This window comes from Giraffa tippelskirchi, chromosome 3 (genome assembly GCF_054371585.1).
Source record: "Giraffa tippelskirchi isolate mGirTip1 chromosome 3, T2T-mGirTip1v1.2.pri, whole genome shotgun sequence".
In the NCBI taxonomy this organism is placed as follows: Eukaryota; Metazoa; Chordata; class Mammalia; order Artiodactyla; family Giraffidae; genus Giraffa; species Giraffa tippelskirchi.
The window spans coordinates 15254359-15396417 of record NC_137277.1 but is presented as its reverse complement, the minus strand read 5'-3'; the positions used below and the strand labels follow the sequence as shown (position 1 = coordinate 15396417).

At 47.2% G+C, this 142059-nt stretch overlaps 2 protein-coding genes, 3 long non-coding RNA genes and 3 other non-coding genes across 20 annotated transcripts in view; 2 read left to right on the top strand and 6 right to left on the bottom strand.

The window, feature by feature from the left end:
* LOC145541141 (uncharacterized) overlaps positions 1–9425 on the bottom strand; it is an 11254-nt gene extending 1829 nt beyond the window's left edge. The window contains exons 1-4 of the long non-coding RNA XR_014078799.1: positions 8081–9425; positions 5068–5230; positions 4450–4578; positions 590–796 (exon numbers count right to left, since the gene is read on the bottom strand). This is a non-coding gene — a long non-coding RNA (uncharacterized LOC145541141). The remainder of the gene's footprint in view (positions 1–589; positions 797–4449; positions 4579–5067; positions 5231–8080) is intronic.
* The window catches only part of TEX2 (testis expressed 2), a 116368-nt gene extending 77003 nt beyond the window's left edge, over positions 1–39365 (top strand). For 2 of the 3 annotated variants that reach the window (XM_081576770.1, XM_081576769.1), the window contains exons 6-12: positions 7284–7430; positions 12119–12218; positions 24410–24542; positions 30428–30553; positions 32067–32276; positions 35977–36097; positions 37742–39365. In XM_081576770.1, the coding sequence (XP_081432896.1) occupies positions 7284–7430; positions 12119–12218; positions 24410–24542; positions 30428–30553; positions 32067–32276; positions 35977–36097; positions 37742–37864 (960 nt within the window). In that variant the 3' untranslated portion in view covers positions 37865–39365. The remainder of the gene's footprint in view (positions 1–7283; positions 7431–12118; positions 12219–24409; positions 24543–30427; positions 30554–32066; positions 32277–35976; positions 36098–37741) is intronic. The other variant, XM_081576771.1, reaches the window with a different exon arrangement.
* A 1940-nt stretch (positions 39366–41305) lies between these two features.
* Positions 41306–41438, bottom strand: LOC145544036 (small nucleolar RNA SNORA76). Its single transcript, XR_014081261.1, has one exon. It is a non-coding gene; the product is annotated as a small nucleolar RNA SNORA76 (small nucleolar RNA).
* Positions 41439–41469: 31 nt separating this feature from the next.
* Positions 41470–41864, bottom strand: LOC145541143 (uncharacterized). The gene is made up of 2 exons (XR_014078801.1): positions 41788–41864; positions 41470–41558 (listed from the first exon to the last, which is right to left on the bottom strand). It is a non-coding gene; the product is annotated as an uncharacterized LOC145541143 (long non-coding RNA).
* On the bottom strand, positions 41636–41705 carry LOC145543985 (small nucleolar RNA SNORD104). The gene has a single exon (XR_014081213.1). It is a non-coding gene; the product is annotated as a small nucleolar RNA SNORD104 (small nucleolar RNA).
* Positions 41865–54826: 12962 nt separating the features above from the next.
* ERN1 (endoplasmic reticulum to nucleus signaling 1) lies at positions 54827–137317 on the top strand. 11 transcript variants are annotated; one of them, XR_014078794.1, is made up of 24 exons: positions 79785–79891; positions 81142–81243; positions 83381–83501; positions 100315–100348; positions 101591–101663; positions 103610–103682; positions 106151–106273; positions 108214–108315; positions 109564–109825; positions 111329–111407; positions 112633–112798; positions 115586–115704; positions 119216–119407; positions 121059–121326; positions 122104–122194; positions 122460–122649; positions 123603–123702; positions 123926–124125; positions 127646–127793; positions 129455–129582; positions 131016–131139; positions 131586–131653; positions 132136–132516; positions 133433–133602. XR_014078794.1 is itself a non-coding variant. In XM_081576764.1 (22 exons), the coding sequence occupies exons 1-22, from the start codon at positions 55044–55046 to the stop codon at positions 137264–137266; spliced, it is 2745 nt and encodes a 914-aa protein (XP_081432890.1). In that variant the 5' UTR covers positions 54827–55043; the 3' UTR covers positions 137267–137317. The 11 variants fall into 11 exon arrangements, 5 of the variants coding, with proteins under 5 accessions (XP_081432890.1, XP_081432889.1, XP_081432894.1 ...); XR_014078795.1 differs by having other exon boundaries at positions 79785–79895; XR_014078796.1 differs by lacking the exon at positions 79785–79891 and adding an exon at positions 80729–80977.
* TRNAG-UCC (transfer RNA glycine (anticodon UCC)) lies at positions 66169–66241 on the bottom strand. The gene has a single exon. It is a non-coding gene; the product is annotated as a tRNA-Gly (tRNA).
* Positions 125428–128012, bottom strand: LOC145541139 (uncharacterized). Its single transcript, XR_014078798.1, has 3 exons — positions 127265–128012; positions 126768–126879; positions 125428–125920 (listed from the first exon to the last, which is right to left on the bottom strand). It is a non-coding gene; the product is annotated as an uncharacterized LOC145541139 (long non-coding RNA).
* Positions 137318–142059: the final 4742 nt, after the last annotated feature.

Genomic DNA, 142059 nt, shown 5'->3' with positions numbered 1-142059 from the left:
CCCATGGTGGATTCATGTGAATGTATGGCAAAACAAATACAATATTGTAAAGTTAAAAAATAGAAAATAAACTAATTTAAAAAAGGCAAAAAAAAAACCCACCCAGTGATAATTAGTAAATATAGACTAGACTTGGATGAAACAATACTAAGCACTTTTGTTAGTTATTCTCACTCAGTAATTAAAAGCAAGTTCGGGGGTTTCTGAATGCACTTTGGAGCTCAAAATTCAAATTATAAAATACCACTGTTTTTGGAGGAAGGGCCTGGTTCTCCAGACAGTTAGCAGTTAGCTGTCGGTTGCTGAGCCCTGACTTGCCCTCGTGACTCTGTGTTATCTCACAAACACAGGCTGTACCAGCCTTGAAGTCTACAAAGCCCATGATCTTGGCGCCATTTTCTCTCTTCTCAGGCAGCTTACCCTCTAGAACAGTGAGACCACGAGGCTGGCTGAGGAGACCCAGAGCTTGACCATCTTGTTGAGGTAGTCTCCTTGGTTTGAGGAGAAGATATAAATTAAGAAAATGGAAAAAAAAAAAAAAGAAAATGAGGAAGCTCTTAAGAAATGTCTACAGGTGGGATAGTATTACCTGGAGTGGGCACCTCAGGAAGGGAGACCTCACTGGCAGCCTGTGGATTAGCTGAGGGGTGCGAGGCCAGGGATGCTGCTAGTTCTGTGGGCCCCAGAGCAGCCTGCCTGGGAAGAGGGGACCGTCGGTGAGGCCGCGCTCTGTGAGTCCTCAACGCATGAGGCTCTGGTGTTCCGATCACATCACGCACTGCCACACTGCTTTTTGCTGGAAGGTGTTAAGAACTATTTAGAGCTCGTGTAGTCCGCCCCAGGTCTGGAAAGTCCTGTCTTCATTATTACTAGTTCCACTAACTATCTTGTTACCTAAAAACTGGATCATAAGGGACTACCTCCTGTTTGGTGTTATCAGGAGATGAGAACTCTACAAACCAAATAGGAATCAAACAGAAACCAGGAAATCTTAACAGGCAGAGTGGTTTCCCAAGGCTTCCTCTTTCCCTCCTCAGAGTCTGCTTTTTAAACTTTTAAAAGTGGAATTGCGAAGTGCTTATCATACAATAAGTAAAAAATGTAAAGCCATATATCTAATATAAAAATAAATTTTAGAAAGCCTCCAGATAAGAGTGTCATGACAATTCAGTGGGGGAAAGTGTAGTCTTTTTAGCAAATAGTGCTAAAGCATGCACTATTTGGACATCCACATGCCAAAGAATGAGGTCAGACTCCTCTCTCACACTGTATACAAAGGTTAACTCAAAATAGATCCTAGAAGAACAGAAACTATGAAACTCTTAAAAGAAAATATAGGAGTAAATCTCTGTGATTTGGAGGTAGATAAAAACTTCTTAGATAAGATACCAAAAGTACTCACAACCAAAGGAAAAAAAGATAAATTGGACTTCATCAAAATTAAAACTTTCATGCTGCAAACATACCATCAAGAAAGGGGAAAAACAACCCAGAGTTTGCAAATCATGTGTCTAAGAGTCTTATACCCAGAATTTATAACGCGGGGGTCCCCAACCTCCAGGATCCAATGCCTGATGATCTGAGGTGGAGTTGATGTAATAATAAGTAGAAATAAAGTGCGCAATAAATGTAATGTGCTTGAACCATTCTGAAACCAACCCCCACCACCAACCTGGTCCATGGAAATATTGTATTCTATGAAACCAGTCCCTGGTGCCAAAAAGGTTGGGGATCACTGATATAAAGGACTCTTACAACTCAATAACAAAAACCTAATTAAGAAATAGACAGAGGATCTGGACAGATATTTCTCTAAAGAAGATATACAAATGACCAATAAGCATACGAAAGATATTCAAAGTCATTAGTCATCGGAGAAATGCAAATCAAAACCATAATGCAATGCTACTTCTGAACCACTAGGATGGCTAGAATGAAAAAGACAGATAATAGCAGTTAGTGAGAATGTGGAGAAACGGGAACCCTTGTACAATGGGAATATAAAATGACACAGCTGCTGTGGAAACCAGTTTGATGGTTCCTCAGAATGTCTTCTATGCAGAGTACATCATGTGAAATGCCGGGCTGGATGAAGCACAAGCTGGAATCAAGATTTCCGGCAGAAATATCAATAACCTCAGATATGCAGATGACACCACCCTTATGGCAGAAAGAGAAGAGGAGCTAAAGAGCCTCTTGATGAAAGTGAAAGAGGAGAGTGAAAAAGTTGGCTTAAAGCTCAACATTCAGAAAACTAAGATCATGGCATCTGGTCCCATCACTTCATGGAAAATAGATGGGGAAACAATGGAAACAGTGACAGACTTTATTTTCTTGGACTCCCAAATCACTGCAGATGGTGACTGCAGCCATAAAATTAAAAGACACTTGCTCCTTGGAAGAAAAGCTATGACAAACCTAGACAGCATTTTTAAAAGCAGAGATATTACATTGCTGACAAAGGTCCATATAGTCAAAGCTATGATTTTTCTAGTAGTCATGTATGTATGTGAGAGTTTGACCATAAAGAAGGCTGAGTGGCAAAGAATTGATGCTTTTGAACTGTGGTGTTGGAGTCTTGGACTCTTGAGAGTCTCTTGGACTACAAGGAAATCAAACCAGTCAATCCTAAAGGAAATCAGTCCTGACTATTCATTGGAAGGACTGATGCTGAAGCTGAAGCTCCAACACTTTGGCCACCTGATGCAAAGAGCTGACTCATTTGAAGGGACCCTGATACTGGGCAAGACTGAAGGCAGGAGAAGGGACAACAAAGGACAAGATGGTTGGATGGCATCACTGACTCAGTAGGCATGAGTTTGAGCAAGCTCTGGGAGATGGTGAAGGACAGGGAAGTCTGGCGTGCTGCAGTCCATGGGGTCACAAAGACTGAATGACTAAACAACAACAGAATGTTAAACATAAGAGTTATGTGGTCCAGCAGTTCCACTCCTATGTATGTATCTAAGAGAACTGAAACTCTGTGTTCACACAAAAACTTGTGCACAACTGTTCACAGCAGTGTTGTTCACAATAGCATGAAGTAGAAAACAACTGAAGTATCCATCAATTGAAGAATGAATAAAGTGTGATGTATGCTCATAATAGAATATTATTCCACAATAAGAAGGAATGATGGATGTACTGATACGTGCTACATCATGGATGACCCTGAAAACATTATGCTTAGTGCAAGAAGTCAGTCACAAAAGAGCACATATTATATGATTCCATTTTATGAAATGTCCAGAATAGGCAAATTCACTGCCACGGATTAGTGGTTGGTTGCCCCGGGCTGGTGGGGATTGAGTTGGGAGGAATGGGGAGGGACTGCTAGTGGAAAAAGGGTTTCTTTGGGGGCAATGAAGATATCCTAAAATCAACTGTGCTCATGACTTCACGACTCTGAATATACCACATACCACTGATTATGCTCTTTAAATGGGTAAATTGTATGGTATGTGGATTGTTCATTTCAGTTCAGTTGCTCAGTCATGTCCGACTCTTTGCAACCCCATGAATCGCAGCACGCCAGGCCTCCCTGTCCACCACCAACTCCCGGAGTCTACCCAAACCCATGTCCATCGAGTCGGATTGCTGTGTGCTAAGTCAATTCAGTCATGTCCGACTCTTTGTGACCCCATGGACTGTAGCTCGCCAGGCTCCTCTGTCCATAGGATTCTCCAGGCAAGAATACTGGAGGGGGTGGTCATGCCCTTCTCCAGGGAATCTTCCCAACCCAGGGATTGAACCCGAGTCTCTTAAGTCTCCTGCATTGGCAGGTGAGTTCTTTACCAGTAGTGCTTCCTGGATTATATCTCCATAAATCTGTTTTTATAAAATGATACAAAACCATTTTAGTTATATCTGTTTTTTTAAGCTACGTATTCTCAAAAGTATATATACATTGAAAACAGACTGAAAGAAGATATAGTTAAAGTGTTTTAAATAATTAAATCCGGATAGTGGGAATATGGGTATTTTCTCTAGTACTTATGCTTTGTTTTGTAATTGGGGAAACAGCTCCCATGTGCCTTCTCCTGGACCACACAACCCTTTGTGAAACCCTCATGACACCAGATTGTGTGCGACCAAACCTTAGCAGCAAAGCTACTAAGCTCTTTTTGTCCCTAAAAAGCTGGGCTCATCTGGCTATTTATAATAGGAGAAGTTACACCACACAAAGTAAATCTGTACCATTTTCTTTCTATGAGTTAGTTTTTAATAAAATACCTCCCAAGAGCTAATCAGACAGTTCTAATGGCCTTGCTTCAGCTCCTGGCCATTGAGCTCTCCAAACTTTATTTTAGGAGCCGTTTTTAGAAACTTACCCTTTCTAAATACACATCTTTAGTTGAAATGGTGACATGAATGTGCTTCTCACATTCCTCCCTGCAGCCAAATAGCAGCCTGAGGAGATATATGCACATTTATTGTTTAAGGGCTTACATGTTTATGACTTTCATTGAAAGTGCATTCTTTCCAGCAGCCTGTTGAATCCAGATTTTGTTCATAAAGCTGCTCTGATGCGTTGTCAATGTTCTGCTGCTCCTGGATTTTTCTTTGTTCCCCTCAAGTCTGTGGAGAGACACCTGCATTAGAAAAAGGAACAGTTGAAAAGAAAAAAACAACCCACTTGTCAGTTATTTCCGAAATTTGTTTCCACATCATATGCCTTTGGCTTGGACAAAAGTTGTGAAATAGGCTTTGTTTCTTGCTATTTTGTGTTAAACCCCGTTTCCTGTGAATAACTCAGGGTGGGTGTAAGGAGAGGTTAGTAAAGGGCCAGCCCTCCCACAGGAGAAGGGAAAGAGTGACCTCTTCTCTGTACAGCCTACAGATCTGAGTGTGACATGCGCTGTCCTGCGTGGGCAGCATCTTGGCTCTGCCCGGCTCCGTGGGGGAGGAGGGCATTGTCCTTGGATGAGTGCTCACTCAGAAGTCTGCATGGATAATCTGATGTGACTCAGAGACAGTGAGTAACCTCGGAAAAGCTAGACTGGATCCTCCTCAGGTGGGGCGCAGACGTTTGGGCAGAGAAAAAAAGTGATTCCAAAAACCACGTACAACTTGAGTCATGACAGTGCTTGCTGGGCACAGACTCCTGCTCATCCATCTAGGACCTGGTGGCCGAGGTGCCCTGGTTGCTAGCAGAAGCCTGTATAACACGAGAAGGGCACAGAGAAGGTACCCCACAGCTGTTCATATGAGGCAGCTAGAGCGGTGTGTTCTGAAATGCAGGGACCAACAAGTAATTATTTTTTAAACCAGAGTTTAATGTTAATTTTTTTTTTAAATGAAACTCACCAACGTTCATAAGGGAGAACTTTGAAAACATCCCAATTTGAAGGACTCCTCGAACACAGAATATCCCTGCTTGTATGCAGTAACATTACATTGAGAAATGCAAGTGAACACCAAGTCCCCAAATCGAGAGACAGCACATGCTCTGATAGGAGTAGAGGACAGGTGGGTGCTGGGTGGTCTGCCAAGCCCCACACATGCTCAGTGACCGGTTCAACTGGGTCAGACCCGAAGGGCTCCAGTCTTCAGAAGAGTCACACATAGATACCTGCCATAGACCTTTAGGACACTCGCACGTCACCAGATCTCTGAAGTGTCAAATCCATGAGCACCAGGCCATGCACGCATGTACTCTGCCACCAGCCTAGGACACAGCTGTGTGGGGCTGCCCAGGACAGACGTGACCGGTGTGAGTCTGCACCCATGGAGCACAGAGGCTTCTGCTGTGTGTAATGGCTTCAGGCAGCCATGAGGACAGTCGAAATGCATTTGTATCATCCACAGAGGGAAGAGAAAGGGTGAACAGCCCACAGATCCTGCATTTCTAGTTCTTTTGGCCTTTGCTTTCCAAGGCTAATTGATTCTGTGAAGCTGTCATCTCATTAGAGCCCTAGGCACAGGACACGGCTGTCACACCAGGGGCCAGTCACTCCCACTTCCTCCCACAGGACGGAGCACTGGAGGATAGGGAGGGGCTGTGAGTCAGGCTGCGCTGATGAATTAGGGGCCTCTGGCAGGGCACTGATAGGTGCTGATTCTGTTTTCTCCTCCCTAAAATAGAAGTAAAAGTTCTGTCTTTCTGGGGTATTGTGAGATGTAAATGAAGGAGCCTGAGAAGGAGTCTTATCCTAGGGCCGGGTGTAGGGTCAGTGGATGCCACCAAGCATCACCTGTGCTATCACAGGGGCTGTGGGTGTTGTGGCCACTTCTCCCTCTGCTTGTCCCCCACCTTGGCCCTCTCCCACCAAGAGTCTAGAGCTCAATACTAAGCCTTGGAAATTAGAGGCTAACAGGGTTTGCTCTTTTCCCACCTCCCACGTTGGGCTTCCCTGGGGGTTCAATCAGTAAAGAATCCACCTGCAATGCAGGAGATCTGGGTTCAATCCCTGAGTCGGGAAGATCCCCTGGAGAAGGGAATGGCAACACACTCCAGTTATTCTTGCCTGAAAAATTCCGTGGACAGAAGAGCCTGGAGGGTTACAGCCCATGGGGTTGCAAGAGTCAGACACAACTTAGCAACTAAACCACCACCACCACCTCACACGTTGGCCATGACAGGCGTTTCGGATGGATTGTATCCAGTGGAAGGTAGGCCTGGGCTGAGATGGGTGAGGACAGCTATAGGAGTTTCACAGAATTCCTCTCTCTAATCCAGGGCTGTGGGTCTCAACCTCACCTACTCGTTGCATCCATGAGAGAGCTTCTAGAAAATCCTCTTACCCACTTATATTAGCATCTCCGGATATAGGACCCAGACACCAGTATTTCTAAGCAACCCTTGCCCCTCACCCAAGAGAACTGTGACCTCATAGGAGTCAGGCTAAATGTGAGAGTCCTGGGGCTGCCTGGGGAGACCAGCTAGACAATTAGACGTCCTGGGAGTCTTAACTGGAAGAAAGATAGGCAAGTGTTTGATCAGATGTGTCATTGAGTCAGAATGTGGGTGCCAAGCTGATTTGGGGGCAAGGAGGGGGCTGTAGGGTAATATGGCTGAGCTAATTGTATGAAATATTAGCTGGTTCACAAGAAGACTGGTAGCAAAAGAAAATAGACAAAGAGTTTCATTGGTGATAGTGGCTTTTGTTTCTCTTTTTCTTGTTCACTGACATAATGTGGGACTTGTAATTTATAGGGAAGAAATACGACTCACGTGGTTCCCCCATCTCGAGAGGGAGGAACCTTCAGTGACTATAAAAATAAGCACCTGTCTTGTTCTCCAGTTGCTTTCTAGCTAATTTTGGGCCCTTTCCTTTTGCCAGTTGCCAGAGGCGCCACCCTCCGAGGAGGAGGAACAGGAAGCCTGGGTGAATGCCTTGCTTGGAAGAATGTTTTGGGACTTCTTAGGAGAGAAGTACTGGTCTGATCTGGTGTCTAAGAAAATCCAAATGAAACTCAGCAAAATAAAGGTATCGTTTTCCACACAAGAGCCTTCCAATTCATCACGTCTTAATTTCTGGAAATTTTATACATTATGTCCTAAGTGAAAAATAATGGGGTTGAAAACATAGAACAAATGGAGAGTAGTGAGTTCTTACCAAATAACACATCTGGGCTATGACCTTAGCCATCTGACTAACTGCATCTGGGGATTTAGTGACTGTTCCTGTTTACTTTTCTCCTTCCATGGCCCTCATTGTTATCCACTCTTGGATTATCAAATCCAGGATTCGATTTGGGACAATGTGAGCTTTTGTAGCTGTTTAGCTGTGTAGAATTCTGTTATCTTTAAGTAAACTTGTATTGTATGGTGGGAGAGCTCACCCAGCCACACAGTCTTGGCCACACAGCATGTGCTGTGAGGAAAATGCCAGACTACATAAGGCCTCTTTCCCAACTCCTCTCAAAGCTGGGAAGGCCTCTGTTGTACTCTCAGTGTATCTGCATTTGACCTTTACTTCTGGCCAGATGGTGTTTTTATTTGGGGCTCTCTCTTGGCTGAAGAAACAGTCCTGGTGCTGCTGTAGGCCCGCTTGGAAGTGAGTCTAAACTTGCATAAGTGTTGCTCATGGTTGCCACTTAGTGACTCATTTAGTACCACCTTTGCCAACCAACAGACCTGAGTTAGGTGACTTAGACTTAAGTTTTTGATCCAGTGAACACCCCGCCAAGGAAGAGTCGCTTTGGTCACCAGATCCTCACAGAGAGCTTGCCCAGTCAGCAGCTGAAGTCAGTGGATCTTTTGGGTCATAGCCACCTCGGAGAAGCAGAAATGTATGGATCTTTTCCCTAGAAAAAAGCACCGTGACACAGAATCCTGCCCATGATCTCAGAGAGTTCAGGGACTCCATGTTAGGAGACAGTGAATGAAGGTAAAATGGTGTTAGAGGAAACTGTGGACATGGAGGCGTTTCAGTTTGGTTCCTTTAGATCATGAACAGAGCCCTTCCTGACTCAGGCAGGCTCTCCCTGCCACGCTGGTCACTGTCGTCCCTTCCCCAGGCCCTGAGGAGGAAGAAGGGGCACCACCTCAGCCAGAGGAGTGGGTTTCAAGGCAGAATTCAGGGCAGGAGTATGGGAGGGCTCTGTGGACAAGGGTCAGCCTGTTTGTGTTCTCCGGGCAAGTTGAGGGTTGCCTGATCTGCTGGCCAGGTCCCTGGGGAAGCAGGAGGCAGTGTTTGGAGTGGACAGGCCAGCAGCCACCCTGGAGCTCGCTCAGCCTCCTCCCCTTTCTGGAAAACCATGGAGGGCTTGAGTTCTGGGTGGAGGTGCAGGGCGGAGCTGGTACCACTCTTCTCCCAGAGACTGTCCTGGGAGCTTCCCTGAGCAGGAGGGCCACAGGTCATGGTAACGAGGGACACCGCTTTCCCATTACAGACGTTTCAGAACAGACTGGGACAGGGAATCAGGGTGCTGGTGCTGGGAGTCCACCCCAGGTGGAGAACTGTGGGGTCTCTGAGTCCAGAAGAAGTTGAGAAAAGTCTCTCATTTTCATCTTCTCCCTTTGCTGGCTGACCATGTGGGCTATTTTGCAGGACACGAACTTAAACCTCCTCCTGTTTTTTGAGGTCAGAGTGCTGGGAGGTTAGGGAGGAGAAAGTGGCCCTGATCCAGCAGCACCAGCAGTTCAGAGGCGGGGGCTGTCCTCCCCGTACTGCCAGCCTCAGCACCTCCTATCCCCCCACCCCCACCTGAGCTGTTGCCCCCAGAAGTGCCCTGCAGACCAGAGTGGGGAGCCTGGCAATGGAATAAGCCGGAAGGCAGCAGGGTATCACCCCACTTTTGAACCTGCCACCACCCCTGCCAGGAGAACTCCTACTATCAGCAAATAGCCAAGTCTCCCTAGGCAGGGCTGTTCCGTAAACCCAGTGGTGAGTGTTAGTGAATGACCAGTCAGGAGCCAGAATGACTGGAGGATCCCCAGCTGCTCCCGGGACAGAGATCTCCCCTGTCTCCTGGTCTCCTCGAGGGCCTGACACACGGACAGCTCTTGGCTGGCTGCAGTCTCAGGATGTCACCTTTACCTGCGATTATGACTCACGTAGTGAAAGAGCAGCCCTGTGTGTGTAGCTGGTGCCTGGTGATGGGTTTAAAACAAGCTGAGTTTCTGTCCCGACAGCAGGTACACCCTGGGCTTGGCCGGCTGCTCCGTCACCACCTTGGAGCCCTCGGTAGTTACAGCCTCTGTGCCCAGGTCAGCAGATGCTGCTCAGTTATTGCAATAGTTTCCGACTCACCCCCCAGCAACCTGGAGAGTGCCCAGTCCCCAGCTGGGTTTATGCGAAGGGTAAAAAGCACGCAGTGGGTTCCCTTGGGTGGGAAGAGGAGAGTCTCTGTTGGGGGAGTGACCTTTCCTTGCCCCCACTGCCGCAGGGCAGGAAGGAAGCTGCTCTTGGGCCTGGTCCTGAGAGTTTGGATTCAGATCATAGATCTGAGCAAGGCAGGGGTAGGGGGTTGGTTAGAAATGTTGTAGAGTCTTGGAGTTGGGCACTCAGGTGAGTAGGTAGGAGAGACACCCGGCTGATCTCCATCCCCCCTCCTGCTGACTGGTAATTGGCACCCACCACCGCACCAAGCCTTTCTCAGTCTCCTTCAATTCCTTCAGTTCCCGCTTTCATCTCAGGCCCTTCCTCTGCCCTCTGGGGACTCCAGGGAGCCAGGATGGGGGTGGGTGGGAGGCTGGACGGGGCACAGGAAGGGACACCGTGTTCTCTATCTGCATTCACTCCCTGTCTCAGTGTCAGCTCCTGTTCCCATAGAAACCTGACCTGCTCCAGAAACACTGGGTGTTAGGATGACAATAATAGACACAAAGGACTGGGGCAGGGGTGCCAGATTTTGGCTACATTCTTGGCCAAGTAGCATTCTGTAGGCTGATTGGGAGTCCAAGTACCATATAACATTGATGCTTTGGAAAAATGGTTTTCCAAATAAAGCAACCACCAATTCAGAACGCACAGTTGAATACTGTCTCTAGTCACGTTTTGTCCATCTCAAACATCATAACCTATTTAACACTTCCATCCCCATATAAAAATCAGAGATGACATTCTCTGACTGGCGAATCCTGAAAATGTCTTGAGTTTCTCTGCAGAGAGACAGCTGAGGAGGTCCAGCCCAAATAGGCACAAAATTCATGCTTGGCTCGATGTTCCTCATTTCATGGGAAATGTTCAGCATATGTTCAATTTTTTTAAAAAAAACTCTTAATTATATTCTAAATTTTACAAAACTATTTTAATGTTTAACCGGAGCAGTACTTAGGAGACTAAGAAAATTCTGGGAGAAAAGAAAAGAGAGGGACTTGCCAGATTTAAAAATGTATTTTAAAGCTACAGTAATAAAAGCACTTTGATACTGGTAGGAAACAGTGCGCAATACAGACTCCAGTGCGATGAGACTCCACCTCCAGTTGAAAGGTGGCTTTGCAGGTCAGTAGGGAAAGATTTAGAAATAAGTTAAGATGCCTGAGTAGCCATTAGGGAAAAAATTAAGGTAGATTCCTAATTTATGTCTTACACTAAAATTAGGAATGGACTACCTAAACTATATTGTTTGAAATATGCATACACATACATAAATCCAGGTGGAGGAAGCATAGAATTAATTTTTGTGCTCCTGAGGTGAAGTAGGAATTTCTAAGCATGATACCAGCACTCTTATTTTAGTTCATTTAGAGTAAATTCTTACTGACAGCTGTGTTAGTCGGGGTCCCAGTGGGAAACACATGACACATTCAGATGGAACAAGCCGCGGGGGAGAGTTTAATAAAGGGAGGATTTAGGAAGGTGTGGACTGGTGCAGAGAAACTGAAAGGCCTAGTGCAGTACCCCAGGGCTGGCAAGGAGCGGTTACCCAAACTCAGGCAGGGTGGCTGTGCGAAGGGCTGTCTGTCTGACAGGAGCCGTGGCCTCCAGCAAAGGGAGGGGGCAAGTGCCCGACAGTACTTCTCTCCCGGTACCTCCCAGCCCCCAGCCCACTCTTGTGTCCCACTGGACAAGCTCAACCAGAAGTCAGAGGGCAAGAGAGGTCATCCGTGTGGTTCCCGCAGCCGGTAGAGAGGAACTCAAATCCATGGGGGCAAAGGGAAAAAGTCTAGCCTAGGGGTCAAAGGACGTGATTTTTTGTTGTTGTTGAAGGATTTTAATACATGTTGTGAGTTGGCGTACAGGAAATGTTCTAGTGACTTCCTGTCTTCCCCACTAGTCCTCTCAGAGAGGTCCATTATCCCAGACTTCAGCCAACCCTGGGCATTATTAACCTGACCAGCATGGCTGATTCCTTCTCCACAGTCTGGCCTCTGTCCACTCAGCAGCCTCAGAGAAGCCTTTGCTGACCTTATCCAAAACTCCCCAGCCTCCCTCCTCCCCATCACCCACCTTGTTTTCTTGGTAGCCGAATCAGTCTCTAAAGTTAGCTTGTCTACTTTTCTGTTTCTGCCCTTTCAACCTAAACCCCATGAGAGCAAGGACCTTGCCTGACTCGTCCACGGCTCTGTCTGTAACATGATGCCTCGTATGTGGTGTGTGCTTAATAAATTTTGGCTAAATAAATGTGTTCCCCACACCTTGACCGTCGTTCCTTCTGAGAGACTGTGGACTTCTAACATTAACCAGGCTACTGACATGTCTCCTTCGTTTTCCCTTCTCTCCTCCAGCTCCCATACTTCATGAATGAGCTAACTCTGACGGAACTTGACATGGGGGTAGCTGTGCCAAAAATCCTTCAGGCCTTCAAGCCTTATGTTGACCACCAAGGTAACTCTTAACTGGCTCTAGAGAGGAACTGAGCGGTTATATGATGTTAAAATGTTGCCACCACTGCAGATTGAAAACCAAGGCTTTGTGTTTGGTGAGAGTTGGAGGCTTCCCTGTTTTTGTTTTTGAGCTTCCCTGGTGCAGAATCTGCCTGCAATGGGTTTGATCCCTGGGTCAAGAAGATCCCCTGAAGAAGGGAATGGCAGCCGACTCTGGTACTCTTGTCTGGAGAGTTCCATGGACAGAGGAACCTGGCGGGTTATAGTCCACGGAGTCACAAAGAGTCAGACACAACTGAGCGACTTACACTTTAGGGGAGGCGTTTTTAACCATATTTCATGTTGTGTGTCTTCTGTTCTTAATGGTCACAGCATTAAAATGATGGGGAGTATACCTGGACTTCCCCTCCTAGTCTTTCTAGTCTTCTGGATCCTTAAAGGTCCTCCTCCAGCCCAAAGATGCCCACATGCCAGTTACTGGGACCTGAGCTTTCGTGTGACCAGGCCCTGCATGGCCATCGCCCTTGCCAGGGTGAGAGGCGCTGGCTATGCTTCAGACCTGCTCACCTCCCACACTGTTGTGGCTTCTCTCATTGCAGAGTGCGGGCTCTAAGGCGCGCAGGCTTCAGTGGTTGCAGCGCACGGACTCAGTAGTTGTGGCGCACCAGCTGAGTTGCCCCAAGGCACATGGGATCTTCCTGGACCAGGGACGAACCTGTGTCCCCTGCATTGGCAGGTGGATTCTTAACCACTAGACCACCAGGGAAGTCCCGAGCCTCTTTCCACTTAAACTAGATTTACATTATTCCTCAAAAAGCTCAGGAACAAAGTAAGAGAGAAAATAATTACAACTTCTCAAGAGAGTGATGTTTGTTTTGAAGTAAATGTTTTGTAAAATTTATAGACTCTAGCATCTACTTTTATCTCTGTAAGGCTCCATCAGATGGCTCCTGAACATGTTTAGTGAAATCAAGTTCTGTGTTGTATACATTTAATGTAAATACAAGGAGTTTTTTTTTCCAGCTCTACAGTTAGCAGCTCTAAAAAGTATTTCATCTGACAGTGAAGCCCATATTTCCTAGTTCTTAGCATCTCATCGATTTCAGAGAAAGAGCAGAGTAATATTTGCAAATCCAGAGGTCCGTCTAATAGCATGTTGAGATCCACCTGTGACCACTTAATCGTTGTCTACACTTTGATGAAGCTGAGTGTTCCTAGGTTTTGTTAATTTCTGGTTCACCAAGAGTAAATCTGGGAAGGATTATGTCTTTACAAATGGCCTTACTAGAGTTCTGTCAACCGCAAGTGAAATTTTAAAAGCTGCATTATCTACATGTCAGGTGCGGAGCCCGGATCTTGGCCCCGTCGGCATTCCTCTGGCTCTAGCAGGCTCTGGGTTGCCCTTTGCCTCTTTAGGAATTGGCTGGTAACGAGCTGGTAAATGATCAGCTAACATAAACCTCCTGAGAGTTGGGCTTAAGAAAGTAAATATAATAATATGTGTGCATGCTCTGTTTTCTAATGCATTTGCAGTCTCTTATCTCAGGACTGTCCTTTGTTGAATTAGTAGAAATTTCCAAAGAGAGGGGGACAGGGCCAGAGCTAGGCTTTGAAGCATTTAAGAAGCGTCCCAGTGGCTGTGAACTCTGCAGCCTCTCAGGGCAGCTTTGTGAGGCTTTGAGTGAAATACACTAAATGCCTCAGTCTCAAGTCTCTTTCCTGTTCCTCTGGAGCCAGAGCTGCAGCCAGACATTTTATTATACAGATCAAAGCTTTGCCAGTTTTTAATCCATCTGAGGCTTACTTAACTCCTTTCGGGGCAAATTGTAGAGATCTGCCTGCTTATGTAACAAGGGAGGAAATGTTACTAAAGAAAGGAATGATAAAAACATAAAGCCTGTGAGTTTTAAAAGTTTGATCAAATTAGGTTTTTCCAAGTCTGCAAAGGATGCATGTGATGGTAAAACAGAAATGAACGTGAAAGGATGGTATGGTTTGGGTTCCATTGCTCTAAGAGAAACCTTTACTTTGAAGGAAATTAAAATCAGGAGTGACTTGTTAAAACTGACTCTAGGGAAGTCCCTAGAGTCATCTGCCACCACTGACCTGTCCTGGCTCCAAGACACACAGCCGGGTTCTCGTGCAGCAAATAAGGGAAAAGGACCCTTATTTCCTGGGGCACCTTCACTTCCCACCAGTGGCGGGTGGCCAGAAGGTGGAGAGAGGCCGTCCCTTAGAAATTGGCTGTGCGCCTCCTTTCTCTGACCCCTGCCCGCCCCACACACACCTTGCATGGGGCAGGGACTGGTCTCCTTCTTTCCCCGCAGGCCACACAGCCTCCCCCTCCCACCCCTTGTCCCCACTGGCTGCTCTCCCCAGAGCCTGACCTTGGAGGGCCACCAGGCCAGGCTCTTTCTGGTTGTTTTATTAACTCTGTTAAGGTAATGTTTGCACCTTCATTCATCTAACGAATAGTCAAAGTGGGGAAAGCTGGAATATTTAGAAAAGGAAAACATAACCCTTCATCCCACCATTCAGATAGCCGGGTGACTGTTTCTGCTACATTTGGTACATTCTCGGTCCGTTCTCTCCTGAGCTTTTTTTCTTATGGATAAAAATTAATTTAAAATGATGGATAACCAACAAGGACCTACTGTATAGCACAGGGAACTCTGCTCGATGTTATGTGGCAGCCTGGTTGGGAGGGGCGTTTGGAGGAGAATGGATACCTGTTTATGTATGACCGAGTCCCTTTGCAGCTGTTCGCTTGAAACTATCACAACATTGTTAATTGGCTGTACCCCAAAAGAAAGTAAAAAGTTTTAAACTAAAAAAATTCATTGAAAATGTATAGCTCCTTTTTCCAACCCTTAAAGAATTGGTTAGATTGACTGTTTAGACTTGAGAAGGCAATCGGAGGTTCCCTAGCAGGACCCTACCCTGTTTATATGCACAAGCCAAAGCTCAGAGAGGGGGTGACATGCCAGAGGCCACTCAGCAGCCTCACGGTCATCCTGCTCCACAGCTTCCAGGCCAGAGGTTCACATGCACACCAGCTCTGGGCTAGGCCACCTGCCTTCGGGCCCTGCTCCTTTGTGATCCCACAGTGAGGCCTCAGGAGGTTCCTGAGCACCCAGCACCTCGGTTGCCTCATCCACAGAGTGCTGAGGGCAGGAGCGTCTCCTTTGTTGGTCATGGTGGAGATGAAACGCTTTGCATTACCCTCAGAGCACACGTGACACACAGGAAGCTGTCGGTGTTCGCTGCTGCAAAGCTTGATCAGTAAAACCTTCCTGAAGGGGTGCAGTGGGGACCCTCAGCTGTCGGCCAGGCTTTTATCTTCCACACCTGGAACTGGAGGTCTCAGAGCAGTGCATGCAGGGGCATCAGCAGTGTCAGGATGAACCAGGGACATGGACTATGACCCCCTCAGGTTCAGATTAATTCATTTAGTCTTCAAGACGTTTGTGACGTGGAGTTAAGTCTGCAGATAGATGGTCACTGAGCGGAGTGGAGGTGATGGAATTCCAGTTGAGCTATTTCAAATCCTCAAAGGTGATGCTGTGAAAGTGCTGCACTCGATATGCCAGCAAATTTGGAAAACTCAGCAGTGGCCACAGGACTGGAAGAGGTCAGTCTTCGTTCCAATCCCAAAGAAAGGCAATGCCAAAGAATGCTCAAACTACCGCACAATTGCACTCATCTCACACGCTAGTAAAGTAATGCTCAAAATTCTCCAAGCCAGGCTTCAGCAATACGTGAACCGTGAACTTCCAGATGTTCAAGCTGGTTTTAGAAAAGGCAGAGGAACCAGAGATCAAATTGCCAATATCCGCTGGATCATTGAAAAAGCAAGAGAGTTCCAGAAAAACATCTATTTCTGCTTTATTGACTATGCCAAAGCCTTTGACTGTGTGGATCACAATAAACTGTGGAAAATTCTGAAAGAGATGGGAATACCAGACCATCTGACCTGTCTCTTGAGAAACCTGTATGCAGGTCAGGAAGCAACAGTTAGAACTGGACATGGAACAACAGACTGGTTCCAAATAGGAAAAGGAGTACGTCAAGGCTGTATATTGTCACCCTGCTTATTTAACTTATATGCAGAGTACATCATGAGAAACTCTGGGCTGGAAGAAACACAAGCGGGAATCAAGATTGCCGGAAGAAATATCAATAACCTCAGATATGTGGATGACACCACCCTTATGGCAGAAAGTGAAGAAGAACTAAAGAGCCTCTTGATGAAGGTGAAAGAGGAGAGTGAAAAAGTTGGCTTAAAGCTCAACGTTCAGAAAACTAAGATCATGGCATCTGGTCCCATCACTTCATGGGAAATGGATGGGGAAACAGTGGAAACAATGTCAGACTTTATTTTTTTGGGCTCCAAAATCACTGCTGATGGTGATTGCAGCCATGAAATTAAAAGACGCTTACTCCTTGGAAGGAAGGTTATGGCCAACCTAGATAGCATATTGAAAAGCAGAGACATTACTTTGCCAACAAAAGTCCATCTAGTCAAGGCTATGGTTTTTCCAGTGATCATGTATGGATGTGAGAGTTGGACGGTGAAGAAAGCTGAGCGCCGCAGAATTGATACTTTTGAACTGTGGTGTTGGAGAAGACTCTTGAGAGTCCCTTGGACTGCAAGGAGATCCAATCAATCCATCCTAAAAGGGATCAATCCTGGGTGTTCATTGGAGAGTCTGATGTTGAAGCTGAAACTCCAATACTTTGGGCACCTCATGCGAAGGGTTGACTCATTGGAAAAGACCCTAATGCTGGGTAGGATTGGGGGCGGGAGGAGAAGGGGACGACAGAGGATGAGATGGTTGGATGGCATCACCGACTCGATGGACATGGGTTTGGATAGACTCCGGAAGTTGGTGATGGACAGAGAGGCCTGGCGTGGTGCAATTCATGGGGTCGCAAAGAGTCAGACACAACTGAGCGACTGAACTGAACTGAGCGGATGGAAAGAGTGCCGTGCGATACTTGTTTTTCCTGTTTCAAGATACCCAACCAGCAACCCAGGTTTCCACTAAAGAGCTCAGATTCTCTGGAAAGATGACTGTGTCCCACAGGAATGGGAAGCTGGTCTGTCTCCAGAGATGCCCATAGTCGTGACTGGCAGGTCCACCATCTACACTGTCTTCTGGACCTTGATTTATGGTGCCTGGTGCCTTTATTCAGTGCTGTGAGCTGAGTGCAACCAGAGTCCATCTGTGAGCTGCTCGTTCCATCGGCTACGCCCTCATCAAGAGAGCAGCTGCCCGGGGCTGACCAGGCCAGACTGTGGGGCTCAGCACAAGAATGGCACATACACTGTCTGGCCAGATGGTGTTGCAGAAAGAAAAAATATACTTTCTGTGGAAAGAAGAAAAATGTACCCATTTGCAGGTCTTGGGTGAGGTGGGGCGGAGAGGCTCTGACTTGGGACTGTGTCGACCTTGAAAGGTGGAGCCATTCCAAGAACAGATACAGGTCGAAAGAACCAGAGATGACATCTGTCCTAAAGGACACACCCAAGTACGAGGAACAATACTAGTTTCCTGCAGTATCCGAGGGAGCAACATGGCACCGGTCTGTTTGCAAGGAGCAGAACAGTTACTGATGTGCTTGTCTAAGAGCTGAATAACTCAAATATCTGTTCTTGATAACATATGACTACATCTTCCATTTTGAGAGCTTTTGTTCTTTGGATGCCAGATATTGGCTTTCAGAGAGAAAATCAGCCATCAGTTACAGGTAGAGGGAGGTGGAGGAGCAGGTAACATGAGCCAGGCTCAGTGAGCAAGGCTTATAGGGCCTCTTACCTCCTGAGCTGCCCCTTCCCCTTAAACCTGTTCCAGTGAGACTGAGGCCACTTAGTTATTTTAATAGTAAACACAACAGTGAATTGCTGAGTGAAAGTACTAGATTTTTACCAACGTGGTAAGACTGCTTCTTAGGTCTAATGCCTTTGCGCTCAGTTTAGTGTGTCCGACTCTTTGCAACTCCATGAACTGTAGCCTGCCAGGCTCCTCTGTCCATGGGATTCTCCAGGCAAGAATATTGCAGTGGGTTGTCATGCGCTCCTCCAGGGGATCTTCTGACCCAGGAACTGAACCCATCTCCTACCTAACAGACAGATTCTTTACCACTGAGCCACCAGGGAAGCCCTAATAGAATCTATTAAATCAACTACCAGGGAGAAGGTGGAAGAATCTCTGTCTACTTGTCTCAGCGGACACGCACCAGAGCACGTGTTTTACCTGTGGTGGCATCTCAGTCTGCTCTGCTCCCCACGGCCCAGGCCGTTGTTATTCTTCAGGCATCAACTTCCTGAGGATAGGGGTTTAGCTCAGCGTCTTGAGCTCTGATAGCTTGTGTCAAGAACTCAATAAACAGGACTTTCCTGGTGGTCCAGTGGTTAAGAATCCACCTTGCAATGCAGGGGATGTGGGTTTGATCCCTGATCAGGGAACTAAGATCCTACATTCCGTGGAACAACTAAGCCTGCACCCTGCAACTACTGAGCCCTAGTGTCACAACTAGAGAGTCCGTGCACTGCAACAAGAAAGATCCCGCATAACGTGATGAAGATCCCAAGTGCCACAGCTAAGACCCAATGCTGCCAGGAGAAAAAAAAAAAGACAGAAGCTATGTTAAAAGAAAAAAATAGAACTCAGTAAACATTTTGGGGTGGAGTTACACTACTACTCACTTTTACTACGGCAAAAGTGAGTAGTAACTTTTGCCACAGTCTCCCTCTGAATAGCAGTGGTGGTGGTGGAAACTGATCCTTTCCTTATGAAGTTGAAGAGAAACAGGAAAACAGCCTTCTGAGCTCTTCAGGTCCTTGTGTGAAGCCTGACTGAAGTTTGTCACGATCATTGTCAGTTGTGTGTCCCCTGTTGCCAGTGAAAGACCGATAGGGACTTGTTGGTAATCAGGTGCCACCCTTCACCACTGGACAGCCTCGCAACATGAAGACCCCTCGTGTGGTAGAGACTTCATGGACTGAATGTTTGTGTCCCTCCCAGATCCATCTGTTGAGTCCCTACCTGTAATGAGATGGTAGAGATAGGGCCTTTGGGGTGATTGGGTTTAGATGACGTCACGATGGGATTAGTGCCCCCATGAGAAGAGACCAGAGAGCTAACTCGCTGTCGGCCATAGGAGGACACAGGTGAAGGTGGCTGTCTGCAAGCCAGGAAGAGAGCCCTCACCAGGAATGGGTTGGCTGGCACCTTGATCTTGGGCTTCCAGCCTCCAAAACTGTGCCAAATAAGTATCTGTTGTTTCAGCCACGCAGTTTGTGGTATTTTGTTACACAGCCTGAGCAGACTAAGACAAGACCCTTTGCGTTCACGCCTTTTCCAGAGAGCCTCTCAGGATGACTGCCTTGTGCTATGCTCAGTCATGTCTGATTCTGTTCAACCTCACAGACTGTAACCCGCCAGGCTCCTCTGTCCATGGGATTCTCCAGGCAAGAATACTGGAGTGGGTTGCCATTCCCTTCTGCAGGGAATCTTCCCCACCCAGGGAATGAACCCACCTCTCCTGTGTCTCCTGCACTACAGGTGAATTCTTTACCGCTGAGCCACGGGGAAGCTCACCTTACTCCTGTTTAAAGACTTAAAAAGTTGTCCTGCTCCTTAACTTCTGGTTTTTGTCCTTGAGCGCTACCAAGCCCAGGTGGTTATAGGAAGCAGAATTTTTAAAATTATTTATTTATTATTATTATTTTATTTACTTTTTTTTGGCTGTGCTGGGTCTTCATTGCTGCACATGGGTTTTCTCTCTAGTTGCAGCAAACGGGGGCTACTCTAGTCTCAGTGCACAGGCTTCTCATAGTGGTGGCTCCTCTTGTTGGGGAGCACAGGCTCTGGGGAGTGTGGGCTCAGTACTTGCAGTTCCCGGGCTCTAAGGCACAGGCTGAGTTGCTCTGCGGCATATGGTAATCTCCCAGATCAGGGATCAAACCTGTGTCCCCTGCATTGGCAGGGGGATTCTTATCCACGGTACCACCAGGGGAGTCTGGAAGCTGCATTTTAAATGAAATGCCTCACAAGGAAGTCTTAACCTTTGTCAAGAGCCCAGAAGAAACAGTTCCTGTGCTCACCCAGGTGAGGAGTGTGCAGCCCGTTAGGGTTAGGGTGCCACTCATTGCACAGTGTGTGTCCCCACCTCACAGTGTTGCTACATTTGTCCCCAGGAAGAAGACAACCTTTCTGGTAACTGTTGATTTCATCCTTCAGTTCTGCAAGGTGGGAACTCCTGACTCACTCACTATGTAACCAGGTGGTCTTGGCTCTGGGTGTCTGTGCTCCAAGGTTTTCAGGGCGACTTTTGCTGCTGAATCATTGTCACAGAAACATGTTTTTTCTTTGCATCTAATGTTCAAATAGTCATCTTGTCCTCATCTGAATGCAAGCACGCCATATTAGGATAATTTGAGTGTTTGTACTTTATATCTGTATTTAAAGATTCTCAAACCATTCTTGACTCTATATCTTCACTGAGAATGAGGACTGAGCAGGACCCCGTGGGTGGGTCTCATGGGGCATACTTTGTTCAGTCGCTCAGTCGTGTCTAACTCTTTTGAGCCCGTGAACTACAGCACACCAGGCCTTCCTGTCCTTCACTGTCTCCCGGAGTTTGCCCGTTCGTGTCCATTGAATTGGTGATGCCATCCAACCATCATGGGACATATACAGTGATACAAAAACAGGCTCCATCCCCTACGCAGAAGCTTCATCAGATGTCCATGTGCCACCCCCCGCTTCCCAGCCGGACAGGGCTGTCTGGCTGCCCAGTGCAGCCTCTTCCCTCTGGCCTCTTGGCCTCCTCTGGTCTGGCTCCCAAGAGCCACGGCAACAACAACAAGCTAGGCCACAGCCCAGAGTCGTGGAAGGAAGTGGGCTGGCAATGGCACAGAAAGGGAAGAGCCCTGCCAGGGTGCACCAGGCGCTGGCTGTGCAAACAGCGTCGTCTCCCTGGTACAGACAAGGAGGTGAAGCCCCCAGGGGAACCCGAGCCCCGGTCCATGTGACTGGGCTCCATGCACTCTTCTCCCCTTTCCAGCCTCAGCTCAGAGGGGCCAGACCACAGGTGACTGAGTGGAGTGGCCTGATGACCAGGGTGTGGGCCAGCTGTTTACCAAACCTTTATCCATATCCCCTTATTTAAAAAACAGATGAATGCTTCCACTTGATAACAAGTAAAATTCTTGTTACCACCAGGTAACACCTTAGTTATGACAGCCTTAGTTGATTTATGTTGTTGTACAGCAGAAACTAACACACCATTGTTAGGTAATTGTATTCCAATTAAATAAATTAATTTTAAAAAACAAAGAGGGAAGCTAAGGATAAATACAAATGGAAAGTTATGTATGACTCTGGAATTTTAAAATGTGTTAGCACTAAAAAAAAATGTATGTGTGGTGTACATATATATGTATATAAATATGACAACCTTCAAAGGGAATCTGAACTAGTAATATTTATTGGAAACTTGAGTAGGGTTTTCAAAGGAAATGATCATGTATGAATACAGATAGCAAGCAGGTAGTTTGAGTCTATTGATTCTCAAGTTACATAAAGCTGGAGATACACAAAAACAAATAACTTTTTTTTTTAAAAGAAATATCTTCTTTATTGATATTCTGTTTATATTGAGTTTAAAAATTTATTAATATCAAGCCTTTTACCCTAATCCCCTTTCTTTTGGAAGTGATTAATGACTAAATATCTTTATTAGAGCAGGTGTGCCCTTATTTCCAGTAACAGTGCCTTTGGAGAGCAAGCTAATTAATGATTTTTAAGTGTTTAACGTAAGCAAGAAATAAAGCAGTTTTTTGAGTTGCTACAAAGACATTCACAGCTGATCTGCATGTCAATTAGACCAGGTCATTCATGGAAAATAATTACATTCGATTATGATAAAAAGGATTTTGGTGAAAGCAAAATGGAAATTATTCTGCCTTTAGGGAGGAGTTATACCACTAATGCTTGGTGGCCAAACAGGGAATAGGTTATTTACTGTAATTACTTGAAAATGCAGCTGTGTATGAACATGATTTTCAATTAATTTCCTGCTTCCTTTCAGATATTATTTGTCTTATGAGTATGTATAAGTGTATTAACAACTAAACATCCACTTGAAGGACCACATTTTGATGGGAAGTCCATGAGGTGGTGTGGTACTTGGAGTGTCAAAATCACAGTGTGGTCTGTCCTGCCTGCTGAATTCTAGGACCCTGGGTAGAAGGTCATGAGATGACCTCTGTTTGCATTTTAGACATTTGGTCAGTGGCCACTTCTGATGGGCCTTCCCAGTGAAATTCCTCAAAGCCAAAAGCCTCTAACATATGCTCTGATCACCATGAGTGTCTTCTGATGAACCGGTTTTAAAGCAAAGGTACAAAGTGGTTCAGTTCAGTTCAGTTCAGTCGCTCAGTTGTGTCCGACTCTTTGCGACCCCGTGAATTGCACCACGCCAGGCCTCTCTGTCCATCACCAACTTCCGGAGTCCACCCGAACCCATGTCCATCGAGTCGGTGATGCCATCCAACCATCTCATCCTCTGTTGTCCCCTTCTCCTCCTGCCCCCAATCCTACCCAGCACTAGGGTCTTTTCCAATGAGTCAGCTCTTCTTCTCATGAAGTGGCCAAAGTATTGGAGTTTCAGCTTCAACATCAGTCCTTCCAATGAACACCCAGGATTGATCGCTTTTAGGATGGATTGATTGGATCTCCTTGCAGTCCAAGGGACTCTCAAAAGTCTTCTCCAACACCACAGTTCAAAAGCATCAATTCTGTGGCGCTCAGCTTTCTTCACCGTCCAACTCTCACATCCATACATGATCACTGGAAAAACCATAGCCTTGACTAGACGGACTTTTGTTGGCAAAGTAATGTCTCTGCTTTTCAATATACTATCTAGGTTGGCCATAACCTTCCTTCCAAGGAGTAAGCGTCTTTTAATTTCATGGCTGCAATCACCATCAGCAGTGATTTTGGAGCCCAAAAAAATAAAGTCTGACACTGTTTCCACTGTTTCCCCATCCATTTCCCATGAAGTGATGGGACCAGATGCCATGATCTTAGTTTTCTGAACGTTGAGCTTTAAGCCAACTTTTTCACTCTCCTCTTTCACCTTCATCAAGAGGCTCTTTAGTTCTTCTTCACTTTCTGCCATAAGGGTGGTGTCATCCACATATCTGAGGTTATTGATATTTCTTCCGGCAATCTTGATTCCCGCTTGTGTTTCTTCCAGCCCAGAGTTTCTCATGATGTACTCTGCATATAAGTTAAATAAGCAGGGTGACAATATACAGCCTTGACGTACTCCTTTTCCTATTTGGAACCAGTCTGTTGTTCCATGTCCAGTTCTAACTGTTGCTTCCTGACCTGCATACAGGTTTCTCAAGAGACAGGTCAGATGGTCTGGTATTCCCATCTCTTTCAGAATTTTCCACAGTTTATTGTGATCCACACAGTCAAAGGCTTTGGCATAGTCAATAAAGCAGAAATAGATGTTTTTCTGGAACTCTCTTGCTTTTTCGATGACAGCTCTATCTGGATAATCCTGGGGCTGGAACATAAATGGTTTTGCTTCCATTACTACACAATTTCCAGAAAGAAAAGGGTTGTAAAAGGTCTTGTCACCATCCTTTGCACACCAAGCTAAACCTGAACCATTTTCTGTGCCCCTCCCTACCCCCACTCCCCAAGAGGGGAGAATTTTAAGAAAGACAGTGGTTCTCACTGTGTCTTTAAAAGAGCACAACCTGCTGTGAATTGTCTGCACCTCTCCTCTGCCTCTAACCTGCTGAGAATCAGCAGACATCGTACCGCCTTTGTCCTGGGACAAGCCGTCTCTTCCTGGGGGTTGTGCTTCTTACTAAGTGTAAGAAGAACCCAGAGGACTGGACCCTTCCATCTCTAACAACGTGTGCTGAGGTCACTGTGATCATTGTAATGGGTGTTGAAATGCTGGCAATTTTCCAGATGCTTGAACTATTTCTAGAAGCTTCTCATTTCACAGTCTCCTCTCACATGCCTTGGTAGTACAGGCAGTATATATAGATTTGCACTGTGATACCTGCTTAGATGCTTTAAAATATAAGTTTTAATACTGTTATTCGTAGTCATGTTTTTCTGGGGGAAAGAAACCTTTTTTTTTTAACCCTTTCTCCAGGACTCTGGATCGATTTGGAAATGTCCTACAACGGGTCCTTTCTGATGACTCTCGAGACCAAAATGAATTTGACCAAACTAGGTAAAGAGCCTCTTGTTGAAGCCCTGAAGGTTGGAGAAATTGGCAAAGAAGGGTAAGGGGCTATATGAATTTACTAACGAAACCCCAGGGACCCTCCTTCTCCCTCCAGCCCTTGAGAAGCAGCTTTGTTGTGTAGTAGACCCAAGGTTGAGTGAGCTTCCATGAAAGTGTTTCCTGGCCACAGAGGATTTCAGAGAATGTTTCCTGGTTTCATCCCCTGCAGACCATGAATCCCCACCTCTACTCAGTGCCTTCAGCCACCAGCCTCAGGGCTGCACAGTATTGATTACCCAGGAGGCATCCCTGATTCAGATCAGCAGGGCAGGCTGCACAATAAAATGTTCTGTGGAAAGAATCATCATCCAGAAAGTTCCTTCTCCAGCTTACAGCCACAAATATCAATATGTGGGCCAGGCTGGGGTCCTTCAGGGGTCTATCAGCTTTAATCACAGTGTTAGAATTATTTATAATTATATGACTGATTTTGCAGCCAAGAGGGTGCTTCTAAAGTGTTTTGAAATGCATTTTCCGTAAATAATACAACATTGATTTTCTTAGTAAATGCCTGTCTTTGTAGAAGATACGGCATCTGCCGTGGTGTTGTCTGATTTTGTAAATATTCCCAATTTTTGAGCCAGTTGATGAAGTTGATTTTTTTTCCCTTAGATGCCTAGACTGAATAAGCTGGGACGTTTTACATTCCCACACACCTTAAAAATTACTGCTTCAGATGACAAATTTAAATTATATTATTGCTATCAGACTGAAAAATGCTGATTAGAATCTGCATCTCATACCTTTAACCCGTTTGCATGGAATGAGCAATAAAATGATAGGAAATGCCACCAGGAGCCGCCTTCCTAGCACCTGAATATAAACATAAGACACAGGCTCTTCTTAGGTGTTTGCTTTGTTATGATGCTGCCCTAATGCTTGTAATTCACACTTGTGGTAGACGCACAATAGATGGGGGGAGTTGGATCATACATTCCAGAACATTCTTTCACTGAGATGATTCTGATTTGTCCAGGAGACTTAATGAAAATGTTTATATTTTAATTACTGGAGAATATCACCTGCTGTATGCAATCTAACTTGTATCTGTGCTGTTTTCCTTTCACCTTTCTACTGTTTGTTAAAATGTGTTTGGATTCGGCAATCTGTGGATTGTGTTTTCCGGTGAGTGCTATTGATCAGCCCTCCATGTAGCATTTCATCCCCCCATCAGTGCTGAGTCTCGTGTGGACCCATGTGACAGACACCACGAGGAAGTTTGTCCTTTGATCACGTCCCCCAACATAAAGGCCCCGTTTGTAGACCTGAGAGGATTGAGATCAGGAGCACTTAAGAGGCTTTCCTTGATTTGGATCGCCGGGGTCCTGATCCAGCCCTCGAGTCAAACCCAGCTTCTGTCCCTGGCTACCCCTCCCCAGCCCCGTGCCCCGCTGAGCGCCATCAGGCCAGCCTCAGGACAGCAGAGCTGCAAAGACAGCTGCCGATAAAACCAAGCACCCCAGGCAGAAGCGGTCTTGAAAATGAACTTGAACTAACCGGGAGCGAGACAGAGCAGACTTCAATCAGGAGCATTTGTGCAGGGAGCCCTTTCTGGAAACAGCCCTGTGCTGCCCAGAGCTGCTGGGGCTCCACTGGAAAGAAGGGGGTCTTGTGGGCAGCTGGGGCCCCATCATGGCTGGGTCCCTGAGATCCTTGCCGCTGAGGCGTCCCACGTTCACGGTTATTCATGTAGCTCTCCTGGTGCAATTTCAAGTTCATAAAACTTGGCTGATCAGAGGGTGGACATGTTTCTAAGCAAGCAGTACTTCTCTAGACTACATGAAAAATATCCTATGCTTTAAATATATAATGATATTATATTTAATGTTTAATATATATCTAAAGTACCATTTTTTCCCAGTGGAGTCTGGTATGTTTTGCCTTCCTGTGAGGGTGTTAAATTTTATGTTGATGTATAATTGGCTGTCATTTAATTTTAAAAGCAAGGACAAATATAATTCCAAAGCACTTGACCTTGGGAGAAAAAGGCCTGGAAAAATGAACCCTTAACCCTTCTTTTTTTTTGCAAAAAGGACCCAATTGGGAATCGGAGCATTCTGGATCCTTGCCCCAGAAAAAAGCCCCCCCCCACACCACTTGGCTCACAATATCTGGGAGCTTTGAGAGCCTCTGAAAAGGCCATCCGTAGTTAAGAGCCTAATGGTGATTCTCGCATCACTTCTCCTCAGTCACGAGCTGAGGAACTGCCCTGAGTCTGAGTCCCAGAGGAGAGCAAAGTCCCTGCATCTGTGGCTGGTACATGATCCTTGGTTTCCTTCAGGAAGCCCCCTCCTAGAGCCGTGAGTGTGAAGAGTGGGCCAGCAGCAGCTCTTTCCCAGGCCCTCCCTTTATCTCGTGGCCGCCAGTCCAAGGCTCACTTCCGGCCGGGGGCTTGTCCCCTGTCGTCCTGCTCTGGCAGGACCTCTGCTTGGTCTCACTGCTTTTGTCCGACACCCTTCAAGCATGCAAATGACTGTGCCCTGGGAAGTCCCTGAGGAGATGCTGCTCAGCCCTCAGGAAGTCCTGCTTATCATAGAAAGTCTGTTCCTGTCCTCATGTCATCACCCCGAGGCTGGTGGTGAGAAGTCTATGTCACCTCATTCTAGTGAAGGCCTTTCCCTTTCAACTGTGGGTTCTCTTTGTATTTGCAGACGTTTTTTCCTTTAGTCTTTTCATTTCCCCAGTAGTCTTCTGGTTGTGTAAGGTAGTTATGGTAACTTTGGGCCATAAGATGCTCAAAATGGAATTCATGGGGTGAACTGGGTGGTCAGAACTTTAGGAATGGCCTGAAAGGGACCTAAGTGAGTCAGGAAGGGGGAATGTTCTGCACATTGGCTGCTCTTTAAATGAACACTGGGGCTGGCGTTTCCTATAAGGCACAAGGCCTGTCCGTGCTCTACCACGGCAGCCTGGGCTGGTGTGCGAGTCCTGTAGGGGAGCCCCTGACCTCCATATTAGGCTGCTCAGTGTACCCGAGTCCACCACCCCACCCCGAGGCCCTGATGTCCTGGGAACCCTGTCCTTGTCATCCACGCTGTGACTCAGTCTAACTGTGGGTGTACGTGTACGTGTATCTGTAGCAGACGAATGGCCTGATTCCTGTTAAAACAAAAACACTCTCATGAGCGTGGTTCCCTCCAAGCAGTCACCTCACTGGGCTGTTTAATTATGCTCCCTTCACTTGAAGCATTCTTTGGAGCTCCTTTGTAGTGCTGCCTCTGGTGTCTGTGACCTTCTTTTAAGTACTCTGAGTGACAGCAAATCATCCTACTTTTTCTAAATGAATTAGATATTTGAGTAATTGCCAGGTATCACTCAGAGGTGCCGATGATTATGAGGCTAAGAAATGTTTGGTTCAAGACAGAGTATCAGTGATAAAATAATTCACTTTTCTTACATGTCTGACTCCAAGCACATTTCCAAAAAGATTTTTAGCAGAGGCAGCAAAACTGGAATCCACCCTTTAAGGTAACTCTTGAAAGGCTATGACTCTCATCTGAAATTCCAAGGTGTGTTTTAAAAAATAGGCTTATCATGTACTAGCACATCTTATGTATAAGAATGTGCAGGGTGTCTTTCTCTGAAATTCATCATAAGTCTGAGATCAACAAAATGCATGTTCAGTATAAAACTTGAATCAGCCAAACATTTAGCCCCACTTTTAATTAGTCAGTGTTGGTGCTGCATAATATAGCTCCCGGGGCAGAGAGGAGAGGTACCATTTAGCCACAATCAGAACTTCGTGTCATCTGATCTATTTTAACTGATGAAGCATTGTCTAAATTATTAACTTCAAGCCACAAAATTTGTCCTGTTCTCTGTCCTGTGGAGGGTTAATTCAGGAACCCGAGAGCTCACTGCAGTGCTCAGCCTTTGGCATCTTGTGCCTCAGGTCAGGAGGCTGCCAGATGACAAATACCAGTGGGGACAGGAGGGGCCAGTGGCTCTGCAGGTTTCACTGTGGTCCAGGATACCGAGGCAGCCTTTGGTGCTGTGTAGATTCCTTACCTGGCAGCATGCGGTCTGAACCAGGGAGCACCGTCATGTCGCTGAGAAGTAAGATACGTTTCTGAGAAAAGTCGTATCATCTTTGGGGATTTACTTCCCTGACTTTCTTCATCCCAAGCCCCCGTGTAAGCTTTCTTAGGAATCATATTTTGCCTTTTATATAAAAGAAGAGCTCTATGGGACTTCCCTGGTGGTCCAGTGGCTAAGGCTCCATGCTCCCAATGCAGGGGGCCTGGGGTTCGATCCCTGGTCAGGGAAATAGATCCCACATGCTGCAACTAAGACCCCGCCCAGTCAAATAAATAAACAAACATAAAAAAAAAAAGAAGAGCTCTGTGAGGGCCGCCCAACCCCTGAAAGGGCTGAGATGGTTTTGTGACCAGTGGACACACGTGAGCATTTCCTGGACTGGCCAGGCCTCTGATGGAAGGAGGAGGAGTCAGGTGCTGTCCCCGAGGCCGGGGACAAGAGGCCTTTGTGTCTGCAGAAGGAGTTTCTTCTCAATGCCACACTCAAGCCCATTGGCTAGAGCGCTGGCTCTAATATTTCAGAGCAGGGTTGAGGAGGATCTGGGTGTCCTGCCAGGGAGGTCCTCTTACAGCCGGGCTCCTGTTTCAGGGCGGAGATTTCAGTGCTCTCCTCCCCATGCTGGGACCTCAGCTGGGCCTTCAAGGCCACACTGGCAGGTGTGCTCTGCCCTTGGGTGCCCTTGGCCCTTGTTGGCCAAGAGATGACTACCCGTATGGGCTTCTGGTGGCCAAGGACAGCATCTGAGGAAAACCCCAGAGGGTTTCAAATGCAGGAGATAGGACCTAAGCTGGGATGCCTTCCCCTGTCCTGGTGATTTTGTCCTTCTCAAAATTACAAGACCAACCTTCTGCTTAGTGACCATTGATGGCGTGACAATGTTCAGAGACAATTCTGTCCCTTGTTCATTTTGTCCCCATCACGTCTCTGAGCCTGAGATGGGCCCTGCCTTCTGTCTCTCTGCCTCTCTGAAGTGAAGCCCCCCTTCAGGGAGGAAGCTGCCTTTTGTGGGGCCAGAGCTCAGCCGGGAACCCTCCAGTGCCCTCAGTGGGGAACCTGGATCACTCGCCACTGCTGGTGACCCAGACCCTCCAGACCTCTGGAGACTGAGAACCCCACCCTGGAAAGATTCCTGAGGAGCATTGCTCTCTGGTGAAGCTTTTTATTACTTCATTTAAAAGAACTTTTAAACCAGTACTTCTCCTGAAAGCTTCCTGGCTTCCCATGTCCGTTGCCTCCTGGAATCCCTTGAGATTTGCATCTCTGGTTGTTGGCTTTTTCTGTGACCTTCAGGAGCTGGGGCAGGAGTGGGGGTATGTAATTTCACAAGGAAGCAGTCTTGAGCCAAAACGAACTTGGAGATGACTAAGCCAGGAAGCACAATTTTTTTGAACTCAGCCAGTGTCAGAGGACTTGCCTGAACATCCCCATCATCCATGAGGTGGTCACGTCGCCAACATGAGCTGTCCCGTCACCCATGCAATCTTCATTCTTGCCACTCACCTCCCATTGGCTGCGCTGCACTGTGGACGAGATCACTGCATTTTGTGTGGACGAGATCACTGCATTTTGTGTGGACCGCATCACATTCTGACCGCCTGTGTTTCTGACGCATGCGCAGAATCCAGCCTTCCCGGTGCAAGTCCTCTGCGGTTCTGCCCGGGACTGGGTGCTGAAGGGGCTCCGGGGGGACCAGGCCCATCCGAGGATTCTGGGATTAGGCCTCTTCTGTCTGGGTGAGGGGGGGCGGGGAGGGCTGCCACCATAGCCTTGGTGGCGGTGGAGGGCGTGCTCTTCCTAAGCAGAGCCTGCGCTGGGCGGGCAGCCTGGTGACTCTGCCCTGATCAGTTGCAGGCCCAGGGCCTTCTGTCTGGCCGACAGCGACGAGGAGTCCTCCAGTGCTGGCTCCTCCGACGAAGACGACGCACCAGAGCCCAGCGCCGGAGACAAACCGCTCCTCCCGGGGTCTGAGGGGTGAGTGGATCCAGCTTCTGGGGTCTCCCGGGGGGTCAGGGCCGCAAGTTGGGCGTGAGCTTTGCATCGCCTTTTCCCTCTCTAATCTTACTTCCTCCTTCACTTTGAGTGAATGGTTTTTGCATTAATAATTCAAAGCCAGTGGCTTAAAATTCCAGACCCCAAATCAAAAACACCCAAATAGTTTTCCCTTATTAAGAGAGTCCAGACCAAAATGGTTTTCTCAGGCCATTGGAGTAAATCATAGAATGGAAGGGATGGTTAGCACAAAGACCATAAATTGCACAACACCTCCCCCTGGTGTCGGTGGGGAGCATTACTTCCCTTCTTACGGGTCAGGTGCCTCCAGTGAGCTTCTGTTAATAGTTGCTACAAAGTTGAAACAATCTAGTGATTTCTTTGGTGAATTTTGAAAACGTGGATCACTTAGATGACCTTTTGGATCATGAGCTTCATTTGGGGGGCTCCTTTTGCCTGTTACTTGGACTGTGGAATGATCCAAGTGCTTAGGCTGCCTCTCTGTAAGGATCTTTTAATTATTTACAGTTGAGCGAAGAAACTGAAATGATAAAGAAACCAAGTGATTCAGAAGCATTTGTAAGAAAACATCAACCTGTTCACTTTTTAAATCCTACAGAATCTAGATGTTTGAGGAGTTGGCACTAGAGTTTGTGTGCACTATTTAAACTCCCCACCTGACCTTCTTAGAGTGATGGCTTTTAGATGGCTATTACTCTAATAACCATTAGAGTAATGGCTTTTCCCTACACACATACATATACTATTCCTGAACTCTAGATCTGTGGAGGATTTTAAGAAACAAGTATTCTCTCTTCTTAGGACAGTCATAGGTAGATGTGGCCTGATACAGAAGTGTACTTCCCTGGCCTGCTGGCACATCATCTTGATGTAGCTGTTCTCTTTAGATGCTCCTAAAACTCTCTGACAAGTAATTGCTGCTCAAAGTTAGTGTGACACTATCCGAAAGGCAGATGTTTTACTGTTTTGTGGCCCTATTAATGAAGCCTGATGTCTTATTTGCTATATAGAGACGAGATTTTTTTCTAAGAGGGCACGAGATTTGTATTCAGTATCTGAAGGTTATTAAGGAGAGCAAATGAGATGCATTCCCTGCCTGCACTGTGGGAACTTGGCCTGACTCTCCATCATCAAGACTAGGCTCCATCTGATGTCTACACCTTATCTGAAGTAGTAGTTCTCACCTAGGGGTTATTTTGTTCCCCCTAGGGGACATTTAGCAATGTCCAGAGACACTTTATTGTCTTAACTGCTGGGAGATGTGCTGTTGACATCAAGGTGGCCGAGGCCAGGCATGCTGCTAAACATCTCGTACAGAGGAGCATCCACAGCAAAGAATCGCCCAGTCCACAGTGTCAGTGACTCTGCTGTTGAGAAACTCTGGTCTAAAATCAGGTGAACACAGAGCCACGAAGTTTCTGTTTATGAAGGAACAAAGTTGACACTAACACTTGCCTGTGTCTCTCATTTAAAGGTATGTTGGAGGTCATCGAACAAGCAAGATCATGAGGTTTGTTGATAAAATTACCAAGTCAAAATATTTCCAAAAAGCAACAGAGACAGAATTCATTAAAAAGAAGATTGAAGAAGTCTCCAATACACCCCTACTGCTAACTGTAGAAGTACAAGAATGTAGAGGAACCTTGGCAGTCAACATTCCACCTCCTGCGACTGATCGAATATGGTGCGTACGTAGAAGGGGTCAGCCAGTGATTCCCCTTGAGCATGATCATAAAAATCATAGTCTGCTGACCCTTGACATTATGGAAAGTACCTTCTTCCTGGGAAGAAGCACTTTCAAATGTTTTTCTTGGAACCTTAAAGTTAGTTGTAAATCTGATTCTACTTTTCTTCTGTGAGTGGTTAATTCACGTATGAAGATATACCTTCAGGGCTTCCCAGGTGGTACAGTGGTAAAGGATCTGCCTGCCACTATAGGAGACACAGGAGACTGGTGTTTGATCCCTGGGTTGGGAACATCTCCTGGAGGAGGAAATGGCAACCCACTCCAGTATTCTTGCCTGGAGAATTCCATGGACGGAGGAGCCTGGAGGGCTACCGTCCATGAGGTCGCAAAGAATCGGACACGACTGAGCAACTGAGCATGCACATGTGGTGTTATGCTATGAAATAATAATTCAGATTTTTAAAAAATGGTGAGAAAGACTTGTTTTCAAAATGTCCCTGGTAGTCCAGTAGTTAAGACTCTGGGCTTCCACTAGAGGGGGCATGGGTTCAATCCCTGGTTGAAGAATTGAGATCCCATATGCTGCGAGGTGCAACCAAAAATTAAAACAAACAAAAAAAGACTCATCTTCACACTTAGGAAGAGTTAAGGTCACTGGTGAAATTTGTGGGATGAGCTGTTTCTAGGTCTTCCTCCTCTCTCAAGCCAACCCTTTCCACCAGGAAGAAGAGCTGCTATTTGTAGAACCCTTATTCTCTGCTTGGCCTGGGGTGTACCTACTTCACCGGGCCAGTCCTCACAGCGTCCTATAGAGACAGGGCTACTATTATGCCCCACTTTACAGACGGGGATCACACATCCAGCAGAGTCCTGGGCGGTGAGGAAAGACTTCCCCAGGTCAGACCTGTACATTGAAGAGGCAGGATGTGTGCTTGGTAACTCTGGTAGGTTGTGAAAGTCCCTCAGTCATGTCTGACTCTTTTCAACTCTGGAATTCTCCAGGCCAGAATACTGGAGTGGGTAGCCTTTACCTTCTCCAGGGCATCTTCCCAACCCAGGGATGGAACCCAGGTCTCCTGCACTGCAGGCGGATTCTTTACCAGCTGAGCCACCAGGGAAGCCTGAGAATACTAGCATGGGTAGCCTATCCCTTCTCCAGAGGATCTTCCCGACCCAGATTCGAATCGGGGTCTTCTGCATTGTAGGTGGATTCTCTCCCAGCCTAGCTACTGAGAAGGGTGACCCAAAGAGTTGTCATTTGAATGAACCAGTGGGTCTTAACCCTACCTGCATGTCGCAGTCACCTGGGGACTTGCTAAAGCTGTGCCGAGCCCACCCCTCATGATTCCAGGGTTGGGAGACTGAGCCAGGACTGAGAATCACTGAAAAAAATTATTCATGATCCCAGCAGAAGAAAATCACTGTTTCTAAATCCAGTTTTAAGTTGGCAGGTAAGACCTATAAATGTGCATAAGAGTATATAACGATTACATAAAAGACCTCATTGTACCATAAGCTACACTCATATGAAAAAAATTGTTGGTGTTTAGTCATTAAGTCATGTCGGACTCTTTTGTGAGCCCACCAGTCTCCTCTGTCCATGGGATTTCCCAGGCAAGAATACTGGAGTAGGTTGCCATTTCCTTCTCCAGGAGCTCTTCCCAACCCAGGGACTGAACCTGAGTCTCCTACATTGGCAGGCAGATTCTTTACCACTGAGCCACCAGGGCAGCCCCTATGAAAAAGGTACCTCTGTTCTCTCATAACGTGAAACCAGCATGCTCTTGCACATCCTTGGTGTTCAGAAAGACCTGTAAAAATGAGTACAAAACAGTTGTTTAATTGGCCGATCATTTAATGATGATAGTGGTGTTTTCCCAGTAAAAACTTTAAAATACCATTTAGGATTTTATTTTTAAGAAGTAATGTTTTTGCTGGAAGAAAATGAAAAAAAAAAAAAGAACCTATAACTTTACCATCCAAAAATAACCAGATAATACCTTACTGTGCAGCTTAATAAAAAATAATTTTTTTTAAATAGTAAGAATTGATACATATCATCTTCTTTTTACTCCCAAGCTTTGACTTAGGAGTTACAAACGCCACTGCTCAATGGTAATTAAAATTAGAGGCCTCTAGACTAGCGGCTCAGCGGTAAAGAATCTGCCTGCAATGCAGGAGACGTAAAAGACACAGGTTTGAACCCTGGGTCAGGAAGATTCCCTGCAGGAGGAAATGGCAACCCACTCCAGTATTCTTGCCTGGAAAATCCCATGGACAGAGGAGCCTGGCGGGCGATAGTCCTTGGGGTCGCAAAGCATTGGACACGACTGAAGCGACTTAGCACACACAGCCTAGTGCTACTCAGTGCATGGTGGAATGCTGAACTATTTGTTATTAATCCACAAAGATAACTATACATATTCAGAGTGTTTAGAATATTTATAGCAACTTGCCATTTTTATTGTATGGGCAGACCTTTTCTGACTTTCTTGCACTTGCCCATACTGCATTTTTTACAGATTAGAGGTTCATTTGTTGTCAGATGATAGTTATCTTTTTTTTTTTAAGCAATGAAGTATTTTTTTGATTGAGGTATGTACATTGTTTTGCACACCTAATAGACTACAACATAGTGTAAATGTAACCTTTATATGCACTGGGAAACCAAAGATTCACGTGACTCTCTATCGCAATGTTAGCTTTAGTGCTGCAGTCTAGAACTGAGCCCACATATCTCCGAGGGGTGCCTGGATGTTTTAAAATGTTGGTCCATAATGCATTGAAGTTTTTAGTTTGAGAGCACACAGTCTCTTGACTGGATACCTTACCAGCAGTTCTGAGTGCTAGTCAGTTCCACTGAGAAGCTGTAATAATCATAGTGTGGAGTATGGAATGAAAGAGCAGGTTACAGAACATTCTCTGTTTACATATGCATATTAGGAGTGTGGGGGAAACTGATCCTGTTTCTCTCAGTGGTCCCATCATGGTTATGAGATCCAGAGAGAGACAGTGTTATTTCCTGCTTTATACACTTTTATATTTGGGGTTTTGTAACAGACATATCCGGAGAAGGCAATGGCACCCCACTCCAGTACTCTTGCCTGGAAAATCCCATGGATGGAGGAGCCTGGTAGGCTACAGTCCATGGGGTCGCTAAGAGTCAGACATGACTGAGCGACTTCACTTTCACTTTTGCCGTTCATGCACTGGAGAAGGAAATGGCAACCCACTCCAGCATTCTTGCCTGGAGAATCCCAGGGACGGCGGAGCCTGGTGGGCTGCCGTCTATGGGGTCGCACAGAGTCGGACTCGACTGAAGCGACTTAGCAGCAGCAGCAGCAGCAACAGACATATCATACTCTCATAAAAATAGAAACAAAAAAGATCCTGGCCATTTTAGGAAAAACGAAAACCAGAAACGATGCCCAGGTCATGGACTTTTCCAGTGGCATTTCCTGGCTGTCTTAGTTTGTCAGAACTGTTCCCCAGTCATCACAGCCCTGGGTCCAGGAACACAGGAAATTCAAAATTCATACCTGCTGCAGTGAAGTATTTTTATTTTAGAAGGGATTTTCATAAGAAGAGAACATTTTTAAGTGCTGATAAAGCCTTGTGTAAATGAGGAATGTTTACTCTGGGTACCATCCACTTCTTTTCTTTGCTTCTAAATGTGGTTATTATTTTCTTTTAAAAGGTATGGTTTCCGGAAGCCACCATATATTGAGCTGAAAGCTCGGCCAAAACTTGGAGAGAGAGAAGTGACTTTGGTTCATGTGACCGACTGGATAGAGAAGAAACTGGAGCAGGAGTTTCAGGTACGCCTGCCATGCCGTCTAGTATTTCAGGCTGATCTGAAAGCTCTGAGCAGAACCGAGGTTCTGAACTTGACGTGGGTCAGGATCCTCCTTGGAAAATCTGATGAAAGCTATGGACCCTCATCTGGGGAAAGTACACATGTGATCAAACAGATATAAAATTTCAGGTTTAGTTTTAGAAAGCCTGAAACTCATCCACACCCTGTTACATAGTCTTCAGAGGAAACTCAGAACAGTGGGGTCAAAGAGTAAAATAACTGTCATGTCCCAGTAGGCCTGGCGAGGGTTAAGTCATCCTTCTGCTGGGGCCATCTTTGGACTTTTTCCCTAGGTGGGGCCTGGAATTGGCCAGTGAATAGCACCTGGGCCGTGGTCAGGGAAGTCATTCCTGCCCTTGTGTGGTACCCACCTTGGTCAGTTTGTGCGTTTCTGCAAACATTCTACGTGCAGCTGCCACCTGCCTTGGGAGTCTAAAGATGAATCAGGCCTGTCCCTACCCTGTGAATCTTCGAGGGTAGTCCTGGAGTCGACTCAACCAGAGCTCATTCTCCAAGCCTGTCTCTGCATTCTTCCACCACAGGAAATAGCAGTGTAGCGGAAGCCTTGCAATGAGCTATTTCTATTAAATTTTTATCAGGTTTTTGAGGCATAGTTGACTTTTAAGGTTTTATGGATTAACAGACTATTTATTTTATAATGAATTTCACCTTCTGAAGAAGACCCATATTACGTTTGCAGTAGTAGCTTTTCAGTCATTGCGTTTAAAATTATACTTTTTATTATTTAAAAACTATATTATTTAAAAGCTGTAGCTGTAAATATAACAACCAATTTATGGAAAGCTTTATTTTATCTCCAAAAGAAAAAGCACTTTGAACCTAGTTAGGGGAAAAACAACCTCATGCCTTTAGTTCTTTTCCTTTTTCCTACATGAGGAATTTGGGTGGGTCATCTCTTTTAAGAGTGTTGGGGTAGAAGGGTCACCCCTTTTAGGGGGCAGACTTTGGTGCATGCTATTTTCGAGGCAAGTTGGGAAGTTGAAGGGTAACTGCATTCTCCCAAGGCCACATGTTTTTGTTTTTGCTTTTGGAAGAAAGCATTGCTGAAGTTGAATACATTGCCAAAATTCACTTACATAAAATTAGTTTATAAATAGGCAAAGCACCATTACTGTCAATCACTGATTATCCTTTGGGTGTTTATGATAGTAGGGTTTCTTTTCTATGCAGCTCTAACTGGTTCTGGTTTGGGAAAAAAATTAGCTTACTTTTTTGTTGCTAGGATTTTAAGTGCTAGGATAAAATTTACTTAGAACGTGTTCTGGACGTAGTAATTTGGAATCCTGTGAGCAGCTTATGCCAGTTCTCTTAATGTTATTTATCAACTCATGAGTAATTGTATTATATGTACGTGAAATCAAAGGCTGCTTCTGCCTGACAGCCTATTGGGTTCTTGTGTTCACACACTGGTGTTGATTCCTCAAGGCTTTCTGAATATCATAGAGGAATTAGTTTGGAATGTGTAAGAAAAGTTGTTTCATATGTATTTTAAAAACTTGTCTAAAGCCTAAAATTCTAATCAGAACACAGTGGGGCAACTCTGAGAGAAGAGAGCCTTGTTCATGTCTGTCCCTTCTTTCTGCAGAAAGTTTTTGTCATGCCAAACATGGATGATGTTTATATCCCCATCATGCACTCGGCCATGGATCCTCGCTCCACTTTCAGCCTCCTGAAGGACCCACCTGTGGAGGCCGCTGATCAGCTGTGATGGGTGCAGACCTGGTGTTCCCAGTCTTAGGAGATAAGCTCAGTGTGGGGTTCTCGGCTGCCTTTCCTTGTGCCACCACTCTGCCCTCTGCCTGCCAGTCCCACCCTGAGGTGTCGAGACTGGGGTCCAGATTGCCTGCTGCATAGCTTTGCCTCAGCAAAGGAAAACTGGAAGGATCATCCCGGTGGATCCAGAGATTACTGGTGACTCCCACCCTGGCTTTTTGAAGTCTACCAGGTTCTGTTGTAGCAAAAGAGCACATTAAGAGCGAGGCTGCACAGCTGGAAGGCTTCCCTTTGCCTCCTCAATGCCTCCAATGTTTTTGCTCAGGCATCCAGTGCAGTGGAACATTTTTCTCACTTCTCCAGTTTGTGTGAGGCAGCCCCAGAGAACATCAATGTGGTTCCATGTGTGGAGGGTGGGGAGTGGAATTTTGTGAACTGTCTTTGGTGATAAAGAGATGTGCGTAGCAACTTACTCTTATTAAATTGTGTATTTTGGAAGCGAGTAGCCATAGAACATACAACTCTAACACACTATCAGCTGGGGCCGGAACAGTGGGATTTATGTGACATTAGGCAAAGCCATGAGATCAAACCATCCCATGCCTTCTACCAACAAGGTACAATCACCTGGTTTCTAACTGATCCCATTTTCCTAAGACCCGAGCATATGTGAAAATGTCAAACACTGTACAAGACTGGATTGGGGCAGGCCAGGAAGCCAGAGCCACCGTCCATCCACCTGGCACTTCCTCTGTGCTCTGGGAAGCTTTAAATAGGCATCTTAGATGCCTTGTTAACCTAATTGGCTAGGGATGTTTTGTGGGCAGTTTCCTTTTCTGATGGCCAAAACAGGACTGCTCTCTCTTATCATCTTGAGTCAAGACCAAAAGTTCGCTCAACATCAAACACTACAGATCTCAAAATTAACGTGACATTTAATGTTGCCAACTTTATTATTTTGTGCACTTGTGTCAGAACGTTTAGTTTACAAGTTTCAGGGCTCTCTCAACTGTATAATTTGCTTTGAGAAGTACACTCAAAATACAAATTTTTAATTGTTTAAAGCTGTATTCAACATGAGACTTATCTTGGGTGACTTTTGACAACTACATCTGTGGACAAAGCTAATAGTGGTTTTTTAAACAGCAGCAGCACCTTGCCTGAACATGACTTTAAAGAAATTAATATATTGAAAGAATATATTTGAACCCTTATTTGATTACTTTAATTGCACCATTAAAACACTTGACTTAAATTATTGGATCATTCCAGTTGGTGTACTGTTCTCATCGTGTAGGCCGATTTGCCTGTCAGTCCGCATGTCTTCTTCACTGGTCTTATAATTTTTGTGCAATAATTTAAGGCAAAGGACTAGATGCACTATTGTGTAAAGAGATTACACATGACTGTACCTTATTGCACTTAATCAAATAGTATGTGGGGGATTTACAATCGCTTGCATTGTTTCACAAATAAATATCTCATGTCAAATACTAGATAAGCATCCAAGTTATTTCTACTTAACCCTGTTTAGATAACGGACAGAATAAACTGTGGCACAGAATTTGAGCCATCAGCTGCCAATGGCAGCTTCAGTTTTTTGAGTGATCACTGGACTTGTTCTGTTGAGAATCCAACACAGACCACACCTTGGTACAGGGTATGTCCTTTGGTCGTGTCCAACTCTGCAACCCTATGGACTGCAACCTGCCAGGCTCCTCTGTCCATGGAATTCTCCAGGCCAAGAATACTTGAGTGGGTGGCTGTGCCTCTCCTGAAGGGATCTTCCTGACCCAGGGATCGAATCTGTGTCTATCTGCATTGGCAGGCGGGTTCTTTACCACTAGCATCACCTGGAAAGCCCTAGTACCGGGTAGGCACTAATATACTCTGTGGTGGCTCTTTGCAGCCCTATCTCAACAGGCTCCTCTGTCCATGGAATTCTTCAGGGTGGAATACTGGAGCTGGTTGCCATGCCTTCTTCCTCTAGGGGATCTTGCTGATGCAGGGATTGAACCTGCATCTTAGATCTCCTTTATTGGCAGGTGGACTATTCACTAGCACCACCTGCAAAGCCCTCCCAGGCTTGAGTTCACACCAACTGCCTACTAACTCTAACTTGGAGCCACCTCCATTATTAAGCAACAAAGCAGTTAAGACATGGCACTTGTGGGTACTTGCCTTTCAACACCTGCCGCCTTGTCCTGGGAACTGATGCACGTTTCAGCTAAGCCTCAGAGACTGCCGTCATCTGTGTTTTAACTACAAATTGGCACTTACCATGTACCTCTACAAAGATTAAATCCCGTGTTGCTGCAGCTGTTGACTTTCAACACCCACCCCCTGCAAGTGGAGAGCAGTAGTAAAGCACTCTGTGCTCCAGGCAGGGACTGGCAGACAGGTCTTCAGATATATTTTCAGGAGCCAATTGAGTTCAACTCTTTCTCCCTTCCTATCTACAAAAACATTGAAAACCTTCATGGTGACAACTGTCCCTATGACTAGCAAAAGCTTTACAAGACTAGCAGAAAACTAGAGAAATACGTGCTCAATTGCATGCATTCCCTCACCAAAATCTCTTTTGTACTGACTTGCTTCTTTGGAGCAGTTCTCAGAGCTATCTGAGCTGTTTCCTGGACTGCAGCCCTTATTTTGCCCCCAATACAACTTCACTTCAGTCGCTCAGTCGCCTCTTTGTGACCCTGAGGACTGCAGCACGCCAGGCTTTCCTGTTCACCAACTCCCAGGGCTTGCTCAAACTCACATCCACCCAGTGGACGATAAAACTCAACTCTCCTTTGTGCACGTTTTTGAAACACCCAGAATGTGGATTATACCTGCATCTAGCTGCCTGTTGTGCCCTGTAGCAAAAAACGTTGGTACTGTGAGCTGTTCACCCTGTATTCGGCATACCCTATTAAGTGAAAGAAAGTGAAGTCGCTCAGTGGCGTCCGACTCTGCGACCCCATGAACCATAGCCTACCAGGTTCCTTCGTCCATGGGATTTTACAGGCAAGAATACTGGAGTGGGCTGCCATTTCTTTCTCCAGGGGAGTTTCCCAACCCAGGGATCAAACCTGGATTTCCTGCATTGCAGACAGACGCTTTACCGTCTGAGCCATCATGGAAGCCTATTTTAAGGTAGTCCGCGAATACCCCTTATCGAAAAGTTAATTAGCTCATTAAGCCCAAGACCGGGAGGCAGTTCCAGTGGAGTACACCACGGCCCTTTAACTGTTCAAGGCCACAGCCTATTTCTCATCTCCTCTCCCTGCAGATGGCCATCCACACGGCGGTTAAATGAACCTGCGCATCTCACAGATCCCCATGAAAGTGACACTCGGACTCAGGGAAGGCACAAGAAATAGCAGAGACTACAGAACCCCCGACGTCTTCCCCAGGCCCCCGTAGCTCCCGCCCTAGCAGCCCAGGGCGGCCGTGTAGCTCGCGGTTAAAAGGGCCGCCGCCGCGGGGGCAGACGACCCCAGTTATACGCGAGCACGTATTCTGGCGCTGCAGCCTGACCCCCGGCGCCACGCCCAGGCGCGGCGGGGGCTCAAAGGCAGCGCGTCGCGACAAACAACAACATCAGACACCAGCACTGGGATCAAACCATTTTATTGAGGGGCTTCGGGGGAAGATCGGAAAGCTGGGAACACAATGACATCCGACGTCCTTCTCCGAGCCATCTGCAAGAACAAGAGCTGTGGGTGAGAAGGGCGACGTGCCCGCAAGCCCGTCTCTTCCCCGCCGCCGAGGCAGCCCGACTCAGACTCCAGTTCGCATCACCCGCGTCAGCAGTCTAACACGTGCTTTATTTGGGATGTCATCAGCGTGGGCGGCCTGCCCTCCACCCGACTCCCAGGCCCCGGAGACCTGGTACAGACCTGCCCCGGGACAAAACAAACACGACCTCACCTGCCCAGCTCCTCGGCTGCTGAAAGGAAAGGTAACTGGCCCGGTTTCTACTTAAAGTAGCAGACCGGATGTAGTTGGGCGGGCCTTACCGTTATTGACCAATAGCAAGTTAAACTTCCAGCCACGTGACTGTAAGATGACTCACTGATTGGCCGGGCTCGCTGAGTCCTCCAGAGTATAGAGTGGTTACCTGCCAACCATAGAGATGGGCGTTAAGTAAAGGCTGTGTCGCGCAGTGTCCTAAATTATTCTGTTTTCTTTCCTCACCTAGGTCACGGGCTTGTGAGTGGTGTATCTCTCTATAGTATCCGGAACCTAACAGACAGTAGGGCGCAAGTAATGCCTAACCTGTTAGATATTCTGTTCCATGAGCTAAGCTAGGAGCTGAGGTGACAAACTAGTCTTGCTCCTGAATTTAAAGTAAACTGTTCTGGCAGAAAAAGCTTGCATTTGAAAGCAGGTCGATGTGCAACCAAATCCTGACTTTGTGATGAATTCGCTCTTTGACCTTGATCACTTAGCCTTTCTGAGCCTCGATTTCTGAAAAACAGAGAAATCCAAAATAACAGTGGTGTACAAGGATTACATTAATGTCAATCAACTGACACATTCTAAGTGGTAAACAAATACGTGTGTTTGAAGTACTGGTGTGATGCAGAAGGCTTATGTGATTATATTACTTTAATAAATGCTAAAATAGAAGTAGCCTACTTCAGAGGCCGAAAGGAGAGAAGGTCTAACTTTGGGAAAGCTGCAAGTGCTTCTAAGTACTGAGATCAAACTGTGAGGCAGGCACATTATTCACAAGGGACAATAAGAATATGTCCTTGCATAAGGTGTTAATATCCAAATATATAAAGAACTTGTACAGATCAACAATGATAAAGCAGCCCCTTCCCCTTTTTGAGGCACCTTTTTCTCAAGGGTAGGAAGACTGCTGCCATCTCTCCATGGCTGTGCGTCTTTGTGTCTCAAACAGGAACAGAAGGACCGTGATTGGATACCCAACTCAATCCATCAGCAAAAGAGCTTAGCAGATCTGGAACAAGGTTGCAGCTAAGCCATTTGAGTTGTTGGGGAGTGAGGATCCTCTATGTATGTTTTAATAATGACTAGTAAAACACAGATTTTTGCACTCAAAAAAAAAAAAAAAAAAGAATATGTCCTTGCTACCTGGGTTTGATTTGGGCTTCCACGGTAGCTTACCAGGTAAAGAATCGGAATGCTGGTTAGATCGCTGGATGGGGAAGAAGCCCTGGAGGAGGAAATAGCAATCCACTCCAGTATTCTTGCCTGGAGAATTCGAGGGACAGGAGCTGGCAGGCTACAGTCCTTGGGGTTACAACGAGTCCGACACAACAGAGCACTCACACACTCTGGGTTTGATTTACTGGGAGAGGGAACAGAAAACACAGGCACAATAATCTGGTTATCATTACTTCCTTTATATGTTTTCCTTGGGAATTAATTTCCTTTTTTCTCCCAACTTAATAAGGAAAATTTATTGTTTTCTGTAATAATAAAAGCATTTCAGCCTGTGTTTGTAGTTGAATAGGACTCTTACTTTCCTTATTTTCTACATAGTCTTTAGTTAAATTTCTAAATTCTTCTTTCGTCCAAAACAATCATTATTTTGGCAAGTGTTTTGTAACCTGTATATGATGTGGACTTTAAGAAAAACCCACAGTGTAAGACGTGTGAGCTGAGTTTATTCAGTGTCTTACTGGAGATTTTAGGCCAGGAGACAAAGAGCTGAGAAACTGTTCCCAAGAAGCAAGGAAGGAGCCAAGAAATACATGAATTTTTTGCTGGAAAAAAAAAAAAACAAATATAGTTGAACATCAAAGATGACTGCCGTTCACAAAGAACAGCCATCTCAAGTTAATGATTTTAGTGCTTTTCTATATATGGGAAAATGCAAGAATCTGGGGGTTGTAGACATTTTTCCTTAGATGTGTATCTTAACTATCTAGGGGCCAGTATCCAAAGCATAGAATGCTTCCTGTTTTTCTCGCTGCTGAATTCCCCTCAGGTTCCCTGTCAGTGGTGGGCAACTGCAGCAGCTAATGGCTTGATCCTTGTAGAACTGGAATGTCAGGCAACATTTTTTTTCTTTACAACGATTATCTTCATTGCTGTTTAATAAACTTCTGTTCTTAATTTCAACATTTATTACTCTGTAGTACAGTTTCTACATTGGGAAATTAGTTTTCTTTGTGACCTAAAACATGATCTATTTTTATAAATATTCCACAGATTCTTGAAATGGAGATATTTTCACTATCATGTACAGATACTGACGTGCAGCCTGCCAGGCTCCTCTGTCCTTGGAATTCTCCAGGCAAGAATACTGGAGTGGATTGCCATTCTCTTCTCCAGGGGATCTTCCCCACCTAGGGGTGGAACCTGGGTCTCCTGCATTACAAGCATATTCTTTACCGTTTGAGTCACCAGGGAAGCCCTAATATGTTTTCCAATATGGTAAGTGTAAAAATGATAACTTTAGTGTCAGCCATGGGCCAGGTAAAGGCCCATGAAGTTGAATGGTTCTATGAAGACCTACAAGATCTTCTAGAACTAACACCCAAAAAAGAGGTCCTTTTCATTATAGGGGACTGGAATGCAAAAGTAGGAAGTCAAGAGATACATGGAGTAACAGGCAAATTTGGCCTTGGAGTACAAAATGAAGCAGGGCAAAGGCTAAAAGAGTATTGCCAAGAGAACACACTGGTCATAGCAAACACCCTCTTCCAACAACACAAGAGAAGACTCTACACATGGACATCACCAGATGGTCAATACCGAAATCAGATTGATTATATTCTTTGCAGCAAAAGATGGAGAAGCTCTATAGAGGAAGAGAAAACAATACTGGGAGCTGACTGTGGCTCAGATCATGAATTCCTTACTGCCAAATTCAGACTTAAATTGAAGAAAGTAGCAAAAATCACTAGACCATACAATTCAGTTCAGTTCAGTCGCTCAGTCATGTCCAACTCTTTGCGATCCCATGGGCTGCAGCACGCCAGGCCTCCCTGTCCATCACCAACTCCCGGAGTTTACTCAAACTCATGTCCATTGAGTTGGTGATGCCATCCAACCATCTCATCCTCTGTCGTCCCCTTCTCCTCCCGCCTTCAATCTTGCGCAGCATCAGAGTCTTTTCCAATGAGTCAGCTCTTCACATCAGGTGGCCAAAGGATTGGAGTTTCAGCTTCAACATCGGTCCTTCCACTGAATATTCAGGACTGATTTCCTTTAGGATGGACTGGTTGGATCTCCTTGCAGTCCAAGGGACTCTCAAGAGTCTTCTCCAACACCACAGTTCAAAAGCATCAAGTCTTCGGCGCTCAGCTTTCTTTATAGTCCAACTCTCACATCCATACATGACTACTGGAAAAACCATAGCCTTAACTAGATAGATTTTCGTTGGCAAAGTAATGTCTCTGCTTTTTAGTATGCTGTATAGGTTGGTCATAACTTTTCTTCCAAGGAGTAAGCATCCTTTAATTTCATGGCTGCAGTCACTATATGCAGTGATTTTTGAGCCCCCAAAAATAAAGTCTGCCACTGTTTCCACTGTTTCTGCATCTATTTGCCATGAAATGATGGGACCAGATGCTATGATCTTTGTTTTCTGAATGTTGAGCTTTAAGCCAACTTTTTCACTCTCCTCTTTCACTTTCATCAAGAGGCTCTTTAGTTCTTCTTCACTTTCTGCCATAAGGGTGGTGTCATCTGCATATCTGAGGTTATTGATATTTCTCCCAGCAATCTTGATTCCAGCTTGTGCTTCATCCAGCCCAGCATTTCTCATGATGTACTCTGCATATAAGTTAAATAAACAGGGTGACATTATACAGCCTTGATGTACTCCTTTTCCTATTTGGAACCAGTCTGTTGTTCCATGTCCAGTTCTAACTGTTGCTTCCTGACCTGCATATGGGTTTCTCAAAAGGCAGGTCAAGTGGTCTGGTAGTCCCATCTCCAATCCTTTGGCCACCATATGTGAAGAACTGACTCATTTGAAAAGACCCAGATGCTGGGAAAGTTTGAAGACAGAAGGAGAGGGGGATGACAGAGGATGAGATGGTTGGATGGCATTACCAACTCGATGGTTGTGAGCTTGAGTAATCTCTGGGAATTGCGGATGGACAGGGAAGCCTGCTGTGCTGCTTTCCGTGGGGTCACAAAGAGTTGGACATGACTGGGTGACTGAACTGAACTGATGGGCCAGGTATGGTGTCGTGTATATTGTTGATTTAGTCCTCTTAGAAATGCTGAGCTAGCATTTTAATCAGGGTTTACTGGTTCTAAGTGATGGCAACCCAACTCAAACTAGCTGGTATAAATAGGGTAGCATGTCTGACTCTTTGTAACCCAATGGACTGTAGCCTACCAGGCTCCTCTATCCATGAGATTTCCCAGGCAAGAATACTGGAGTGGGTTGCCATTTCCTACTCCAAGGGATCTTCCCTTGGGGGAAGTCCCCGAGGGACTGAACCTGCATCTCACGTCTCCTGCATTGGCAGATGGATTCTTTACCACTGGTGCCACCTGGGAAAGCCCATAAATAGGGGAAAGTTTAGTTAAACAGGGGAAGACAGGCTGTGCAGGCTGATCTCAAGGCAACTAGAGGCAGAACTTAAGTTTATCCAGGACTCCTTTACCACATCTGTGCTTCTCTTTATTTGTCAGTTGTTTTTTTTTTTTCTTTTGAAATGGCTTTCATTACAGATGGAGGCAGCTTCTGGGCCTCACACTCCTGGCTTTGCCAGTAGAAAGGAAATAAGTCCTTTTTGTGGCTCTAGTTGGGGCCAGATCGGATACAAGCATACCCATGGGTCAAATAAAGGTGGTCAGATGGGTAGATGTTTTGGTCAACTATTACTGCATAACAAACAACTCCATAACTTAGTGGTATTAAACAACAGTCCTTTTATTATCTCTCACAATTCTGTGGGTTAACTAGCCTTGTTAACTGAAAACAGGGTTTTCCTCTTTTATCTTTTGCCTCAAGCACAAAGACACAGTCAAGCCAAAGATTGGGAGAAGGAAGAATTTATTACTTTCAGGAAGTAAGGAGAATGCCTTTTCATACTGTTCATGGGGTTCTCAAGGCAAGAATACTGAAGTGGTTTGCCATTCCCTTCTCCAGTGAGATGTGAGATGTGAGAGTTGGACTATAAAGAAAGCTGAGCACCGAAGAATTGATGCTTTTGAACTGTGGTGTTGGAGAAGACTCTTGAGAGTCCTTGGACTGCAAAGAGATCAAAGCAGTCCATCCTAAAGGAAATCAGTCCAGAATATTCACTGGAAGGACTGATGCTGAAGCTGAGACTCCAATCCTTTGACCACCTGATGCAAAGAACTGACTCATTGGAAAAGACCCTGATGCTGGGAAAGATTGAGGGCAGGAGGAGAAGGGGATGACAGAGGATGAGATGGTTGGATGGCATCACCGACTCTGATGGACATGAGTTTGAGTAAGCTCCAGGAGTTGGTGATGGACGGGAAAGCCTGGCGTGCTGCAGTCCACGGGGTCTCAAAGAGTCGGACACGACTGAGCAACTGAACTGATCTGAACTGAAGGAGAATGCCAGGGATATTTCACAAAGCAATGTCTCCCCAAACAGCAAAATTAGGGAAGTTTTAAGCTAAGGAAATATTCATATTCATGAAGAGGCTGGAGCTGTATGTATTCATGAAGGGATTTGAGTAAAGGAGAATTCATCACAAAATTGGGGCAGTGTTTGACAGGGTCCAAACTTTAGTTGCTTGAAGTCACAGAGGTCAGAAAAATATCAACATCATTCCTTAGGTTCAGACCAGTCTGGGGTCTTAGCCATCCTCCACCTAGGAGGGGGCCTTAGTTCCTGTAGAACAACTCTAAGACCATACCAGTTTATTATGTATATCCCTTAAGGAGGAACTTGGACTCTTTTACTGCTAAACTATTTATATATATATAATATATATATATATTATTGAAGTATAGTTGACTTACAATGTTTCAGGTGCAGAGCAAGATGATTCAGTTATACAAATACACATATATTATTTTTGAAATTATTTTCCATCATAGGTTATTTCTCGCTGAACTATTTTTTCTTGATGTTGTCCTTTGTTCCTGCATTCCCTCCCTTTCCTTGTGTGGGTGTGCTCATATGCTCAGTTGTGTCCAAGTCTTCGCACCCCTATGGACTGTAGCCCACCAGGGTCCTCTGTCCATGGGATTCTCCAGGCAAGAATACTGGAGTGGGTTGCCATTTCCTCCTCCAGGGGATCTTTCCAACCCAGGGATTGAACCCAGGCCTCTTGCATTGCAGGCAGATGCTTTACCATCTGAGTCACCAGGGAGGTGCCTTAATTGACATGCTGTAAATAAATGTTGTACTTTGCCTTCATCACAACCTAGTGTCAGTAAACTGGCTCTGCTTCGAGGTGAGCAAGCAGACTTGAGTTCAGTTCCATACATAATACAGTCCCTTGAACGTGGTAAACGTTTGATAATTGCTATTGAATTCCTTGTTCTGAATCTTCTTGTTTGTGTAACTGCATCAGTAAGATGCTTTCCAGCCTGCTTTGGTGAGGTCTCTTGTGTGAGCCCTGGTCTCCTCTTCTCTTGTTCTAGATTAAGACCCAAATAACCCTTGCTATGGACTTGATGGCTCAAATGGTAAAGAATCTGCCTGCAATGCAAGAGACTTGGGTTTGATCCCTGATTTGGGAGGATCCCCGGGAGAAGGGAATGGCAACCCACTCCAGTTTTCTTGCCTGGAGAATTCCAGGGACAGAGAAGCCTGGCAGGCTAAAGTCCATGGGGTCGCAGAGTCAGACACAACTGGGCGATTAACATACACACACACAACCCTTGTTAACTGCCTCCTGTCTCTCAAACGCCTGTCTTTTGCTCTAATTCTCCTCCTGAAGCATCTCACTCTGCTGCCTGGTAAGAAAGCCCAGCCTGACTCTAATGCCCATCCTGCCTGCCCTGCCTACCTCCCACAGTTCCTCTAGGTGGAAGTCAGCACGAGCTCACTGATAAGTCAGCTGGGGCTTCCAGGAAGCCACACATGCTTTTCCTTTCTCCAGGCTTTTGTTCAGGTCCTCCTTTCCCCCGAGACTATCTTTCCCCTTGTCAGATCTGACAAAAGGTCCAGCCCAGATGCCCCTTCGTCCATGAAACCCTCCCTGTTCTATCCATCCCATTCCTTTTCTTTCACCAGACCCATCTTTCTCATGAACACCATAGTTCTCTTTTAAAGTTTATTCCTGCCTTCTTGCAGTTTTCACAGTTGGCCTTATACTTTGATATTCTCTGTGCACATCCTATCACCTTTGGTGTTGTATAGTCAGTAAGTTGTGCCCAACTCTTCTGTGACACCATGGACTGTAGCCCACTAACCCAGAGACTGAACCCTGGTCTCCTGCATAGCAGGAAGACTCTTTACCGTCTGAGCCACCAGGGGATGCCCTCGATGGTATTTGTTAAAAGAATGAATGAATAAATGAGTGAATGAGTGCTAACTACCCAAGGCCAAAGACGAAGTCACCTGCAAAATGAAGGGGATGAAATTATAGCTAAAGTTTTTCCTGCTCTAAAATTTGATTCTGTCTGTGAATGAGCTCTCTTACAAAGAAAGGAGAGAGAGAGAGAATAGATAAGGTTTATATCTTGAGTCTTAAGAAACACAGTCTGAAAGGAGGAAAAAGAGTACAGAGACAGGAGAAAAACGAGAAAATGGTACTCTCCAAGGAGGAAAAGCTCAAGAAAAAAGGACCGTTAACATACCCGGGGGAATTCCATAGTGGCCTAGTGGTTAGTCTCACTGCTGAGGGCCCCTGGTTCAATCCCTGGTCGGGGAATTAAGATCCCACCAGCCTCACGGCCTGGCCAAAAACAAACAAAAAACAAGAGAGGCCCAGAGTGAAAAAGAAGGAGCAAGCCTGCTGGGATTTTACAGGAGGAAGAATGTTTATGAGGTGCTTGAGAGTAATTTCCAGAGAGTTCTGTGAAAATCAGCCAGACTCCAGGGGATTAGGAGGGACTGACCAGTGAGGCATTGGAGGCACTATGAGAGGATGTCTGTTTCCATGTTGGCACTGAAGCAGCCCTTTGAGAATATTAATATACTCTTTGGCCATCTGATGCGAAGAGCCGACTCATTGGAAAAGCTCCTGATGCTGGGAAAGATTGAAGGCAGGAGGAGAAGGGGACGACAGAGGGTAAGATGGTTGGATGGCATCACCGACTCAGCGGACATGAGTTTGAGCAAACTCCAGGAGACGGTGAAGGACAGGGAAGCCTGGTGTGCTACAGCCAGTGTGCTCTCAGAGAGTCAGAGACGACGGAGCGACTGAACCACCACACTGGTACCACTGTGGGTGCTTCACCATGGCGGCATACAGACTCAGCACAAACGGGGGGTGTTTCATATAACGCAACCTCTCAGAGGCAAGTGAACAAATAATCAGTCAGGACTGGACTGAGCTCCCTCCCAGAGCAGAAACCCCATGAGAAAGTCCACTCTTCTCTCCCACTTGGCTGCTCGGTGACTTTTGTGGGTTGTGCTTTTGCACAACCAACCCTCAGTTGAGAGACTTACATGTTGCTGGTGGCAATGCCCTTTATCATCACATATTTGTACAAACTTCTGGTTGTTAATAGTATTCCAGGGACGTAGCAGCCTGGGCTCTTGCTTAACCACCTTTACAGGCCACAGAATGGGGACTTTGTCACAACACTGGGGGACAGAGAGGAATAACAGCCGGCGAAGGTGGAACACTGCAGCATCTATGGTTTCTTCGAAGTTATGTTGATGGCTGAGTTCTTTTCTTTCTTCCTTTTTTAAAAATAATATTCTTTTTTGTTGTTGTTGTGCTGGGACTTGGCTGGGGGTCCAGTGGCAAAGAATCCATCCTCCAATATAGGGAACTTGGGTTTGATCCTTGGTCGGAAACCAAGATCTCACATGCCTCACAGTGCAGCCAAGAAAAAAAAATCTGGGTTGTGCCTCTTACTAGCTGTGTGTTACCCACCTGGCTGTTAATCTTTTAAAATTCCAATGCATCATCTGTAAAATGGGGCCAAAAACACTACCTTGTAGAACTGCTGATGACATGAGCTGGGCCTATAATGCATGTGTTTTTTGCACATTTCTTAATAATAGCCAACAGCCAACAAATATTGACTGCAGATAAGAAAGAATTATTTTTGTGGTACAAGAAAAGTGCACAATAGATTGGACTCTGTGGTACAGAGAAGTTCTTTTAGAGTGAGTGTCACAATCATTCCAAATCCCAGAACAGGAAGAACCAAAGTTCTATTTACCTTATGACCAAACTGCTCAGTGACAGCAGCTTTGAAAATAGTTCCCATTTAGCTTGCTACCAGAGAGTCTTGCTTCATCATTTTATTTATCCCTTAACTACCCCCCAACACCTGCTGTAAGTACAAGTATGTTTGGGAGCAGTAGGAGCATGAAAATCACTAAAAAAATAAAAAAGAGTGGATTTATTCTGATAAAGACACTGTTCCTTTGATACGGTAGTGGAGCTCTCAACCATGACCTCCCTTTCTGGTTTTACCAGATTTTCCTCTCAAGTCTCCTTCAAAAGGAACTAATCTCTCACCAAAGAACTGTCTGCAAACCAACCTCATAATCATTTTTAAACGAAATTTTGGAGGGTTTCAAATAGAATTGAGACAGGCACAAACTTTTGCAGGCTGGGTCGTAATTTCTTCCACTAGAGGGCGAAATTTGCTAAAATAAATAAAAGGAATTACTGGCCGGAGGGATTAACACCGGACATTAGGAGTGAGCTGGATTCCAGGATCTTGGCTGCCCTTCTCAATTGCAGAAACTGGAAAACACACAGTCTCCATCCTACAGGGCTCCACCCCAGAAGATTCTGAATCAGCAGGGGGAAGAGGGCATAAAAAGGTGTTGGAAATCTATTTCTGAAAACCTCTCCAAGTTTGGGAACCACTGATTTAGAGAGAAGTGAAGATTTTAACTCAGTTTCTCCCACCACTCGCTCTCCCCTGCTGATATATTCAGGTCCTGCTTGCTCCAGTTTTTGTTGAAAATATATTTATTAATTTATTTGGCTGCAAAAGGCCTTCACTGTGGCATGTAGGATCTTCAATGCATCATGAGCCTTGTGGCACGTGGACTATCTAGTTGTGGCACACCGGCTTAGTTGCTCTGCAACATGTGGGATCTTAGTTCCCCGATCAGGGGTTGAACCCGTGTTCCCTGTACTGCAAGGAGGCTTCTTTAACCACTGGACCACCAGGGAAGTCACATGTTGAACATATATTTTAACCTTGGTGGAAAAAGAGGGCTTATCTTTACCCTAAAACCATGACCTTTGCCTTGGGTAAAGGATGCTATTTAATACAACTTCCAGAAAGGTCATTTACTGCCCATTTTCTGGTCTTTTCTATGGTCAGGTCCACTTCAAAGGCACCTTATAGAAATATTTCCATTTCTGTCTGTATTTATCAGCGATGCCAGCTTTTGCTTTATCAAAAGCAAAAAACTCTCTAAAACAATACTTGACTGTCAAACAAGACTGTGGGCAATGCTGCCATAAATAAAACCAGAACTTATCAGTATGAATTGCCAATCAAGTGGAGACATGCACAAGACATATGGACTGATTAAGCATAAGAAAAATCGAACTGGTGCATAAGGAATTCGGATTACCTAAAACAGTGCAATTATGGCCTGGAGATTTGGTTCAAACAAGTACAAGATAAATATACCTACCTGGACCAGTTTCCTTGGAATGAATTTTTTTCTTTATTAAATCTTTAAAATTGATTTATGAGTCAGATTGAGGTAAGCATTCCCCTTTGTGTTTTATCTGCTGTGTCTACAGGGTCACAGTGACATTTTGAATTGTCAAAGGGCTTCCAGAGTTCCAGCACAGAAAGTTCCCCTCCTGGATTTAATCTATTAGAGGAAAAAAGCACCAGAGAAGGGATGTGAAAGCTGATTTATCCAGTCAAGCTTCTCTTTTAACTCAACCCTGTGGTCTTGGAAGCCCAGTGTGGGAAGCCAGGCATGGATTTACACATCCTGTGGTCCTCTTGCAAGCTGGACAGATAATCATTAGAGCTCCTCCCACTTTTGTGGGCTCCCCGCTGGACACTTGGACACCCTGGCTCCAGGAATGAAGGAGCTTCTGTTACTGCACACCTCTTGCCAATCCCAAATCTCCCCATGCGCATTTTGACATGCAGATAACACTTTTCAAAAATGTGTCTACTCTGTGTTCTAGTGTGTCTAGTAACAGACACACTAAAATGTGTCTAGTCACCAAGATTGGTCCTCCCCTTAAAATTATGTGTTGAATTCTCCAGCATGAGTAGAGTTTAGTCCCTTGACTGTGACTCAGGCATATGAGGTTGGGAATGGGGAATATTGTTGGTGAATTTTGTTGATGGGATTTTAGTTTACTATGAGCATTTCCTTTTTTTTTTCCCCAATATTTATTTATTTGGCTGCGCCAGGTCTTGGTTGCAGATCTTCGATCTTTGTTGTAACATGTGGGATCTTTAGTTGCGACATGCAAATTCTTAGTTGCAGAACATGGGATCTGGTTCCCTGACCAGGGATCGAACCCAAGCCCCTGCATCGGGAGCATGGAGTCTTTGCCCCTAGACCACCAGGGAAGGCCCACTATGAGCATTTCTGTCTGCTGTAGTGAGATAAGATTGGCTCACATATATCCAGACCAGACATCAGGTCAGTCCTCCACTACTTCTTTTTTTTTTAATCGAAGTAAACTCTGAGAGATAGTAAAGGACTGGGAAGCCTGGCATGCTGCAGTCCATGGGTCACAAAGAGTTGGACATGACTGGGTGACTGAACAATAATAACTGAAGTACAGTTGATTTACAGTGTTGAGTTAGTTTTAGGTGTACAGCAAGGTGATTCACGTGTGTGTGTGTGTGTATACTTCAGATTCCTTTCCATTATAGATTATTACACGATATTGAACACAGTCCCCACTACTTCTTTGTTTTCCCTAGCATTGCTTACTCATTTCCCCTAAACCCTGAAAAATCTTGGACTGTCATATGAACAAGTCAAGAAAAATTAGAGAAGTTGCTATCCTTGTCTTCTCCTAGAATATAGAAATGTTGTGCTTCCAACCTCTCTCTTGTTACAATGTCCTCTCTCCAAGTTTTCACCTATATAAGCGGAGGGCAGCAGGGGACCCAGTGACCAAACGGCTTCCAGGCTCTTTAAATGAGGTTAATAGCCCACAGCCTTCAGATGGACCTTGTATGAGTCCTCAACAAGCCCACTCTCTCTATGCTTGATACATGTCAAGCTTCACAAGGTCACATCTACAAATGACACATAAACATGACACCAGCAGCCAAAAATGGTTTTTCCTTGTTTGTGATTTTTGGTCAATGACTTGGCCATGGTTATACCAAAGGGAATTGATGGCTGTTGGATATGATTAGAGGGGGAATTCCTGAGGGCAAAGAAAGGGAAGAAGGGGATCTTTGGGTTAACTGGGTGCAGCTGGAGAACACCAGGGATGCGAACTCAGCGATAGCCATGCGCAGAGCAGAAACGCTGGGTTTGCAGGAATCCCCTGCCAGCTGCCTGCCTTCGCTCAGGAGGTCACCGACGATCCCACTACGGCGGGGCTCTGGACGCAAGGCACCTCCTGTCTCCTGGCCTTTCCTGATCCGGCCTGACGCAGAGGGTCCCTAGGCGGGGGTCAGTGGGACCGCCTGGGGCAGGGAATGCGCCCACGTGGCCGAGTTACCGGCCTCCACTTGCCTCAGGCAAGCTCTTTGCTTCGATCACTCAGCGCCCCTAGATGCCCGACGCAGAGGCCTGGTCCTCTTCTCCCGCGGCGGCGGCCAAGGGACCCAAGGCCAGCTGGAGGCCTTTGGCATCGCCTATAACCCCGCCCCTCCCGCGACAACCCCGCCCAGACCAGTCCAATCCCCGCCCCTAGCTAGGGCCCCGCCCAATCCCAGGCCCGCCTCTAGGTCGGCCCCGCCTCCGACCCCGCCCCGACCGGAAGAAGCGCCGGCGCCCGGCACTTATAGGGCCGGGAATGGGGGTGCCGCCACCGCCTAGTCAGCGCTGCGTGCCCTGAGTCCTGGCCGCCGCCGCTCTGTCGTCGCGGCGCCCCCTCCCCGTCCTCTGCCCGCCTGCCCTCACCGCCCCCCTGGAGCCTGCGGGCCGGCCAGGAGCCAGGGCCGAGTCCTCGCCATGCTTGTCCGATTGCTGCTGCTGCTGCTGCTGCTGGCATTGCTGCTGCCTGGCCCCGTGGTGAGTGACCGGGAAGCTTGGGGTGGGGGACAGCGCGGGACGGGCTAGGGTCCGACCCGGGAACGCGGCGGCTTGCGGCGGCGGCGGCCCCAGGCTCCGTGCGCCCGCCGGGGCGGAGGCGACGCTGGGCGGGGAGTGGCGGCCTCTTGACCGGCCGGAGTGGCGGCCACGGCCGGCCCCGCCGAGGCGTCCGCCGCCCAGGGGCCTCGCGGGCCGGCGCGGCTGTCACGAGCAGCGCCTCCCGGGCCGCGTGCTCTCCGACGCAACTTTGTGTCGCCCTGGCGGCACCTCAGGGTGTCCAGAAGGCCCGGGGCCCTTGGGAGGCCGTCCCACCTGTCGGACTCTTTCCACAGGTGGGAGCCGGCTTGGCCTGGCGGTGGCCGCGGAGGGAGGGCAGGAAGCGCCCTGTGACCAAGGGGAAGGGAATGTCTTGCGTTTATAATCCTCGCTTGAACTTTCCAAAATGCGAAAACTTTGGGAAACAAATGCCACTGAAAGTGGCTAAGCATTGTTTCCCCAAGAGTTTGATTTTGCTTACCTGCCTTGCAGGTTTCTTGGTATTGGAGGCAGCGGGCTTCCTTTGGGGGAGGCAAGACTTCCTTAAGCAGGTTAAGCGGTGGGAATGGGACTCGTTTTTTCAAGACCCCCTATGGGACAGCGGTGAAGCCGCTCCTAAACTTGAAACGAAAGACTGTCTCCTCGTGGGAGAACACCGAGGGGCTGTCCGAAACGTCTTTGCATCTTTTTTTTTCTTTTCTTTTTTTCTGTAGAGAAGAGCCTGGTTTACATTTATTTAACGATTTCAGGCCTTCTCTCAGGCTGTGGACTCCGACACCTTGGCTGGGAGGACATTTTGTGGACAGACTCGGTTTTTTTTTTTTTCCCCCCTTCTGGTTGGAAGAACCTAATTTAGGTTTTTTTTTTTTTAAATGTATTGTTCAGGATGTGGGCATGGCACACTGGAGCGGGTTCTATTTAATGACTTCCACTGTGTACTCTTTAATATGGTGTATCAGGTACCAGGTGTTCAGGTGAAGAATGGACATGTGTGTCCCTGAGCGCCATAGCGTGAACTCTTTGGAGGTTATGCATTTTAGCTAAATACTAGTCTGTGCTCTTGGGGTAACAAGAATTTGAAAATAGCTGAAGAAGTAGGAGGCCACTTTTTTTCAAATTCAGGTTCTTTTTTTTTTTTTAAAGGAAAATTTGTACACACTCCACAAAAGTCATGTAAGTTAAGTTTTCCTTCTAGTTGAGGGGAAAAAAATCCACTTTCTCAACAGGAGTCAGGTTTTGAACTTGAACATTTCATCTTGGATTGGTTAACTGGTGCCTGGCATCCGTTCACAAAAAAGACTGTAAAGAGAATGACCAAAATGTATGACATGGAAACCGATCATTTCACATCATCATTGTGTATATGGTTTTCTTTGCCACCTCTTTTCGTTTACTGTTCTGTCACTGAAATCTAGTATTTCAGTTACTGAATAACTTTGGCTAAAGAACCAAAAATAACTGTAGCCTTTAACTGGGACTATAGTTTCAGTTCATGTAAATATTTCCAAGTTGTATTTAGAATCCAAAATTCCCAGAGTTCTTGGTAAAAGAGTTCAGACCCTTATCAAAAGGTTATGTTTGACTGTAACAGCTCTTTAGGGAAAAGGTCAGAATTTCACTCCCAGAATTACCTACCAGTAAAAATTTTGATCCCCAAACGTAGTGGGAATTGTTATTTTTTTTAAATCTTTTTTTCTTTTAATTAACTTTTGGCTGTGCCGGGTCTTCGTTGCTGTGCTTGAGCTTCTCATTGCAGTGGCTTCTCTTATTGCGGAGCACTGGCTCCGTAGTTGTGGCACACGGGCTTAGTTACTCCGTGGCGTGTGGGATCTTCCCAGACCAGGATCGAACCCGTGTTCCCTGCATCGGCAGGTGGACTCTTATCCACTGCACCAGCAGAGAATCCAGGAATTATTATTTTGAAGTTCTAAATGCAGAGTTTGCAGTTAAACTAGGCTGCAGTGATGTTGTGTGCAGAATGTAGTGGCTGTAAAATCAGACAAACCTGAGTGCTTTCTGGTTCCTTAGTAGCTGTGTCCTCAGAGTCTTCGAGACTCTGTTCCTGATCTGTGAAATGGGGACAGCTGACACACTCACATGCGTGAAGAGACCTGGCACATCATATGAGATAATAATGTAAATTCTTACCATCCCGTCCCCCAAAAGGTGTTTTTTACTCTTAAGTCATCATTTTTAAATGTTATACAATGCCTGGGCAGGGGGTATTTTTTTGATGCTGTTTCTTTTTGATTGATGAAGTAACTAGTGTAGTGGGGGCAATATTGTGATTCTCCTTCAGTGTGTGCCTTAGCCAGACATCCACAAGCCGAGACTCTAGGCTACTGGACTTACAATGCAGTTACATCAGTGTTTCTAAGCAGCCAAGCCTGTCTTGTTAATCCAGAAGGTGCTTTATTCAGTCAGTGAGTTTCCTCCTCCTTCCTGGACCTGGATCTTGTGCCTAATGTTGGTTTGTGTTGCATCATTGCTGTCACATCATTGCTGCCCTGTGGTCCTCATTGTGCCGAGTTTGGGTGTCACTTCTCTCAAGTACCAAAGAGATCTGTGGACTGCGAGGCAGGGCACTTTCTTCAGGGTACTTCAGGATACGCGATCTCTTTTATTGAGCTGATGTTTTGGTTTTAGAGGGGACTAAACAAGGTCCCGGAGAAGTGTCCACAAAAACACACTGAGACGTTAAGTCTTACCTAGAAATGGCCTCACTTCTCATTTATTCTGATACTTATTACCTGCACGAATTATCCTCATAGGATATCTCAAGTATTTATACTACGGAGGAGAGTGTTTCCTGAAGCTCACGTTTGTGAAATTAGACTGTAGTGCGCATTCGTCTGTTTTGTTTCTTTAACTTGCATGCCCACGTGGCTCTCCACAGTGATACAACTTCTAAAATCACAAGAGAAAATGTGTATGAGAGTGATTCTTGAGAAAGTTTGACGGTAAACCATATTCCTGAATATAAAAACCAGTGAGCCACATAAAGGTTTCCTCACGTCTGAGCCAAATAGTAGCACCTGCATGGGCCTTGGGGATATAGTTTTTTGCCTGCCTTTGATGGCGACTCTGTTCTCCAGGTTGAATACTCATAGGATAACTATTTCATTTTCATTGGAAACCTCTTTGGTTTGGGGAATCCACAGTAATATTTAGGTTTAATACTGTGTGTGCTTTTATCAGGATCAAATGTTTTCCCTAAAGAGATGATATAGGGAAGAAAAGCCTAATGTATCATTTTGATGGATTCCGTTTTTATTATGCACTCATAACTCAGGGCCTGTAACCTAGCAATATGATTCGAGTGTGATGCTGGCTTAAAAAACAGGGACAGTGAATCATAGTCTGTGAATAATAAACATGCTGGTTGGCTGTATTTCTCAGGGGCTGGGGATTTTTTTTTCCCCTTATTTTATCTTTACCTATATTCCATGTTTGGTTTCAGAATTTGCTGCCTCAGAGCAAGAAGTGCTTAGAGATATTTAAATGAGTGAGTGCCCCAGAACACATGAGGACTGGGAAAAGTAGAACTTGAGACCCGCCCTCCCCCAAACACCAAACAAAAACAAAGTCCCAAGGTCCTTACTTACATGACTTCAAACATTTTTCACTTTTACACAGGCTCTGCATCACTTCTGATTATCTTATGATCTGTGTTCACGTACAAACACACAGCAAGTTGAACAGTATAAAAGTGTATTCTGTATTTTTGTTCAGTTTTTTTTTTTTTTCCCACAAAACGTCTCCTGTGACCTGTTAGGAAATATTCTGAGTGCACCACTGCGTCTGTCACTTGCAGTAGGACCTTAGTAAACCATCATCCATGCAAAAAGCACCTGAGCCTTCTGTGTGAGCCTCAGGATAGGGACTGGGGTCAAAACTGACCAGGGCTAATGTGGTAACAAGCCATGCTTTGCCTAGTGATCACCCTACTGGGGTCATATGGGTTGTTTCCAGTTATTCCAGTATTGTCAGAAAGATAGATTTCCTCTTCTTCAAATCTTTTGTGTTTGGTGCTTTCTGTATAATAACATGGGAAGATTTAAGAAAACCTCCCAAATAATCATATTTATGGTAAAAAGAAGAGTTAGAAAATATAGATATTCTAAATTTAAAAAATAAGCACAATAAACCTATAATTCTATTACCCAAACATTACTTCTGTTAACATTTTAACAGCTTTCAGTTCAGCTCAGTAGTGTCTGACTCTTTGCGGCCCCATGGACTGCAGCACACCAGGCTTCCCTGTCCATCACCAACTCCTGGAGCTTGCTCAAACTCAGATCCATCAAGTCAGTGATGCCATCCAACCATCTCTGTCGTCCCTTTGAGCTGTAATTCACATATCATAAAATTCACTCATTTAAAATATACAATTCAGATTTTTAGTATATTCACAGAATTGTGCAGCCATCACCACAGTCAGTTTTATGTTATTTTCATCATTCCCAAAAGAAACTCCATACCTGTTAACTGTCACTCCCCATATCCCCCAAACCTCCCAGCCCCCAGTAACCACTGATCTCCATTTGTCTCTATAGATTTGCCTATTCTGGACACTACATATTAATAGAATCATACTACATGTAGTCTTTCATGTCTGGCTACTTTGACTTAGCGTAACATTTTCAGGGTTCATCCATCTTATGGCCTGTATCAGTGCTTTTTTCCTTTTCATTGATAAATGATATTCCGTTAGGACTTCCCTAGTGGCTCAGTAGTAAGGAATCCACCTTCAAGGCACCAGATGTGTTTGATCCATTGGTAGGGAAGATCCCCTGGAGAAGGAAATGGCAACCCACTGCAGCCGGGCTACAGTCCATGGGGTAGAAGAGAGTCAGACAGGACTTGGTGACTAAACAACAATATTTCATTATGTGGATATACCCTATTTTGTACATCCATTCTTCATTTGGTGGACACTTGGGTTGTTTCCCCTTTTTGGCTATTATGAATAATGCTGCTGTGAATGTTTAGGTACAAATTTTTGAATGGCCGTGTATTTTTTATTTTTCTTGGGTATATACTGAAGAGTGAGATTTCTAGGTCATGTTGTAACTTTCTGTCTAACCTTTTGAGGAACTGGCAAACCATTTGCCAAAGCAACTGCACTAGTTTACGTTCCCACCTGCAGTTTAGGAGGGCTTGTGTTTCTCACCAACGCTTAGTATCTGTCTTTTTTTTTTAAATTACAGTTGTTCTAGTGGGTGTGAATTCATAACTCCTTATGGTTTTGGTTTGCATTTCTCTGATGACTAGTCTATTAATATCTTGATATATGTTCTTCTGGACATTTTTATGTGCTCACTTTGCATAAATTATGCTTTTCTTCCCCAAACTGGAATATACTGTAGATCTTACTGGGTCAGTAAATTTAATTCTACAGCATTATTCTCACTGGCTGCTTCCCTGTGTACAGCTCACTGTAATACTTCTCTGAATGGGTATACCATAATTTGACCACTCAACCATTTAGATATTCAGGCTGCTTTTAATTTTCATTACTATAAACAGTTGTGATAAACCTTACTGCTAATCTCCAGGGCCCATCTTAACTGCTTAATTATTACCTTGGGATAAACTCCTAGGACTGGAATTTGCTGGTCATATGTATTCTTTAAGACCTCCCTCCTCCAGTCTCCAAGCAATAGTAGATGTTTTAAAAAGCACAAACCAACCTTAAATTGGTTTCATGCTAGCTATTTTAAAGTAAGCTTTAAAGTGTTTTCTTTTAGCAGGGTGGATTTAAAGTCTGAAAATGGAATGTGTAGGTTTTATTTTGCTTATATTTTGAAGACCTGAATAACCACAGCAGTTCCTTCATGATGCCCTGTGTACTTACAAACCTATGGAGAAATGTTAATTAATATAAGTCCTTTGGTCTGCAGTCGTTTCAGATCAGCTTTCTAGCAGATGTGGCTTCAGAAATACCTCGGCATTATTCTTTGAGTTTGATTTTATGGGTAGCCCTCCCTCTAAAGAAAAGATTCTTTTTTTTTCCCTTCCCTTGCCTGTGCCACAAGGCTTGCAGGATCTTAGTTCCCTGACCAGGGATTGAACCCTGATTGTGGCAGTGGAGACACTGAGTCCTTCGCTGGACTGCCAGGGAATTCCCACGATTCTTTTGATAGTTGATTCTGAGGCCATTTAAAATTTTGACTCAAAACTTTTATAAATCAAAAATTGATGCATTGTTTGTCTCTTTTGGAGGTCACAGCTCTTAAAGCATTAGCTTGTCCATACAGCTGTTTTTCCTAGGAAAATTAATGTGCCGCTTGACAATAGAGTGAAATATTTGTTTTGTTTTTTCCACAAACGTACCTGAACTTTTTCATCCAAAAGAATGTTGTGTCTTTCAAAATCGTCACCCCTTCAGGGTCAATGTTTATGTCAAACAAATCAGTCTTTTTTTAAACTTTTTTTAAAAAATGTCATTTAATAATTCAACTTTAAAATGAAAAAAGGAGCCCTGAAAAAGCGAGTATTTATTTTTTTAATTCTCAAGCTTTTTAGCCTTACACAACTTAAAACACTTCCCAATTTTTTCCAGTCTCTGCTTGAATATAGCTTTGACATGGCCCACACTGAAGTTTTGATCAAAACTGTCATTACTTAGCTTGATTGCATGATTTATAAAGGGCACTTGGATTTTTGGTTGTTTCTAAAAACTAATGAGAGACTTTCTACCTCTTAGAGGATTCAAAAGTATAGTCTTTGAAGAAAATTTCCAAAAAGTTCCAGATGTGTTGTGAGCAGTGGGAGCATGTATGGATAAATGCATAGCTTCCCATCAGAGTATGTTTGGCTTCCCAGATGGCTCAGTGTTGAAAGAATCTACCTGCAGTGCAGAAGACATGGGTTCGATCCCTGGGTTGGGAAGATCCCCTGGAGAAGGAAATGGCAAGCCGCTCTAGTACTCTTGCCTGGAGAATCCCATGGACAGAGGAACCTGGTGGGCTACAGTCCATGGGGTCCCAAAAAGTTAGACACCACTTAGTGACTAAACAGCAACAACAAAAAGAGTATGTTAGGCGCCTAGAAAAGATCTTGCTGGTTTCGACCAATAAATCTTTTATTTATTTATTTAGTTAGTAATTTGGCTATGCCATGTCTTAGTTGCAGCATGTGGGATCTAGTTCCCTGACTAGCGATTGAACCTGGGCTCCCTACATTGGAAGTGTGGACCCTTAACCACTGGACCACCAGGGAAGTCCCACTAAGTCTTAATATTTTCCCCATTCTGCCCCCACCTAAGGAATGGGATGCATGACCATCAGTGACAGTGGTGGGAGCAGGTTAGAACCTTCGAGGGTGGTATTTTGGAGCAGATACTACCCTCACCCAGGCATCACCACTGCCCTCCCCAGGTGAACAGTCACTGCTTTGCTGTGTTCCCATGGCAAATAGATGAGGAAGCTGAGGCCAGACAGAGCCGGTGACCTGTCCGTGGTCATGGGCCAGTGAGGGAACCGAACCTTGAATCTGATCCTCCTGCTTCCCTTTGAAGAGCAGCCCCTGCAGTGCTTACGTCCTGGTATGTTTGTTAGAACAAACCTGAGGACTGACTGAGCCATGTTGCAGTGAGAGATTGTATCCAGAGAAGGAATGGAAAGAGGCTTTGCTGTAGGCTTGAGGAGATGCTCCAGTGGTCTCCATCCTCCCAGGAGAGTCGCAGCCTCTCACCCTTCGTTTCAACCTGAGAAAGATGCAGCTTTTGGGTGGAAACGCTGCCTTCTGAGCATCTCCATCAGGAACATTGACTGCATCCATCGATCATGGGGACAGTGCAGGTGAAGAGGCTCTTACACCAAACCTGCCATTTAAACTCGATTCTTTGCTTGAGGTCTAATAATATCCAAGCAGGTGCATGTTTTTCTGTAAGGTCTTGCCCCAAAATGTTTCTGAAATAGCAAAACCGAAAGTTCACGTCTTAGAAGGCTTTAACCAGAGTTGCTCCTCCCTACTGCAGTCAGAGCTTTGGGCAAGGGGTCCCAATATGACAGAACTCCCTAATGTTCAGGCTGGATCTGGGGTGGGGTTTGTCTTTGCAGAGGGCCCCACCTCCCACCAGGTTCTGGCACCAGGAAGTGGGTGTGTGATGACATGAGAGGGAGTAGTCTTGGCCCTTGGGCCACCATAGAGGGAGCTTGCTTAGCTCAGGTGGGTCTCAGGAGAGGGTGGTGATGGAGAGAGGAGGGGGCAGGAAGGTCTCCCTGCATGGGGTGGCATACTTCTCCTGCCAGTTTGTTCTTGAGGGCAGAAACTGTGGCTTGCTCATCTTTGCATCCTCTATGGCTTTTAGCACAGTGAGTCGGCCATACCCTCTGTAGCAGGCACTCAGCGAATATTGATTAGATTTCTCTTGGAGGCTCTTGAAGACCAATAAGACAAGGAGCTCTTTTATCATCGGGTGAATGGGCTATGGATTTGGGGCAGGGAGTAAGGAAAATGTTGCTTTAGCTGTAATTTGCATTCTTTAGGGATCTTATCAACAGTGTTTCCTTCCACACAATGAGAGGGGTTCCAAGATACTTGCTTGGGTGGACATGACCCCCACTGTGGGGTGCTCTCTTGATCGGCCCCTCATATCAGTCATGAGATTAATTTTCCCAGTGCCAAACCCCAGGAGATAAATGGCCTGTGATTATTCCAAGTCAGTTTCATTTTTCACTCAGCATGATGTTTCACTATTAAAAAAATGAACCTTGATCCAGGGTAGTCCTCTTATGTATGAAACATGATTTCCCTAGTTAGTAGACTAATTTATAATTATAATTCAAAACCACCCCTTCCTCGAAGAGATTATCTTCCCCTCTGTATTTCAGAGTGGGGGGAATCATTGTCTTGACTACAGGAAAGTTTGTCATGGAAACCAGATTTTTTTTTTTTCATACATTTTCTGAACAAACAGTGCCATCAGAAGCCTTGAACCTGACATTATCTTTGATCTCCAGTTGGGTCAGGGGAGTTTGTTGACCAAAACTAACTCGGATCTCCTTCCTCTTAAAGCAAATGACCCGTGATTCCTGAGGAGCCTCTAGGAGTGAGAGAAACACCTGTTTCAGCTGCAGTGGGAATGTGTTAACTTGAATCAGTGCTTCCCCACCCCGGCTGACTGAGTCAGCTGGGGACCTTTTAAAATAACCTTATGCCAAGGCCCTACTTCAGATGAATGAAATCAGAATTTCTAGGAGAGGAGGTTGGCATGCTTTCTTTAAAAAAAAATTTTTTTTTAATAAACTCCACGTGACCCTAATGTGCAGCCAGGTTGAGGCCATCAGGGAAGCCCTGCTCCTTAATCCTGGACTCAGCCAGCGTGTCCATCTGTGCCCTGTGATGTCACAGAGCCCCGGACCAGACCAGCGTGTGTTACATGGAAGTTAGGATTGATACATCCTGCTAGTTAGTGGCAGAACTAGAAATAGATGGACTTACCTGGCCGTCTAGTGGTTAAGACTGCACTTCCAATTCAGGGAATGCAGGTTCGATCCCTGGTTTCATGACTTAAGATCCCACATGCAGTGTAGCCAAAAAAAAAAAAAGGTAGAAATAGAGAAACTAGCATTATATGTTTTCTTATATATATATAATTTATGTATTTGTTTATTTTTGGCTGTGCTGGGTCTTGTTGCTGTGCAGGCTTTTCTCTACTTGTGGCTAGTGGGGCTACTCTCTAGTTGCGGTGCATGGGCTTTTCATTGTGATGGTTTCTCTTGTTGCAGAGTGCAGGCTCTAGAGCACAGGCTCAATAGTTGTGACACACAGGTTTAGTTGCTCCTTGGCATGTGGAATCTTCCTGAACCAGGGATCGAACCCTTGTCTCCTGCACTGGCAGGCGAATTCTTTACCACTAAGCCACCTGGGAAACCTGTATTATGTGTTTTCTAGTACACTATATCCACCTTTTAAAGTGCAAGTAATTCCAGACAGACGGATTTTTTTGTTGTTGTTTGAGTACTAACTACCAAATTTGCTTTTTAAATAATCAGCTTTAACCGATAACTGGCTTTACATTCAAATACATCTCATTATTGAATTATAAGATGTTTAGAATTGCAGTTCCACTTAAGCTTATTTATTATTTTTGCCTTCTTCATACATTAAGAAGCCTGAAGGAGTCCAAACAACACCATTTTCCAGGTTCCTTCACATCCCCTGGTGGGTAATTTAAAATCTTTCTTCAAGTCTGTAGCCAGAGTGAAGTAGCTGAGGCAAGTGGGTATGGGAGAAATTGGTGGAAGGAGTGAGTTGAGCTGTTAAAGTACAAGAATGAAGCATGCAAAGCCAAAAGGGACTTTCTTAGCAGGGTGAGAATGTGTACATTGGAAAAGAGTTGCCAGAGGGCCCAGTTTGTGATGTTCTCCTTCCCCTTTCTGTATATCTGGAGCATTCTGGGTATCTGGGTGATTATCATAGCCTGAAGGGTTTTTTTGCAGCAGGTGCCCCTTTGAAAGGCCGCACCACAGAAGGCCCTGCAGGAGATGGCCCGTCCCTGTCTTAGCCACTGCCCCTCAGTTGTTACCCAAAGAATCCTAAGAGGTGATTTAGGAACAAGAGGAAACTCACTTCTGAAACTCACATGGACTGCTGCTGCTGCTGCTGCTAAGTCGCTTCAGTCGTGTCCGACTCCGTGCGACCCCATAGACGGCAGCCCACCAGGCTCCGCCGTCCCTGGGATTCTCCAGGCAAGAACACTGGAGTGGGTTGCCATTTCCTTCTCCAATGCATGAAAGTGAAAAGTAAAAGTGAAGCCGCTCAGTCGGGTCCGACTCTTCGCGACCCCATGGACTGCAGCCTACCAGGCTCCTCTGTCCATGGGATTTTCCAGGCAAGAGTACTGGAGTGGGTTGCCATTGCCTTCTCACATGGACTGGTCCAGACCAAATCTAAACTATTCCGGAATCATGTTGACAAAGTCAGTAGAAGCGGGAGGTCACTCTGTAAAGCTGGCCTCTTTTTTTTTGGCTGCCCTGTGTGGCTTGAGGGATCTTAGTTCCCTGACCAAGGTTTGAACCTGGGTCCCCTTCAGTGGAAGCACAGAGTCCTAACCACTGGACCACCAGGGAAGTCCCTGAAGACAGCCTCCGAACGGGGCTCGGCATCTAACCTAACGCTTGGGTGAGCTCCGGGCTGAGAGCTGGGCTTCCCGACCAAACTTAATCCTAGGGAAGTCTCGAGTGAGTCTGTGCTCATTAAGCAGATAGACTAGCGTAGTTGGTCATTTTAGCTGTTTCAAAATGTGGTTTATAGGCACAGTCTTCTGTTTTCATGCATGGGTTTTTTTTTGTTTGTTTTTGGCTTTGGGATCCTAGTTCCTCAACCAGGGACTGAACCCGTGCCCCCTGTAGTGGAAATGCAGAGTCCTAACTCAGCTGGAGCCACCAGGGAAGTCCCTGCATACACGCTTTTGACCTACATGATAAAAATGGCTTCTTTCGGTGAGCAGGACTTGGGAGATGAGGGGCTGGGTGCTGGGAGACTTCAGCAAATGAGTCATTTCCCCTGTGTTTCCTCATCTGTAAAACAGGGCCATGGAGCTAGAAAACCTCTTTGTGGGCCTCTTTTTAAACGTCTTCCAATTAGGCTTTAACCATTCAGGTTAAAGGGACGGGTCCCCCAGCTCTACTGTTCCACCTTCCCTCTTAGCTGGGTGGGGGAAGGTGGGGGCTCCTCTGCCTTGAGCCTCCAAGCTCCCCAGCTCCTGAACGTAGTGGATCCCACCGGTTCATCCACCAGCTTTATTGTATATGCCGACACTGTCTGAGGGGCTTGGGACACATTAATGAACAACACAAAGGCTCCTGCCCTTGTGAAGCTTCCATCTACTTGGCGCAGACAGACAAGAAACAGCAGCACGGTCAATACAAAATACATAGACTGTGCGAAGGTGATAAAATCCTGTGGAAAGAAAGAAAAGAAAGAGCAGAGCAAGGGAGACGGGGGCCTGGAAGTTGCCACAGGGCCTGCCTCGGTGGTCCTGCAGGGCCCAGCGGAAGCCTGGGGCCTCCCTCACCGCTGTGCCCTCCCCGCACCCTAAGTAGCATCATGTCACTTAGGGTTGGAGTCCCTATGCCAGTTCACCTTCCAGTTTATTTCTCGTCTAATCTTCAGGAGGAACTGGTGTGTTTTCCATTTTTTGTTTTGCTTTGTTTATCTTTTGGCCATGCCGCATGGCTTATGGCCTCTTAGTTCTCTGTCCGGGGCTCGAACTCACACCCTCTCCCTTGGCAGCACGGATTCTTAACCACTGGGCCACCAGGGAAGTCCCCGGGAGGACTGGTATTGACCGCTCATGTATGTTTGCAAATCCTGAGAAAAAATGAGGTATTGAGTATAACTGTTGTCAATTTTTAACAGTAACATAAGAAGAGAACGTTTAAAAATCTGTCAAGGAAACCTCAGAAGCCCGCGTGACTCAGGAGACAGAGGCAGAAGTTCTTTGATTTTTGTGATGTTTCCGTTCTCAAATACACATGTGGTGTGTATATATACGTGTGAGTGTGTGTGTATATATTTACAAACAAAATTAAATAGTTTTTGCCTATTGTGGATGTATTTATAAAATCTCCAGATAAACTCAAATACCATAAGAACAGTATAAAGCCAAGTTTAGGGAATATGACGTCGAAGTCACCACCTCCTCTAAACAATCCAGTGACCTCATCCAATTGTTCTATTAGGGTTCATTTTCCACTTGCTGGGGTCTGGTTTTGCAAAGAAGCAAGCGGTTTTCTTTACACAGAGAGATTAAGAACATGTTTATCTGTAGTTTGGGTACTGGAACTGGGAAACCAAACCACAATTGCTTCTGACACCAATCCTGCATCATCTTTATCTGACGGACGGTTCAGTACTTGGAAGTCTCTGGGGCTTTCGGTACTGGGGTGAAGTTCAGTCACTTATCGAATCTGTGGTTTGGAGAAGAATAGAGATCTCCCTTTCAGATTAGGAGATGGTTGGTTCAAGAGTCTATGGCAAGGACGTGTACTTGAGAGCCACCTACCTCCTCCTGCATAATATGAGTGCATTTCTGTGGTGGTTCTTTTCCCCACCCTGAACCTTAAAGTGAATCAGATTATTACTATTATAACTTCCAGTGTTGCAATAGTTCAAGATAAGTGGAGAGACTGGGGTGTTGAAAGACCAGGACTTTCATGACTGTGTTCAAAGGCATCAAGACTTCTAAACACTCTTATTCTTACTTGGGTTTGGGTCATGTCTTGATTGACTGGGGACCAAAAGGATCCACAGTAAACCATGAGGAGAGGTGAGGGCCTGCTAAACCCTGGATTGTCCTACTTCTGAGCTAAAAGGCACACCCAACCCAGTCTTTAGAGAATCAGAAACTGACGCACAGAGAAACGGAATGATTTGCTCAGAGCTCAAACCAGGACATATATTCCTGTGCCCCACTCATCTTTCAGCTTCATTTACCCAAATAACATCTGTTGAGCATGTGACAGGCTCATGGAGACACCTTGGGGGTTTTTAACTTAGAGTTCCATGTATTTTTTATTTTTGACTGCACCGCACAGCATATGGGATCTTAGTTTCCTAACCAGGGATCAAACCCATTCCCCCTGCAGTGTAAGCACAGAGTCCTAACCACTAGACATCCAGGGAAGTCCCTTCACTTAGAGCTTTAAGGATTAACTGGCCTTGGAGTTGCACGAACACAGGATGGGCCAAAGAGTGAGCGGCGGGCCTGAGCAGGGACATGTGGGCTCAGAATCTTAGGGAACTGCCCTGGGCAGGACCCGGGTATGCTGCCAGGTCAGCTTCCAAGAGGCACAGTCGTGGAACCTGCCATCTTTTCCCCTGTACTGCACCATTTCTCTGCAAGATAGTAAAATCCTTGAAGGCAGGAGTTTTACAGACCTTGAGGCTCCAGCACCTCATGGAAAACAGGACCCTTCTTTCTGTGTTACCTGTAGGAGAGAAGAATCCACTGTGGGGGTGGGGGTTGAAATAAGCGAACCAGTAAGTAAGTTGGACATAGAGGAGTCAGCCAACAGGAAGAAGTGTGAACCAGGGAGTGCCTGGAAGAGATTGATAAATACTGCCTGTCCTTGCCAACCTTCCTGAGTAATGTGAGCCCGTGATCCAGGACTCAACCCGACCTGGAAGGTTAGTCCCCCCACTTCCCCCACCTCCCTGCCCTGAATTTCTGCCTCTTGTAGAGAAAATAGCCCTGGAAGTGACTGCAGTTATTGCAGGGAGGGAGCCCCCCACCACTGGAGAGAAGAAGGAGGAGGGGGCACCTGTCACTCCTTGGCCTCCCGAAGGGGGCTTTGTGATCCGGTGCCTAGGGTCTGGCTGGAGAAGTGCCTCAGATGATGGGTCTCAAAAGCAGGAGAACTTGCCCTGAGGTTCCTCTGTGGGCCATATTTCATCACAAAAACAGTCTCCTTTATGAAACTCTCCCAGGAGGTTTCGGCATGTGATGCTCCTGTTCAGCTGTAAACCAACTAACCAACACCAGTCTGGCGTTAGTCTAAACGACAACACCACGAACACTCACCTGGGCTGTGAACTCACTGTTTGGTGTATCTAACGCTTCACCTTTGAGGAGTGTTTTTCCTCCTCCAGGTCTGCTTCGCACCCGTAGGAACACCATGCCCTCCTGCTCATTCTGTGAGCTGCACAGGAAACAAAGAAAACGTGGATTTTGTGACTCACTCTGTACAAGTACCCACTCAGCCTGTTGTGGTTTTTTTTTTTGCCACATCATGAGGCTTGTGGGTTCTTACTTCCCTGCCCAGGGATCAAACCCATGTCCCCTGCAGTGGAAGCTTGGAGTCCTAACCACTGGACTGCCAGGGAAGTCCCCATACCCTTGGCCTTCTGTCTGCTTCCCCAGCCCCTCCTTGTCCCAGTAACCCCTCTGCTTTCTCTCTCCAGCAGCACTGGCCTGATAGGTCCTCAAATCCAGCAAATTATTTTTAGTCTCCAGGCCTTTGCACAGGCTGTTTCCTCTGCCCAGGAGATTTTCCCCTTCTTTCCACCCACCTCCCAGTTCCTGCAGCTCTTCATTCAGTTGTTACACCTTGTGAAAAGCATTTGACACTGTGATCCACGCCCCCTGCAACACCAGACCAGATTGGCTTCTCCTGATACACTCTCGTGGTTCCTGGGATGTCCCTTTTATAGCACTTACTGCAATTTGCCATTCTGTTTGCAATAGTTTTTTTTACTCCTGTGGTCCCTTATTAGACTGTAAGCTCCACGAGGGCAGGAATCAGATCATTGCTGTGATTAGATCCTAGGGTCTTCAGTTTAGTTCAGTCGCTCAGTCAACCCCATGGGCTGCAGCACGCTAGTCTTCCCTGTCCATCACGAATTCCCAGAGCGTGCTCAAACTCATGTCCATTGAGTCAGTGATGCCATCCAGCCATCTCATCCTCTGTTGTCCCAATTCTTAAAAAATTTCTAGAGTCTTACACAGCCTGAATTAATCATCGTCATAAGAACTGACACTTATGTGGTGCTGACTGCACACTAAGAGTCTTATACATTTTAACCCATTATATATTAACTCATCAATGCTTTGAAATAGGTATTATTGTTGTCCCCCATTTTACAGGTGAGAAAACCAAAGAACAGAGAGGTCAGTGACTGCTCTTCTTGCAGACACCTTATACTGTTCGGGCACAAAACATGAAATGTAGCAAACATATGTTGAACTGTTCAGCATCATCAGGAAATGAGGGGTATTGCATAAGTGAGTTTCCAGGTAATTCAAATACAGCCCTAGAACTGTGGGGTGGACACCTTTTCAGCAGTTATACTATTCTTCCTTCTTAAATATCACAAACCAAGCATTTTAACCTTTTCTTAATTATTCTAGATTGTCAGTACGAGCTCTTACATTATTGCTGCCTTGTCACCACCAGCTCTTACATTGTATTGTCTGCCCACAAGAGCAAAAGATGGGGAGCACCTGAGGTTTGGGACAGAGTGGATAATCAGGTTTTGAGTTTTGTTTACTCTCTGTTGGTATCTTTGGCCAGCACCAGTTTTCTTTAATAAAATGATCTTCCCTAATATTTACGTAACTCTTGTCTTTGACATCCTTCATATTTATTTTGCTCTCTGAGCATTCAATGGGATACTGCTATTGCTCAGTTTTCAAAAGAAAAAACATAGTAGGAAGCTTAGCCACCTTGCCCCAGAAGTCACTTGCCCATGGAAGCCATTCTTCTGGCCCCGAGAAGTTGGCAGAGAGGTTGGATGACCTCCAGAGAAAGCAGAAGCCTGACTGGGATGGAGCCTGTTGGGGGCAGAGCATGTCCTATTAGAAACCTGTGCCCTCTCCCCTCCTCGCCCTGGACAGCCGTTTTTCCTTTCTCCGGAAGGAGTTCCGTCCTCCTTGGTGTCTGGAAGGGCTTCTTCCTTGAACCCAAAGGCGTGGTGTCCTCTTGGGGTAATTCTTTCATGCTCCCGTTTCCTGCCCACCCTTGATATGCTGGAGCAAGCAGCAGTCCTTCCATCTCCGCCAGTTTCTCAGGCTGCAGTTTTCACACCACAACTCCGTAGGTCTGGTTGTGCCAACAGTCTTCCAAGCAGTTTCTGACACTTTCCTGTCTCTGTCCAAATGTGTGGGAGGTGCACTGGGATGTTTATATTTGCCTCTCAGAAGAGCCTAGAAAATAGAAACCTATGCTGAGAGTATGGAAATCCTGTGGCATAAGACTACTTTTGATTTACTTTAAAATTTGTTTTTGTTGAAGGATAGTTGATTTACAATGACGTGTTAGTTTCTAATCAAACCAGCAGAGTGATTTGGTTATACATATATATATATATACACACACACACATTCTTTTTCATATTCTTTTCCAATATGGTTTATCACAGGATATTGAATATAGCTGCTCCCTGTGCTATACAGTAGGATCTTGTTGTTTATAAGATTTTCTTTGCCGTGAAAAAGTCAGTATTTTTGCAAGCATCTTATTCCTGCAAAGTAAAGCTGTCACTGCTCGCTGCGTGAGGGTGTATGTATGTCATTAAAATGGTCCTCTGTGTTCAAAAGGAGTCATCCAGTGCTAATCAGTAATGTGCGTTTCCTTGGCACTGGCATTAAAAGAATAACTCACTTCATCAAAGGAATGGGCAATGGCCACTGTATCATCACCATCATCATCAAAGAGCGCTTTTTTAAGAACCATCAGAACAGGGCTGGATAAATGTATTTCAGGAATTTTTTTTATAGTGGCCAAGGCCGTGACCTCTGACTTTCTGTGGTGTTATCCCCGCCCACTTAGATCTACAGTGGGATCTCAGGAATTTTTTTCCAGAACATTTTTTTTTAAGGCCCCACCCTGTATAATTTGCAGTGCCTTTTAGTCTATTGGGTGGCTATGTAGAATCTACAAATTACAAATTTGGTGTCTCATCCCAAATGTCCCAACCCCTTCCCCATCAGCACAGTGTTGATCTCCAGCAGGACTCGAAGGACTCCAGGCCTCAAATAATTGAAGCCTGTGTTTCTCAGAGAACCGTGATTTTAAAGCAGTGAAATTATAGTGTAGTGCAGTGTGCAGTGGACCAGGAGACAAGGCAGACAGACCTTGGTTCCAGTCCAGTTAGCGGTCTGTGGTGCCTTGGGCTAGTCACTTCACTCTCTGGGCCTTGACTCCTCTGCTGTGAACTGAGAGGCTGGGGCAAGGTGACCTTCTCCAGTTCTTTTCGTCACTGAAGTTACATATCCCAGAAGCCGTAAACAGCCCCTGCATGTTTGATCTGTATTGTCTGGAACCATGTGGATTTCCGGGACCATCAGTTAACTGGAGAGGGGAAGGTGGCCTGGTGGATGGGGCCAGCCAGGCAGTGGGTAATCCTCAGATATTCTTCAGACAATGGGGACTCTTGTCTGGGGGAAAGGCGATCTGGCCAAGGAGCTCAACTTCAGGCAGATTTCATAGTGTTTGACTTCCATTATAAAGCTTGGCAACATCTGGCAAGCCTAGGTGGCAATTATGTCATAAATACAGTTGTTTGTGGATAATGTTTATTCAACTAGAGCATTTATCCGCTTTCTATTCGACCCCTTCCGTCCGTCTCTCCCAGAGAGGAATCTCTTACCAAGTTTAAAGAGCAAAATTGACAGTTTCAGATTAATTGCTGTTATTAAGACTGAAAAATTTGGCATCTAACTTTTTTTCTTGGGGTTTTCGTGGGAAGACTTCCTAATAATAGGTTTAACTGCAGATGAATGTGCAAATAGATCAAATCTGGCTTTTTGTAAAGCTGGTAGTCCCCTATGAATTTATGATTTAATCAAACTTTTATTGGTTTTATTTGTTTACGATGCTGGTCCATAAAGGTAAGTGAGCCTAATAGGATTCTTAGTTTTTTACAAGGCCTGCATTGCTGCTGTTTCCCTTCAGTGAAGAAGACTGAATAATAATAGTGGTGATATGTGCATTCTAAATCTCAACCATTAAATGATGGTGAAACTTTGGGTTTTAGTTTTAATATTAATAAGACACTTAACAACTTTAGAGATTCGATATCACCCTAAGAACAGGGCTTGGTACCTTGACCACAGTGTGGAAAAGGGTTTCCTGTAGCACCTTTCATGCCCAAATATATTTGCTCCTCCCTTGGGGTCAATATAAGTTGATGACAGAGGGACCGTGAAGATGAAATGGAACTGCCAGCTGCTTGAACTTAGACACTTAGCCTGGGGCCCCAGAACCAGTTGGGGAAAGTGTCTTCACCTGTTGTGAAATGAGCACTCCTTTACTGTCAGAAATAATGTGGCCTTACGAGGAACATTTCATCAGATCCATTAAGGGAGCAGCCTAGACCACCAAAGAATTGTTAACTGTCTTGGGTGGTGGTAATTACACCACACGCAAGAATTGCTGCAAATGCTAGTTTAACTCTCTCAGTGGCTGAGTTTGGAAACCACGCAGCACTGCTCAGTTAAACCTTGCCCTTTTTCTGCATCCCAGTCAGACACCTGACTCTCATCCAAAGCAAATGTCATGGTTACCTTTATTGACCTGACATCAAGAAACAGCAGCCGATGGGCTAATTAGAAGGAAGTATATACAGTTGACGGATTATTGCTGACCCAAGCACAGGTAAACAAAGTGTATCAGAGTTTGGTATGATTTTTATCCTAGACTGAAACCATTAAAACGTAGACACAATTAAAAGTCTCTAATATCACCGGTGTTTTAATTCTGTTCTTCATCCTTAGTCTACTGAATTGGGATAAACCCAATGAGGTTTCCGTGTCACTCTGTACAGATGACTGTATAGAAGTCTCCTCATTTGAGCTGAGTGAGTGAAAGTCATTCATTCGTGTCCGACTCTTTACGACCCCGTGGACTATACAATCCATGGAATTCTCCAGGCCAGAATACTGGAGTGGGTAGCCTTTTCCTTCTCCAGGGGATCTTCCCAACCCAGGGATCAAACCCAGGTCTCCCACATTATGGGCAGATTCTTTACCAGCTGAGTCACAAGGGAAACCCATACTGAGTACTTGACTCTTAATTCAGGTGTGTCAGTAAGACGGGGGATGGGGAGCAGGGTTTGATTAGAATAGGGAATCAGAGCTTCTAATTATTAACCTTAGCAATAATGCTTGGAGGTGAGAAGGGCATTGGGTGCCGGAGGATGTGCCAGTGCCAAGGCACCATAAAGAGGAGAGAAAATAAGACTTGCGTGTGTGGGTGTGATGGGGGAGATGCTTCCTATGGATAAGAAAGCAGAGGATAACAGAGGATGCTAAACTCTGTTACATTTTGTTGGATCTGTCTCATCAGACCTTTACCTAAGATACCCTCAAAGGAAGGGCTTTGTGAGCTGCTAGTCTAGCCTGCTCCACTGATCATGATGTGGGCTTCATTTTTCAACAGGAGATTCTTATGTAATGAGTGTGTGCCGGCATTTACTGGGCACTGATTTCAATCGAATGCTGCTTTGGAGAATTCTTGGTTTTTTGGCCATCACCGGGCACAGTCTTCTGCCATGTGGCCAAATACGACAGTACCCCGCTTAGTAGTTTTGTGAATCCACCAGAATTGCAAAGAGCCAGACTCTGCTGGAGTCTGTAGCTGGAAGTATATAATATGGCTGCAAATAGAATTGTAGACAAAGATGTCTTTTTTTTTTTTTTAATCTTTTAGGGCCTGCCAAGGGACTGTATTACATAATACTGTTTTGAGGAACGTCCTGCTAAATTGCACAGGTTTCCCCTTTTTGTGTGTGTGGGAAGCTCTATAGGACTGGGATCTGGTATGACAAGCCAGAAAGTGTCTTACCCATAGCTCTCAAAACAGGCTCACCCATCCTGTGGCTTTCAGCTGGGTATAGTCCACAGAAGGATCCAGTCTACTTGTGATTTTTCCACACCTCTGCTTTCTTATACATAGGAACCCTCTCCCCCATCACATCCACACATGCACACGTGCAAGTCTTATTTTCTCTCCTCTTAATGGTGTCTTGGCACTGGCACATTCCCCTGCACCCAATGCCCTTCTCACCTCCAAGCATTATTACTAAGGTTACTAATTAGAAGCTCTGATTCCCTGGCACATTCTAAGTCTATTTGCAATTTATTATTCTACATTTGGTGACATGCAATTTTAATTGTTCTCAAGATTTCCCCTGTCCTAAGTAGTAAAGCAAAATAGCTTGGAAATCTTTCCTGTGGAATCCTTCACTTGAATGCCTGTCTTAAGTCTTAATAATACTGTAATGAGTATTCGTCAACCAACCAAAAGTCAGTTTACCTTCCCTTTACCTTTTTGGCCTGCTGTGCAGTGGGTTTGAGCCCGGGCAGGGAGCATTGCACTGCACAAGGCAGAATGGTTGTTGGTGGCCGGTTACAGGTTCCAGGAATTTAGGTGCAGCTATGTTGTATAAGGATTTTCTGTTGGACACATGCCAATATCTTTGCTAGACTAATACAGGTGTTGTATTTTCAGTTTGGTGGGAGGGTTTTCTTAACCTTGTTGGTGGTGGTTTAGTCATTCAGTTGTGTCCAACTGTGCGATCCTATGTGCTATAGCCCACCAGACTGCTTTGTCCAGGGGGTTTCCCAGGCAAGAATACTGGAGTGGGTTGCCATTTCCTTCTCCAGGAGAATCTTCCCGACCCAGGGATCAAACCTGTGTCTCCTGCATTGCAGGCAGATTTCTTATACCAAGGAGAGTATATATGTTCAAAGCCACAATCATTAAACTCTTTCTGTATGGGGCTCAGTCTTGAAAACTAGTAAAAATATTCCACAAGAATACCTTAGAACATTTAGAATCACCCTTTAATCTCTGCTTATACCTCAAACATACTTAAACAATATTTCCATATCTTTATTTAAAAGTTTTATGGATTTTATTGTGCCTTAAAATATATACTACCAAGGTAGTGAACTGTCACATTTTAAACTATTTTCCAAATTAAAATTCTGCTTTTTATGGACTTGGTCTTGTGTCTTTCAGATAGAAATTAAGTAAGTAAAACTAAAAGTGAGGATTATGTAATGTAACAGTAATCTAATTACCATGCAGGAAAAAGTTTAAAAAAAAAACCCCAACAAGCAAAAACTGCCACCTCTCAGCAAATCCTGGAAACCAATGTGTGACTCCTAAAAGAAAAATAATACCATTTTGTAATTAGCCAGATTGTTGTATTCTAATTATTATAAATGGTTTGGTCTGTTGGAGTGGAGGTAAGAATGGGAAAAGTTTCACAGGAAAGTGCCTATAAGTTGAGCTTTTGGAGATGGACATTTGGGTTAGACCTGATCAGTTTGCATGCCACCTGAGAAGTGTATGGCTGTCTTGTTCACAGTGTGCACATCCTCTTTTTTGGGGGGGGTCTCCCCTGGTGGCTCAACTGTAAAGAACTTGCCTGCAAAACAGGAGACACAGCAGGAGCCGTGGGCTCGATTCCTGGGGTCCTGAGAATCCCTTGGAGAAGGAAATGGCAACCCACTCCAGCATTCTTGCCTGGAAACTCCCATGGACAGCCCATGGGTTCAGAAAAGAGTCTGACACGACTCAGCAACTAAACAACAAGGACACACTAGTTTGGGGATAGAACCAATACTACAGTATCATGTATAGATCACTTTGGAAATCTGGGTGTCAGACGTGTGTGCATGGCCCCACTTCTTCCCTCTGACTTCGAGATGAAAGGTCTGTGCCAAGTTCATTGATCTTGTTTCTGACCATTGTTATTAGGTAGTCTGTTAACCCGTGGGCTGGTTCTTGAAATATGTGTCTGAAATTTAAGAATTGCGTTTCTTTGGAAAATGCAGCCTCTTGGAAAACTGATGGGGGAAGCACAGGGCTGCCCTGTGTTCTGAATCTCAGAGCAGCGTGTGGTGTGCTTCCTGCTGTTCTTCCTCTGGGGCCAGAGGGTAGGTGCAGGGGAGAGCTTTGTCAGTGGTAGCCTGGCAACCGCAACCAGACCCCAGCTTGTGGGCTCTTCTCCAGCCACTGGGGAGCTGCCTCTGGCCTGACCTGTCCCAAGTTCTAGTTCAGAAACTGGTAGGTTTGGGACTTCCCTGGTGGTCCACAGTTTGCCTGCCAGTGCTAGGGGATGAGGGTTTGATCCTTGGTTGGGAAGCTAACACCCCCCCACATGCCTAGTGGTCAAAAAACCAAAACATAAAACAGAAGCAATACTGTAACAAGTTCAGTAAAGACATTAAAAATGGTGCACATCAAAGAAATCTTAAAGGGGCTTGCCTGGTGGTCCAGTGGCTAAGAATCCACATTCCCAGTGCAGGTAGCCAGGGTTCGATCCCTCGTCAGGAAACTAGATCCCACATGCCTCCACTGCAGCCAGACCCAATGCAGCCAAATAAATAAATATATATATTTTTAAATCTTGGGGGAAAAAAAGGTGTGTTAGAGGCCGTTTCATTTGTTTTTGTGCTACCTAGACACACGATTTGTGAGTGTTTGTATGGATAGTCCCTTCTGTCTGTACTAAACAAAGTTGTTCCAGAGCTTGTTTTAGGAAAGACTTTTTTTTCTTGCCTGAAATATAAGCATTTGAGTTTATTAATGCAGGAGCAGCTGACAATTAGCTGAGTTTAGAATATTAGAAAATGAGATTGTTGGCGACTTAACTACCTTTTAATCATCTCTGTATGAGCAGTTGGTAGCTGCGTTCATGTCTTTTGTGGGAAATGCAAAGCAAGTGGTGCATTTTAATCTTGCTTCATAATAAGAAAATTGAACCTGAGGATCCAGCCTGGGAATTACATTTTCACAGGAGGCAGCCCTGGCTGAGCTGAGCAGCAGTGAGGACTGGATTTTAACAACAGAATCAACCTAAGTGAAATAAGCTGTTTTTACAGACACACATTTCCCCAGCATCATCTGGCCCAAATTGCCCAGCTCTCTGGTTCTCAGACGGGGCATTTCCAGAGTTGTTATGTCAGGGTCACCTCATGTGAGAGGGCCAGACTTCCAGGAGGACCAATTAGCTAATGGATGTCTCATTTTAGACTAGACTAGATTACCTGCCACGGCCTCTACCATGTCACTGAAATTACTTTTTTAGAAGTCACCAATGAAGCCAGGAGTATATAACCCACAAGTTTAAAGAATGAGTCAGATTCCGGGGAGTCAGTGTGAGGCTGATTGGCAGGATCAGCCTTTTTCTTTATGCTGTCAGGCTCTCTGGAAACTAGTGTGTGTAGCTCTGGGGCCTGAAGCCCTTTTATCCATTGCAGGGAAAATGGAACACCAACAGGGTGAAGGTGATATGCAAGATCATCGTCGTGAAGCAGTGTTTTTAAATGTTTCAGGTACACATAATTCTCAGCTGTTCTCCGTATCACACAGAGCATTTAGTTGCTTATTGCATACACGTGAGTTATAGCAACTTATCACTTTGCTGACAAAAGTCCATATGGTCAAAGCTATAGTTTTTCCAGTAGTCAGGTATGGATGTGAGAGCTGGACCATAAATAAAGCTGAGCACCAAAGAATTGATGCTTTCAAATTGTGGTGCTGGAAAAGACTCTTGAGAGTCCCTTGGACAGCGAGGAAATCAAACCAGTCAATCCTAAAAGAAATCAACCCTGACTATTCATTGGAAGGACTGGTGCCGAAGTTGAAGCTCCAGTAGTTTGGCCACCCAATGAGAAGAGCCAACTCACTGGAAAAGACCTGGATGCTGGGAAAGATTGAGGGCAGGAAGAGAAGGTAGGGACAGAAGATGAGATGGTTGGATGGCATCACTGACTCAATGGACATGAATTTGCGCAAACTCTGGGAGATAGTGAAGGGCAGAGGTGCCTGGCGCGCTGCAGCCCATGGGGTCGCAAAGAGTTGACACAACTTAGCGACTGAACAACAACAACAAATAGCAGCTGTATCTGAAGGCAAGCATTTTAATGCTTTAAAAAATGCCAGGAGAAGAAAAAGGCACATATTTTGTAATATTAAGTTGCCTCATGAGAAACTAATGCTGCTCAGAGTGTCTCTTTCTAATTTGAAACTGTCAAGAGCTTCAAAGAAGAGAAAAATCTGTCCTGTGTGATGGGGTTTATGATGTCACTGTGGATGTTGTGATTAATTCAGCGTTCTCAGTTGCTAAATTCGACCTCCAGCCAAACCTGGTCTTTCTGAGATTTTTAGAAGACCATGTTAGTTATGTGATGAGCGTTTTATTTCGAGTCACCAACCAACCATGGACAATTGCTCTTCCTGTGGTTTCCAAGATGCTCAGACAAGGCAGGTGGTTTTCGTTTCCATGCCAATAGTGGAGCAGCACTGATATGTTTTAGTAAATATTGGCCCCTTTTAGTATTAAGACAGTGATGAGATGTATTTGGGGGGCTTTAATTAATTATAGTTGTACTGTAGGCTTTAATTACAGTGAAACTCTTCTGTTCTCTGGATGCACACTCTCTGACCGGGAGACCTTTGTGTTTCTAAACTTCTGTCCTTTATTTGGTAGATTTCAATGATCAAAGGTGATTGGGTTACCTAATACCCTGAGGTGGAAAGAGCTTCTGGAATTTAGGGGCTCACTGAAGGTCCTTTAAATCCCAGCTTCTCTTCCACCCGATAACTTATCCATCTCCTTTCTATGATCACATTATAGAAAATTTAGAAAATAAAGGCGAAAAAACTAGGGCTATAATTTTACAATATTTTCTTCATTTTTTTTTCTATAGATATATTGAAAATACTTGTGTGTGTGTGTGTGTGTGTGTATTTAGGACTGTTTCAGTTTCGAGGGACGGAAACCTAGCTCCAACAAGCTTAAGCAAACAGGGGAGTTGATTGCACAGGTTGGGTGTCCCTGGGCCCAAGGACAGGGCTTGGCCAGGCCTGAGAAGTGTCGGAGGCCAGGGTCTTTCTCCCAGCTTTTCCGCCATGTTTCTTCTCAGCCTTCTTTCTGTCTTTATCTTTCTCTCTCTCAGCCAGCTTTTTCCACATGGAGGAAAACATATCCACAGAAACCTCCCGAGTTTAATTTCTTAGTACTTCAGCCACCCAGATTGTTCAACCTGATTCACCTGGCGTGATTCCCAAGACCTAAGAATGGTTGTTCCCAGGGTAACTGTGTGACAGAGGGAGGGGATTTCTTCCTGTTGGCCCCCAGATATGCATATATGTTCCCATTTCATTTATTCAACCTTCACACTACCCCACCTAACTTAATCCCACCATCCCACACCAAGTCGCAGACCCATTCATTCCCCTTTGTCAATGGAGGTAGCCCCTCACCCAGGGTCCCAAGTAGCTCCAGCCTCAGTGGTCGTCATGGGCTGCTGTTCTCCAGGCCAGGTGCTCCAGGTGATATGTGTTCAGGTGTGAGCAGGTCCAGATGAGGCTAGTCACCATCCATACCCCATGGTCCAAAATAATTTTAGACAATTGGTGTATAAGACTTTGGATTCTGCTCAGGGCAGCCACCACGCTGGGGCTTCTGTTTTCCTAGCCAGGTTGTACTGAGACCGATCTCCTACTTGCAGAAGTGGAGTTAAAAGCAGATTCTTCTTCTCAGCCTTAAGACTTAACCTGGAGAATCGATTCAGCAGGAATCATAAGGCTTGCCCTTGTTTCACTCATCCCAGGTAAGGGGCCCTTGCCCTGCACAAAGTGGAGGGCGGGGCTTCTCCCCTGCAGGCCAGACACAGGCAAGAGGTAGAGGAGGTTCTGGCAGCTGCTCGGCCCCTTTGCCAGAGGGTCTCCACATTGGAAGAGGAATGCAGGCACAGGAGTGTTTGTCCCACCAGCTCAGACTGCCCTGGAGAGAGCCATCTGTTGTTAGGAGATTAATTAGTGTCATCCTGGCTTTTACCAAGAGTGACCAGGTATTTTGGGGGTCCGGCTCCCATGCAGAGTCTTTATGTTTTGTGCTAAAAGCCAGCCATACTGCTGTATTTTTAAAAAAGCATTTGTGCCAAAATTTGAACTGTTGCAGTGTAAGCAAGTTGCATTGGCCTGTTTTTAATTCAAGACCTGCAGGAACCAGCTGATTGGTGCGACAGTACAGTGACAAAGAAGAGAAAATCTCATTACAGGTGGCACTGCTGAATGGCCCCAGACTTTAGAAGGCAGTTTTCCTAGGAAACCGTACCAGCTATTGCCTGGTTGAGCATGTGTGTGCACACACACACACACACATACACACACATTCACACAGTTGCTCCCATGGAAACCATGTGGATGAGTATATAGTTCCTAGCAAACCTAGAGGACAGGCAAGCAAAAAAAAAAAAAAAAAATCTGTCCAGTTAATTATAACCACAGCGTACATTAAATTTTGGATTCTATAGTTTTCATGTGACAACACATACAAGTTTTTCTCTATATTGTAGATTCTTCCAAGGGCCATTTTAATGATTACATAATATTCCATTGGATGTTTGTGCCCTAATTTGTTTCAGCCATTTAGAAGTGTTCAGGTCTTTCCTGTTTTTTGTGTTTATAAATGGGTTTTGATGAGTATCATTGTGCAAAGAGCTTTTCCCATAGCTGGACTTAACTTCTTTAGGATGTAGAAGAGGAACTACAGAGTAAAAAGCATGAATACTTTTATGCTTTCCAGAAAGATTGCACTGACTTATAATTTTCATTGCCAATCAATAGTGGATGAGAAAGTGAATTTCACTACCTTTGGTTATTTTCTGTAGAATATTTTTAAAATTCATTAAAGATTAAAGGTACATTTTAATTTAAATTGTATTTTTTATTATAAGTGAAGAATAATTTGGGTTATTATGGCGAATTTTTTAAAAATTATTTTTAATTGGAGGATAATTGCTTTACAATATTGTGTTAGTTTCTGCCATACATCAGCATGAATCAGTCATAAGTATACATGTGTTCCCGCCCTCTTAAACCTCCCTCCCACCTCCTACCCCATCTCATCCCTCTAGGTTGCCACAGAGCACCAGGTTGAACTCCCTGAGTCATACATTTTCTTTTATGAGAGACATATGATATGTCTCTCTCAAAATCTTGGTGTTTACTATTATATAAACTCTTTCTATAATGAGAGCTGTTTTTCCTATTTTGCTTTAAATATTTCCCCCAAATTCCTTGTTGTTGTTTGTTGTTGAGTCGCTAAGTTGTGTCTGACCCTTGCAACCCCATGAACTGTAGCTCACCAGGCTTCTCTGTCCATGGGATTTCCCAGGCAAGAATACTGAAGTGGGTTGCCATTCCCTTCTCCAGGGGATCTTTCTGACCCAGAGATCGAACCCAAGTCTCCCGTGTTGCAGGCGAATTCTTTACCACTGAGCCAGATTCCTTGCCTTTTAAAATTTTGTAATTTGTGTCTCGGTGTGTTGGCATTCTACTTTAGCAGGGAGTCTTGCAAGATAACCAGGTTTTAGAAAGTAAAATATATCCAAGAGAAGGAACTCAAAGCTGTGCATACATACTTTCCCCATCTGTTTCAGTGGAGGCTGGCCTTGGACTATTTCAGAGTCCCCCGTCCCTGACATGTTAGGTCATTAGCCCTTGTGTGGGAAGGATTGCTGCTCAGATAGAATAAGGCAATCTGGTTCTAGTCCTAAACCAGCTGTTGTCCAGACACATGCCCTTGATGGGAACTTCAGCTCGTCAACCTTGGTTTCTTCATCTGTGACGTGGTGGATCTTAAAAGAATAACTTTTTGGGTAAGGGAGGGGCTGGTCCGTGGTTGTACACACCCAAGATGAAGAATCATATTGACCACATAGATTCTTCTACCTCTCACTGCAGGTTTTTGGGAGTCCCAGCACTGTGACACTTCCTGAAACCTTGCTGTTCGTGTCAACATTGGATGGAAGTCTGCATGCCGTCAGCAAGAGGACAGGCTCCATCAAATGGACTTTAAAAGAAGGTAATTGGGATTTGGTCCTGGGATGATATGGACATTTGCTCAGCTGCTTCTGATGAAACATTCCAGAAAAAGAGAGAAACAGTTATACATGATTTTAATAAATTAAAAAAGGATAACAGAGTCAGAGAGAAGAGATGAAGTGTACACAAAGGGTATGTTTACAACTCAAATTGTGATTATCCGCTCAGTGCATCAGTTGAGATAAGCTTTGTCTTTTTTATTATTATTATTTTTTCACAGTTGTTTAGATTTCATGTATAAATGGCTCTAGGCTTTTCTATGAATAGTTCTGGCTGGTTGGTCTTTACAAAGGCATGCTACATTAATTTTTTTTTTAAGTTCTAATGATTAGAATCTTGTAATCGTAATTACAAGAAGCTATCGTCTCTAACCTCAAATTACTCATTTGTTTTTACAGAGACTGGAATAACTGAGGGCTGTAGGATTTGACATTAATCCAAGTCAGTCACTCTATTAGTTCTTTACATTGAGGGAAGTGGAAGGCAGAGGCTGTTTCTCATTTACTCTACCAAGCTTCCATTTGATGATCTTGTCTTCCTGGTGATGGTGGGCAGCATGGACTCCCTATACCTGGGAAATCGTATTCAGTTCCCAAAGTAATCTTCCTGGATAAAAGCCAGACAAATCCCAGGATTGGGGGCTTTCAGAGTCATCTCTTTTATCCCGTCCTATCGTAATTCTCCTTTGGCTGTAAATTCAGGTCTGACTGGTACGTTCTCTTTCATCACTAAGCCATGACTCATTATTTTCTTGAACACAGCAAATGTTTTTCCTTTATTAATAAAATGTTCCAAAACAGTGTTTTTAGTTGGAAAAATATTAGCATATATCAGAAGGTCACACATCATCTTGTCCATTCAGCAGCAAACCTAGTTGCCAACCACAGATGCTGGCAGCTAGGTAACCACAGACTGCCCTGCTTCACCTGTCTGAGCCACCTTGGATCAGCAAGGACTTTAAGTGATGGAAAGGACCAGGTCCCTCAGGAACGAGTGCCCACAACAAGATGGGAGAGCCCAGTTTTGGCAGTGCATTACGGGCTCGCTGAATATTATCTGTGCTCTCATGTTTAAGCGGAGTTCTGTATTTCAGAATGTCTGATTTTGTCCAAAGATGAAAATCAACAAGTCACAAAAGCATGGAGATAAACATTTTTGCTGTTAAATATGAGGACTGGTCCCTTAGTTTCAGCATTCCCAGGCACGACATTTTTGCCCCCAAGCCACTTCATTCTTCTGCTTTGCTTTTTCCCTGCGTGTATTGTTTTAGATTGATCTCCAAGTCTTGATTTCTACAAGCAGCCTTTCCTGTAGCTAGCAAAACTGTGTCCTGCATTGTTTGACTTAGCCAAACATAAGAAGCAATCTGTTCTCTCCTGTAATTTAGAGCTGAAAGAACCTGCCTCCTTTTATTTATTTGTTTGTTTATTTTTTTTTAAAGATACTTTAAAAATATTTGTTTAGCCTCATCGGGTTTTGGTTGTGGCACGTGGGATCTCTCATTGTGGCTGCACGGGCTTAGTTGCCCCGCGGCACGTGGGATCTTGGTTTCCAGGGATGGAACCTGTGTCCCCTGCATCGGCAGGCGGATTCTCAACCACTGGACCACCAGGCAAGTCCCTTGTCTCCTTTTAAGTTTAACGCAAGTTTAGAGAACTCAGTCTGTGAAAGATACTGTGTAGGGCACAAAGAGGAAAAAAACAGCCCCTACCCTCAAGGAGCCCGCAGTCAGGAGGGAGACAGGACAAGCACACAGAACTTCAGCAGGGAAGCAGCCTTGTAACCACCGCAGAGAGGTGCTAGGAAACCGTTCCAGCTGGGCCAGGAAAGGCTCCATTTGTGGAGCTGAGCCTGGGTGGATGCATCAAATTTCGGTAGGGTGGAAGCCTGGCGGGGACCAAAGGAGGCACCAGTCTGGGTTGTGGGGACAGGTCTGGTTTGGGAGGGCTTAGCGATGGAGGTAGGGGGAGGCAGAGAGAGGGGATGTTGAGGCCTGTGGCAGCTCTGAGGCATTTGTGCTTGAGGGAACAGGAAGTTGGGAGCAGGTGAGTGACTCAACAGGTGCTGCTGCTTCCAAATTAATCCAGCAGCAGTGTGTGCAACTAGAGACAGGAGGCAGACCTGAGGAAGGGGCGCAGGGAAGAGGGAAGGGGTGGGAAGCATGAGAGGCCTGCCAGAAAGAGAATCGGGGAACCCAGCAACTGGTTAGGTAGGCAGAGCGGGCAGGAGTTAAAAGACACTTGCGGGCAGAATTAGAGCCAGTTGATAGGAATTTCAAGTAATGAAATTCAGTTCAATTTAATTCAGCGAAATTTCAGTATGTTCTAAGTCTCATTGTTTTTCTGAGAATAAATTGGCTGATTTTAGCTAAATTCAGCCCTGGCTGGTATTGGTAGCCCCCCCAACCCCCACCTCTCTCTCTCTTTTTTTTTGGCTGTGTAGCTTGTGGGATCTTAGGTCCCAATCAGGGATTGAGCCCATACCCTCTGCAGAGGAAGAATGGAGTCTTAACCACTGGACCACCAGGGAATTCCTTCTCTCTCTGTATATTTTTATACAAAGATTAAAGATGGTAACATATAGAGACCCTGAATTTTCAATTTAATTTTAATCTTGCAGTTATAACTAAAGATTTCAAAACCGTTAATACATAGGTGAAAGGAGAATGAAAACATGAAAAAAACCCCTAAGATCATGACATCCAGTCCCATCTCTTCATGGCAAATAGAAGGGGAAAACGTGGAAGTAGTGACAAATTTTCTTTTCTTGGGCTCTAAAATCACTGCGGATGGTGACTGTAGCCATGAAATTAAAAAGTGCTTGCTCCTTGGAAGGAAAGCTATGACAAACCTAGAAAGAGTATTAAAAAGCAAGTGACATCACTTTGCTGACAAAAATCCGTGTAGTCAAAGCTACGGTTTTTCCAGTAGTCACGTATGGATGTGAGAGTTGGACCATAAGGAAGGCTGAGCACCAAAGAATTGATGCTTTCGAATTGTGGTGCTGTAGAAGACTCTTGAGAGTCCTTTGGACACCAAGGAGATCAAGCCAGTCACTTCTAAAGGAAAGCAACCTTGAATATTCATTGGAAGGACTGAAGCTGAAGCTCCAATACATTGGCCACCTGATGCTAAGAGCCAACTCTTTGGTTTTCCAACCCTGATGCTGGGAAAAATGGAAGGCAAAAGGAGAAGGGAACGGCAGAGGATGAGATGGTTAGATAGCTTTACTGACTCAACGGATGTGAATATGAGCAAGCTCTGGGAGACAGTGGAAAACAACAGCAATAATACATAAGTCGATTTATAAATGTATCCAGTTACTCTTCTAGACCCTGAAAATACAGCAGAATCCTTGCCCTCATGGAGTTTTCATTCTATGGGGGAATCAGATAAGGAGATAAAGTACATAGTGGCGATAAGAGCTGTGGGGGCCACTGCACCAGTCCAGGCAAGGGAGGTTGCGGGCTTGGGCCTGAGTGGCCATGGTGAGTGAGATTGAAATGGAAGAAGCTTGCTGATGCAGACAGACACCTCTAAGTCATCAAACTGGGGTTCTGCAGAGCACTTACCTGGCATTCCATTTTGTGGTTTCCTAACTGTTTGCTTTTTTCAGGGACCAAGAAACGGGGAATGGTTTTTGTTTTTTTTTTTTCCTATCTCACAGAACGGTTTTGGCAGGTGCTTTTGTTCCTCAACCAAACATGTGTTGCTGTTCCCAGAAGTGGAGATTTCTCCCAACACAGCAGCGAACTCCACTCAGGACAGAAAACAAGTTCTGTTTGTTTTCAGAAACAGATTTGAGTCCTGGCATTTTCCTGTCGGTGTGATCCCAAAAAGCTGTGATTTTGTAACTGCAGCAGCACCACTGTCTGTCTCTGAAATTTCACCACTGAACATGACTGAGTGTGTTTCATTTCTGCACTCCCAGCCCAGACACAAAACTGAGAACGTCGCTGTCATGTTCTGGGTTAGATTCGTTTTACAAAGCTTGCCTCGGCCTGGTGGAATTCAAGGACTGTCTTTGGGATTGCCATGGCTGGTTTAGGGCTTCTTACATTCCCCTTGGAGTCTGACACTCAAATCTTCATCCAACTGCAGATTGTTCTGTAGCAACCCCCGCTCCCATTCCCTTCCATCTCCTTTCCTGTAGTAGGTCCAGAGGACTAGGTCTAAAGTTAGTCTAATTTAGAACCATAACTTAAAAAAAAAATTTATTTATTTGGCTGCTAGGGGTCTTAGTTGTGGCACACAGGATCTTTTAGTTTCAGCGTTAGAACTCTTAGTTACGGCGTGTGGGATCTAGTCCCCTGACCAGGGATCGAACCCAGGCCCCCTACCATGGGAGTGTGGAGTTTTAGCCACGGGACCACCAGGAAAGTCCTTAGAACCATTCTTTACTGACTATAAAAAATAGCTACCCTCACAGCCAGAGAGGTCCAAACTCCTGAGATGCCCCCTAAATGGTTAATATTGGAGATTTCTTATGAGGGAAGGATTAAAAACAGAATTAGTTATTTGAAACCTGAAGAACATCTTTGCCCGTGAATCTCCAACCCTGTGCCTCTGTTCATAGTTCCTACCTATGCTGACAGTTATGGGCCACCCAGGCTAGAAAAGAGCGATGCTCTGCTCCTTGGTCACCCAGTCCCGTCACGTGGACTCACGGAGGGTCTCCCAAGCCTGACCCCTCCTCCTGGTCGCCCTTGCCAGTGTCTGAGCCCGGCTCCCAACATGCACTTCCTGGATCCATGCTGCCTGCCTCACACTCCCCAGCACCCGGCACACGGCCGGTGGACACACCCTCTGAAACGACTGATCAGACCACGCTGCTCCCCTGCTGAAACGCTCTAGGTGTTGTCCAGCGCAGTGCCACTCCGAGTGTGGTCTGCCCACCCGCGTTCCTCGCTCATGAGGAGAGAAGTACAGACGGGAGCAGAAGCCTCGTTCCTGGGGGTTGGACTTTTCAACAGTTGGCCCTTCCCCACAGTCATTTTGAGAAGCACCGGGCCCCAGGGTGAGGTCTAAGCTCCTGATCACGCCTGTCAGCCCCCTCTCCAGCCTCAGCTGCTCGTTGCCTCCAGGTCACGGAGACATGGGGCCTTTGCTCACGGCCTCTCCCCACCAGCGGCCTGCAGCATTGCCCAGGCCCCCCTCCATCTAGTAAGACTCCTTCACAGCTCATCTCCTGGACTCCTGCTGCAGGGTGAACCCCTGCCTCATCAGGCTCCAGAGGCAGCTCGCTGAAGCCCCTGTACCGGCGCTTCCTGCTTCATATGAACTTTTGGCTATGTTTGTCCTCCTAGTGGATTTCTAACTCCTTGAAGGAGGGGGTCTCAGTAAACTTCTGAGACACTCAACGCTGGCTCGGGCCCCAGGGAGAAGCGAGCGAGGCTGGGCTTTGCCTCCCCAGGATGCGTCATCATGGAAGTTTCCAGTTCCAGTTTCTGATCTTGAGCTGCACATGGCTTTTCATGACTTTCTGCAGTTGGTTTTCTCTCCTGTTCTTCAGGCAGGGTTCGTGTTCCCCTGGAGAGTCAGAGAGCCACCCTCAGAGGCCTGAGGGAAAACTCTGTGTGACACTCAAGAGAAGGGAGGTCGGGAAAGGGGGCGACGTTTCGTTAGTAGTTCTAATCCATTTTCTCTTAAGGAATTTTCTAGGCTTAAGATATGCCATCACTGCCTTTCTCCCTAATTGCCGACACACAGAAAAGTGTTTATTTGTTCTCCATTGTTTTGGAGGACTAAAAATTAAGTTTCTGAGAGGGGCTGTGAGAGAGGCCTGTTTCTACTTTTGAGTCTCTTGAAAAAGTATTTTCTTTTTTTGTGTATTTTGCTTTTTATCAAGAGAGTCTAAATATACACAGACAAAGAGATGATGATCTAATGAACACTCTTGTACCCATCACTCAGCTGCAGTGAGCACCAGCTGGTACACAGTCTCGTATATCTGTGCCCCTATTCACGTCCCTCCCACATGCCTGGGGTTTGCCTCAGAGCAATATGTCTCATGTCATGGAGGGGCTCTTGGAAATAGTGGTCATGGGACTTCCCTGGTGGTCCAGCGGTTAAGACTCAGTGTTTCCATCGCAGGGGATTCAGATTCAATCCTTGGTTGAGAAAGATCCCACATGCTACGCAGCACGGCCAAAAAAAAAAAATAGCGATCATCGCACACAGTAGCATAGATTTCAGCTCCAGCAGGCATTCTCTGCAGCGTTGCTTGGTGTGTTTCGGAATGCAGTTATGAATATTGAAGCTCAGGATAAGAGGCCAGTTTTGGCTGTGACTTAGTTACCATCCTCTTACTCACCTTTGGGTGAACACTCTCATCGCTCCAGAATTGAACTCTGTGAAGTTAATAACATCCTGAGAGACACTGGGGCGGAGTCCCAAGCATTAAATCATCTTGTCCTTCTTCACGATTGGTTATAGCTTGAATTCCTTCATGGTTGGTTGTAGCATGCAGGGTGTGTTTTTCGGCCTGAGTTACTTCTGCCAAGGCAAGGATGAGTGAGACCTTAAAATATGACATTGGTACGATGGCTGGTTTTTCAGATTATGTTGGTATTTCTACAGGATCATCTTCATCAAACATGACATTTGGTGACTTGAAGAGATTGTCGTTGTTTGGTTGCTAAGTCATATCTGACTCTTTTGTGACCCTGTGAACTGTGTAGCCTGCCAGGCTCCTCTGTCCATGGGATTCTCCAGGCAAAATACTGGAGTGGGTTGCCATTCCCTTCTCCAGGGGATCTTCCTGACTCAGGGGTCAAACCCAAGTCTCCTGCACTGGCAGGTGGGTTCTTTACCGCTGAGCCACCAGGGAGGCCCCTTGAAAGAAAGCTTATGGCATCCTCCCCCTAGTACTGATAAGATTTAGAATTCCACTGTGGATTTTAAGAGCTTCTGATCAGAAATCTATTTTAAAACGCTCTCGTCATGTAAGCTGAACTTTGAGGAAAGTTTGAGACTTGCTGCCCTACAACTTGGACCTGACAACTTTCATGGGAGTTTAGGGCACAGATTACCCAAGTTCCTTCCCTCTGGAGGAAGGAAATGAGCCGCTGCTGGGGAAAAGGAGTCCCTAATTGGTTTACTTGAGTGCATGGACCGTATTGAGGAGACTTCAGTTTTGAGTTAAGGTGGGGGAGTGGTGAATGACCTTGTTTCTACCTTGATAATTTTTATCAAAAAAAAGGGTACTAGACCCTTAAGCATTTTATTGAGGAAATGGCAGCTTTTTGCATGCAGACTAACTGAGCTAGCTTCACCATCAGTTGGGATTAAAATTTCCATGTCCTCTTAAACTCATTCTGTTTCTTCACTTCATTTTTCTGATCGGAACTAAGTCCTGTTGATGTTTTTCTTCCCCTCCTGTTTGGTTCTGACCACCTCTCCTTTCCCCTATGCAACCCCCCCCCCCCCCCCGTTCAACTGTCTTAGACCATCTTACTGGGGTTATGGCCTTGCCTTCCTCACTACCCTTCGTTTTTTTCTTTATTTGTTTTGTTACTTTTTGGCTGCACCACGCAACATAGGAGATCTTAGTTCCCCAACCAGGGATCGAACCCTCCCACCCCTGCACCGGAAGTGCAGAGTCTTAACCACTGGACTACCAGGGACATCCCCCTCGCTACCCTCCCTTTGTGCTCCCTCCTTCTCTCTCACATCCCCTTTTGTCCCCTGGTGCCTGCCTGTCTTCACCTGCCTTCAGAGTCTTGTACCACATTTTTCTTCTTCTCAAAAGCCTCCGGCTGCTCCCTCCTTAGTGCCTACCGCACCATGGCCCAAGGTGTTCACCCCTTTCTTCTCCACAGTCTCTCCGCCTACCGTCCACCCTTTCTCATTTTGCTCCTGGAAGGAACAAGGCTCTCAAAGACTGTGTATACGGGGAGGCTTACAGGGAGCATAGAGCGGTTGGGACTTCATCTGTGGTCTTTCAGTCCTTAAATCCCTTTCAAGAGGGCCAACCCAGAACATTTCTGGTCACTGCTGGAGATGCACCGAGAAGGGTCTGGTTTGCAGAGTTTCTAGCCAGCAAGACGTCTTACTTGCACCTGGAGAGGTCTTCCAGTCAGAGAGGAGGCTGGTTTGTGTCTTTTAATGTTTATTTATTTATTTGGCTGCGTCAGGCCTTAGTTGCAGCATGGGGGATCTCTCTTGCATCAAATGTGGGATTTCTGTGGTTGCTGTTAATAGTGCACAGACTCCAGTTGCAGCATGCAGGCCCTCTAGTTGTGGCTCGAGGGCTTAGTTGCCTTGCAGCATGTGGGATCTTAGTTGCTTGACCAGGGATCGAGCCCACGTCCCTGGCTTTGCAAGGCGGAGTCTTAACCACTGGACCACCAGGGAGGTCCTGAGGCTATTTTTTGTCTTTGATATTTATTCGGCTGCATCTGGTCTTAGTTGCCACACGCGGGATCTCAGTTGGGTCACGTGGGATCCTTCCTTGCGGCGCCTGGACTCTCTAGCTGTGGCTCTCGGGCTCCAGAGTGTGTGGGCTCGTAGTTGCTCTGAGGTGTGCAGGAACGTTAGTCCCGACTGGAACCAAACCCGAGTCCCCTGCATTGCAAGGCGGATTCTTAACCACTGGACCACCAGGGAAGCCCCGGGGCTGGGGCTAAATGCAGGCTGCGTCAGGGGCAGCGGGGAGGTGGTGCTTTGGAAAGAAGGGTGAGGAGGAGCAGGTCAGTAAAGCCTGCACCCACCTACATTCCGCCAGAGAAGCAGTGTGTTCCAGAAATGTCAGTGCTCACCTAGGGACGGGAAGGATCCCATAGGGCTCCTTGAGCTCCAGTCAGATGGGCAGCCTGTTCTTGCAGCCTCTGTAATCAAAGTGATCTGATTTCTTTCCACGTGAGAGTGAGCCGGCGCGGAGTCACCTGCAGAGAGAGGCCATCTGCCCCAAACTCTGGTCTGCAGCAGTTAACTCAAATGGTGACCGACTTCATCGGGGGGAGACTTTTCTGTGTTGAGGGAAGCCTGAAATTGTGCTGACAGGGTCCTTCACGCTCCTCCGCTGGGTTTCTCTTCCCTCTTCCAGCCCTGGGACATTACAGGATCAGGCTGTCAAGATTCACGCTACAGCTGAGGGCAGGCAGGAAGAACAGGTCTTTCTTTTCACACCCTCCCCGCCACATCCCACCCACCCCCCTCCCAGAAAGGTATTCCTTAAATAGCTCCTTTTTTTTTTCTTAGCTTCTCTTCTTAAAATTTTTTTTTTTCATTTTAGAAAAACTTCAACATACACAAAAGTAAAGAGAATAGTATGAAAGCCTCAGGTATCCAGCTTCAGTGACGATTCACACATGACAGTCTGCTCCCCCCATCTCCATCATTTGGAAGCAAACGCTGTATCATTTTTTTCCCTGTAAATTTAAATAATTTTTAAGTATGGGTGAACAAACAGAGCTACACCTGGGCAGCTCTTTTTTGCTTTTATCATGTCGGTTTCTGTGTGGAAAAGCCCTTCTCATTAAGATAAACTTATCTGAGTGACTGCATTCCATGTGCAATATTGGATATCTTAAATTATTGACTTCCTTACATTTTACAGACAGCTTTACCTGCTGAGTACAAGGGGAGCAAAGACCCGGGCAGCATTTACACAAGAGTGCACGCTGTGATTATTCACTGAACTGTCATAAGCTTCAGGCACTTTCTCATGTGTATTTCTCAAGAAACAAAATAGATGGTCCCTGCCCTACAAAGTGCTTAAAATTCAGTGCAGCCCCCAGATCTTTGAGAACCGGAGAGGCCACATGCAGTTAAGTACCTGTTACCTGAGAAATGTGATAAGTGCCAAGTGCAGTGGGCGCTCAGTTTCTTATTTCCTGGAGAAAGGGGCATTTGAAGGCCAGGCAGAGGTAGACGGAGTTAAGGCAAGTGATGGTGACCTCAGAGACAGACAGGAAAGCACGGGCTGAGTTGTGGTAAGAGTTGCGATGGAGAAGAATTAGGCCCAGGTTTTACAGAGCCTTGAATGCTTAAGGCCTGTGGTTCCCCCGTGTGCTGAGGGGCCCTGGGCACACAGTCAGCTCTCAGGGCGTGGTAGCTCAAGTTTTAGGCTTTTAAGAGAGACACAGCAGTCCTCCACAAGGGTTGAGCCCTAGCAGCTTCAGCGTTAGATCGCACTGCCTTCCTTTCAAGGATGTGTCTTTGCCTAGCTGAGCTGGGGGCCTTTGCTGTGATGCAATTCATTTACCACTTGAGGGAATTCCCTGGCAGTCCAGTGCTAGCGCTCCGAGATCTCACTGCCAAGGGCCTGGGTTCAATCCCCGATCTGGGAACTAAACCCCACAAGCTGTGTGGCGTAGCCAAATAACACAACCACAAAGACTCAAATGGACGCATTTAGGAAAGGTACAAAGAAGAGTTTGGCATGCTTACAGGCAGAGGAAGGAGTTATCCAGAAGGACTTGAAGATCTCTGGGAGACAGGATACTGTGGGCTCTAGATGTGTGAGTATGAAGTATCTGTGAATGTGAAGGTGAAAGCGTGTCCTTTTATAGAAATATGCAGGGTAGTGTGGGGTTGGCAAACCTGGAGGACGAGGGGTAGGAAGTTTCTGAGTTCCCCTGTGCCACAGAGGGGAGTCATGTGCGGAGAGGAAGGGGCCTGGAGGCAAGGCGTGAAAGTCTGAAACACCAGCTGTGAGGAACAGAACAGGAAGCAGATAAACATATCTCCTATGACACGGGGCCCAGCTGGCCACAGTTACATTCTGCTATCTCCACAAGTGATTATGGTGTTTTCTTCAGCAGTGCTCGGAAGACTGAGGAGGAGGAGAGGGGATTGCCCAGTGGATTCTGGGTGGAGGGTTGATGGAGCATAGCTGCCTGATTATAGAATGGTCAGCGATGGATATCCAGGCAGGGCAAGTGTGGAAGTAGGAAGGAAACTAACATTTGTTGATTGTTTCAGTCAGTAAATATATCGAACACCTCTCATGTGCACTATTTTTTTTTTGGCTGCGCTGGGTGTTTGTTGCGGCTCATGGGCTCTTCACCGTGGCTTTTGGGCTTAGCTGCTCCATGGCATACAGGATCTTAGTTTCCCAACGCAGGGATCAAACCTGTGTTCCCCGTGTTGGAAGGCAAGTTCTTAACCACTGGAGCAGAGGTTAAGAAGTACCCAGGGAAGTACTTGGAAAGTACCCAGGATGTCGGGGGTATGTTGTTGTTGTTCAGTCGCTAAGTCGTGTCCCACTCTTTGCGGCCACGTGGACTGCAGGACACCAGGTTTCCCTGTCCTTCACCTTCTCCTGGAGTTTGCTCAAACTCGTGTCCATTGAGTCGGTGACGCCATCCAACCACCTCATCCTCTGTCGTCTCCTTCTCCTCCTTCCCACAACCTTTCCCAGCATCAGGGTCTTTTCCAACGAGTCAGCTCTTTGCATCAGGTGGCCAAAGTATTGGAGCTTCAGCATCAGTCCTTTCAGTGAGTATTCAGGGTTGATTTCCTTTAGGATTGACTGGTCAGATCTCCTTGCTGCCCAAGGGGCTGTCAAGAGTCCTCTCCAGCACCACAGTTTGAAAGCATCAATTCTTTAGTGCTCAGCCTTCCTTGTGGTCCAACTCTCACATCTGTACATGACTACTAGAAAAACCATAGCTTTGACTATATGGACCTTTGTTGGCAAACTCCAGAAGATAAATTCCAGCCCCCTTGGATCTTATAGTGACCAGAGTCAGACATTCAAAAAGTAAAATACATAGCACTTCAGAGGTGGTCAGTGTCATGGAGAAAAATCAAGGAGGTAAGAGAGTAGGGGATCCTGGGGGGTAGGAAGCGGTCATGGAAGGCCTCTCTGAGATGGTGACATTTGATCAAAGATCTCGGCACAGGGAACAGTATATGCAAAGGCCCCAAGGCAGGTTTATACTTGGCAGTAGTCCAGGAGTAGCCTGTATCCCAGCATGGCTGGAATAGAGTAAGGAAGAAATAGTGGGAGACTGTCAGGGTGGGTGTCGGGGGGTAGGGTTGTGTGGATTCACGGATCACTGGGTGAACTTTGGCCTCTACTGGGCAACAAAATACCCGTCAATGGATTGTGAGTGGCAGAGAGGTATGAACTGATTTATGTCTTCAGAAGCATCACTGTTTTATGTCAAGGCACTGACTTACAATCTTAAGATGTATTTAACCTTATTTAATCAACATAAAGTTGCCCCTCGAGTTTGGTGTTATTATCTCTATCTCTTTATTTTTTTCTTTACTGACAAGGAAACTGAGGCTCAGAGAGAATTGACTAACTTTGCCGAGGTCACTCAGCTGGTGAGTGGCAGAGCTTGGATATAATCCTAGGTTTTTCTGATCCCAAAGGGCACACGGACTAGGAGAAAAGGAAGTTCTTGAAAGGCAAGGGGTTCCAGTGATGCTGAAAAGATGCTGGAAGTAGGAAACAGAATGATGAAATAGACCAGAGAGTCTGGCATCGATGGCAGGTTCTGCGGGAGAAATGAGTGTCAGCAGTGTGGTCTGAGGACTGCCTGTCTCCTAGGAGAACAGGGTCGTCAAGCCAGTTTGGAGAGAATGATGGAGGGTGTGATTTGGGCAAGTGGTGGTTGAGGTGCTGGCAGGAGATGGTGGAAATATCCAGAAAGAAGAGTTTGAGAGATGGGGACCCAGAATTTCCCCATTGTGATTATGGTTGAAGCTACAGAGATGGGTGTGCTCTCGGAGGGAACTGAGATGAAAGCCAGGAAAAGTTCTTCCCTGTTGGAGTAAGAAGAGGGAAGGAGAGGGGAGAGGAACAGACGGGAGAGAGGGGGAGAGAGATGGGTGAAAAGTCTGGCAGCAGCGCAGGGGCCGGGCAGTGGAGAGACTGGGGGAGGGCAGGGTCGAACCCATGGCGGGGGCAGCAGGCACGTGGGATCACCCGCAGGCTGGTGAGGCAGCTGGAAGAGTAGAGCTGCGGGTGCTGATGGACCGAGACCTCGAGGCCCAGGGCTCAAGAAGGGAGCAGAGTCCAGTGTGCATTCAGGGCCCAGGGCAGAGGGAGAGGATGGTGAAAAAGGTGTTCTTGGAAAGATGAAAACTCACTTCTTTTGGAGATAAACATGTTTACGTCTATCTTGGGTCATTTCTGCCTCGGGTTGAGAAGGAGGATTCCATCAGCACAGAACAGGAGCCATGCATGCCACCACACCTCGCCAGGTTTCTTCCAGAGTAAATCAGGCCTGAAATGGACCCTCCAGGGGAGCCGAGTGCAGTGGCCGCTCCCAGGGGAGCAGGGGGCAGATCTGTTTCTGTCTTGATCTTGGAGACCAAACATTGATTTCAGCTTTTTTTCCCCCCTCTTCTGATATCTTCACCTTTCCCTTGAATAACACCCATTTTTACACTGGTAAAGTAACTTTTTTTTTTTCTGCCCTTTCTGAAAGTAAAACAGCTTGGTGAGATGGCTTTCGTCCTTATCGGTTTCCATATAGATAGAGAGGCTTGTTTTGTAGCAGCCTTTGTTTATAGCCTTAGGGTTAGGCCACTGTTTCTTTTCACATGAAGGTGATTTTGTTGTTGTTTTTTTTTTTAAGAGCAAGAATCTTGCCTAAGTCCAGTTGTTTTATTAAATCCAAAACAACTCCTTTTCGTGTTGGGCTTCCATGGCACATTTTCAGCTGATGCTTTTTCCTTTTATTTTGCTGGCTTTTCAAGTAACTTTATCCTTTAACCTTTTCTAATATGGAAAATTTCAGGCAGAGGTAGAGAGAACAGTAAAATGACAGGCCAGTGTTGTCAATTCTATCTTTAAACAGTTATCAACAGGCTGCCATTTTTTCGTTTTATGTTTCCTTCCCTTGTGGTTTTTTATTATTATTATTATTATTAATTTATTTATTTTGGCCACAGCACATGGCTTGTGTGATCTTAGTTCCCCAACCAGGGATCGAACCTGTGCCCCCCAGCATTGGGAATGCAGAGTCTTAACCACTAGACCACCAGGGAAGTGGTTCAGGATGGAGGGGACACATGGATACCTATGGATGATTCATATTAATGTATGGCAAAAAACCATCACAATATTGTAATTATCCTCCAGTTTCCTATAGTATTTGAAAGGAAACCTTAGATTCAAATGATTCTTTAAGAAGAAAAATATGCAGAACGGGTCGTTGTTCCACATTTGCTTGCTGTGACATGCATGCAGCTCTGCAGATGTTTATTCCAGGGGCCCTATTTTACGAGTGAATGAGAAGGCGCCCCTCTTGGAGGTCATGTCCCCTTAAGCCTAGGAGAAAGCATGGCTCCTCAACCCTGCTGTAGGTGTCCACCTGCCCTTTCCTGGCTCCTGCCAGCAGCCTGTGTCTTAACTGGAACCTCTCTGGTGCAGGACACACTTGGGGACCTGAGGCCTCCATGTCAGATAAGCTGAATAAGCTCTAGAGAACCAGGAAAATCCACAGTAGAGGAGGAGACCCTGAGAGTGAGCAAACACTGACCAGCAAAGATAAGCTCAGGAACAGGCATTGAAACCCCCTCAGTGTCCACGTCTTGTTTTTGGTGAACAGCTTGGATTTGGTAGTGTCCCCTTCATCTCTGTTGATCTGCGGCACCTTTAAGTGGCCGGAACGAACCGAAAGGACGCCTTCCTCCTGCTGTGTTTTCTTGGAAACATGCCTTCTCGCTCTCCCTGGCGCGCTCAGATTCTGGGCTGCACTGGAGGCACTGGGTTATAATTGCTGCTTGTCTGTTTCAGGAGTGTGAGGGCTATGCGCCCTCATTTCCTGTCTCTTGCATCAGTCTGTTTGTGAGAGTGTACCGAGAGGTGATTAATGGGGACGATCACCATGTGCTAACCAACTGAAAGTTCCTCCTGTTTCCTGAAATGCTCTTGGTTTTAATGAATTGTTTGTTTGCTGCCCACAGACCACATGTGGCGTGCGCGCCTCTGTTGTTGTGAACACCGGTCCGCCTTCATGTGGGAGCTGGGCCTGCAAAGCAAAGTCAACACACGATAAGGCTTGAAAGGGTTTCCTTCATCTGAGAATCCCAGCTGACCCGGGGAATTAGACAGCTGCCTGTCACCATAAGCAGAGCCTGTATCCAGAGTCACATCACAGCATTTGCCGTCCTCGACCCTAGCTTTGAAGTTTTGTGGGCAGCATGGCTTATAGCCTGTGGGGTCCCAATGACTGGAAACACCTCATTGCTGTGTAGTCTCGTGCCTGGGATTTCAGCTCTGTTACAGTACTGCCGGGTCAGTGGCCTCCATCCACCCCGTGGACTCAGGATTGTCCTTGTGATCTGTGCCCAGGAGAAATTCTGTCACTCAGATGACGGCAAATATTGGGTTGACCAGACAGTTTGTTCGGGTTTTTATGTACCATCATGTGGACAAATCCGAACATCTTTTCGGCCAACCCAATATTAAAACGACTTGGAGGAAAAACTGTGTTTCCTATTTCAAAGGTAATGCCTACTTTTGTAGAAATTTGGGGAAATGTGGAAAAGGTGGGGAAGTCATTTATATTTCCAACAAAGGTAACTTACAATTTAGCACTGTTTTTGACCTTTCCATCTCATTTTTTTTTTTTTACACACATAGGTTTTTTTTTTTTTCCTCAGGTGCATTAATACTCTAGGTACAATGTTATTTTTTTCTCCTGAACATATATAGTTATAAAACTTTATAAGCCCTTTTAGAAGCCTTAAGAATCTCCCTGCAATTCAGGAGACCTGGGTTCGATGCTGGATCGGGAAGATCCCTTGGAGAAGGGACTGGCTACCCACTCCAGTGTTCTTGTCTGGAGAATTCCATGGACAGAGGAGCCTAGCAGGCTACAGTCCATGGGGTTGCAAAGAGTTGGACATGACTGAGCGACTGATACACTTTAGAAGTCTTAACTTTCTGCCAAGTGGACATTCCATAATTTAACCCCATCCCTGAACAGTTAGGTCATCTGTGATGCTACTGTGAGGATCTTTGTACAGAAAGCATTTTATATATTGTGTGTTGTTTTTAAACCAGACTTTAAAGACATGGAATTAATGGATCAAAGGGGATCAAGAAGAATGAACACTCAAAGGCTCTAAAGTCATAGTATTGCTGCCCCAAAGGGATGTATCCATTTAGCATCCAGTCAAATTCTCATCAACAGCAAAACTGCTTCTTAAGCCACAGTTTTGCTTTCCCAATGGAAATATCTAGCACCATGCCAGGTATCTGACCCAGAGATGGTTTAGGTTTAGAAGTCCTTAATGTGTCAGATAGTGACACTGTGACCCATTGTCCAACGTGGGTTGTCACTGTGCTTCCTTATATGTCCAGCCTCCAAGTCACAGGCATGTTTCCTGAGAGCAGTTCCATCCTGCCCTTAGCCCTCTCTCCAATCTCAGCGACGGTCCTAAGAGCTTGCATGAGTGATGCATGTGTGCGTATGTGTGTGCGTGCATGTGTGTGTACTCAGTCATTAAGTCGTGTCCAACTCTTGTGTAACCCCATGGACTGTAGCCCACCAGGCTCCTCTGTCCATGGGATTATCCCAGCAATAATACTCAAGTGGATTGCCATGCTCTCCTCCAGGGGATCTTCCCAACCCAGGGGTTGAACCTGCATCTCCTACATTGCAGGTGGATTCTTTACTGCTGAGCCACCAGGGAAGCACCCCCCCCGCCCCACCCCCAAGAGCCTACATTTGTGTTTTTGTGTGAGTTTTCTTAAGTGCCTTCACCTACGCTTTCTTGTGTAGATAAATTTATTGGTCTATCTTGTGAGCTGGTCCTGGGAACTCTAGGAATCTTGACATTTTAGAATCTGTCTGACAACGACTTTGTTGTTCTTTTGCACAGATCCAGTCCTGCAGGTTCCAACACATGTGGAAGAGTAAGTGTTCTGATTTGCTGCACTCTTCCCTTTGATTCATTTTCTGTTTTACTCAATCAGTGTTTATGAAGCTAGTTGCTGGGAGTACATGTATACATAGATATTAATATTAAGTAGAATGAGAACAACTGAGACATAGAAAAACTCATGGGTACTTTGGAAAAAGCCTGTGTTGGGAAAAGGCGGTCAGTTCCTTGAGGGGCGAGGTGGGGAGGCAGTGGTGTTAAAAAGCCTTCTTTGAGATGTAATTTAAGGTGAATTTTGAGCTTAAGCTTTCAAACTCCTCATAAGGGCTCAGGCAGCACTGTGCTAAACTGTGGAGAGGAGACATGAAAATGACTTGTTATTAGAGTGTGTGTGTTGGAGTAAAAGTTTGGATGGCATCTCTAAGAGCCTCAAATGATGCTCTAAACTGGGGAGAGAAAAGATTCAGCCAGGGGCTTCTGCATGACAAGTCATCATTCAGTGGTTAGCAGGTTAGCGTCACAAAAGAGCACCTTGAACCTGCTTCCTGAGAGGCAGCTGATGAGAACCTGACCCATTCCCTTGGCAGCTTCTTTCTCATGTCAGGCTTTCAGTGTCTGCTTTTATTGCCTCCTAAAAATAAATGTTTGTGGAACACCAAAGACACATTTGTTCTCCCTGTTTAGGTACCATGCCATGCTAGTAAACATTAATTGTTGGGGTTCTTTATGCAGCTGGACTTGGAAACTGAAAAGCAGGCTTGCTGGGTCCCTTTCCCCTATTGTACCTTTAGCCACTGTGCTTTGACCAAATGATGATTTACTCTTCTGTGGTTTTGGGCTAGTTTTCCACTGCAGGTTGGTGTTTTTTTTTTTTCCACGCCAAGTATAGTATAGACCAGGGGTCCCCAACCTCTGGGCTCTAATGCCTGATGATCTGAGGTGGAGCTGATGTAATAATAATAGAAATAAAGTGCACAATAAATGGAATGCACTTGAATCATCCCAAACCACACCCTCCCCCCAACCCCCCGCCCCACCGTCCATGGAAAAATGGTCTCCCACAAAACTGGCCCCTGGTACCAAAAAAGGTTGGGGACCATTGGAGTTTACCAGAAGGATATTTTATTATCTGTGGCTAAGATAAAAAAGAAGTGGATGGAATTGTTTTATACACATATACACACACCCCTCCCTACCAGTCATGGTTTTGCCTGGCTTTGGTATTTTATTCTGTGCCCTGGGCTGTAGTCTGTCACTAATGCTACTTGATCTACAGGCCTGCCTTCCTCCCAGATCCCAACGATGGCAGCCTGTACACGCTCGGGGGCAAGAACAATGAAGGCCTGACGGTGAGTGTGTTTATCTTCTTGGTGCTCCGGAGGTTCTAGGCCACTGACTTCAACCGCAGCTGTACATCAAGATCACCTGAGAACTTACAAAAAATTCTGGGATTCTGAATCAGGTGGTCCAGACTGGGGCCTGGGCAGAGGTGTCTTTTCACAGCTCCCTCAATGAGCTTTTAAATGTAGAGCCCAGAGTTCAAAAACACTAATCTGTACTAGCAGGTTCTCAGGGCTCAGCCAGCACACTGGAAGGATGTGATATTCCTTCAGGAACAGGACTCACTTTATCTAGTGATTATTATTAGTATCATTTTTTTTTTTTTTAATTTTTTGGCCACCTGGCATGCAAGATCTTAGTTCTCTGACCAGGGATCAAACCCATGCTCCCTGCAGTGGAAGCGCACTCTTAACCTCTGGACCACCAGGGAAGTCCCTAACTTTAGTGATTCTTAATTTGGGGGAGGGGTGTAGTTTGCAACACTGTATACTCTCCCAGTAGACATCCCCTTGGTGGGGGTAGGGGGGCTATATTCCATTCCCACCTCCATTTGAGAATAGACCAGTGGTTCACAACCTTAGCTGCACATTGTAATAACCTGGAGATCTCTAAAAAATACTGTATAGGTCCCAATCCCAAAGTTCCCCTTTGATTGACCTAGGTCATCAGAATTTTTTTAAAAAGCTCCCCAGAAAGAGAATTTAGAAATGGGCCCACACATATGGTCATCTCCACAGCAGAGGTGTAGAAACTGTGCCCAGAGAGGTGAAGGAATGTGCCCAAGGCCAGAGCACCAGGTGGAGGGGGGGCCCCATGAACCCCCACCTTCCAGAGGCTGCTCTTGCCACCATCTGCAAACCGCTTGGTGTGGTTTAGCAGCTCCAAGAACGTGGTTTCCAGCCTGGGCCTCGAATCAGGAGGCCAAGGTGGCCGCACTCAGCCAGACCCTGCAGACTGGAAAACACTCCAGACTGAAAACCTTGCAACATTCTAATCCTGGGAAACATCTGGAAGAAGCCCAGTCAGGATAGCCTCTCCAGGGCATATTTTTTCTGCTAAGGCTTAAACATTGGGATGATGGGAAAATCCGCATTATTGGTTCCTGAAAATTCTGTTGACTTTGCTTCCTTGGCAAGAAAGGTGACAGTTGTCATGAGGCAGGCATCCACGGGATGGTTTCAGGAACACAGAATGTTCCAAAAATAAAGTGTTCTGAAACAAACTTGAACCCAAAGAGCTTGTCAGATGTCAGCTGTCAACTCTGAAGGATCGGTTCTTATGATGAAATGCAGCTGAAACATGCGGACTGCTCTGAGTTTCTTTCCCCGGCACCTACCATAACTTCCTTTTAATACCAAAAAGCCCAGTCTTCTTCCGTTTTTCAGTAGGAGAATTCGTTGCTAGAGAAAACACCAAAACTTCTCTTCCTTCCCCAAACTCCTGTGTTGCCCACAGACTGATGGCTTCTCCTTTCCCTCAAGGCCGCCCTTCAGGATAGTCTCCTGGTTGACTCCCACTCTGAGGAGTGTTTTCTACTCCCGTCAAAGCAGCTCTGGGACAATTTTCCAAGGCAGGGCAATTCTCCCTCTGCCCCGCCCCCAACCCTTAGGATTTCAAAGATTGTGTAGTTCTCTCCATATTTGTGTGTCTTTTCAGAAAAGGTCAAAGAGCTCCAGAAGGGCTCTGGACTAGAGACTTCCAGGGGACGTGTCACATAAAAGAACCAGTGTGTCCGGCACCCAGGACCTGGAAGCCAAGGGCTTGCCCACAGTGTGCAGGGAGCCTAGGGTGCCCCCTTGCCCTTGGTTTCCAGTTAGGAAAACTCCCACGTACCATCTCTTTTTAGCAGAATTGGGTAACAGACTGCAGTGAAGTTGTAATCATTGCACAAGACCTTGCTAACTTTTTTTTGCTTTGCTTTTTTGTTTTTTTTTTCCTTTGGTTTGTTTTAAAGAAACTTCCCTTTACGATCCCTGAGTTGGTGCAGGCATCTCCATGCCGAAGTTCAGATGGCATTCTCTACATGGGTAAGAGGTCCTGACGCTGATCCCTTTTGAAAGCGAATGCCACAATCTGGGAAGGTGGCGGGTCTGAGAGAGAGATGTGTGAACAGTCACTCCTCTACCCACCCTTCTAGGGAAGGCCTTTCTTGCCTCAGTTGTGCTGGTTCAGGCCAAGATTAGCTGACCAATTAAGAAAGGATTCCCCCCGCCACCCCACTTGGGAGCAGACCTGACACCATTAATATGGTTACTCATTTAACAAGCTTTTAGCTGCTGTGTTGACCTACCCCTGCGATTTACAGATTGCAACATACCCAGAAGCAACTGGATGAAATTTAAAGTGAATTACAATAGTCTGAGCCAAGAAAGGGAAGCCAGGCTCTGCCTATTAATTATAGGGCTTTCTTAGTATTTCCTGCTATCAGAATATTGGATAAAAACAGCACTTAACAGCTTGCTTAGATAAGCCACCTTCATACCTGCAGGGGTCACGTCTTTCAAAGCATCAGATCAGCTGCTTTTCTTTGGCCAGGTTGCTGCCAAAATGTCAATAAAAATGCATTTGTGACACAAAGGAGAGCTGTATTTATCTTGAAAGCATAGTAGTAATAATATCCTGTATTTATAAAGCAGTTTTCTTTCTGAGGAACTGAAAGTGCTTACGGCCTGTCATGCCTCGGGAGCTTTTTATGTGTGTTTCTGGGTCTCAAGCACAGGCCCTAGCTGGATTTTAAGTCTTTGTCTAAGGAGACTGGGGCTCTTCTCTCCACACCTTTAGAATGAGGAAGCCCCTGGCTCAGGGATTCAGGGGAAATGATCAACACAGGCTTTCTCTGCTCTAAGCCATGCCCGGGCCCCTCTGAACATCTTCTCACCATCTGTAGTCACTGTTATCTGGCTGATCTTCCACCTCTGACCAACAGTTCGTCACTTAGGGTGCATTTAAAGTTGTGACAGTTGCCCTGACCCATCCATTAAAGTGGTCGCTGGGTCATGCAGACTGTCACGGTCCTTGTAGTAACCAGAAGGGTGCCCGGGACAGACAGAAAGGGATCCTGGCCACAGCTGTCAGGTAATGTTTTATCTCCATCTTCAGATCTTTTTCATATTAAGATTTGTCACTGGGAGCAGGAAGTTAGGATCCGTGGTCAAACTTCAGACATGCAGAATGGCACGTATGCTCCCTCTGTTAGAACTAGGTGTAGCTTTAGCAGATTCACGTGCCCTGTGAGCTTGGTGGCATCTCGGTACTTGGCTTCCAAGAGTCCCCTGAAATAGGAAACATGGCCAATAAGGGAGGAAGAAATGAGTGAGCAGAGAGAAGGCTTGTCTTTGGAAGACAGACCTCACAAAACAGAAATGTGCACATCACAGTGAAGGTGTTGACCTTCAGGCAGGAGCTGTGTTTATTATGAAATCATGGTGGAAATAATACCCTGTATTGGGCTTCCTCGGTAGCTCAGTGGTAAGGAATCCATCTGCCAATACAGGAGACACGGGTTCCATCCCTGATCCGGGAAGATCCCACCTGCCTCAGAGCAACTAATCCCGAGCACCACAACTATTGAGCCTGTGCTCTAGAGCCCGGGGGCTGCAACTACTGAAGCCCATGTGCTCTAGAGCCTGTGATCTGCAGCAAGAGAAGCCACTGCAATGAGAAGCCTGTGCACTGCGACTAGAGAAAGCCTGCACGCAGCAATGAAGACCCAGCACAACCAAAAATAAATAAACAGATAATAAAATTATTAAAACAATACGGAGTATTTATAAAACAGCTTTCTTAGGAACTTGCCATTACCAGGATCCCCTGGTGTATGTAACCATAGGTTTGAGTTTTCCTAATTGTGTTGTTTGGCTACGCTGTCCACCAGTTCATACCTTTTAATCAGCTGACCGAGAGGAGGGGTGTAGCGTGTGGCTGGGGAGTCACTTACTGGTCAAGGCCGAGATAACTTTGGCCTCATTAGCACATGGTTGCCACCAACTCTAGTGCACAGTCACAGTTACCAGCTAATTAGAGTTATAAAACAGTGTCTGTAGATCCTCTTTACGTGAGGGCTCATTAGTAGGGATGTTGAGATGTGTGAATGATGGTTACCAGGGAGATGAGCCCCGGGTACATTTCTAGATTTATATAGATCCTAGTCTATGGGAAAAGGTTTGTCTTAACAGGCCAGATTTTTCATATTTAAGGCTACTCATCAGAGCAATAAGATCTGTGAGTTGTTATGTTATTAGGCATGGAGAAATGTTTGTACCACGACTAGGTTATTAAGTTGTTATAGAACCCAGTGGCCCAAGAAGCTTTATTATCTGCCCATTACCATTAACCTGGTCACCCACAGAGCATCAAAGAAGTGTCTTCAACATCGTGAGAATCTCAGGCCTGTTTCTCAGCTCAGAGAGCATCTTGGGCTGCTGATTTGGTGGGGATATTTCTTTTTTCCATGTTGAGTAAGTGTTAACCACCAAGTGTCCTTGTGACCTTGCAGGTAAAAAGCAGGACATTTGGTATGTTATCGACCTCCTGACGGGGGAGAAGCAGCAGACCCTGTCATCAGCCTTTGCAGACAGCCTCTGCCCATCAACCTCTCTTCTATATCTGGGGCGAACAGGTAACAAGGAACCTTTGATTATGTACAGCCTGCCTGATTGCGAACAATGACCTGAAATAGCCTTCCCTTGGGGTCTCTGCCTCCAGGCTTCATTCTCTAGAATGCACCCAGAGTGGTCTGGTCCACACACAGGTTTCCATGTTGTTCCCCTTTATGAGACCCCCTGGGAGCTCCCCATTGCCCAAGGATTATGAAGCTCCTATGATATAGCTCCCACCTCTGTGGCTGCCCGCTCTCAGCCTCAGCTGTTCACACCACCCAGCTGTTCACACTGCCTATCGCTGGCCCTTTCCAGGCATCAGCAGCAGCCTCCCCACTACACCATCTCCCACCTTCTCTCTCTTCAGCCTCCTCCTCCTTCTCAACTCTTTTTTTTTAATTAGTTTATTTATGTATTTTTTAAGTTTACAATATTGTATTTGTCTTGCCATACATTGACATGAATCCACCAGGGGGGTACATGTTTTCCCCTTCCAGAACTCCTTCTCAACTCTTGTCGCCAAGCGTTTCTAAATCGTATTTGCCCCCCGCAGCTAGACTCTTGGCTTCCTGAGGGCAGGACTTGGTCTTGTCCGCCTGCTGAGTCTCCACACCTGGCACGATGCTGACACGTGGCGGGGGCTCAGAGGCTGCACCGAGGGAATGGGTGGGCGGGGCTGCCCTTTCCTCCAGGGACCCGCCTTCCAAATTTCACAGGTGCAGCCCTGACCTATACTGCTGCTCCATAAGAGCTGTGGAATGGACAGCTGAAATAGAGCTACAAGGGGAAGCAGGTCTATGGAGGATCACCTTGAATCTTTCTGCGGCCTCACAGGAGGGTCTTACAGCCTCATCTTTGATTTGATCTTGACCCCTGAAGCCGTTTTTTTACTGGAAGCACCTGAACCTGATCTTCACCCTAAGGCCTTTTTCTTTTAATTAATTAATTTGTTTTGGCTGTGCTGGATCTTTGCTGCAGTGTGTGGGCTTTCTCGAGTAGCAGCAGATGGGGGCTACCCTTCCTTACAGTGCAGGGGCTTCTCATAGTGATGGTTTCTCTTGTGGAGCACAGGCTCTAGGGTGCATCGGCTTCAGTAGTTGTGGTGCACAGGCTTAGTTGCCCTGCAGCATGTGTGATATTAGTTCCCAGACCAGGGATTGAACCTGTGTCCCCTGCATCAGCAGGCAGATTCTTAACCACTGGACCACCTGCGAAATCCCGCCCTAAGGCCATTTTTTATGTTGAGAGTCTTTTCCAGCTGGAGCATCAGTCCTGGACTCTCTATATTTCCTCTACATTCAACTTGAAAATGGAATGGTTTCCTCTTTAGCTTATCGACCTTGTGTCATACCACACGCAGTTAAGAGAAACCATTTGGCGTGTTCTGCATTCTGCCTGGAAATCTCCTTAGTCAGAGCCACAAGTTCATTACTTGCTTAAATCTTTCTATTTTTCAAGTTATGGCAAGAAGTGGTCTTAACTAATAACTGTGTCACCACCACCTAACCTGAGTCATCGTTTTCAGCTCCCATCAGCTGTTCCCTTACTGCTCTTCCAGCCTCCGTCTGCCTCCCAGTCCCAAAGTCAGTGCCGCATGTTTTAGGTTTCTGTTATGGCACCATCCCACATCTAGGTACCGATGTCTAACGTCCGCTCTCTATTGCTGTATTGTAAACCACCTGCAAACTTAAGCAGCTTAAAACAACAGCAGGACATGGCTCATGATTCAGGAGCCTTGAGTTCAACGGCATAGCATGGCGGCCATCTCTGCTCCGCAGGCAGTGGGCCGGGTTCGCTCATGCGTCTGAGACTCCAGTCCTCTCTCTCCCCATGTGGACAGCCTGGACTATCTTCCACGCTGTTTAGGGAGGATTTGTCTGTTGTAATTTAGAGGAGGTCAGCACCTCTGCAGGTGTCATGGCCCCTCCAGGTCACAGGCTGCTGTGTGTTCCCCACTCAGAGTACACCATTACCATGTACGACACCAAAACCCGCGAGCTACGGTGGAACGCCACCTACTTCGACTACGCAGCCGCGCTGCCCGAGGACAACGGGGACTACAGTAAGTAGAGGGCCCCAGCCTCCCTGGCATGGCGAGGTCAGGTGGGTGCTTATGACCTGTGGGGAGACGAGGGTTCCAGAAAACTGAATTTCCTTTTAGGACCTTCTTGGTCATCAGATTTTGGACTTTCCATGAACTTGTAGTAAATACTTGAACAGTCAATGGGGTTTTTGTTTGTTTTTGTTTTTGTTTTTCTTTTTTTTGGCTGTACCACATGGCTTGCAGGATCTTAGTTCCCCGACCAGGTATTGAACCCAGACCCCCTGCAGTAAAAGTATGCGTTCTAGCCACTGGACTGCCAGGGAATTCCCTTTTATTTATCTATTTTTTAATAGCCAGTGTTGAAAGCAGGGGCCTGGGCGAGAAGTATGGAGGGAACCCAGGTAAAACAGTGGCGAGTTTACCACGAGAAGAGGGAGGATACACTTTGTAGAGTCCCTCTGTGTCGCAGGAGTTGACTATAAGCCCATGGGAAGCAGAATTAAATGTCAGTTTGATATGAACAACCACCTCCATAACTGTGGCTAATTCCCAAGTTATTTCTCTAGGAAACATTCCCCCAACTCAAATGAAAACTAAAAGCCAGTTTTGCCATCTTAACACTGGTACCTGAAAGTCTGACAGATGTCCTCTGGGGTCTCATGTGGGCAGTGTCAGTGGTCAGCCCTGACTGTCCAGCTTGATTGGTAGCTTTGAAAGGATGGCTGTAAAATGCCAGGTTCACAGGGTTTCCTCTGGTTCTCTTCTCTGCACTATTTACTCTGTGTGTGTGTCAGTCACTCAGTCATGTCCGACTCTTGGACTGTAGCAACCCCATGGACTGTAGCCCACCAGGCTCCTCTGTCCATGGAATTCTCCAGGCAAGAATACTGGAGTGGGTTGCCATTCTCTTCCCCAGGGGATCTTCCCGACCCAGGGATGAAACCTCTGTCTCCTGCACTGCAGAGAGATTCTTTACCATCTGAGCCACCAGGGAAACCCACTAATTGACTCGAGTTACCAAGTGAAGAAAGAACACCGCCAACTGAGAGGGTGACCCTGTCTCCCGTTTGTAAACCAGGCAGCTCTCGCTGTCGTCGAGCCTGAGCAGATTCATTGGAAGCCAGGAGAGCTGTTGGGAGGCATTCTGAGAACACTCCAAAAGGCCTGTTTCCTCTGGCCGGGTAACTGCAGCTTGGCAGGAGTACGGAGGATGTGGTTGCAAGTTGAGGTGAGACTTGACACGCTGTGTTTATCTGATCCGTACAGAGATGTCCCACTTTGTGTCCAATGGCGATGGGCTGGTGGTGACGGTGGACAGCGAGTCTGGGGACGTCCTGTGGATCCAAAACTACGCTTCCCCCGTGGTGGCCTTTTACATCTGGCAGCGCGAGGGTCTGCGGAAGGTGATGCACATCAACGTCGCTGTGGAGACCCTGCGCTACCTGACCTTCATGTCAGGGGAGGTGGGGCGCATTACCAAGTGGAAGTACCCGTTCCCCAAGGAGACGGAGGCCAAGAGCAAGCTGACGTGAGTCCAGGGCTCGGGGCGGAAAGGGGGCAGCCGTGGCCCTGGCATTCTGGTCCCGCAGTGGCGTGCTGGACCATGTCCTGGGCGCCAGGGCTTGGGGCAGACACTCCTGAAGCCATGAGGAATATAAACAGCCAAGAACAGCTTGTTCAGAAACCTCAGAATCGTAAGTGGGTACCCCTGGATGCTTCAGATTCTTGAATATTAAATAAATTGAAATCATGGGTGCTAGGGTGCTTAGTCACTCAGTCCCGTCCAACTCTTTGCGACCCCATGGCCTGTAGCCCACCAGGTTCCTCTGTCCATGGGATTTCCCAGGCAGGAATACTGCAGTGGGTTGCCATTTCCTTCTCCAGGGGGTCTTCCCAACCCAGGGATTGAACCCTCATCTCCTGTATCTCCTGCATTGCAAGCAGATTCTTCACCCGCTGAGCCATTGGGGAAGCCAAAATTATGGGAGGATATAGGAAAGAGACTGCCAGTATAACTACTGTACAATTAAATCTATCTCTGGTGGTGGGAATACGGGAGAGGTTATTTATTTTTTAGCTTTCTGTATTTTCCAAAAATTTTTTTGTAAGTTGTATTTGCTTTAACAATCAGGAAAAAAGTGTCAGAGTATGTGTGTGTCTAAGACTCAGGCCCGTTTCTCCACCCCTGCCTGTGAACAGCCTGTAACCTGGTCACTTAGCCTTGATGAGCCTCAGTTTCCCATTTTGCCGAGCCGTGGAGAAGATCAAGTGAGCGTGAAATGTTCTGAGTTCATAGCACTGTTCAGATAAGATGTTTGTTGAGAGAGGTTTAGAGAATTTAGTGGGTGACCCACCCCCAAGACTGGCTGTTGATAGTAACCCTGGTTAGCAGGGTTTGGACGTGCAGCCTCGTGTGTTCACACTCAGGATGACCACATACAAAAGCCAGGTCCCCTCCCCTCCTCGATGCCCCCGACAGGGACAGACCACCCACCAGAAATCTCACCCAGTTGGCATTTCCTGTGCACCCTCTTTGCTTCAGGCGTTCAGATAAGACTTTTCTCCAGGCTTCTGTAGAACCTCTAGAATCTTTAGGAGTCCACAAGCCATCATGGTGGGGATTCTGGTGGCAGGTCAGTCGTCAAAGCATGCTGGCCGGGCCGTCTTAGAGGCTGTGGGGTGGCTGCACGCATTCCAGCCTTCAGTCTCTTCTGGGTGATCACTGCTCAGGGTCCCTTCTGAGGGCAGAAGCGGGGATGGGCCAGTGCAGACCCGCCATTTGCAAATGAGGAAACCCAGGCTGCAGGCAGGTGGCCCGTCAAAGGCATCAGTGACATCAGGGCTCGTGGTCCCGCTCTCCTCAGGCCGAGGGCAGTCCCCTTGCCTCTCACCCTCTCCATGCTCAGAGCTCAGGGGTTCATTGCTTCTTCTTAGGGGTGGTAGTCAGGGCTGTGACTCTCTCCAGAAAGCCCCCTTTTGTGGGTCCGGAGATTAAATGACAGTGGAATGCATGTATCTGTTTGTCTCCTAGGCCCACCCTGTACGTGGGGAAATACTCCACCAGTCTCTACGCTTCCCCCTCGATGGTACACGAGGGCGTCGCCGTTGTGGTAAGTCCACTCTGGGGGCTGGAGGGGATGGGGCTCACAGAGGCAAGCTCGAAGCACTCCTGTTCCATTTCAGCAAAGAACAACTGAATGATATACAAACATCTTGTGAAGGACACAAGACACACATCCTAAATCCTCAGAGATAATTTGTGCACGTACCGCGTTCTACCTCACGAGCCGAGTCTTGTGACTAAGGCAGCCTCCTGGGCCTAGGAAGCCCCGGTTACTCCCCTTGGCTTTCGGAGTCAAGTCTAGACTCCCCAGCTGGGGTTCAGGTCCCCTGCAGGCCAGCCCCGCGGTGCCCGATCGCCCCACAGCTGGTGTCACTGTGGGGGCTGTGCTGTCCCTCTCCCCCCTGAGTTCCAAGAGTTTCCCGTCCGTCTTTCTCAGCCCTTGTTCGGGCTGTGCCTCACACTCCAACTGCACTCCTGTCTTCCCTTTCCCCCCTCAAGTCCTGAGCATCCTTCAGTGACTAGTTCAGCCTCCTCCAGCCTTGCCAGGTCGCCTCAAGCCCCCCGTCTCTCAGAGTCTGAGGCATCACCGTCGGGGCTGCTGTTTTGGTCCTTACGGTGTTTGAGCTGTTTGGTTGGCATCTCCTGTCTTCCCAGTGAGTCTGTCAGCTGCTCAGGACTGGGCCTGCCAGGGTCCAGTGGTGCCCGAGCCAGCACTGGGCTCGCTGCTGGAGCATTCGCACCCCGGTCACCTATACCATGTGTGAATTCCATCGCTTATATCTGCTTCTCACAGTAGCCTCGTGGAATTCCACACACACCCTTCCTGTTCCCCTGTTCCCAGATTTAAAGATATGTCCACATTTCAAAAGACATCCAAGGGACTTCCCTGGCGTCCCAGTGGTTAAGGCTCCACGCTTCCCCTGAAGGGGGCACAGATTCGATCCCTGGCTCAGGAACTAAGATCCCACATGCCGCACAGTGTGGCATAAATAAATAAATTAAACGATAGCCAAATTTTAAAAGACATCAAGGCAGCATTGTCACATCCTGGGGGAAGGGCTGCTCCTGCCCCATTTTGGGGCCTTTGGGTCCTGCTCTGCCTTCCCAGAGTTGGTGATGGACAGGGAAGCCTGGCGTGCTGCAGTCCATGGGGTCACAAAGAGTCGGACACAACTGAGCAGCTGAACTGAACTGCCTTCTCAACCAGCCCTGCACAGGAACACTGCTGTCCTCCCGGCCGCCCCTAGCCTCACTCCGGTCTGTCTTCACAGCCCCGGGGCAGCACCCTTCCTTTGCTGGAAGGCCCCCAGACCGACGGTGTCACCATCGGGGACAAAGGAGAGTGTGTGATCACGCCCAGCACGGACCTGAAGTTCGACCCCGGGCTCAAAGGCAAGAGCAAGCTCAACTACCTGCGAAACTACTGGCTGCTCATCGGTAAGTCAGCTCCTCGGGGCGCCGGCGATGACCTGCTGCCTCCTTGTGGCCAAGAGACGACATTGCCAGTCACAGCCCTCAGCTCCGTGCTCGGTGCCTGTCCACGCTGGTCTTTCAGACCGTGGACTACTGCACCCCCAAAGAAAAGAAACAGGCTAGCCGTATTACCAAGTCAGTTCTCAGAAATCATTTGACTAACGTTCCAAAACTCCAGTACTAAAATTGCAAGCTCTGTGCGGTGATTTGACACGTGCTGGATGTCTGTGCCAAGCACTTTCGAATATTTCCTTATTTCCCACAAATGACCCCTTTGCAAGGTCGGCACCCTTGTTATATCCAGTTAAGAGTTGAGGAAACAGGCATCCTCCGTGGAAGAATTCACTTGGGAGTTGGTGTGGGCGAGCAGGAGGGGTTGGAGAGGAAAGAGTTGAAGACCCAGGAGGGACTGAGGGTGGAAGAGTCAGAGGCTGGACTGAGGTCCAGGAGCCACAGCAGGCAGAAGTCCCGGGGGTGTGGGATGGTCTATTTTCCCTTCTCTTCCGTTTCTGCTGCCATCCCTGCTGGCGCCCAGGCTTGGAGGCCCCTGTGAGTCAGTGTGACCGAGGAAGGCAGAGGTGACAGGAGCTGTTGGCGAGCATCCCAAGGAATTAGAGCAAGACGGAGTTGTCTTGATCAGATTTGCCCTTCCTGTTCGGCGTCCACTCCCCGATTCTGCCGTTTCCCAGCCCCAGAGGGGGTGCAGTACAGGGGCTGATGAACTTTCTCCCCACCGTTTTCTCCCAGTGCTCGTTCAGACTGGGACCAGGGCAGAGAAAGAGGTCAGGCCTGGGGCGCCGGGAAAGGGAGGTGGAGCCGCCTAGGAGCCTGCAGGCCTGGGAGGCAGCCAGGCAGTGGCATCTGGATGGGGGATTACTCTAATTACTTGGGACGCTGGCCAGAGACACAGCTCCTGTCACCTCTGCCTTCATCGGTCACACTCCCTGCCTTCAGGTGTCATCTCTCCCTTTACACACCAAGGAGGGAGGTGTAACTGGGTATCACAGGGAGGAAGCTAGATGTCCTGGAGCCCCCATGGGTCCCTTTGCGGTCATCCAGGCCTTGTTGTTCTTTGTTCATCCTGACTCCTTGTAGCCATTCTTCTGGTTATTATTTTTACCAAATAATGGGCATAGGAGATAACAAAATAATTCTACCCTTTTTTCTGAACAGATGTAGTTTGGAAAGCATGTTGAGAATGGGCCCAAAGTGGAGGAAAGAAAGAACTGATGGGCAGAGACTGTTAAAATCACAGGGCCACTTGGTTTTATATTGTGGTTACGGGGTGCACTGACTGTCTACCAGTGGTTAAGAATGAAAAAATTATTGGAAACTGGACTTCCCTGTGGGTCCAATGGTTAAGAATCCGCCTGCTAATGCAGGGGACATGGGTTCGATCCCTGCCCCAGAAAGATCCCACGTACCTTGGGGCCACTAAACCCGTGCACCACAACTGCTAGAGCCTGTGCGCTTAGAGCCTTTGCTCTGCAACCAAAGAACCCATCACAGAGAGAAGCCCACGCACTGCCCCCACTCCCCACAACTGGAGAAGGCCCAAGTGTAGCGACAAAGACCCAGCCCAGCCAAAGATAAAATTAAAAAAAAAAAGTTACTGGAAACTGAAGAAATGTATATGTGAGACCATGAAAGATCCAGAAAAAAAGTCTTCGTGGCTCTGTTGAAAAGTGAGAAGACCGGGTCCTGTTCGCACAGAAATGTTTCAGGATCTCACTGTCGTGTTTGCAGCACAGCCGGTTCAGAGTGCCCTCCGTGATGTTGCTAAAGGCTCCGCTAGGGGAAGGCCTGTTTATAAGGACTGTGAGCAGAAGAGGGGATTCGGGCTCATCACAGTGTGTGGGGAGGTGCCCGTCAAGGGATAGGACTTGGAACCCTGAGAGCAGCGAGCAGAGCACCACAGCGCAGGGTGGCATGTGGAGAGGCAACCTCACTCCTCTTAGCTTGAGGGTCTCCTGTTCGCGAGCCTCAGAGGTACCTGGAGACACTCTTGGGTCAGATCCCTGGGCCCCACTGGCAAGTGTGAGTCAGAGATCTGAAGCAGGCAACCGGTTCAGGAAATCCTGCCGTCTCAGTGTTCCTTGAAAGATGAGGGGAACTTGATGGTAGCTCAAAACAAACCTAGGCTTCCCTTAATGAGCCGTGTTGATGGTGTAGATAGAGAACTGACCTAGAGAGAGAGTTGAAGGGGATTTCTGCAGATGAGAAGTATTCATGGCTCTGACTAGTTCTTGGGGGTTCCCCTGGGAGCTCAGATGGTAAAGAATCCACCTGCAATGCAGGAGACCCGAGTTAGGGAAGATCCCCTGGAGAAGGGAATGGCAATCCACTCCAGTATTCTTGCCTGGAGAATCCCATGGACAGAGGAGCCTGGCGGGCTGTAGTCCATGGGATTATAAAGAGTTGGACACGACTGAGCACACACACACACATGCGTGTGCACACTTGCACCTTGCTCTGAATGCGTCCTGGACATCCCAGCCCTTCTCATGACAGGGCCACGTCTTTGCTCCTTATTGTGAGATTCAGAATACTGCATTCATGGCCTTCGAAGGTAAAAGCTCTGTCTTGGTGGAATTCCTCCAGTCCCCAGCTCTCACTTTCTCTCCCTTTACACACCTGAGCACCTGCATTGTGGGCCGCTCTCTGGGTGGCGACTGATGTCTCAGTTGAGCGTCAAGTGCGACCACCACGTGGGGAAACCATTCTCATTAGAGGCCATGCTTCCTCTCGCAGGACACCACGAAACCCCACTGTCCGCGTCCACCAAAATGCTGGAGCGCTTCCCCAACAACCTACCCAAACACCGGGAGAACGTGATTCCCGCCGACTCGGAGAAGAAGACCTTTGAGGAGGTGAGTGGGGACATAGACCGTCAGGCACCGGCCCCCGAGTCAGGGGCTGGGGGATAAGGCGCTTGTCCTGCCTTTAGGGCCTGCAGTCCACTCAGGAGGGGCAGGAGTACAGGAGAATCCACAGCAGACAAAGTTCTGAGGGCTGACGTCAGGGAGGGGGCCTGTGGGAGAGGCGGTGGGCGTGCTGGAAGGAAGCAGGCAGAGGTGAAAGCCCGGAGAAGGGTTAACCCTGCTCATCCAGCTCCAGGGCTGAGGAGACAGCCTGACGGGATTGTAGGATGCCCGGCAGGGAGCCGTGGGAGACATGGTCATGTGACCACACAGGAGCCATGTTCCAGGCCGGGCAGTGAGGGGAGAGCTGGCAGAGAGAGCAGGTGGGAGACTGAGGTGTTCTCAAGCCAGTCATGGCCTGCTCTGGCCGCTGGGTCTGGCGGGGCCCCAGGGCACCTGCTGAGTGGGTGTAGGGCAGTCGGGAAGCCCGCCCGATGGTGGCAGCCCTGAGGCTCTGCCCAGGTCACCCTCCTGAGCCCCGGGAAATGGAGCCTGCTGTCAGGGTCTCAGCCAGAAGCAGACGACCACCCAAACTAGGATGATTCGAGGGGGGTTTCCTTCACACCATGGGCAGTTCTGGGGTTCTCGGAGCATGCTTGAACCTGAAGCCAGTGGGGAGGGAGTGGAGCCTGGAGCTCCAGCGAAGACACTCGGCAGCCCCACAGAGCTCCAGCCCTGTCTCATCTGCTGGTGGAAGCCAGGGGGCGGGGAGACCATCGCTCTGCCCATGTGCTCGGCCTCTGGGGCACAGAGCAGGTGTGGAGGCTGCCAGAGGGTGGGAGCTGGGGGTCAGGGTCCAGAGGTGGGAGCTGGGGGTGGGGGTCAGGGTCCAGAGGTGGGGGCTGGGGGTGGGGGTCCTATGACTGAGAAGGGCCTGTGGGCAGGGCCAGAGAAAGAGGGGAGTAACTGGCTGATGTGGGGCGGGCTGTGATCATATCAAATTCACATTAGAGATTTAGATTTTTATCCAGAGAGAAACAGAAAGAATATCACACGGACGTTTAAGATTTCTGGGATATGCTGAGTTGTCCCTCATCTCCGGAGGCAGCCAGGTTGAAGAGGGATCAGAGCCCTAAAATCTGGATCTGATTTTGATCTGATTAAAGCCAAGCATATATGTTATTAAACACCTAGAAAACAAAAGTTTTTTAAAAAGAAAATTAAACAATACCCTTAAACTAACACCCAGAGATGGCCGTTGTTGAGATTTTCCTATATAATCGTTCCGTCTTGAGCAAAGAGTCCTTTGAAAGTCCATTAAAATACTCTGGGGTGCATTTGTCTGGTATTAAGACTAGCTTTTTATTTTATTTTTTTTTTTCATTTTTTTAAATTTTATTTTAAATAAATTTATTTATTTTAGTTGGGGGCTAATTACTTTACAATATTGTAATAGTTTTTGCCATACATTGACATGAATCAGCCATGGGTTTACATGTGTTCCCCTTCCTGGGCCCCCCTCCCCCCTCCCTCCCCATCCCATCCCTCTGGGTCATCCCATTGCCCCGGCCCTGAGCCTTTGTCTCATGCATCGAACATGGAATGGTGTTCTGTTTCACATATGATAATATACGTGTTTCAATGCTATTCTCCCATAACATCCCACCCTCACCTTCTCCCTCTGAGTCCATAAAATTGTTCTATGCATCTGTGTCTCTTATTCTGTCTCGCATATAGGGTTATCGTTACCATCTTTCAGATTCCATATATATGCATTAGTGTACTGTATTGGTGTTTTTCTTTCTGGCTTACTTCACTCTGTATAATGGGCTCCAGTTTCATCCATCTCAATAGAACCGATTCAAATGTATTTTTTTAATGGCTGTGTAATATTCCATTGTGTATATGTACCACAGCTTCCTTATCCATTCGTCTGCTGATGGACATCTAGGTTGCTTCCATGTCCTGGCTATTGTAAACAGTGCTGCGATGAACATTGGGGTACACGCGTCTCTTTCAATTCTGGTTTCCTCGGTGTGTATGCCCAGCAGTGGGATTGCTGGGTCATATGGGAGTTCTATTCCCAGTTTTTTAAGGAATCTCCACACTGTTCTCCATAGTGGCTGTACTAGTTTGCATTCCCACCATCAGTGTAAGAGGGTTCCCTTTTCTCCGCACCCTCTCCAGCATTTATTCCTTGTAGACTTTTGGATAGCAGACATTCTGACTGGTGTGAAATGGTACCTCACTGTGGTTTTGATTTGCATTTCTCTGATAGTGAGTGATGTTGAGCATCTTTTCATGTGTTTGTTAGCCATCTGTATGTCTTCTTTGGAGAAATGTCTGTTTAGTTCTTTGGCCCATTTTTTGATTGGGTCGTTTATTTTTCTGGAATTGAGCTGCAGGAGTTGCTTGTATATTTTTGAGATTAATTGTTTGTCTGTTGCTTCATTTGCTATTATTTTAAGACTAGCTTTTTAAAACAAACACACTTGAGCAAATATAAATATAACCAAATGAGTGATGTTGTCCCTGGTCACATGGTCAGCAAACATTCCTCAGCTGCCACCAGCCAGGCCACCCACACACACCCCGACAGATGGCGGGAGGGGCCGAGGGAGGGGGAGGGAGGCGTGAGTGCATGGGGGTGCCAAGGAGGCTGCGTGTCCATCTCATCCAGCAAATAATCGTAGCATGCCTGGACAAGTAGATGTCCCAGAACAAATCAATGCATTTTTCTAGAAGTCCTAGAGTTTCTGAAGAGTTTGGGCAAAAACTCCATTTTATCTGAGTTAATTTGGGGCTTAACAAAGGACCCTACTGCTTTTTAAAAACTTTGAAATATAGTGGACTGTTTGAATAAATGGTTTTGTGTTTGGAGTCGCACAAAAAGTTTACAAGCAAAGTTGAAAAGCTGCTTTATTACTTCCTAGATCATGTGATTGTGTGTTTTTCTTTTTAATGTGAAATTCTGTTACCAAGTGGACCATCAGCTTTCCACCAGACTTGTTACCAAAGATTTCAGAGTTTCCCCAAACAGCAAATCTACCGTCCAAGGAGTTTTGCCTTTAATAAGGGTTTTCGAAAGAATATTGCACGTGAAGGCACTTTCTAAAGTATTTCTCTAAAAACCATTTTTTTGAGTAATGATTCCATCATTGCAATATCGCATGGCCTCTCAAGGCAGTTGCTTTGAAAAGGGCAACAGTTATCTGGCTTTGTGGTGTTGGGTGGGCTTTAAAAACAATCCAACATATTTCACAGCATAGTCATTCCTCATAAATAATCATGGCTTCTCTTTTTTTTTTAACTTTTTATTTTGTATTGAAATATAGCCGATTAACAGTGCTGTGATAGTTTCAGGTGGACAGCAAAGGGACTCAGCCATACATATACATGTATCCATTCTCCCCCAAACCCTACTCCCATCTAGGCTGAGTCATGGCTTGTCCTGATTATTTGGCTCTTTTATATCTGGCTGAAAATTTAACAGTGATGTCGCCATTCTCTCCCACACAAGGTCATCGACCTGGTTGACCAGACTTCGGAAAACGCACCTACCACGGTTTCTCCGGACATGGAAGAGAAGTTCGATCATGCCCCTGCCAAGCCTGAGGCCCCCGTGGACTCCATGCTCAAGGACATGGCCACCATCATCCTGAGCACCTTCCTGCTCATCGGCTGGGTGGCCTTCATCATCACCTACCCCCTGGTAAGGCTCCACTCCTTCCCCCCTACCCACGTGTTTCTGAACCTTTGCCTGTCATGAGGTCCAGACAAAGGCAGCAAACAAGCAAATATGTTTCTTTTACCACTTAAGAGTCAATGTTGTCTTACCTTCAAAACCATTGCAATCAAAGAGATGCTCACTTCTCAGGAAATTACAGTTTTGTACTTACAACTTACAGTTTGACTGTAAAAGCTGATTTGGAAACCTTGCCTGCAGATCACTTTAAATACTTAACTGTATTTTCTGTTTTAAGACTACGCATGGGAATTCCCTGGCAGTCCAGTGGTTAAGACTCTGCTCTTTCACTGCCCAGAGCCTGCGTTCCATCCCTGGTCAGGGAACTAAGATCCCACAAGCCAAGGGGCATGGTCTATCTGTGGGATTTCCCAGGCAAGAATATTGGAGTGGGTTGTGATTTCCTTTTCCAGGGGATCTTCCCAGCCTAGGGATCAAACGTGTATCTCTTGGGTCTTCTGCATTGGCAGGCGGATTCTTTACCATTAGCACCACCAGGGAAGCCCTATTTATTCCCTACCCACAAAGAAAGAAACTAGACTCTGGGAAGTTCACTAACTCTCCCAAGGTAACCCAGCTACTAGGTGGAATTTCCAGAATTTCAACCCAAGTTGAAAAAGAGAGAGCGAGCCCTCCAGAAAACTCCCAGGAGAGTGTTGGCTACACACCCATCCTTGCAGTCACCCTCCCACGCATGGGGACAATTAATAATCACAGTTGCTGCCACTTCAAACTAGGATGGAATGCATCGTTCAGACTAAATGAGAAGAGTGTGGGTGTGGGGAAGGCAGCGGGATGAACCGGGAGCCCGACCTCGGCCAGGATCCCCACATCTCAGCCCCAGCGTCCTCGCCTCTGCGCTGCTGCTGATCTATGCACGAACCTCCGCCAAGTGCACAGCCATGGTAGACAGCAAGGCCAGGTCTTCCCTGTGCCTGGTGTGCGCTCAGACATCTGGTACCCATTCTTCCTGTTTGGTTTCACTCTTGCAACAATCTTTAGGCTTTCATGATTTTAATTTTTTTGGCCACACTCCCAGGTGGCACTAGTGGCAAAAAAAAAAAAAAACCCACCTGCCCATGCAGGAGACATAAAAGACACAGGTTCGATCCCTGGGTTGGGAAGATCCCCTGGAGGAGGGCACAGCAACCCACTCCAGTATTCTTGCCTGGAGAGTCTGACACGGCTGAAGCAACTTAGCACGCACCCTAACCAGGGATTGAACCCACACCCTGGGCAGTGAAAGCTCAGACTCCTAACCTCTGGACCGCCAGGGAATTCCCCCAGACTTTCATAAAAGCCCCAGAACTGTAGACTTGAACGGAACCCCCTCCATCTGGCTCAATCCTCCATCTATATCAGAATCCCTCCTCAGCTGTTGCTGCCGGCCCCTCCAGTTGGGGGAATGGGCTGGCCTAGGAAGTCTGACAGGCAGGAAGACCTCCATCCAGTCCTTGACCCGATTCTGCCCCCTGCTGCCTTCTTACCCGTCGTGTCCCGCCCCCAGGGTCATGTCCAGTGTCCCCCGCTCCTCTGCCATAGGCAGCCTGTCCTCCCGCGCCCGCCTGTCCGCCGGGGGAGCGGCTACACTGGCCCGGGCATGTGCTTTTCTTCCCAGAGCATCCACCAGCAGCGGCAGCTCCAGCACCAGCAGTTCCAGAAGGAACTAGAGAAGATCCAGCTCCTGCAGCAGCAGCAGCTGCCCTTCCACCCGCCCGGGGACGCAGCACAGGACGCCGAGCTCCAGGACTCATCCGGCCAGTACTCGGAGAGCTCGGCCACCAGCAGCCCCAACACGTCCCCCCGAGCCTCCAACCACTCTCTCCACTCCACCGGCTCCACCTCCAAGGCTGTCACCGGCCTCTTCCCGGAGCAGGACGATGAGGGTAAAGGGAGCTGCTGTTTTCTCTTTCGTGGAAACACAGCCTGAGGGCCACAGAGCCCCCAGCGCCTCCTGGGGGTCTCCACAGGTTTATGAAGTGCCCAAGGGTCTGCTGAGGTCTCACCCCCTCCCACCTTCCCTCCCACTCGGGGGCCGGGCTTCTGCCCCATCCCTCAGCGTCTCCCCCTCAGAGGGCTTCTTTCCCGGGGGCCACCGTGGCACCCCTCCCTCTGTCTCCCTCTGCTGGGGCTGGGAGTCGCTGCCGACTGAGCTGCCCTGGTGTCTGGGTCGAGAGCATCCCCCAGGCTAGCCAGTGACCACTCATACACGTGCAGCTGTGGAGCTGCTTCCCTCAGGGAGGTGGGCTCAGGCCCGCTGTCGGGGCTGATGTTCTAGGGGGATGGACGCAGGACCAGGGCAGGAGAACCCAGAGTCCTGGGTCTCAGGCTGCAGACTCTGCTACTGGTCTCTCCGCTTCACATGCCCCTGCCCCCGTCACTACCTGACTGTTTCAGGGACAGACATTTAGGCTGACCTGTAGAGAAGCCCTGTCTTCAGGCTCCCATCCTCACAGTAATTAATGTAAAGCAGGAACAGAGGGTGGAGACTGACGGAGGAGGCGGCCCTGGGCGAGCGTGGGGAGCGGACCCAGGGGCTTCTGCTCACCAGGGCCCCAGGGGCGTAAAACCTCTGAATTCTCATCCCTCCATCTGAGCTCCGCAGCCACTCTGGTCTCAAGGTTCTTTAGGTTACGTCTGTTCTTTTCCTTGTTTTGACCCAGATGAGGAGACCAGCATGGTGATGGTTGGGAAAATCTCCTTCTGTCCAAAGGATGTCCTGGGCCACGGAGCTGAGGGCACGATTGTGTACCGGTGAGTGGCCTGGAGAGCCACAGATCCCCAAGGCTTCACGCAGGAGCTCCCATCAGCTCCCGGAGCTCATGGGGGTCATCGTGGTGACCAGACAGAAGAGCTCCCCTAGGGACGGTAGTGATGGCCACGGGGCCTCTGGGTGGTGGGTCAGGACACCCTGGGCTGTGAGGCTGCAGAGGCAGCCGCTGCATCGGTGGAAGGAGCCCCGTGGGCCCAGGGCTCTCTGGGCATTTCCTCAGCCGGCCTACCCCTCCTTGTCCGGCAGGGGCATGTTTGACAACCGCGATGTGGCAGTCAAGAGGATCCTCCCCGAGTGTTTCAGTTTTGCGGACCGTGAGGTCCAGCTGCTAAGAGAATCGGATGAGCACCCGAATGTGATCCGATACTTCTGCACCGAGAGGGACCGGCAGTTTCAGTACATCGCCATTGAGCTGTGCGCGGCCACGCTGCAGGAGGTGGGTGCCCCGGTCCCTCTCCTCGCAGCTCTGACACGGTTTTAGGAACTGCCTGCTGTTTGTGTGTTTAATTTACTTTTATTAGCTTCATTAAGGTTACATTACAATATATTCATTTTAAACGTACCGTTTGCGCATGTCGACAAGGGTATGTATGCATTTAGCCACAGCAGTGAAATGTAGAGCATTTTCATCTCCCCAGCTTTTTTAGTTTAGTTATCTGGCCGCACCAGTTCTTAGCTGCTGTACACGTGATCTTTAGTTGCGGCATGTGGGGTCTGGTTCCCTGACCAGGAATCCAACCTGGGCCCCCTGCACTGGGAGCTTGGAGTCTTAGCCACTGGACCCCCAGGGAAGTCCCCACCCAAACTTTAATTGTGTGATCCCCTCGGCTGCCTGGGAAAGTCTTTGGTTGCAGGTGGCATGTCTCTCCCTCTTGGTTTTCAGGAAACATGGTCGGTCCTTCCTCTCGTCGCTGGTCAGGGCTGATGTGGGATAGGAGAATGCTAGTTGATGACTGGAGTCATTAAGATCATCCATCGAATCGCTTTTGCTCAGTTTCAAAGCTGTAAAACTGTTTGAGTATCATTTGGCTTCATCGTAGAGTATACTGTAGGAGGCAATGAACTTGGATTTCTTACCCTCTCATTATAAACTAGTAAACTGGAGCCTTGTTTGCTTGTTTAAGTTAGCCTGTAACTTCAGGAGAAAGTCTGCTGGAAAATATGGAAGTAGACAGAAAACATTGTCAGCAAAAATTCTCATTTCCTTCTTAAAGTATGATAAAAGAAAACAAGCTGACCCAATACCAGATGTTAATTAAAGCAAAAGCCTTCAGGCAGAATTTTTCTAAATAAAATGGAATCACTTTTAAAAAGAGAGAGAGAGAAGTGTGCTGAGGAGCTAAGTCCCGGGGGCCCCGTGCGGTGACCCCGCCTTTGTGTCTCTTGCAGTACGTGGAGCAGAAGGACTTCGCCCACCTCGGCCTGGAGCCCATCACCCTGCTGCAGCAGACCACCTCGGGCCTGGCCCACCTGCACTCCCTCAACATTGGTGAGAAGCCTCCCCTTACCGGGCGGGGAGATGACTTGCCCAAGTGGGCCTCGCCTCTGCTGAAGCTCTTTGCTGCGTGGCTGGGGTCCCAGTTGTCTACAAACCTGAGGACTTTCACATTTGAAGACCAGAAGCTTTAGAGGCAGTAGCGGGTCTCTCGGGAATCTGAGGAGGGCACATCCCCATTGTGGAAGAAGTGAACTAACCTGAGGTGTTCTGTTAGTTCACAGAGACCTGAAGCCCCACAACATCCTCCTCTCCATGCCCAACGCACACGGAAGGATCAAGGCCATGATCTCCGACTTCGGCCTCTGCAAGAAGCTGGCTGTGGGCAGGCACAGCTTCAGCCGCCGCTCGGGGGTGCCGGGCACCGAAGGTTGGATCGCCCCGGAGATGCTGAGCGAAGACTGCAAGGAGAACCCCGTGAGTAATGGGCACGACTCTGAAAACCACGGAGCCAGCCTCTTGTACCTTCAGGAGTCAGAACCTCCAGTTGCCAACGGGCTGCAGGCTCACTGCTGGAGAGGGATGTTTCTTCAGCAAAGAGCTACTCTCCCAGTAGCACATGCTGCCACTTTAACATTGTCTCCTGTCCATGAAAGCAAGAGGCAGGTGTGGGCAGGGGTCTGTTTTTCTTCCCTCCTACTCTTCCAATCACTTTCCCCCTATTTTGGGAAACTGGGAAATCAGGGCTAGCATAAGGTGAGCAGACTTCCAGTTTTCATTCTTTTTTAAATTTTGGGTTTTCCAACTTTCTGTTTTGAGAATGCAGAGAATTGAGAGCAGTGAGTGCCTCTGTACCTCTACCTCAATTCAGCATCTGTCAATATTTTTCACTTTCTCTCTGTCCCTGAAACTAGTTGCATATAAATGGCAGGCCTCCCAGCCCTTTCCCCTTTAATACTTTAGCACTTGTCTCCCAAGGACAAGTACATTCTACCTCCTAAGCATCTCATCATGATTACACCTCAACCATTAATACTGTTTCCACGATGCCTAGTATTCAATCCATATTCAAGATTCCCTAGTTGTTCCCCAGAGGTCTGTTATAGAGCTGGATTTTGTCAACCAGGACCCACCCAAGTGTGTTTGTTGCATGGCATTTGAACAGCTCCTCAATCAGGGGTCAAACCCAGGCCCCCTACATTGGGAGTGTGGAGTCTTAACCACTGGACCGCCAGGGAAGTCCCTGATTCTCTGGCCTTTGATTGACACGGTTCTCCCACCTTTTCTGCCCCATGACAGTGGCTCTCTGAGGAGTCCAGATGCTTCTCTGTAGAACGCCCCACTCAGGATTCACTCACCCATTTCCTCTTGGTGATGCTGAATTTGCCCATCTATTCCTTATATTTCCTGTGAACTAGAAGTAGGTCTAAAGGTTCAGTTGGATTCAAATTAAGTGTTTTGAACAAGAACAGCCACACTCAGGTTGTACCATTACTATTACTGTACCCCTACTGGTGATGCCGAGTTGGCCCACCTGGCACAGGTGTTTAACAGTGACATATCCCCTTTGCCAGGACCGTGTGGGGCAACACCCTGGCAGAATGTCAGTATCCCGATACCAACAGTCACTCAGGTAATGATTCAGCATCCATTGGCATCCCTTGCCTGAATCATTCCATTCAGTTGAAATTCTACATTTATTAGCTGACATTTTTCTATGCCCTTTATATATTTTTTTAGGTCACTATGGACTCATGGATTTAAAAAAAAAAATAGTAATATAACCCAGTATAGCTTTATTTGTTTTTGTTCCTATTCCCTTTTTTTTTAGCAACCTTATAATTTCTGCTTTAATAGCAATCAAGTTTTAAAAAAAATGTACAGTTCAATTTATCCATACTATGCCTTTGTACAAGGCAGATGTCAGGTAAGCATCTAAATGCTTAATATAGAGGCTAATATTTTCTGGCAGTCCTTGGTTCCTGAAAGTTGAGCTTCATCAGATGTTTCTTAAACTTCTGTGAAAATAGCTCCCATTACTTTTGATACTCAAATTGTTCCAGATTTGCCCAACCGGAGCCACTTAGAGCTGGGTTCTTCGCTCTTTTGCTAAGAGCCCAATCGTGTCTGAGCACCTTGCTCTCTAGCTCAGCAAGACCCTGAAGGATTATCCGCCACTTCCCTGAGAAGACTCGGATGGAATCAGCCATCCTAAAATAGATCAGATGCAGAAGAGCCATCTTCTCTAATTCACTGGGGACCAGCAGTTGGTCTGTTAATCAAAAAAGTCATTTATGATAGAGAATCATAAGAAAATACATACACATTGTAAACATTTAATTTTAAATTTAAGTAACGTGGCTCTCTAAGTAAGAGAAATCTTTGCTATAAAGCAAGGTCTTTTTTTGACTTTGGGTCCAACTGAATGGAGTTGCTGATTTCCTCTCTTGCATAAAGCACGCCCACAATGCCTTCTGTGACTTCGGCACTGAGACTCAGACGTTTCAAACACCCCCTGAGCGATTGGAGAGCGGAATCCTAGCCTCGAGCTATTTATGTCCTGTCTAACTCACAGTTGAGTCTCCCACATCTAATCCCACAGCACTTTTTGTAGCAACTTTCTCGTATCAAGTCTTACCAAAGACTCAGCTTACCTCAGACGTGGCGGCATGTGTGTTTTATCAGCTTACGGAGGATTTAAACTACAAGGACCAGTGGCAGAAATGAGTTTGGGAAAGAGCATAACTGAGCCTAGAGGTGAGCTCTTGAGTTGGGAGGCAGAGGGGCCAGCCTGCAGGACGGGAGCCCCCAGGGCAGCGTCAGGGGTGGGATGCTGGGGACCCCGGCAGCACAGGCTGCGGAAAACAGGGGCATCGGCCGTGCCCCGAGGAGGCGGGAAGTGGCCGTTAGATGAGAACGTCAGCGCTGGAGGACTTGTTCCTCCTGTACTGAATCTGTCACCCACCTCAGGAACGCTCTGACAACAGAGTAATTATTGGACTGGCAATAAGCCCTGTGTCCTGCCCTGGTTTGTCACTCCGCAGCAGTGACCCTGGGCCTGTCATCGAACCGCCCCGACCGTGTCTTCATCTGGGGATGGTGACGTTTGCTCTGCTCACCTCACGGGGCTCTTGTGAAGGGTGTGTTTTCTCCAGTGAGGAAGGTGACCAGCTCCTGACTTTCTCTCACCAGAGCCTCACGTCGTCTGGTGGAAAATTCGAGTGGTGGGACCTGGCGTGAGGGATCCGCGCCATGCTTGTGTTACACCCCAGCGTTACACCCCACGTAGACCAAGCTAGAAGTCACACACATACTGGTTTCATCTCTAGACACGGAATGGTTTCATGGGATAAGTGAGACATGTTAATAGATAACATCAAAGTGAGCTGACTGGAAATTTGTCAAATAATCACTTTCTGGAGCTGCTTTTGAATGAAAAGCTCTTTTTTTTTGGCCTAACTACACAGCACACAGGATCTTAGTTCCCTGACCAGGAATCGAACTCATGCCCTTAGCAGTGAAACGCAGAGCCCTAACCACTGGACTGCCAGGAAATTCCCACCAAAAGCTGTATTTCATTTATTAACAAAGGTTAAGACCTGTTGTATGCACGTACCTGGGGTACCACAGGGATGCAAAGGCAGCCCTGCCCTCAAGGAATGACGAGCTGACTGGGTAAAGAATGACTAGCAGCAAGCACACATCTAATCTTCACAGCAGCCCTGTGGGCTCATCCTCATTTCATGGTTGTGAATGCACCTCCGCTGAGGTGCAGAGTGGCCAGGGGGCTTCCGGGGGCCAGTGGTGGAGCCAGCATCCCACACAATGGCTCCAGAGCCCAGTTCTCCATGCCTAGCACTGCTCTGAGCAGCCGCACCCCGTCCGCTGGTTCTCCCAAGGCACCTTCGGGGTGTTCTCCCAACACCCCTCCTCTGCTGCTGGGTGAGAATAACTCCCCCACCCTCCAGGGCATCTGACGCCCCTTGTTTCTTTTCAGACCTACACGGTGGACATCTTCTCCGCGGGCTGCGTCTTCTACTACGTGATATCCGAGGGCAGCCACCCCTTTGGCAAATCCCTGCAACGCCAGGCCAACATCCTCCTGGGTGCCTACAGCCTTGACTGCCTGCACCCTGAGAAGCATGGTGAGTGGCAGCCTGGGCGGGGGGGCAGGGCTCGACTGCCTGCACCCCGAGAAGTACGGTGAGCAGGCGGCAGGGTGGGGGCTCAGGAGTGGCCCCTGCGAGGAGGGGTGGCGCTGGCTCTGAGCCCCCAGAGGGCCTTCTTTCCAGCTGCTCGCCCAGTGGGCCTTAGTGAACTAAGGACTCAGTCCAGAGCTGGTGGAGGGCTGGGTGGAGTGTCCTGAAGCCAAGTAGCTCCTGGGTTCCTGAGGTCACACAACGACCATTGTGACTGGGCAAGGCTCCTTTGGGGACCTCTGTTTTCCAGTTTGTGACTCCTGAGGGTTAAACAATTTGAGGCCCCTTCCTGTCCCGACGTTTGGGGAGACAGAAGGGCCATGCTCCATAAACTGGGCTCTCGTGTGTGGGCTGGTGGTCAGGGGGTCACCCTGGTCTGGGGACAGATGGTCTGGGTCCTCACTCTCCAGGCGGGAGGACAAGCCTTTCTGCCTGACTGAAGGGCTTCCCGTATTGTAATTGGCCTATGACACCTACTCTGCCTTTTAAAAAGATTTAAACTATCTTATAGTTTTGTTCATGGATTAATTTTCCTTATTCCCTGGAGACAAAACAAGTTAGCATAAAGGCTCATAGATCCATTACAGTGATGATGACTGCTATCAATACCTTTGTATACATTATTCTGCTCATCTCTCTAGACACATATTCATATTTTTATAAAATATGGAGTTAAATAGGACATAGTATTTTGCAGCATGCTCTTTTTTTTATTGATTTAGTTTTGGCTGCACTGGGTCTTCATTGTTGCACGTGGGCTCTCTCTAGTTGTGGTGTGCAGGCTTCTCATTGCAGTGGCTTCTCTTGGCGTGGAGCACAGACTCTGGGGCACAGTGATGCACAGATCTTGTTGCCCTGTGGCAGGCAGGATTTCAGTTCCCAGACCAGGGATGAAACCTGTGTCCCCTGCTTTGGCAGGTGGATTCTCAACCACTGGGCCACCAGGGAAGGCACACTCATGTTTAACCTTCATCTTGACTCACTCCCCACGTCCATCCACATTCAGCCAGTGTGTCATCCTGGTGGCCCACAGTCCAGTGTGTGGAGGCAGGACAGTGTCACCCAAGACTCTGATAGCACGTATTTCGGATCACTCCTTTTCATTAACTGCGTGATGAGGTCTCTCCTTTTTGGCTGAAGTCTTATGTTACTGGAATGGGTTTCTGTCAGTAGCTATCAGGGCTTCCCTGATAGCTCGGTTGGTAAAGAATCTGCCTGCAATGCAGGAGACCTCGGTTCGATTCCTGAGCTGGGAAGATCCGCTGGAGAAGGGATAGGCTACCCACTCCAGTATCCTTGGGCTTCCCTTGTGGCTCAGCTTGTAAAGAATCTGCCCGCAATGCAGGAGACCTGGGTTTGATCCCTGGGTTGGGAAGATCCCCTGGAGAAGGAAAAGACTACCCACTCCAGTATTCTGGCCTGGAGAATTCCATGGACTGACTGTATAGTCCATGGGGTTACAAAGAGTCGGACATGACTGAGCGGCTTTCACTTGTCAGTAGAACCTTGAGTCGCAGGGATGCAGACTGTTAAGGTTTTGGGTATTTATTTGCTTGCAGCTTGAGGCTGGTTATAACGAGTCGTGTGTTTATTTTCCTCCTCTGCAGAGGACGTCATTGCCCGGGAGTTAATAGAGGAGATGATCGCCATGGACCCCCAGAAGCGCCCATCAGCAAAGCATGTGCTGAAACACCCTTTCTTCTGGAGCCTGGAAAAGCAGCTCCAGTTCTTCCAGGTGGAGATGTTTGTTTTCTTCATCAAAAATATTCACTTAACCTTTCCAGTTTCTTTCCAGAAACTATAGCAAAGAATGAGGAATGAAACAAATGACCCATAATCCCACAACTGAAAGAGAAGCACAGTTGGCATCTCAATATATTTCTTTCATACAGGCAGACCTGGGAGATAACTGCAGGCTTGGCTCCAGACCCTGGTGATAAACCAAATATTGCAGGAAAGCGAGTCATACATACTTTTTGGTTTCCCAGTGCACATAAGTGTTTATGTCTATACCACACTGTAGTCTAAGTATGCAGTAACATTGTGTCTGAGGTCAGACATCTTCAAGGGACCTCCAGATTAGCCGGGGCACTTGGTTGATGATAAGATGTAGAGCAGGAATAAAGCTCACGCAGAGGGACCTTCACCACACCCCGGGTTGGGATTAAGTTCTTAGTATCTCCAGTCACACGTCTTGTGAACACACAGGGTTCCGTCCGTATCACCAGCTGAGGTTCAGCTCCAGGTGCCCCCATTACTCAGGTGCATGCTCGGTTGCTTCAGTCACGTCCGACTCTCTGCCACCCTATGGACTGTAGCCTACCACGCTGCTCTCTCCATGGGATTCTTTAGGCAAGAATGCTAGAATGGGTTGCCATGCCCCTCTCTAGGGGATCTTCCTGACCCAGGGATCAAACCCCTGTTTCCTGCGTCTCTTGCATTGCAGGTGGATTATTTACCACTGAGCCACCAGGGAAGTCCCCCATGTACCCAAGTTGACCATCAGTTCCCCCCAAGGCTTTCCTTTTGCAACTGCAAGTTAGACTGTCAGCCGATCTGATTTTATCTTTGTCAAAGATGAAGGCTGTGCTCCCCACAAGGCTGCCCAGTGGACCTCTCTCACTGATGGGGGCTCTGAGAGGCCTGTGGTCGGGTGCATCCCCTCAAACACAGAGCAGGGTTTGGATCCATAGCTGGTGCCTTTGGACCCGATACTCTTGTCCCTAGCTTTTCTCCTCTGAAAGAAGTCTTGGCTTCCTGTTTTTTCTAATTGTTTGATTGAAGAATGAAAACCGCCCCCATCAGTCATGGCTTTGTGTGTGTGAGCACACAGAAGTCACAGGGTGTGAATCCAAGTGAACCTTTTTCTTGGTTCATCAATGAATACAGATTGCACACGTGGCCCCGCATGGCACATAATATGGGCGAAACGCGGGCGAGGCGCTGCGGGTCTGTGGACTGGCGCGCGTCTGTGGTGGAGCCGGGAGGTCTCTCCTCAGTGAGCGGCAGACGGGGCTGCTCCAGGGGAGGAAGGGCTGGACGGGGAAGCAGGCAGGACCCTCGCTGCCCAGCTCAGGCAGGGGTGGCCGTCCTGTCACTCAGCGTGCCCGTCATCAGCCCTCGGCGCCTCCACACTGACCGTCACCTGTTGCCGTGTCTCCCTCCCAGGACGTGAGTGACCGGATAGAGAAGGAGGCCCTGGACGGCCCAATAGTGAAGCAGCTGGAGCGCGGCGGGCGGGCCGTGGTGAAGATGGACTGGAGGGAAAACATCACCGTCCCCCTGCAGACAGGTGACCGCGAGGCGCCCCGGGAGCCTGTGGGCGGCAGCGGTTCTCGTGAACGCTTCTGAGAAGCAGACGTGGAAGCGACAACTCCAGGCCGCCTGGGGCTCCAAATACCGCTTCTGGGGCCGAGGCTTCCCGTGGTTTGGATAGCCGGTCACCCCATTGCCCTCGTGTGTGTCCTCCCTTGTCTCTCAGAGTGACAGGTCTGTGACAGGCATAGTGCTCTCAGCGGTCACCTCTGACCGCGGGTGTGATTGGGAGGCAGGATTCAGACTAACGCGGCCACCCGGCACGGGTTCAGATTGGGAAAATCTGTGATGAGGGTGGAGTTAGGTCGTGTTTCTGTCCTGAGATTGCTTCATCTCCAGGAGCCCCAGGAACTCTTTTCTTTTGGAATCTGGTGGGTTTGTTACATTGCCCCCCTTCTTTGTTTTTGTTTTCTTTTTTGCTAGATCTGCGGAAATTCAGAACCTATAAAGGCAGTTCGGTCCGAGATCTCCTCCGAGCCATGAGGAATAAGGTGAGGGCCGAGGGGGCACGGCGGGGCCGGGCAGGGCCGCGGCACAGCCCCCTCCTCGTATCCCTTCCCCATGGGTGCTCCGGCCACCCTGGAGTGAGGAGTTCGCGGAGGCTGGGCGGCTGTGACTGCACTGGACACATTAGCGGCTGTTCCTTCCCTTGGATGAGCCTTCTCTTCAGGGATGCTGGGGCGGGAAGCGGGCTCAGTCGCCGCATCCTTCACTGGCTTGCATGGTGCTCTCTCCCTCCCTGGACAGCACTCAATGAAGTCCCTCTGTGGGGGCCCTTCTTGTACCTGACTGCCGCTCTCCACTCTCCCCGCACCAGCCTCAAAGGCCTCCCCCAAAGAAGGGGAAGAGACCAGGGAGTGGATGGGTGGTCCCTTTACCCAGCCTCACAGTCTGTGTTCCTCGAGCAAGGGTCTGGCCCAGGTCCCACGGGCTCCTCTCCACCGACCGTGTGTCTGTGTCTGCCCGCCTGCAGAAGCACCACTACCGGGAACTGCCCGAGGAGGTGCAGGAGACGCTGGGCGCGCTCCCTGACGGCTTCGTGCGCTACTTCACCTCCCGCTTCCCCCACCTCCTCTCACACACCTACCGCGCCATGGAGCTGTGCCGCCACGAGAGGCCCTTTCAGCCCTACTACCACGAGCCCCCCGAGCCCCAGCCCCCCGTGACTCCAGATGCCCTCTGAGCCAGGCGGCCTCCATGCTGGTGGCCTCACTGGGACTGAGGGCCTGGTCTCTACGAGCTGCAGCCCGGTGCCTCCCGGCCGAGCAGGGAGACCAGGCTCTGAAGCCAAGTGCCTTGAGCTGCCCGCTCCGCAGCCAGGAGGGGAAGATGCCAACCCCAGGAAGAGGGAGAGGTGATTCCCCCCTACCCACCCCCAACCTGCAGAGGAGCTGGGAAGACGCTGGTCATGAAAGCTGGACCATCGGGGGATGTCTGCGAAGGAAGACTGGTCCCAGCGGCAGAGAGGAGCTCTGTCTGTCTTCTCCTGGATATACTCGCTTCAGACTCACATTTCTTTTAAAACTCCCTGTCTGATGCCAGCCTGTAGGCCTTTAAGGAAGACAGACGAGGGAACCCTCCATGTTGCCCATGTGCTGGGTCCAAGAGCACCCCTCTCTTGGACCAGCTAGGCTGAGCTGCACCAAGTGTGGCCTCTCCTAGGAGCAGGGCCCTGGAGGAGAGGGTCCCTGGGAGGGGGAAGGCCTTCAGAGGGTGTCACCCCTGGGGATCAGAGAGGTCTCCTTGATCACAAGCGCACCCACAGGCTCCCAGGTCACTGTGACCAGTGTTTCCTCTGGGGCAGCAAGAGCCTTGAGTGTAGGGGTGCAGTGAGGGGACAGGCCAGCCCGGCACTCTGGAAGGCAAGGCCGTGTCTGCAGGTCTCACAGACATGGAAGGGATGCCGTGGCCCAGGGCACTGGTGGCTTGAACGGTGGCCTTTGCTGGGTCTGCGCCTTGGGCACTCGGGGTTATTTAGGAGCATCTGGGGGCAAGAGGGGATAAGTCCCCTGGCCACGAGGGGTAGAAGCTCAGACCCAGGCAGGGACAGGCCGGAGGGGCTGGAGGGGAGCAGGCCAGATGGGACGTTCAGGGCCCAGCAGGGCAGAGTCCTGGCCAGTGGGCAGGTGGTGAGGCCGCTCTGTCCCTGAGGCCAGCAGGACCGGCCAGGGGGTTGAGGGCCGAGGCCAGGATCACTACACACTTTGTGGGCAGGCTTTTATGTTTCTCTTGGCAGATTTTAATAACTTTTTATTTTGATCATACCGTAGAACGCTACGTTAGTGTGAGCTAAACTGAACTTGAAGCTTACTCATGAAGAAGCAATGCAAGAAACAGAATGATACATCTTCTATGTTGTAGGGTACCCAAAGTCCCATCCCCTGGTTCTCTAATGCTGAAGAGTAAAGCATTGCAGCAACACTATGTAGGTGTATGACACAACCTCAAAATCATACTCTCTAAATTATGTCGATACCATGGGTTTTTTCCCAAAAAAATTGATACAATGTTTAACGTTAGTTTTAGTCAAAAATTCCTCTCTTCTCTGCCAAAAGCCTTAGAGGTTTAATGCAGTCAGGATACAGATAAGGAAGCATTTTCTGGGTACCTTCTCCAGCCAGGTGGACGGATCACTGCAATTCGGTCCTGGTGAACTCAGAGACTCCGCTCGGGAGGAAGAACATTACTGTCAAATTTCTCTGACAGAGAGAAATCGCTGTTTCTTCTCCTCTCAAGATGTTTTCTGGCAGTGGATTTGAACGAGAGCCAGTCACCAGATCACTCATTCTGCCTTCAGTGAATTCAGCTCCCTTTCAGTCTGCCTAAAGTAATTTTCCCTCTCTCTCTCTCTCTTTTGAAATCATCCTACATCTTTAAACCTCATCAGTTACCTCATTTAGACCTGGGAACCCCGGCATCCTCGGCCGGCACCATGTCTCGTACCATGCTGTCCGTTTTTCAGGAACACGGAAAACCAACGTCTTTCTTCTCCCAGCTCTGATGCTCCCGGGCCAGCCCCCTCCCCAGCTGTCCTCATAGGCTCTGCAGGTCACTTTGCCGCCAGGGCGGATGGTGAGACAGTTCGAGGTGGAGAAGGAGAAGGTGCCACGGGTGATTTAAAGGACTGTCAGCTTCCGGTAAAGCCAGGAAACGTGCTGGTGGGGGGTCAGCTGCCTCATCTTTTCCTCTGCTGAATGCTCTCTCCGGGGAGTAGCCAGGTCATTCCCAACACCCCAAGGTTTGTTTTGGCCCCTCTTGCCTCCAGGACAGCTTTTTTTTTTTTTTTTTAAACCGCCTTTTCTGCTTGTGGTACTAGTTTTTAACCATCCAACTGTCTCAAACTCGTTTATTCACTGTATTTTATTTGAGCACTTCTATATGTGCTGGACAGGATATTGGGTGCCAGAGACACAGGTGAACAAAACAGGCCAAACCTCGTCTTTTATGCGAGCCAGTGGGTAGAGAGTGGACAGGGAGTAAATACCAGCGCTGCGAAGAAAATGCGGGGTGGGGAAGGGCGTGCATTTGGGGTTGGCACCCAGCAGATCGCCTTCTGTTCATCTTCTCTCTGTCACCTTGGGGGACCTAGCCACCTGTCAGTCCTCCCGAGTGGCCTGAAGAGGTCTTGTGTGGGCATCCATCACGAAGACACCTCGGGCACCATCTGGTTTATCCTGTCCTGTTCTCTAGAACTCTGGCTTCCTGTTGTTCTGGGCAGGAAGGTGTTCTTTCATGAAAAGAGGGTTCTGCAGTTGGCCACGTCCTGTCACAGCTGAGCCGTTGATCTGATCTTTTTGTACGATTCCTGGAAAGCGGAATTTTCACAAGTACACAGTCTTGATTTTTTTTTTTTGGCTGTGCTGGGTCTTCGTTGCTGCACACGTGGTTTCTCTACTTGTGGTGAGCAGGGGCTACTCTAGTCGAGGTGCACCAGCTTCTCATCGAGGTGGCTTCTCTTGCAGATTATGGGCCTTAGGGTGCACAGGCTCCAGTACTCACGGCACTTCGGTTAGTTGCCCCGAGGCATATGGAAACTTCCCCAGACCGGGGGTTGAACCCATGTCCCCTGCATTGGCAGATGGGTTCTTATCCACCAGACTACCAGGGAAGTCCTGTCTCATCTTTAAGACAGAATTTAGTCACATCTGTTAGGAATCCCAAGGACACCATCGTCTCTTTAAATCTTATATTGAACCTTGTGTTGAATCTGTCCTTGGCACACCTGCCAGAGTCCTCATGCTGCTTCTTGAGTCCTTTTAACTTCGGCACCAGAGCGTCTGCACACTTGGAAACCACAGGTGTTATGTGATGTCAGTAAAGCACCTGATGTCTCATGCATGCCACCCTGGGCACCAGGTTCCTCTCCCATCTCCCCCTTTCTCCATGCAGTAGTCCTCGTCGGCGCTCCCCAGGGAGACATCATTCCCACCCCTTACACGTCTTTCAGCGGGAGATCCACAGGTTAGCAGGCCCAGTTAAGTGCTTCCTTCCTACCAACTTGAGAAGAAAGTTCCTTATCAGAGCTCACCCTGATCCTCTGGGTGAGGTTTTGTGTGAATGTCATTCATTTATCACCACAGTGAAAGAGAAGAACTGGAGTCTGGTCTGACAGTGAAGATGTGAGGAGGGCCTTTGGGTCGTAGGGTTTTCTCCTCTTAGATGCTTTCTTCTCCAAAGTTGAACCGTGGCCAGGCTTGGCTTTCCTGGGACTGTTCTCATTGTGTATCTCTGTTCATTGGATCCTCAGCCTTGAGGTCATCCAGGGAGGTGGGCTGGTTCCGTTTCCACAGCCTTCTGTGGAAGGGCTGGAGGACAGAGCACAGCATACCTGTAAGGAGCCTCTTTCTCTTCTCTTGAGCTTTCTCTCTGATCATTCAGCTTCTGAAATCCCTCTTCTTCGTATTTTCCAGTGTTTCTTTTCCTTAGCCACCCTTCACCATCCTGGAGTATTTTCTTCAGTTGACTGATCCTTTCGGTGAGGTTTTGTGTGAATGCCATTCATTTATCACCGCAGTGAAAAAGATGAACTGGTGTCTGGTCTGACATCAAAGATAGGGGGGGAGCCTTTGGGTTGTAGGGCTTTCTCTTCTTGCACACTTTTTTCTCTGAAGTTGGACGGTGGCCAGGCTTGAGTTTTCCAGGGCTATTCTCACTTGTGCATCTCTGTGCACATTGACTTTGCCTGGAAGTAAGTCTCCGGGTGTCCTGTACAGATGAGCTGGAATTCCACCTTCCAAGGTTGGACTGTCATCATTCTTTCTTTCCCTTTTTTTTGGACAATTATCTTTTAAACCAAAGAGTCTACTCTTTGTATATTTGGTTTTCTCTGTGCAAACTGGTTCCAATTCTTGTATCGGGACTTAAATCCTCTCTGTATTCATTGGAAAACTGCAAAGACAGCATCCACAATGAGCCTCCCCACTGGAGCAGCCTTAACCAACACTTCCAGCCAAAGTCCCCGCCCCGCTCACCTCCTGTTCTCGAGTGTCTGGCAGGTACAGTATTCCTTTTCAGTGTCCCGGAAGCTGTGACGGCGGCGTCCCCACTGACCTAGAAAGCATTACCAGTGGATTCTGCCGCATTCTCAGATGCTAACTTTATGTAGTGTTCTTTTTGCAACGACCTATTTATTGAACCTATTTATATTTATTTAATTTTTACTCTGAAGTGTATCCAGTGACAGTTGCACTTGCTTAAAGCACATCAGATTTGCTTTGGATAAACACCCCTGACCATTTTAAAACTGGAAAAGTTACACTGTATCCTTCCATGGGATGGACGCCTTACAGTTGTTTTGTCATTAAAGGGTGAATGATTTGGTCAGGGTAAAAATGTTAATTTTTAAGTGATTTTTTTTTTTAAATTCTGTGCCATTGTGTCTTCTCTGTGGACGGTTAATTGTTTCATGGGTATGTGTTAATCATGTGATACAATCCTCTTTGTGGAACCTAAAAATCCTCTTTTTAGCTTTATATTTTATAAACTGCCAGATTGTACAATTTTTACGTGTATTTTTAAAGGTAGATATTATGAGGGTAATTATCTAAGTTAAACAGCCTATTTTTGTACCTCCTGTACAGTTTTATAACTCTGCTGATCAATGATGGCACCTTACGCTGAGCCAACCACAAATAAAGGCAGTTTTAGATTTGGAAGCCAGCTCCATCTTCTTAAAGACTTGACCACCACTCTCAGACCAGGGGGTCGTTCTGGGCTGTCTTCCTGGGTAGGTGTCTGGCTGGTGAGGGAGGAGTGGGCTCAGTGGGTGGGAAGACAGGCAGGAGGGGTGTGTTTACCTGCTGGTGTTCATGGCAGGGTCCCAGGGCTGGAGAGTCCTCCTTAGTTTCTTTATATTTTTTAAAGATTTTTTTTTTTTTAATATGGACCATTTTGAAAGAAAGTCAACCTAGACGGCATATTAAAAAACAGAAACATTACTTTGCCAACAAAGGTCCATCTAGTCAAGGCTATGGTTTTTCCAGTAGTCATATATGAATATGAGAGTTGGACTAGAAAGAAAACTGAGCACCAAAGAATTGATACTTTTGAACTGTGGTGTTGGAGAAGACTCTTGAGAGTTCCTTGGACTGCAAGGAGATCCAACCAGTCCATCCTAAAGGAGATCGGTCCCGAGTGTTCATTGGAAGGACTGATGTTGAAGCTGAAACTCCAATACTCTGGCCACTTGATGCAAAGGGCTGACTCATTGGAAAAGACCCTGATGCTGGGAAAGATTGAAGGCAGGAGGAGAAGGGGATGACAGAGGATAAGATGGCTGGATGGCATCACTGACTCAATGGACATGGGTTTGGGTAGACTCCGGCAGTTGGTGATGGACAGGGAGGCCTGGCATGCTGCGGTTCATGGGGTCACAAAGAGTTGGACACAACTGAGCGACTGAACTGAACTGAACTGTATTGAATTTGCTACAGTATTGCTTCTGTGTCATGTTTTGGTTTTTTGGCCGCAAGGCATGTGGGAATCCTAGGACCTCCCCATCCAGGGATCGAACCCACCCCCCCTGCATTGGAAAGTGCTAACCACTGGGCAGCCAGGGAAATCCCCTCCTTAGTTTCTGTGGGCAGAGCTTCCTTGAAACACTGCAGAAAGTTTCCCCTAAAGTACTGGTTCAGGCTGAATTCCAGGAAGGTGGCCAGGTTAGGACCCACACGCCTCGTGGTGAGGCAGGAGATGGGGCATCTATAAGTAGGTTGTTGGTCCAGGGAATACACAAGGGGAGAAATGCCAGGAAGGTAACTCAGCCAACACAGCAGTGGAAAAGACACGACCTGCATGTGTCCAAAGCACATAAGATGTCTGCCCACACGCTGAGGCATGAGCTCAGCGGCCAGCCTGGTTGGATTTTAGGATCCTGCTAACATGCTTTCACCTCTCAGGCCACATCCCCTCTGGTGACATCCGAGGATGCTCTGCTTTCTCTTGAACCACCAGGGTGGGGTCATTCAGCGGAGGACCCCAAGGACCCACCAGCGCCAGGACAGCTTAGCAAGGGCTCTGCCTGGAGACTCGCTCCTTCCACTCAGCCAACAAGCATCCCATCCCCCCTCTTCCCACTCCTAACCCCAACAGCGGACATGGGGCATTCCTGAGAGCCATGGATACTCCCTCTCTCTGAAGCATGGGTCCTTGGATGCAGCCGAGTCCAAGGGAGCAGGAGGAGCTGCAGGAGGAGATGGGGGTGACAGAAGATGAGATGTTTAGATGGCATCATTTGGCACCTGCTTGCTGCCTTTTGTCACTTGATGTGGCTCTCAGATTCCCCACAGAGCTATTGAGCCCAGGCTGGGGTCATGCCTTGGACTGGTCCAGGCCAGGGAGGGAGTGGCTGGTAGCACCCTCACCCACCTCTGAGAACAGGGAGAGGCCAACAGGTGGTCAGGCCAGGGCCATGGATATATTTTTCCTCAGAGTTATTAGATGTATGTGCAGATACACCCAATTATATTCCATCAGTGAATACACTTGTTTGTACTATCTTTTTGTATTTGGCCCATCTCTGTCCTGTGTGCTAGACACATGCCTTAGCTTCAGGTTTGGTTCAGTCGCTCAGTCGTGTCCGACTCTGTGACCCCATAGACTGCAGCACGCCACAGTTCCCTGTCCATCATCAACCCCTGGAGCTTGCTCAAACTCATGTCCAATGAGTCAGTGATGCCACCCAACCATCTCATCCTCTGTCGTCCCCTTCTCCTCCTGCCTTCAATCTTTCCCAGCATCAGGGTCTTTTGCAATGAGTCAGTTCTTCTCATCAGGTGGCCAAAGTATTGGAGTTTCAGCTTCAGCATCAGCACTTCCAATGAATATTCAGGACTGATTTCCTTTAAGATGGACTGGTTGGATCTCCTTGCAGTCCAAGGGACTCTCAAGAGTCTTCTCCAACACCACAGTTCAAAAGCATCAATGCTTCGGTGCTCAGCTTTCTTTATAGTCCAACTCTCACATCCATACATGACCACTGGAAAGACCATAGCTTTGACTAGACAGACCTTTGTCAGCAAAGTAAAGTCTCTGCTTTTTAATATGCTGTCTAGGTTGGTCATAGCTTTTCTTCCAAGGAGAAAGCATCTTTTAATTTCATGGCTGCACTCACCATCTGCAGTGATTTTGGAGCCCAAGAAAATAAAGTCTGTCACTGTTCCATAGCTTCAGGAGATGATAACAAAAAAACATCACAGTTAACCTCGCCTGCTTGTCTATCTCACGGGGCCAGGCAGGCACTGAACTGGGGTATCTGTGCCCTGGTGGCTGGCTGGCCTCCGTCCTCTCTCCCTGCAGACCAATATTTCCTCAAAATCAAGAACACTTAACAGGCCTTGCCTGGTGGTCCAGCAAACAAGACTCTACACTCCCAACACAGGGGGCCCAGGTTTGATCCCTGGTCAGGGAATTAGATCCCACATGCTGCAACAAAGCCCAAAGATACTGTATGCCACAAAACTTAGACCAGGCGCAGCCAAATAAAGAAAGAAAGAACACTTAACATCCTTTCTTTGGTGAGAAACTAAACAGACCGTTTTGCCAGGGCAGAAAATCAGGTCATGACCCTGTGTCTGGGCCAATGAACCGTGAGCAGACGAACAGGGCTGGTGAGAACATGGCAGCCCCTGGGAGGCCATATTGGAAAATGGCAGGGGTTCCTGGGGGCCATCTCCAGACAGGAAGGGCAGGGCCAGCAAGACAGCAACTGAGTATATAAACTTGGCCTCTGAGCGGGTTGGCAGGTGAGTCCAGTAAGTACCCTTCCCGCCCCTTCCTCCCTGAACCTCCAAATCCACCTTCCCCTCCCCAGCCCAGCTCAGTGACTTGGATGAAGCCATAGAAATACAGGCTCGTGAGTCTGTCTGCCTCTGCTGTGCTAAGTCACTCCAGTCATGTCCAAAGCTTTGCGACCCCAGGGACTGCAGCCCACTGGGCTCCTCTGTCCTTGGGATTCTCCAGGCAAGAATACTGGCGTGGGTTGCCATGCCCTTTTCCAGGGGATCTTCCTGACCCAGGGATCGAACTCAGGTCTCCCAGATTGCAAGAGGATTCTTTACCATCTGAGCCACCAGGGAAGTCTATCTGCAGGCAATGCAGAGCTGGAAAGTGACCAATCACCAAGAAGATTCATGACCCAATCAAGATTCCAGAAAATACCAGAAACTGGAATGCTGAGCCCAAATAAAGATTGTGAGAAGTCCAGCCTTGACATTGATGACGGGGCCAGAGGTGGAGGGCAGGGCCATGAGAGGCTGGAACCTCACTGACATTTGAAGACACAGGAGTTTGGCCTGGAGAGACGTGGGAGGAGCTGGTGGGGGCACAGATGTCTCTCACGTGATGAGGAGTGAGGGTTTACGCTGGAAGCGGGGAGCAGGGTCCCCAGTAGCAGATCCCGGCTCCGGGAGGGAAAAGGGCTGCTAACAGCTTGAACCGCCCAGCTGGGCCAGAGGAGGGTTGCAAGGGAACGGGTGCGGTATCAGGAGGAACCCAACAGAGGGGAAGGGCCTCACCCTGAACAGACTAGGGGGAAGTCTTTGGATCAGAGGTTGGGCTCAGGTCCCTTCCAAATAAAGCACCTACGCCTGAGGGCCACCCCTCCCTGTGATGAGTTCCTAGAAAAAGGGGTGTGACACAGGAAGCAGGGTGGGGAGGCACCAGAAAGAAGGGTTCACGGGTTCACCGTGGGGTGGGGGTGGGGTGGCCGTTCATTCTCCAGGATTCCCCAGAGTCACCTCTCGCCCCAGACGCCATGGACTGAGAGGCTGCTGGTACGGATAAGAGAACCAGGGTCCACAGGACCATTTCCCAAAGTTCACGCCTCAGAATACGAGTTCCAAGGGAGGTGAAACTCAGAAAAACAGGCTCAGTGACCAGACACGTTCAGGAAACGCTGAATCAAATAAAGATTCCCCGTTTACTGCAATGCCACTCAGATGCCTTTCACATACTCACAGGAGATTCTCCCAGCGAGGATGTGCCCTTATCTCCAACTATTGCCGCTCATTAATGGGAATAAAGAAGGAATAGTGTTTGGGGTGGCGGAGATGATGTTATCTTTTCATCAGATTTTGTTTCCCTCTTTCTGGAAACCCAGGAAGATAGCAGTCCCAGCCTCTCTTGAAGTTAGGTTACGGCATGTCAGTGGCCCTTTTACCCACTGACAAATGAACTGAGGTGGTTCTCTGTTGTTGTGACACATTTCTGATTGTGGCTGGGTGGCCTCATTACAGCTGCAAAGCTTGCACACAAGCTGGAGAAAGGGCGGTCGAGGTCAAGCCCCAGAACTTGCCTGACAAGATCCCATTGCTGCCCCTGGACCCGGACTCTGTGACTGTCACCTCTGACCCTGGACACATACTCTAATAGTTAAAAACCATAAACACCTGGTAGTATC

Excerpts from the sequence above, each read along its gene's own strand:
- ERN1 (XM_081576763.1), top strand. The coding sequence starts at position 55,044 with ATGCTTGTCCGATTGCTGCTGCTGCTGCTGCTGCTGGCATTGCTGCTG. Across the intron at positions 111,408-112,632 it reads ACGAGGGCGTCGCCGTTGTG|CCCCGGGGCAGCACCCTTCC; the intron begins GTAAGTCCACTC and ends CTGTCTTCACAG. Across the intron at positions 129,583-131,015 it reads AGCAGCTCCAGTTCTTCCAG|GACGTGAGTGACCGGATAGA; the intron begins GTGGAGATGTTT and ends TCTCCCTCCCAG.